The following is a 122,634-nucleotide window of genomic DNA, read 5'->3' on the forward strand; positions in this document are numbered from 1 at the left end:
CACCCATCTGCTCAGACTGTCTTCAGCTGATCTATGAACCATTCTTCCATAGCTTTAGCAATCTTAATTTCTAACAGCCATATTCAAATCTCCAAACTCCAGTCTACAACATACTACAGACCTAACCTTTAAGATATTTTCCACTCACTAGCTCTCCCCCCATCACATGTAATGCTCCGGACACTGGGAGGGTGCCTCCTCCGACACATACACAACCAGCAACCGCCTCTTTTTAAACTGCCAACAAAGCACATTACCAGGCAACCAACACGCTTGGAGGAAAGCACTGGGTGCCCAGCTCTGAAGCATCAGCTAACGGATGCCCATGCCATGCCAGCATCACACTGTAGTGATGTGGGAAGAGAGCGCCATCTACCCACCCGGAAAGAGCAAGACCAATTGTGCTCTCTTATGCCCCGGCTGCTGATAGCAGGCAGTATGACTTGGGATTCGAACCAACAATCCTCTGGTTATAGTGGCAGCACAGATTTCTCCAGTGTGCTCCTGCCTGATTAAGCTATTTAAATGTTCTTTTCTAATCAGCTCAGTCGCTCTTGTGGATATAACCCTACATAGCTACACAGCTCTGTGGAAATAACCCAACAAAACCCTGCATTTGAGTGGGGAAAAAATATATATAGAGCCTATATAAGTGTCATGCATTAATATGCATCCATCCAGTTTTTTGGATCCATCAGATTTTTTGGATGCAAGGCATGCATACCCTCTGGACTGGGTGCCAGTCTATAGCAGGTTTGCAAATTGTTATTATAGCAAAATGTGTTACACTCTAGACTAAATCAGATTTTTTTTTGAGGTTGTCAGCAATGGGCACATTATTTCCCATGTGGGCAACAGTCAAATGTTCCCACGATATCAAAATGTTAATGTTTTTTATCAAACTTGAAACATTTGGTGCTCCTAAGTGCTAAAACACACACAAATACAGCAACGGCCCTTTGCAGCTAACTAAAGGATGCAATTATACACCTTCTTGACTTGATTATTTTCTGTTCATCCAAAGTTATGCTTTATTTTCTTGTTAATGGACAATTAAATAAGAACTGTTTGTCTAAAAAAAGTCTCTAATTGTAGCTGGCATAAGCAAAGTGTCCACTGCATGTCCGTAGCGCATTAAAATCTATTTAATAGGAGTCTCCCAGTCTTGTTGTAATTACTTTCTAACATAACCGGGACGAGACACAAATTTAGCCGTGGCTACATCAAAGCAAATGGGTATAATCGTCCCGTCAGATGTTCGAAGCGTTTCTTGCAACAGAATGTCAATCAAAGCTAGGCTAATTATTTAGACGGGGCTGTATAAGCAGAATCTTTGTGGGCAAGGCGGGCCCAAACGCTGGCTTTTAAACGTTCCGCTTTAAATGGACCAAAATTGAGGGCAGAATAATCCCTGTCAGTCGTAACTGGTCTGCCTCGCATCAGCTCGGAATGTGTTCAATACGGGCGCACCACATTCGTCTCCTTAACGTAAACTTGCCCGATTTCATCCGCCCCGGTTGAGAGAGAGAGAGAGAGAGAAAGAGAGAGACACAGAGAGAGAGCTTGACTTAGGAGGATTTAGGCAAAGCATTACAGCCGGCAGGCATGTGACCACATAATTTCTCCCCGAAATGCCCTACACTTCCTCTGCCCTCCGTCATTACGGCTCTCAATAACCCACATGAAAGCCCGTAGCCGTCCCGGGCCTTGTGAGCTGATTGGCCATTTTGGAAAATGAGGCCATGTTCTATATCAGGGGCTTCTTGACGACATAACAAGGCCTTTTAATATTCAGAGGAAGTGGTGGGGGTCAGGGAGCTCGCAGCCGCTTGACCCCAGGGGTCCAGGGGGCAGAGTGCCGAGGGGTGGCACATGTTGGAGATAGAGAGGCCTAATGATTTAGATATCTGTTACACACTCAGCAGAAAGCCAGTCGACTCACATTACCTGCTCTGAAACAGCAGAGCTTGTCTTGGAAACTGTGTACACATCTACACAGCTCTGCCCTTTCACCTTAGTCAAAAGACTTAGACAATAAGCCAAAACATGTTTGCTTTCCTTTAGGAATTTTGAGGCTAACAACTAATGGAAGGGTATTTGGGTTGAGATTTGGCATAGAGATTTGCATAGAAGTCTTGCAAGCTTAAGCTAAAAAAGTTTTTTTCTTGTGAATGCCTGCAAAACAGCATCATCACAGCTGATCCAAAAACAAACATTTTAGGTGTTTTTTCGAACACTTGGAATGAAGATTACCACAATCTGAACATGCAAAATATCAATTTATGACTTACTTTTTAAAAAAAAACACCTTAACTTTATGCTTAGAGGAGTCCCGAGTGGCGCAACTGTCTAAGTGTTGGCCCCATCAGCAGGAGATTGCAAGTTGGCTAAGAGGATAGATGGCCTCCCCTCTCCCCATGACTCTTCCCACGATGTTAGCTGGCATAACAGAACTGCCCGGTAGCATGTTGCATTAGAGCCATTTTGTAAAGATATGATTGACTGTCTTCACATGTCTCAGGTGAAGGATGTGCCAGTGCTGGTAGCATTGTGTGATGCATAAATCCTAGCTAGTGGGCGGGAAATGGCAATGGAAATTTCAGAGACAAAATACACACAAATACAAAAACAAGTACTGTGCTTTACCTGTAAAACTATCCCTGTCTGAACGTCTACTTATGGTTTCCATCATTGTTCCAAGCAAACATTTTTGAGAGACCCTTAACTCTCCCTACAAACTATGGTAGCATAAAATAATCTCTCCAATTATCTCTCCTCTAAAATGTAGTTGTTTGGCCAGGTATATTAAATGAATTGAGTGTGAATTGAGTGTGAATTCACACATTGAGTGTGTAAAGTTATGTTCTGGTGCTACAAAGCCAATGCAGCTAATGGAAATTTACACCCCATAAGCTAGCACTGTTAAAACTGCAAGCCTAAATCACCCACTGTTCAGTGATCCCAGTATACTTGCTTATGGGTGCTGTATGGCCTACTGTTGTTTTTAAACATAAGCTGCATAAAGCTTCCATTACTTTTATCTCCTGTGTTAAACTGAAGAAGCAAGCTTTGACTGATTGACTACACGACGTGGGATGAACAGAATATTGTGCACTCGTAAAAAGAGGCTCTTCAAAGGTTCTTTAGTAAACGCAGTGATTTGATGCAGCGTAAACCCATCGAACCTAAACTCAAAGAACCACCTGAATGGATGACCCTTTGCTTCAGTTCTGTGTTACTCGATGGTTTTGAGTTGTTATGAGGACTATTTTAGTCTTAGTCTTTAGTCGACTTACAGGAGAGCGCACATTTAGAGCTGCGTTTCTGGAAAGTTGCTGTGGGGCGATGCCGTTTGCACTGAAAAGGAACTGAAGTGAATGGAACTGAAGTGCATTTGAAGTGCCGTGGCCCAAATGTTTGCTGAGATGACAGATAAATCAAAAACAGTCGACCGCTATCAGTGTGCGTTAGCTGGAGGCTGTGGACTCGTGACTTTTGTCTGAAGCGTTTGGGTAAATATTAAAGCGAATGTCAAATACTGACAATTCCACCGCAGCGCTGATTTGTTTACTTGTCGGCCCTGTGGTGAAACTGCTAAAACGGAAACAGCCTGCACTTCTCTTTTCCCCCTGTCACAGAAGCCGTCTCTCCTCAGGTGGATTAGAGCGGCGTTCGCTTAAGTTTGCCTGAAAACCTTGTGCCTTCAGACACTTGCTGATGCGTGGTACGGCGTTGAATTTCACCTAAATGCCCCGGTAAACATGAGGCTTATGCGCTGCAACAAAGGCGTGCCCTTGAAAAACGCTTTCAAAAGCAATTTGCGTCTGCTACGGCCACATGTAAACGGAGTAATTGTAGTTGGGAGACTACCAAGCACCAGCTGACTGCAATCCTCCACGCTTTGCAAGAGGCAGAATTTGAATTACACTTTTCAGCTGGAGCAGGCCGGTGATTTGGATGTAGCGGTGGTAGTCCACAGTAGTTGTATTATGTGTAATAGGAAGGATTAGGGGGTGACTGTGGCTCGTTTTTTGCATCATGCGTCAGTTAAGATATCATAGAAGAATTTCCCCAAAAATCAAATAAGAACTACATCTAACATCATATCCACAGTCAGGCTTGTCTTGAGCTCTGAACTGACCAAAACGGCTTCCAAAAGTAACGTGAAACTGTGACTCATCGCAAACGAGTGGAAACGTATCAGTACTCAAAATATCCCATTACCCACTAAAGACTACTTTTTTTCAAATTAACTCACAAGAGCTGTTCTGTTGTTATTTGGGGACGCCGCCTCTACCCTGAAGTTACAGCTAGAAGTGTTTCCTTATGGATGCCGAGATTGCTTACATAGAAAATGGCCGGTTTCATATGTGCGCTTAAAAAAACAGATGTTTGCATTCAGCCTCAAGCCTAAATTTGATGCATCTGCTGTTTGGCCTGTCTGTTTACGGACATCTAAAACGTCAAGATTAAGGGTGTTTATTCACATCACGAGGCCGACATGATCGCACCGTGGCGCGAAACGCTTCACGACCGTGCATCTGAACGGGGTGGTAGGGGGGTCACGGGGAGTTTAAAGACTTAATATGGGAGACCGATTGGCTAATGGAGCTACACATATGCTCATTTAAAAAAAAAAACTTCCAAGCAAACCGTTCCATCCACTTTTCTCTTTTTTACGTCGTTCGCTGAAGCCAGAATGTGCTGCTCTTCAAAACCAAATTGGTTTCACGTAGGATTTTAAGGCCTCTTGCCACACAGGCCAAGTTATATAAATGCGATAACGAAGACCAGCTCTTTTTGTGCTAATCGTGCTAGCCTTGTTTTAAATGCTCACAGGTTTCTAGTGTAGGTAAACAGGTCCAAGTATAGAACGCTTTTTCCATAGCAACGCCATTTTCGGTGCAATCATTTTTTTTAAAGTAATATTCACCCTGAAGTTCCTGTCTTTTGTACCATAATAACAATGAATCAAAGTAGTAACTAATTTCATTATACATGAAATTATATAATTTTAATTTCCCCCTTTCCCCCTGTTTTAAACCATGAAAACAACTCACACTGACAGCAAGCCAGGCAAAACTATAGCCTCCACATAGTGGAGTTACATCTAAGGCAGTCAACAAGCAACTAAGCCTCTTCAGAAAACAATAGAAGTTTATATCACTGCAGTCATGCAAAAAAAAAGCCTTCTGAACTTTTAATGGAAGTCAATGTAAAAAGACTTCATCGCAGTCGTTTTGGAGCGTTTCTATTGGTTCATTCATCATGACATTTTGACACAATGTAAATAACAATTATGCCTTCGAATGAAGTCAAAACGTGAAAAACGGAAGGTTTTTGCAGGGGTGCGAAGATATGTTTGCCATATAAATTTCATTTGTTTGTTGAGGTTTAATTAAAAACTTTTTATTATTTTATTGTACTGATGTTTGCTATTCTTCCTTGTGGCCAATATATATATATATATATATATATATATATATATATATATATATATATATAGATACAAGGTTTTGGTCCAACACTAAATTGTTTAATGTGATTTGGCTGGAAAGCTCAACTTATAACTGCATTGAATCTAAAATTACCAGATGTAATATGTTATATGTGATAGTTGGAACTGGCCCTGACATCCATTCCAATTAACCCTGTCTATGGGGTGAGTTGTGGCATCTGCACTCACTCTGCCTTAGTCTGAATTGTTCATAAACGGCAGGAGCTGAAAACAAAGTTTACACTTTCTTTTGTAGCAGAGATGCACATGTTGCCATTATACATATTATTCATCTTCCTCAAATACTTAGATAATAATAATAATTAGAATCAATAACAAAACCCCAGACGTGTCAGGCTGTGTCCGGCTCGACCCCACACAGTGGACGTTCTGATACTGATGAAAATGAATGGAAACAGAACATAGTGGGACGCAGATGGCCCCAAAGATTTCAGCGAGGAACAGAATATTTGCCTGCTGGTGGTATAGTGTAGTGTCAGGTGTTTAACAGTTTTTTTATATACAGGTTTTCTTTCTTCTGGACTGGAAAAAAGTACTAAATCGCTCACTCGACATTTCTACCCAAAACCACTCATATATTTTCCCTCGTTCGCCAGCTGGCTGCACAAGCAGATATAGCGTTACATGCTAATGTAATAATAATGTTTCACGGTCACTTTCAACCATGTCACTTCACTCCATTCCTGACCTGCTAGGAAAATTAGAGTTGAAGTGTTACCTTCCAGGTTGTCTCCTGAAGACCGTCAAAAGGTAACTCCGCACCCCACCATGAAAAGCATCTCCAGGTTCTCATGTGCCGCTGAGCTCGGGACCCGAGTCAAATAAAATAACAATAATATTCCTCTCACATGGCAAATGACCTAATTTAGCAAGAAGGGCATGTCTGAAGGCCGCATGAAATGAGAGCTCATGTATTGGCAGGCACACACATGAGCGCATACATATACACACACACACACATGCTAATGTAACTGCATATTCCTGTGTTTTGGTGGTATTTCAGTGTTTTTCTATAAGAGTTCATGTAAATTCATATGTTCCCCACCTAACCCAGCCTCGGCAAGCAAAAGCCTGGCTCTCCTACTTTTTAATAATTAAAAAATAAAATGATTTTTGGTCACCAAAACATGCAATTATTGAAGTGGCTTATTAAAACATTAAAACATTAACGTAAAATTAGATATTTACATTCCATATTGGAGGTGTCTAGACTCATTGATTCTTACCTTGTACGTTATGCAAGATGCTAACATTAGCTATACAAGCTAGCTTACTATTGGAACAACAAAATCAAGTTATGGCAGCAGTTAACCAGCAAACATTAGCTAACTTTTGAATTGGGATTCGTTAAATGCTAGCAAGCAAATTAAGTCACCTTCGTTCACTATTTCTACTATTAAAGTTAGTGGTAACAGAATGGAGTACCCTCCCATCAACCGCCTTACTGCTTATTTTGTCTTCACAAGCAGCTTTAAGCTAGTAAGTGTGTGTCTTCTCACAATGTGTTACTGTGAAACCACAGAAATAGGTGTAGCATAGCCATGGACATATAGGTATAGCAGTAGCATGCAATTGGGTGTTGCATGACCATGGTAATCGGTAAAGCATTAGCTCAGAAATTGGTGCAGTCTAGGCCTGGAACTGGGTTTGTTGTTCAAGTAAAGGGACAAAAACTTTAGAAACAAGTCTTTTAAAAAGTCCTCAGAGAAAGTGAGACCTGTGAATGCACAGATGCACACGCAAGAGTACAATAAGTGGTCTATCGGGGGGTCCACAATTACTCCCTCCTCCATCCTCCACAATCTGTTCAAAATTAAATCAGAGCTACTTATCAGAAGTGACAGCCTTGAACCACACACAACTCAAAGGACAAAAAGCTGTGTGGCTGATCAGAGCACTCCCTCCGTCACAATGATGATGATGATGATGATGATAATAATAATAATAATAACAATAATAATTATTATAATAATGATGTACATTTTAATAACTCAAGTAGGCCCACAGTAGCACTGTACACAGTATATTGTGGCATCAACACAACAATAAGGACAGTCATTTCTTAGTCTTCCTTAGACAGAAATAAAAGGATGACTGCATCGCGGCCACACAAAGACACACTCCGCAGGACATTCCTGCGCAATTAAAGCATCCTCCGGTCGGCACGTTTCTCTGGACCACTGGGGACTGCTTTAATAAGGGTGCACACTTACTCACACACACACACTCACACACACACTCAGTGCACCAGACGCTGGCCCTTCACATCTGGAGTGCTAGCCCACATATGATAGCAATGAGATCAGCTCAAATATGACACACAGCAGGCCCTGTTTGCGCTGCTCTGACGCTCTAATTACCGACCCACTTACCCTCCTCAAGGTACCAATAATTAATTCCTACCAGACAGAGGCAGAGGGGCGAAAATAAACGCTCCTGCGGCTTACACAGCAAACCACTGCAGGTTTCACAGCAGCGGGAAGAAAATACGCAGACTGTGTTTACAAATGCATTTGGCCTTTTGTCCCAAAGACAGTGGAAAAAAAAAGAAAAGGAAGGAAAGAAAGATGTCGGAATTTGACATGTGCAGAAAAGAAGTGAGAGTGTTACTGTTTGACGTTTTACGGGTAAAAAAGGAAATGATTTTGACTCAACCTATTAAATAACAATGACTCAAACAGATCTCTTAAACACTGCGGCAGTTTTCAGCAGACCAACACTCAAACACTCAGTTATCACCCACTGCTAGCACTACTGCTCTTTCAGAGCTGCCTTGAATTCTTTGCAGTTCTAAGTTTAGAAAGAACTAAGACAGACTGAATGGTTTCCCATGTGATGTATGAATAATAAAAGTCCATGGAAAAGAGTGTAGCATGACAATGCAAATGAGTACAGCGTGGCCATGGAACAGATGTAGCATAACCATGAAAATGAGTTCAGTGTAACCAGGAGTGTAACAAATGAGTGTAGTGTAACCTTTGAAGTGAGTGGAAATGAGTGTAGCATGATCTTTGAAATGAGTGTAGTGTAACCATAGCAATGGGTTTAGACTAATCATGGAAAGGAGTAAAGCATAACCATGGAAACTGGTGAAGCATAGCTTTGGAAATGGATGTAATGTAATCATGGAAACTGGTGTAGCATAACCATGGAAATGGATGTAGGCTTGCTATGGAAATGAGTAAAGCATAACTTTGGAAATGGCTGTTGTGTAATCACTAAAGTGAGTGTAGTGTAACCATAAAAATGGGTGTAGCATAACTTAGGGTATGGCAGTAGTGTTACCATGGAAGGTAAGGTTGTAGCACTAACCGTGGAAATGAGTAAAGCATAACCATTGAGATATATGTAGGCTAGCCATGCAAATGAGTGCAGCATGATCATGTAAACTGGTGTAGCATAGCCATGGAAATGGGTATAGTGTAGTTGCGTTGCATAACAATGGAAATTAGTGTAACCATGGAAATAACTGTAGCGTAACCATGGGTGTGAGTGCAGAGTAACCATGGAAATGGGTGTTGTATATTCTTGGGAACTGGTGTAGCATAGTCATGGAAATTAGTACAGCATAACCATGGAACTTACTGGTTATGGTTGTAGCATAACCATAGGAAAAGGTCTTTCGCCAAACAATGGAAACTGGTGTAAACTAACCATGGAAAGGGGTGTAGGGAAAAGATGGAAATGAGTGTAGCGTAACCATGCAAATGACTGCAGCATGACCATGGAGTGTAACATAGCTATTGAAATGGCTTTAGTATCACTTTGAAATGGGTGTAGTGTAATCATGGAAACTGATGTGTAACCATGGAAATACCTCCACAGGAAGCATGACCATGGTTATGGGTGCATAATCATGAAAATAGGTCTAGCTAAGCCAAGGAAACGGATGTAGTGTAACCATGGAACTGAGCGTACCACAGAAATAAGTGTAGTGTAACCATAGAAATGGCTGTAGCATAACTTGGGGTATGGCTGTAGCGTTACCATGGACTATATGAAGAATATATGAAAATAATCCTCAGATCCCAGAGCAGCATTAAAACAGGCTCTACATTTCACCTTCACCAACCACACACACACACACACACACGCCATCAGTGACTGTTAAATGATTTTCCTCTTCTTGTGAGGAAAACCCCAATCTAATGCTTTTAATCAGTGATGTTAGACGAAGGGAATTTCCTGCAGACGCTTGGGCCACCTGCTCTACTCAACAAGAACAAACAGCACCAAACCGCTCCTCTCCCTCCGCATCTGTCCATTACTGTTTAAACACTGCATTCACAAAGTCTGAGTAAGCACACGAGTGCATTAAATATTTAAATGAACACAAAACCCAAAGCAGCGTCCAACAGCTCAGGCTTTGGGAAAAAAAGAGGGAAGACAAAGTGGGAAGAAAACAGAGCTCAAGCATGGACTAGTTTAGATATAGTACAGCAGTGTGTATCTGTTATTCTGCAGTAGGTGGGCTGTTCAGTGTGTGTTATACACCATTTTAAAAAACGTTGGTGGGAGTGAGCTTTTTACACACAGTGCTGAACGGTCATTAATTCACCCTTATCCACCACTATTACAGAATATGTCACACACCATAACACATTTTAGAATTCAGCTCTTCAAATACACACTATATGTCCATAAGTTTGTGGACAGTCCTTGCACCAATAGCTGACACAGATGAGCAAATACACACACACACACACACACACACACACACAGCTTGTCTAGAAATACATTGGCATGGGCTAGAGGGATATAAAGCAGTGAAACTGTGCTCTCTGGATTTATGGAGCTCTCTCCAATACCTTTGGGATGAGCAGGGAATTTGAAAATGAGGTGATCATCCAACATCCTGATCTTACATTTCTAACGCTCTTGTCGCTGAATGCAATCAAATCCTCACAGCAATGCTTCAGAATCTAGTAGGAAGCCTTCTTCCCTGGACAGTAGAGACAGAGACAGTTACTCCAATGAAAGCAGCATACACTCTTTTTAATAGCCTTGATATCAGAAGAAACAATAAATGTAGTATCATAGTATCACTTTTAAATAAAAGGTGTAGGGTGTAGTTGGGTGGGCGTGGGTGTAGTTGGGTGGGTGGTATAACAGTAATATTGTGTATCGGGGTATTTAAAAATGTTGATGGTATCTCAAGATCAGGACAGTATTTGATTTTAATTCTGACATGTCTGATGTGTCAGATTTCTGTTCACGGCTAAATAAGCTTATTCCCCTGCGTGCATTTAAAGGAGCCACAGGATGGTGGCGCTGTAGGAGCAGACTGATTGGTGATGCTCTGAAAACAGGGGGGAAATAAATAAGCCCATCGTAGTGGTGAGTTAACGAAGAGTTTGTTTAAAAGGGAGAATCAAGCAAACCTGGATATGAAGTGTGCCAGAAAACTCTCCTGAGATCATCCCCTCGACTCCGCGCTCTCAGGTGTGCTGCTCTATCCTCTAAACCTGTGTGATTTGAGCCTCAGGTAGCTGGAGCACGGACTGTGCTGTGGTGTTTAGTGTGCTGCTAACTTACCTAAACACAGATAGGTAGTTCTAGCTAAGTCCAAACACAGCAGAACCTGACTCTCAGTCTACCCTCCTGTTCCTCCCAACACCAGCCGCTCGTCTTCTCTCTCAGACAGGAGTTTCTATTCTCAGCACTTGTGTCCGGAGCTCAGCAGCTAGTCAACAGCAGCTGGGCTGAGCTGTCTGAGCCTCGGTGGAGCTGCAGCTGAGCTAGCTCAGCAAAGGCTAGCTTAGCGAGTGAGCTACAGATCCAAAACCATGAAGACAAACCTTTCATTTCAGCTCTCTGTCCTTTTAACAGCCGTCACTCCATCTGAGTCATTCTCGTCTAGACGTTTATAAGAGGCTTTCTGTCAGACAGACTCGAATTTGCTCTGTGGAGACAGTGAGACTGTTAACCTGCTATATATATATATATATATATATATATATATATATATATATATATATATATATAATTTAGATATAGATAGATAGATAGATAGATAGCACTGCACACACATTTCTTCTTCTGCTCCTGGTGAGCTTCTAACTGTAGTCTTCTAACCAACATATCAGTAACTGTACTTGATGTATACACTTGTTACTGTAATTATATTTTTCTGTGTTTGTTCTAAAGTAATTGTGTTTTACAGGCAAAAACACATTTATAAATGTTTATGTATCGGCATGGACAGATAAGCACATGAACATGTTGCATATTGGCATTGCTGCCTCCGGAACTTTTTATTAGAACTTTCTCAGGAAAGCCTGTACATCTGCTCATTCATGCCATTATTTAATCAGCCAATTGTAAGACAGCAGTGCATAAAATAATATTTTCAAAAACTAAGATTTCTCCTCCCTCCGTTTTTGATTTTTTTATTTCTGTCCACACAGAGATGGAAACGCATGAGCTTGTTCGCCCCATATGGTACGTAAAGAGAGACGTCCAATCACCACAAAGATTTTTGTGTCAAATTACCCATGACTCCCAGCAATTACGGCAATTATGGATTATAAATCTAAATAGAGCATTATATATTTGTAAGTACCTGTATTCATATGTGGAAATCTGAACTCCAGTGCTATCTCTGTGTGGACGGGGTAGTTGTATGACTGTATGACAGTTCACTATATAGGGAGTAAGGAGGGATTTGAGATTCAGCCAGAAACTTGCATTACTTGCATTATGACCTCAACATTTTTATAAAGCTCAGTTTTTTCCCGTCCACACGACAACATTGAAGTGTTTAAAAATTTTCTACATTTTTAGAGAGACTGGGCCTCAGAATGTTGTGTGGAGGGGTTGTGATCTCTGTGGTTGATGGTCTTGTTGATGATGATGATGATGGGCTGACTAATTTGAGCTGACAGAAAAGCTATACTGCTAAAAGATTAAGATCCTTGAGGAACGTATACTTGGAGGTTATTCAGTTTGAACCTTCAAAGAATTGTTTTCTTCTAAATAAATTTAAAAAAATTTCTTAAAGATTCCTCAAAGCATCTTATGAGGTTCCTTCACAGTTAAGAATTTCCGCAAGGATCTTTATCTTTTAAAAGTGTACAGTAACTGAGATAGCCAGTCTGGATAATTGTGGTTAACACAAAAGTATTGCAGAAAACATAATGCAGATATTCCTGGGTTGCCTTGTGTGCACAACTTGTTTAAGTAATGTTTAAGTAAACAGACTGAGGGCCATTCCAGAGGCTTCAGATTGTCTCTCTTCAGGTAGTCCAGGGTGGATTTGGAGGTAGAAGCCATCCTCTTAAGCTTCACTCTATTACCACATTATTTAACATTTGCATCCAGGTTTTGGTGATAGTGTGCAATCCATTATCCACTCCATCATGCCATATTGTTAGTGCCACTGGCAGCAACACAACAAAATTGTCAAACAGTTGGCAAGGTATTCTTTTCTTATTGTTTCTTTTTTATGAAATGTTGTCCTCCAGTTCTACCTTTGCTGATTGTGCACAAAAGGTTTTGACTTTTGGAAAAAAAAAATGACAGAACTCTTCTGGCCTCTCTAGATCCCTGTAGCATCCAAAAAGTTTTGGGACAAGGAAACGGTTAAGGTCACAGTTTCATTCTTGCCACTATTCCATGAAGGTTATGCTAGCAACGCCATGACTTGACTTGAGGTTTTTATGAAGGTATTGATTTGCTTTCTTACCAGCATATGTTCTCTCAGAGGTCTTCTAGATCCACAGGTCCCCCGGACCTGAAATTTGTTAATAACACTCCACACTGTAGAAACTACAGAAATAGAAAATTATTGACTTAACATAGCCATTTTTTCATTTCTATTTCACTTGCTTAGAGAGGCCTGCGTTTGATGAGTGTTAGTACAGGACCTGAAGAGTCAGAGTGTGTCTAAAGCTTGTAAATTGATTCAACTGACATCTGACTAATTATAATTGATGACATACCTCAGGCCTGATTTGCTAATCAAGACCTAAGATCTTGTTAAAGAAAATCTGAGCTTTTGCAATGCTTGAGATGTCCAAACTGTTATGTCCAAAATGTTATGAAAGACAAAGCAAGCATGATGTGTTGCAGATTTGTTTATGTGTACGTATATATGATTTTAAAACTACTATGACAGTACAAATTTTTGCTTGTACAAATTAGGGATGCGCCAATCCAATATCAGAATTTGATATGAGTCCCGGTATTAACAAAATTAGCTGGATCGGATATCGGATAAATAGGCTGATCTTTTCACTTTAATGTATTGGTGTGAGACGGCACTAAATGTTTGCAATGTTTGATTACTGCTTGTATGTTTGACCAAGTTTCAATTTCATGTGTTCATTCTCAGGTTCAGCTGCTAGATTTTACATTGAATTTCTGTTTATGCTAAATATTTAAAAATAAGATTGATTACTTTTTGTGTGTTTGACAATGTCAGGCTACTTATTTTCAGTTTTTGGCTGATACATTTTATTTATTTATTTAAAATATTTTAAGTTTGACTCCTTATTTATTTTGAATTTAAATGCTGTATCGAGGTCCCGCACAATTGTTTATTATTTTAGTGACAAATAAATAGCAATGTAGTACATTTAAATCTGTGTTAATTTGTTACATTTTGTTTTACAAAGTTAGTAAAGAAATATCTAAGTCAATCCTGATGTCACTCCCACATGATGTGGTGTACAGTTTATTAATTCAACAATGGTATCGGATTGGTATCGGGTATCGACCAATATGCAATGTTTATGTATCGGTATGTTTCAGTATCGGAACAGCCAAGAAAAAGCCAGATCGCTGAATCCCTATTAAAAATGCCATATATGTGCATGTAAAAAGAAATCGAAAATATAAATATAGTGGGGGGAAAAAACAGGTATTGGATGATGACCTTGATGTCCCAATGTTTGGACACCGCTTCTAATGAATGCATTTAGATACTATTAGTTGCTCCTGTTGCTGACACATGCAGCCTGTCTAGTCCCTGAAGAGAAGTGTTGCCAATAGAATAGGACTCTCTGGAGCAGATAAACATGAACCTGTTGACACCATGCCTAAAACCAGGCATGGGCTAAAGGTGTATTAAGTACCCCATCATTGAGCTGTGGAGCAGTGGAACTGTGTTCTCTGGAATGTTTGTGCCTCATCCAATACTTTTGGGATGAGTTGGGGGATGAGGTGTGGTGGTGATCATCCAACATCCTGATCTCACTAATGGTCTTGTCACTAAGTGCAATCTCAGCCTCACAGTAATGCTCCAAAATCCAGTACATAGCCTTCCCTGGACAGTAGAGACAGTTACATCAACAGAAGCAGGATAAACTCTTTTTAATATCCTTGATTTAAAAAAAACAATGAATGAGCAGGTGTCCCAATACATTTGTATAATACTTAACTTTGTATAATACTACGCCTGTAACAGCACAATACTGAACATAGACAAGCCTCTGTAACGGCACGGTACTGAACATAGACAAACGCCTGTAACGGCACAGTACTGAACATAGACAAACGCCTGTAACGGCACAGTACTGAACATAGACAAACGCCTGTAACGTCACAGTACTGAACATAGACAAACGTCTGTAACGGCACAGTACTGAACATAGACAAACGCCTGTAACGTCACAGTACTGAACATAGACAAACGTCTGTAACGGCACAGTACTGAACATAGACAAACGTCTGTAACGGCACAGTACTGAACATAGACAAACGCCTGTAACGTCACAGTACTGAACATAGACAAACGCCTGTAACGGCACAGTACTGAACATAGACAAACGCCTGTAACGGCACAGTACTGAACATAGACAAACGCCTGTAACGGCACAGTACTGAACATAGACAAACGCCTGTAACGGCACAGTACTGAACATAGACAAACGCCTGTAACGTCACAGTACTGAACATAGACAAACGCCTGTAACAGCACAGTACTGAACATAGACAAACGTCTGTAACGTCACAGTACTGAACATAGACAAACGCCTGTAACGGCACAGTACTGAACATAGACAAACGTCTGTAACGGCACAGTACTCCGTATTCAATTTAAGTTGCTTTAAACCAAATTGGCAAAGAAAAAGACAAGTGTCTTTCCTCTTGAAATGTCCTCACTTCACGTCTAAAAGCCCTTGATTAGGAGGCTTAGTGAGACCCCCCTGTCCCTGAGAGCCCTGCCCTATACCCCCCATTCCCCAACCCCAAGCCTTCCCACTCCATCTTTCTAAAAAGACCATTCTTTTTTGATGTTAACTAACTGCTAAAACAATGTTTGCTAAACAGTGCTGCAGTGAGACAAACAAACTGATGGCAGGAACAACTGGGCCTGATGAACGGCGCTTCTCCCGCAGTTCCTCTGGCGTAGTCCTCGCACACACATAAACATCATTAATACACTCCGGAGTACTTAAGGGCCACGGGGCCACTACTTTGTCGAGGAGTTTGGTTTACCGTAACGCAATGAGCTATAGCATTCTGTCCGCTGTGGCCGACACATGGCAGATGTTGATGTCAGAAAACAGCATTTTCATGTTAAGAGTGGAACGCCGCCACGTCTTCAAACAATAACAAATATGTACTCAAAGATTGTTTTATCCCACAATTATTTGAAATGAATGTCACGCTGTCAAGATTTATGTGGGACCGGTTTGAACGTCGGGAGAACGAAGGGAAGCAATTGAAGGAAAATTAAACATGAAAAGCTAAACAGGCCGCATTCTTACAATAATTATTTGCTTATGGTAAATTGTGTGGGGTTTTTTTGGTTGTTTTTTTTTTTGTTCCTTCTCTTATAACTTGCCTGAGACATCCCACCATACTCCTGCTGTGGGGGAATTGTTTAATTGTTTTAAAGTGACTCAGACTGGCCCACATTCCACTTCTTCTATGCTGCTTATAACGCTAAAAGAAAGCTTACATGCAGCCCAATGTAGCAGCATGTATTTCATCTCCATGCAAGCCTATGGAAGCTCTATTAAAGTGTATAGCAGTGTGTGTTGCTCCCCTGCCCTCTTATCTGCAGTTACAGCCATGGAAGATCTTGTACTAGATCACATTGCTGTGATGATTTGATTGTATTCAGTGTGTAAGAACATAGTGAGGCTGGGCTCTGACATTGAATGATAATTTCTGGATCACTCAGTACTCAGTAATACTCCACAGTCCGATACTTGGGGGAGGGGGGCTTTACAGATGGTTGGCATCAGACATGGTGGTCCTAGGCTCATGTGCTCATGTGTCTGAGTGCGGCAGCAATGTGTTCGTCTTAAAGTAGCTGAATTATCTAATTAGAGTGGATAGTTTGGATACTTTTGGACATACATGCATGTAGGCCAACTGTGTTGAGGAGATTAGACCTTATATCTTTCTCTCCTGGGTGTTTTGTCCCCCCCTACTGGTACAGAGAGGGCTTGTAGGGCAGATTATTCAAAACCTGTTTTCTTAGCTCTGTGTGCTGAAGTGCGTTTTGGTGGCTTTGTACTTTCCTGAGGATTTTCATAGACAATACTTTTACTGTAGTATATCGTCACTGTCATATAAAATCTGCTTATCTCCAAAATTGCAGCTTTACGGGAGAAGGAAAAATCATTCAAATTTTCAGTGGAAGTCAATGTAAAAATATTCTATTCATTTTATTGGTCCATTCATCATAAGTTTTTAAAACAATATAAAAGACTACCAGGTTCACAAATGGAAAAACATTCAATTGGAATGAGATTTTTTGCACATTCTTCTGATATAAGAAACTTTCAACTTTTTAGTTGCATTTTAGTGTTTAGTTATCGTGTTGTGATTGGTGAGACTTCTTATCTTAGAGGCTTGTCATTTTAATTGAAGAGGAAAAAGAAGAGGAGAAGAAGGTCCAATAAACTTCAGTTCCTGTGCTGATAGAAGCTGGATGTAGCTGGTTCACCTGCAGTTCAGTAAGTTACTCAGCACTTAAGCCACTTTTTCATCTGCTGCTTTTGTGCTTATTTATTACATTAGTTATTACATTAGTTATTACATTAGTTGAGTTTAGGCATGCGTTTAGGCTTTAGACCAAATCTTTGCTCTTTTTAGGTATAAATACATAAACTGTATGTAATTGTTTGTAATGTGATTTTATTTTTGTTTCTTTTTCGTTAATATTTGTAATATTAGACATGCATTAAATGTGGTATACTGAATGTAATTATATTGATAAATATTATTATTATAATTATTTTAATAAAATTGAATGACAATGGAATTAATATATAGATAATAAATAATAATATATTGATTTAGTGTGTATGTATGTGTGTGTGTGTGTGTGATAGATACATATAAATCTCCATCCATTCATTATCTATTTTATCAGAAGCTTCAACAACCAAATATAACATCAATTGTTTCAGTAAGTATTTTGTATCTTCATTGGAGCTTCCATTCTTTTTAGGACATTTGCATTTTTCCCAGCTTCTGTATTTAATTTGATCTTCTCTTGTTCTTTTCAGTAAGGGTTTCTTGACCTGCTCCACATGTTGAGTTGTGTCCACAATGATAGGATGGCCAAAAACCTCTGTAGATATTCAGACATGAAGTAAGTGCTTAAATTTCTTCTCTCCTTCAAAAATTCTGATTATCTGATTAGGGCAGTTTTAGGGTTTACAGAAATTCTTGTTTGTGTAGTTGGAGTCTCATTTTCTTTGTAGCTTTTAATAATTTTTGAACGCTTTGTACCTTAAGTGTTAAATACACAGATCAGAAATATCACTAGCACCACTTGCTTAATATTTAGGTGGTCATCCTTGTGCCGCCATAACAGACCTGGCCATTCGAGGCACAGACTCCACAAGACCTTTGAAAGTATCTGGCACCAAAAACATAAGAAGCAGATCATTTAAGTCCTCTCAGTTGTGAGGTGGGGCCCTCCTGGATCGCATCAGGGAGCCTTAGGTGCTCGTGACCCTGTCGCCGGTTCACTGGTTGTCCTTTCTTGGACCACGTGTGGTATGTGCTGACCACTGCATACCAGGAAAAAACCCACAGGACCTGCCTGATGTTTTGGAGATGCTCTGACCCAGTCGTCTAGCCATCACAATTTGGCTCTTCTCAAAGTGGTTTAGATTCTTACGCTTGGCCATATTTACTACTTTTAACCCACATTCCCTTCAAGAACTGACTGTTCACCTGCTGCCTAATATATCCACCCCTTGACAGATGCCAGTGGAGATGAAGGTAATCAATGTTTTTTATTTTACTTTTCAGTGGTGCTAATGTTATGGCTGATTGGAGTACGTATACGTACACTCGCCAAGCTTTTTATTAGGAACTGCTAATACTGGGCAGAGCCTAACATCATGCAATTCCTGCAGTTCTTTCAGGTGCACTGTGACTAGGAAAGAACACTGAAACTCGCTAATTGTCATGTTAATGAAACCAGTTTCCTTTGGAACATGGTGCATTATCATTCTAGAAGTAGCCATTAGAAGATAGGTTACTTGTGGTCAAGAAGCACATGCACATGGTCAGCAGCAGTATACTCTGTTTAGGTGAGCCTGTGCCCACTGCAGCCTCAGCTTTCTGTTCTTGGCTGACAGAAGTGGAACCCGACGCAGTCTTCGGCTGTTGTAATCCACGTACCGTGCTTTCTGCTTTCATCAGTTGTACAGCGTGATTATCTGAGTTACTGTAGCCTTTCCGTCAGCTCAAACCAGTCTGGTCATTCCCCATTGACTGTTATCATTATTGTCAAAATAATTTCTATATATACACAATAGGAATCACACAGAAAACACATACTGATTTCAATATTAATGAGAATACTCTTAGTCAGCAGACTTTGATAATACTTGGCCTGGCTGTGTGAATAATTATTGGCTCCAGTGCGGCCCCTTCAGAGCCTGAAGTGAACTTGAGTTTTAACTTGCTATTTTCTTTTTCTAAAAATCAGCTCCACGGAGGGCCTCACTATGTTCAGAGGCTATTAATGGTGTTGACCTTGGCTTGAGTGTAATTAATGAGTTTTGGCTGGCTTTGCAGAGTTGAATCATGTGTTAAAGACCGAGCAAAAGCAGCACGTGCAGCTCGGCCCCCAGCGGCCCCAGTGGCTCTAAATGGCTGGGCTGTGCTGGAGGAAGACGTTTCTCCAGGGCATCGGGTCTGAGCACTACAGTAGCATGAGCACATTTAAAAGCAATTACCGCAGCATGTTCCAGCACACACGTCTCCTACGAATGGTGGAGGAGCATGCAGCACAATCAGGCTTTTTCCATCAGTGTTGCAAAGCCAGAGTCTAGAGACATGGCTGTTACACTGACTGAGTCACTTCATCTAAGGCAAGGGCGGGCAAGTCCAGTCCTGGAGTTTTGTGCTTTTCATGCTCAAGCGAACTTGATTCAACTCTCCAGTTAATCGTCAGGTTTAGAAGGTCTGTTAGAGCAGGGAAATCAGCAAACTGTGCTGGACTCAGGCCCCCGTTGCCTACTCCTGATGTAAGGCCTCGAAAGCCATTTTTCCCTTCTGTTTAAAAATCCACGTCTACATCAACACCTTCAGAAGGGTGTAAGGAACATGTGTATACTGTGCACAACAGCTAGAGATATTCCAGAAAAGATGTAAAAAACTAAATGACAGTACAGATGGATTCATAGATGAGCAGTGTAGTGATGCAGCAAGGCTAAAGCAGCATTATATCAGAATTGGTATGTCTTGATCCTGGGCTCCCCCTACAGTTGGGAAATGGAATTTCACATTTTGCGCCGACCCTAAAGGATATGCTTTACTCATACATTTCTGGACAAGCTGAGAGATACAGAACCACCACAGGAGTTTTACTCTCTGTCTTACAAGTCAGTGGACTCCAAGGTAGAAAATGTTACATACTGTTGCTTTAATCAAATCCAGGGGGGTAAAAAAACAGTGAGATACGGTACTTAAGTGAAAGTATGCATTGATGGACCAAACCCTAACCAAACAAAATTACCCTAATTGTTGTAACAGTTGATCCTCCACATGACATCGAAACCATGTCCAACCTACCAAGTCCTCTACAAGACCTCTGCAAGTGACTTGTCCTACCTTTATTACATTAGCAGTAGATCCTTTAAGATCCTCCTAGTTGAGATGTGGAGCTGCTGTGAATCAGATTTATTGTTCTAGAACATCCCATAGATAAATGATTGGATTGAAATCTGGGTTTGAGGCCAGGGAAACACCTCAGAGTCTTCCTCATATTCCTTAAACCATTTCTGAACATTGTATGTTGCAGCATGGCACATGATCCTGCTGAAAGGCACCACATGGATGTCCACACGAATGCCCAGACACACTTTTTTCCCATAGAATTATCATATAAGATTCAGGATAATATACACTATGTGGATGAAAGTATTGGGACACCCGCTCTTTCATCGTTTTTGCTATTTCTTTTGTTGGAGCAACTGTCTGTACTGTCCAGGAAAGGCTTTTCACTAGATTTTGGAGCATTGCTGTGAGGATTTGATTTTTGAGGTAAGGATGTTGGATTATCATCACCCAAACTCATCCCGAAAGTATTGGATGAAGCACCATCATTCCAGAGAACACAGTTCTACTGCTCTACCGAGAGGTTTTATACCCCTCTAGCCCTCCCTGGTTCATGCTTACCTGCTCCAGAGAGTCTATTCTTTTGGCGTGAGTGCATTTGCATATCTATGTTTGCCCAATGAGTGCAACTTAAAGTAGCTAAATGCAATCATTAGAAGGGGTGTCCACAATAATTTGGACAAATAGTGTATATCCAAAGTTTGGGAACACTTAGAAACCCGAATGTAAACATTTCCTACTGTGTTTTTTTACCTAATCTCTCTTATCTGTAGTTTACAGTCAGTTTCAGTACCTTTATTATGCTGTGTTTACAGACAGGGCATCAGATGTATGCATCAGATTGAGCTGAGAACAAAACACATTGATAAAATTGTAGCTGTAATTAAAGAAAAGGGTGGCCACACTAAACACATCTGATATTACTGGTGCATTTAAAAAAATATTTAAATTATTAGAATATTTCATACAAAGGAAAGAATGTACAATACAAAGATGTCCAACATCTGATGATCATGTTCATTTATACACTCAATACTGGGCTGGGGCTCCTTTACCACAAATTACTGCATCAGTGTGGTGTGGCATGGAGGCCATCAGTTGAGGCACTGCTGAGATGGTATTGAAGCCCAGGTTGCTTTGACAGTGGCCTTCAGCTCGTCTATTGCTGGGTCGGGTGTTTCTAATCTTCCTCTTGACAGGTTGAGTTCCAGAGAGTTGGCTGGCCAATCAAGCACAGTAATATCTTCTTTAGCTAAGAAATTGGTAGTAGTTTTGGAACTGTTGGCAGCAGAGAAGTCAAGGTGTCTGTAGTCCAGTGTGGGCAGGTACTACGTCCTGCTAAAAAAGGGAATCGGCATCTCCATAAAGCTTGCCAGCAGAGCATGAAGTGCTCCAAAATCTGGTAGACGGCTGCATTGATAAAACACAGCGGACCAACACCAGCAGATGACATGACACCCCAAATCTTTAGAGACTGTGGAAACTTCACACTGGACAGGGTTCAGACAGGATTCTAGGAGCTTGATTTCCAAATGAAATGCAGATTTTACTTCCATCTAAAAAATAGGACTTTGGAGCACTGAGCAACAGTCCAGTTCTTTTTCTCCTTAGCCCAGGGTAGATGCTTCTAGCGTTGTCTCTGGTTCAGGAGTGGCTTGATGTTCGGAATGCAGTTGCAGTTGTGGCCCCTGTCCTGGAGACGTCTGTGTGTGGTGGCTCTTAATGCAACAGCCTCAGCCCTTCTCAAGTTTTCTTCACAATTCTCTCAAGGCTGCGATCGGTCCTGTCGCTTGTGCACCTTCAGCACCCTGTGAACAGCCAGTCTTTTCAGCAATGACCTTCTGAGCCTTACCCTGCTTGCAGAGGGTGTGAGTGATTGTCTTCTGGACATCTGTCAAGTTTGCGGTTTTCACAATGATAATGGTTGCGCAAGTTTCATGAGCTATAAGCCACACTGGTTCACATATGTTTTGAAATGTCACTTTATGTGAAATGAATATAAAATATGACTTTACCTTTTTAAATAAAAATAAACTTATTTTCATGATACTCTAGTTTTTTGAGATGCCCTAGTATAATTACTTATTGAGGCTTCTGTGTAATATATATATATATATATATATATATATATATATATATACACACTAAAACCTTAAACATAATAATTGTTTTTAATAAATAGAACTGTTGTAAACAGTACTATATTTGCTGTAGAAGACAGCTAAGGATTTGTTAGAGAAACTAAGAGAATCGAGAGGCCAAGACCCAAAGGTAACATTCACTGCCCTGGTACAGTGGATGCATTTAATTGGTTGAACATATAAAAATAAACCACAACAAAGCAACACACATATTTTTGTACAAATAAAAACCTGAAATAGTTCCATTGACAAAGATCGATCTGAGTGTGTTTCAAATCAGAGAGGTGGATACAAGATTTACACTGGTAACTAAAACACTGCAATTGATCTGCAAATCTTTGTAAAGAATGTACATAGTAATCTATTATCAAAATAAAATCCATGGCGTGACTGTACGGTTCTTTAAAATAGCTGCATAATAATAATAATAATAATAACAATAATAATAATAACGTAACATTTTAAATGCATGACCTGTTGCAGTTGACAAAAAATGGAAACAAATGGTTTTACCAAGACAAAAATTGGAACTATTGCCAAAACTGAGGCATGTTAATGACAAGGTTTCTAAGGGGCTTTCACACTGATAAAATATTTAAAACAAAAAACTCTTAAGAATTATACAAGTATAAAAGGCTACAAACATTAATAAATTACATCACTGACACAGAAAACACTTCACAAGGTGCTAGTAAAATAACTTTTGACTCCCAGTTGGGGTGTTTGAAGTCGAACAAGAGGCTGGTCGTAGAAACTTCACTTATTTCTTGACATTGTTGTTGATGATATTATTATTATTATTATTATTATTATATCTCTGTTTCTTCCTTAAAGTTTCCTCCCCTTTTGTGTAACTGAATCAATACAATACATGTAGCTTTGTGTATGTAAGGCCATATGACATTTTATGCTGTGATGATTCTTTTTGTTCTCCAGGCAACACCGAAAAAAGAAATAAAGAAATAAAAAAATAAAAACAGATGATTAAAAAAACAAAGCATTGCTATTGTGTATCTAAAAAAACAAACAAAAAAAGAAAACAAAAAATAGAAAGAAACGACTATTTCTATATCTTTATATATACTTTTTTAGTTTATAATTTGCAAAAAACTAGTAAAAATGTATAATGAAGTATTAAGGAAAAAGGATACAAAACGTAGTCATTTAAAAAGCTATATACAGGCTACATTCTACATACTGTACTGTGAAGCAATACAAATGCATATTTCAGTCTAGGGTAACGGGTGCTGCCTGCGAGACAAACAGAAGAGAGAAAGTATCCCTACGTAGTGATACACATCAACGTGGATGAGGCTTATCAGAGCTAGAAGGTCCCGTGGAGTTAGTGTTAGTTTTTTTTTTTTTTTTTGCTTTTCGTTTCGGAGAACTTTTCACGACATAAATGAACAAAAATAAGCGCGAGGGGGTGACGTTTACAAACAATACGGTAAAGTGAATTGATAAACGTCAACCATCACCAACTGTGCCTTGACGCTACATGCGCCGATACAGGACGTCCAAACATGAAGTTAAACCAACTTGATACAAGAATCTTGGTTAAAAAACACTTAAAGAGTATTGCTAACAGTTTAGTTTAGTACATTTTGTATGAAGTACTAGTGTGTTGTATTTTAATGTAAGATTGAGAGGAAAATACATCATACATATGTGTGTAGTTGCTGTCACGCAAAAACCTCATACAGTATCTCCAAAATGGCATCTCTCTCTCTCTCTCTCTCTCTATATATATATATATACACACACACATATTTATGTATATATATATATATATATATATATATATATTTATATTTATACATACATACATACATATATATATACATACATATAAAAAATAAAACGAGCATATATCGGTCCCGCTGGCTTGATAAGATTGACCCGCCGCTGACTCTTTGCCACTGCTGGTCCATCCTCGGACCACCTAGATAATTGCCATATATAAGAAGGCTTTTCATCTTCTTTTTATTTTATTTATACTTTTCTTTTAGAAAATAAACTAGGACCACTGAGAGAAAATTAATAATTTACTAAACTAATTTATAAAGGACATGAAAAGTAAAGTAAATTGGACTGTTTGTGGAAAGGAGCGATGGAAATTGTCATTTTGTCTAATACTCTACTTAACCACCAATGGGAAGCCCAGAAAACACTGGGGAAAAATGCCAGTGGTTCACTGTCCTCTTGCTAGCTGGGAGTCCAGATTTCATGATAAATGGACCAATAGAAATGCTTCAGAATGACTTCTATTAAAATCTAAAGATTTTTTATTTCATCACTTGTAAAGTTGCCATTTTGAAGATAAAAGATTTTTGAGTGACAGCTGTATGTCATCAATCTGAAATGTGCTTGTTTTTGCTCATGATATGCACGTAATGATTTGTCACAAAGTGGTGTGATATCAGATTCCATTAAAACGTACATACGTGTCCTATAGTGTAAAAAACCCAAAAATAAACAAATCCTAACAACAAACATGAATAATGAAGGATGCGCTACAGTTCATGGTTCACAGTAGCAAAACATTTAAAACTACTCACAACGCTTTTTTGTGCTTCGTTGATGCTTTTAAGTGCCTTCTGGCTTTCCTCAAACTACCTATGGCATGTACAATTATATTAGGTCAATAAATATCATCAGTGATAGTGCTTAGCAAACAAAAGAAGTAACTCGCTCTGTGGAAGGTAATGCTTACATATAAAAACAAAAGATCTGTTTATCACAAGAAGAGAATCAATAGCAAATGTGGGGTATTAGACTGGTGCAGGACAGTCACTGGGAGAATTTGTGAAGAAGGAAAAAAATAAAAGATCTCCATTAATACTTTTTCAACATTGAAAGACAATGATAAGCCACATCCAAAGAGCAGGAATTCATTCCTGGATTCCAAAACCCACCCCTCAAACCCCTGTCCTAAACCCCACCCCTCAACCAATGCATGCATGCAACTGGACACATGCAAGGGATACTTTCTTTTATCTTGGAATGACTGCTATGTATTTCATAATATCTTAGCAACCCCTGATAAACTGACGGCTGTAGTAAAACGAGACAAATTCTTCTTACAAAATATTAATAGCAGGTATTCTGTACACTTTTTAATATCTGAAAGTTATAAAGTATAAGTAGAGGCAAAAACCTATTTGAGCTATGTTCTTCTTAGAAATCGAAAAAAATTGCGTGATTCCTCTCGCGCTCCCCGTCCAACTTTCAGTTCTTGCTGTTCACGTCCCCAGTTTTGTTTTTTTTGGGGGTTGGGGTAGTGGGGAGGAGGGAGAGGGAGGGATCGGTTTGGCTAGTCCACAAGGGGTCCATAAGAACATCATCAGGAGAGACTTTGTAACCTCCACTCCCCTCCGCAGTCCTTGTTACAGCAGAAGCTTCCCGTTCCGATGGATCTTTAAGATTTTTCCCAGTCTCTGTTTGGCTGTTGCCATGCCTTTCTTTAGCCGCTTGGCTGAAACACAAACAGAACCACCATTAATACCATATGCAACACCCTGAGTCAATGTTATGAGAAACAAGCAAGCATATTTAATTCATATGTATTTAATGTTCATATGATTCGTGTTGGTCTGACAGCTTGTATGACACAGCAGGAAGCTCTGGGGGGCAATATAAAATATTGCTAATTTCGTCTCACTGCATTATAAAGTAATAAACCACTTTTCTCACAAGTGGATCTTGTGGCATAATTCATGGCAGCAGCAACAAATGAGAAAAGGCAGTAGCATAATACTTGATAAACTGTACATAATACATAATAATTGATAAACTGAACCAATATTCAGTTTTGGGGTTGCAAGTTGGCGATAGGGCTTGTAATTCAATGACAAGCTCAAAAGGCAATGATTACCATGTTGCTAAGGATCCTTTTTTTTTTTGGTAAACTTTTTTTTCTTTTTTTAATCAATCAGATTAATATTCATAAGAAGATTTTGAATATAGTCAAGAAAACATTGTGATTAATTTTTAACATCATCAAGCTTAATACAGTGTTTTTACACCACCTCCATAATATCAGCTCCACTTACCATACAGGAACACTCTGTAGTTCTATAATTACAGAATGCAGTCCATCTGTTTCTCTGTTTCTCTTTGTTCTTTAATGTCAGGAACCCACAGGACCACCATACAAGTATACGAGTGGGTCATACACAGGAGTGCTGTTGGAGTCTTTACGCACCTCAGCATCACTGCTGGACTGAGAATAGTCCACCCACCAAAAATATACAGCCACAATGTCCTGATCCATTTGTACCAGCGCAACACACACTAACTCACCACCACCACCATGTCACTGCAGTGCTGAAAATTACCCACCATCCAAATACTACTGCTCTGTGGTGGTCCTGTGGGGTCCTGACCATTGAAGAATAAAGTATGCAGAGAAACAGATGGACTACAGTCTGGAATAATAGAGCTACAAAGTGCTCCTTCATGGGAAGTGGAGCTGATATAATACAACGAGTGTAGAAATAAGGAGGTGGTGAAATCTGGTATTTCATGATGCACGGAATGACTAATTTGAACAGATTCATTGACTCCTAGTTGGTCCCTGTGCCTGCTGATATTCGTTAAAACAGGTTGAAGTTAGCGGACTCACCTTTGGCGTCTGCCGAGTTCCCGCGCTCCACCTTCGCTGGCTGGGCTGAGTTGTTGTTTGGGGATGACGTGGAGGGGCGTTTCTGGTTGAGGAAGACTCCTGGGGCCATGGGCTGACCAACCACAGGTTTGCCTGGTCCAGTGCTGTACTCGTGGTCGGCTGCGTTACTTTCTGAGTCCAGGTTGGGTTCTGATGAACTGTTGTCCTGAGAGTGTTTAAGAGGCTCCTCCACAACCATGGGCTTCTTTTTGGCGCTCTTCTTCTTCTTCTTGGTCTTCTGCTGCTCCTCCTGTAACAGAAACAATGAGTAACTCTGACGCAAAGGCTGAGAGTCCATTTATTTATCATTACTCCAAAAAGAGTAAATATACTATGTGCAGAATTGGGTAGTATTGGGACACCTGTCATTGTTTCTTCTGAAATCAAGAATATTCAAAAAGAGTGTATCCTGCTTTTGTTGGAGTAATTCTCTCTACTGTCTGGGGAAGGCTTTCTACTAGGATACTGGATGATCACCACTTCACCCCTTCTTCAGCTCCCCAACACATCTCAAAAGAAATGGATGGAGAACATCATTCCAGAGAATACAGTTCCACAGCTCTATGTTGAGGAGCATAATACACCTCTAGCCCAGGCCTGGCATTGGGCAGCTTTACCAGCATGTTCTGCTCCACAGAGTTCAGCAGCACTTTTCTAAAGGGACTGCAGAAGCTGTGAGTGCATTTGCTCAAAAAATGATGCAAGCTTATTCAAAACTACTGAAATGGTGAGATTTACTTGGATAAAGAGTTCACAATAAAAAGGCCTACTTTACCAGCCTGCTAAATGCTGAGGCGTATCTCATAATATGGTTCTTTTACCTTGCATCAAAGTTTATATTGTCCCACAGACCCCTAGCTATATGTGAGGGACCCTAAGAATCCTTTTTGAGAACCATGGGTCTTAAAAAAAACTGAATTGATGGATCTTTAGAAAGCCATTTCTGTAAATGTGACGTGTGCACACGAAGAACCTTTTAAAAGCTAATCAAATCTCCTGTGATCTACACCAACTGAATGTTTTTTCTGAGCGTTTTCCAAGCCAAGTATCATTTAGGAACTCTGTTCTTAAGCCTGTGACTTTGTTAGTAACCTTTTGGGAATTTCACCAGATGATTAATGTTACCAATTAGAGCATTGGCAGATAAGCAATAGAGGATCATCAAAACAAATTGTTTCTGGAACTGAGCTGAGTAACGATGGAGGAAGTGATGAACCTGGTGGGACAGTTTAGCGGCGGCAGCGGCGAGCCCCGTCTCTATGGATGCGACCCGCGCTCCTTCACGTGCTGGTCTTTCGTGTCGTGGTACAGATGGTCCCACTCGTGCTGCAAAACATAAACAGAAAATATCTTTTATATCTAACTTGTGTTTACATCTGTAGGACCACGGAGCGTCTGCATTCTCATACCCCGGCTTTACCCCGGCCCTAGTTTAAAGTTTAGAATGGCTAATAAGTAGGAGTGCAAAATTGCAATAATGCATCCTAGCAGGCACAGAACGTCAATTTGTTGTGAGAAAGATATTGGATTATAACATCAGACAGGCTGTGAATTTTAGTTAAAAAAGAAAATTGGGTTAATGTCAAAACCCAGCATTGTACAGACGTTACATTTTGGAAAGAAATCAAAGTCACATATCTGTCAAAAACCAACATTGGTTTGACCTCACACTCCAATGTTACTTAGATGCTGAATTTTGGTTACTTAACACCACGGCTCAAAACATTAACATTAACATTATGAACTTTTGCAGATGTTAGATTTTGGTCACTATACCTTAAAACTAAATGCAGTTTTTTTTTTTTTTTTTTTTACATAAGTATGAAGCTTGTGATGCTTGGAAGATGTTGGGTTTTCCATCCAATGTCACATGCAACTAAACAACGTCTATTAACTTTGGAGACCAGCTGGCATGACTGCTAAATTTAATTCAGCCTAATAAAAAAGAAGCATGATGGTATGAACGTGTGCTCTCTTTTTCCATGTGTGGAGTCAGTGCAGCGTCACGCTGAATTATTAAAAAAAATGCTGAGAAGTACACGTGATTCACTTATTAGTGTTATGAGTTGCTGTGTGACTGAATCATTTACAGTCCCATAACTACGGATGTGAGTCATGTATAATCAGCCAATGATATTCAATTGAAAGGGTGAAATCTACAGACTACTGTCACGTTTGAACTGTATTTCTGTGCTGTATTATCACAAAGATATTCATAGAAACATTGAGAAGCATTGAATTTGATGCGCCAGTGCGTTCGTAGACTCCAGAGGGTTTATAAACAGATCTGCACTGGACTCGGGATCTGAGTTTAGTGTATCTTTACACTATAAAATTCTTAGGCTGTTTTTTTTTTTTTTGTGTGTGTGTGTGTGTGTGTGTGTGTGTGCTATTCTGTGCTCAGGGTGTCACTGTGCCTTGTGACACTGTGCCTTTTACAGCTCTTAAAAAGTATTTAAAAGTTTAAGGGCTGACATTCAGCATGATGTTCTGTTGAGTGGAATGTACATCTTTAGCATGAACTGTTTTTCTGAGCCATGGCTAAATAATGTTAAAACAAGATCATCACTCAAACACTGAGCTTTTTCAGTGGAGCTGTGTTGCTCTTGCAATGCACACACCAAGGAGCAGTTTTCTGCTGCTTATGTCAACAATGGTAATTTCACAGGAATTGGTCTAGGTCTTATGCAGGAAGATTGCTGCACTTACTGTGAATCTGACTGCTTTCACAGTTAATTTCTTCCTATTTAAATATTGCCAAGTTCCCAGGTAAAAGTGCACATGTGTAAAAGGGCTATAATGTCCGTTTTGCATCCAAGCTTTTTTGGCCGGAAATGGCAGAAATTGTATTTATTTATTGTGGAGGAAATGCTGTTTGTATTTAGGTAATTGTGAACCGAACCAGTTAGAGGTGGTTTATATCACATTAACGGTGCATGCTGATGAGTATTTTCTGCTTTCATGTTCTAGCTTATACCTGTCGGACTGTACGGAGTGTCGTCTGAGTTTTTCCTTTTCTTCGATCGCGATTTGAAAATGGGGTTATCCTCTTCCGACTCCAGCGAGGGGTAAACTGGAACAAATGTGGTCCATCAGAACAAGATTTTAAACACAACACAACAGTAAAGAACATTGAAGGCCATATGTTCGTATATCAAATACTCATCCCCACATGCATCTACAGGCCGTAAACTGTAGCACTAGGAATTTTCTGATCGCGCAGAAGCGCAGTGTGGGACAGATGCAGCCCAGCTGTTTCATTCTCTCTCTCTCTCTCTCAGGCTGCACCTAGTGTCTTTGATCTTCAGCACCAGAGAACATGTAATTTCCAACAATTATCATGACCAAAAAAATCCTCTGTTTACAGTAGAGAAAAATGCCTGCCTGATAAAACACTCGACTAGCATGATCTCGATTGCCAATGTGCGTGCTGGTAATGACTAATTAGGGTATCAGATCAAAAAGCATTTAAAACAACAGTTTAAAAGGCTGCCTAATGGATTATTAACATGCTACTAATGGTCTTGCTGTTTTTGGAAGGGGTTCACAAGGAGCGCACAGCTGAAAAAGTAGTTCTCTGGAACTAGACTCAAAGAGAGGATTCTGGAGGTCCTTCCATGCGGAATAAACAAAATGCCTGTCACTTGCCTCAAAATGAGAACCTCTCTGCTCAAATCAAAAGGCAATTACAGTTTTAATTGGACTCAGTTCCCTCTCGTTCTAAAAAAAAAATAATAACAGTTCTTCATTCCAAGTTTAGAGAGTCGTAGCATGATAACATTTCCCCCCAACACACCTGATTCAGCTCCTGGAAGTTTGATAATTAGCTGCTGAGCAGAATTGGAGTACAATTCTTCTCTTCAGCACTGGAGCTACGAAACTACGAAATCTACGAAAAGATCACACTGAGATGACGCAGACTGTTCCTCCCTGCAAATGTGTTTCAGTTCATCAACCGCAATGCCTTCCATGCGCAGTCCTCTTGTCATGCCACAGCATCAGGATAGGTCAAAGTCTTTCTTTAGGCGATTGACTGTGTGTTTTGGGTCACCGTCTTGTTGAAATGTCACTTTAGCTTGAGGTCATGAACTGCTGGAACTTACATTCTCCTAAAAATGTTTTGATTTTGATTGTAAGGCCTCCAGACCCTGATGGAGCAAAGTAGCCCCAAACCATAATTGGTCATAGTCTAGATGGTGCTGTATTCGTTGTTAATGTATCAATAGAAATTCGACTATAAGATTTCGAATCCGGCTTGCATTTACCTTTTCCTGTTTAATTAACAGTTTTGGAAGTGAAAGCGGCTTTACGGTGACTATATATAAACCATGTGAAGTACAAGCTTCCATCTTTACCTACACTAGCCTTTTAGCAAGTGCAAAACCAAAGATGCAAACTTCAGACATCGAGATTGTCTTGGCTGACTGACTAATGTGAAGTAAGGAGGGAAACTGTAAAGATGTTTTTGCCAAGCTGTTTCTTTAACCTGCTCTAAACCTAATCTCACCAATCTCTCCGAAATCTCACCATAATCTGAGTCTTTAAAGCAGGCTTCTAGATGGTCCTGGTCATCGTCGAACATGTCTGCGCTGTCCACGCTGCTGCTTTTCCGTGGCTTCTTAGGCGGCCGCTTGGCTGGCCGCTTGCTGTTGCCTGTGGCTGCGGCGCCCCCCGCAGGCTTCTTGTTGGCCGGGCCGGTGTGCGAGTTGTTCTTGGCCTGGCTGTTGTTCCAGGCCGGCTGCAGGCAGGTGTCTGACGACTGCAGGTTGGCCATGGACAGCATGCCCTGGATGGCCTCCTGTGTGCTGGGGGATGCAGGTGGCTGACTGTAAGTCCATCAATAAGAAATAACACAACACACACACATTACTCCAAGTGTCAGTGAGAATGAGAAGAGGCTTCGAGTTTTAGAGTGAAGGAGAAAAGCAGCCTGCGGGACAGTTACAGCATCATGAGATATGAGGATGGAGTAGTGCTGGGTGATGCACTGACTATACCAATACGACATTAACATACTGCCTATATAAATATACTAATACATCATCTTTTTCGATTACGGCTGTCATGACTATTCATTCAAACAGGGAAAACAGGCTATCCGCAGGGCATTATCGAGTCATTATTCTCCACTCATACTGCTGTTGTTCGTCACTTAGAAAGAAGCTACCCACACCATGTTTATAGCTACAGACTGTGAGTACATGAAATAATAATTGCCATGTAATACGTGTATATGAAGTAAAATACAGCTAACAGGCAAACAGGCTAATCATTTTCAGTATATTCAGTTAGCCTAAACTGAAGGATTCACTGCAGAAATGCGACATACAACGTATAGAATGCCCTTTGACCTTGTATAAGTTTGAAATGCTTCCAATGTCTACTGTTAAGTAGAGCTGGCAGTAGTAAGTAATATTAAACCCTGTGTGGTGAATACACAGCATGCAAGTGCTAGCAGGAATTAGAGTAATCATAGTGGTCAACAGGTTCATTACCACAGGAAGATTTAGTAAGCAAATACTGCTGTGTATTTATAATGGCACGTTTATGTAAAAAGTAGCATTAAATACTACTACAAATGTTTCTAACTTTGGCATTACATTTATTTAAAGACATTTGATACATGCAGAAATACAGTATATATTTAATATCTTTGGCAAGAGCTGGACGAGGTCTCATGTACGGGGTCTTATCATTCCTTATAAATCAAGTTCTCAGTGTAATTTAGAAGCAGAATGCTGGCTTTATTGTTGGATGCATATATAGATATATTGAAAATGTTTTTTACCCTAAACTTCATGTTATAAACATATATATATATTTATATATATACACACACACACACACACTGTATATATAAATATATATATATATATATATATATATATATATATATATATATATATATATATATATATATATAATCTGTGTGGGTGTGTGGGTGTGTATGTGTATGTGTATGTGTATGTGTATATATTTTCGTTTTTTTTTTTTCAGTAAAATATATCCTCAGTATACTATATAAATATACACATAGTTTGGTACTGCTTAGTTAAGCATTTTTTAAATTGATTGAATTTAACCAAAAATGAATCCACCAAATCAAAATATTTGGTAGATTACTAAACTCGATTTTATATATACAATACTGACAGCTCTAATTTCTATATATCAACTATACTGACACATCATCAGTACCAGTGTTCCTATTTCCTAGTCCTTTAATTCCACTGCCCTGCACATTTCTTCTTGGTCCCAACACACATGACCCATCCAGAACAAAACCCAGTATAACATGCAGGGCAGTGACACTCCACTTCCGGGGTTGAGAAGGCCTTCTCTATGCCAAATAATCATCAAAACGGATATATACTGTCTATACCAGCATAATCACCTATGTTCCTACATGGAATATCATTTATATTGATTTATTATTTATACCAGTATTCTGTGTTTATTTACATTGTGTCTAACCCAATATATACTCTATATCAATATATCATCTATATGACATATTGTCTATATGGACAGATCATGTATCCTAATTTGTTATCAACAGCAATGCAAAAATCACATTTCGGACCACATTTTGCTCTTTTTGGGTTAAAGCAAAAATGAGGCCCTGAAGACAGGTCAGGGATCCAATGGTTAAAATTAATGTATAACCTATTCCTGTATATATGTGTAAACACAACCATTCTAATTTAGAGTTATACTTATATCTAACATCACAACAACATCTGTTCTAACAAACTGCAACGTGCCAGGGCTATAGTAATACTGAGCTCAGTGTGGTTTCTGTCATGAAAAGAGCCCACATTGTTACTGCATGGAATACTACTGCTAATATTGCTGCAAAAATAAAAGCCTTTAAAACATGGTAAAGGCAGAGGAGAATGGGAAAACGAGCTAGGAATGATGGGATGGGTCAAATAGTTGACAGACGAGTCCAGAAATAGCCAGCCAAAAATGCACAAACACTTGAAGCCAAGGGTGTGTCTGCTCGACAGGCATGAAAGCAAAAATATGCCACAGTTTGGATTTGAGACAGACTGCATAATGAAAAGGCAAAAGCAAAATCCTGACATTTCAAATCTGGATTCACTACAGGCTTGGAACCGTGTTGGCAGCCTCAGAAACATACCTGCTCATTTAACTTAACGACATGACAAATAATCAACCTACTATGACACACTATCTCAACTGGCCGCATATATTTCATGTCCAGAGGTATCCAGACACCTATTATAATTTAAGGTCTTTGATGCAACCATTGCTAACATAGGTATTTAGTTGTGCACAGCTTTTATCTCCATAAAAAAAAGCACTGACCATAGAACCAGATCCTCATGAGCAAACACTTATCAGCCTAGAGTCACCATGCTCAATGCCAGGACGTCCAGTAAAAAGGTATAAAGCCCTCCAGCTCTGCGATGGAGCTCTATCCAATACCCAGAGGAGTAGAGGCTGTTGCTCTGCCAATGAATAATACCCTTTATTCTAGAATTAACCATGGATGAAGAGGTGTCTACAACCTCTTACAACCTCATCTGTATTAAGTATAATCTTTCCTGATAAATATTTATTGTTCTCAGTGTCATTCTTGAAAACACTAAAAGAAGCAGAACGCTGCCTTTATTGTTGGATGCACTTTAGGTGCAGGTGTAGATTGTGAGCGGTAGTGCACACTTTAAGGACAAAAGTCACACTGCTATGAAAACTCATTGTTTTTATCAACAAAAAAAAAAAGGTGACTGAAGTATAATAAAAACTGGTTACGGGGTGTTTTATTTGTATACATTAGGTTTAGGATTAGGGATTGTTGTAGGTTTCAGGGTGTAATCTAATACCTTCACATTTAGTCGCATTTTGTAGGTATTTAGTCAAATGTAAACCAAAAGCAAGTAGAGTATTTACAATTAGGGAAGTGGGTCAAAATATAGTCCCACCACATTTTCCCAAACCAGACATGACTTCTATTATTCAGTAATCACATATAAAACATTGCAAATTCTTCAGTAATAGCAGTTAGAAATGCGAGAACGATTTGATGAAGAGCAGCAGATGTTAAATAAAAATCACTTTACTGAGTACGGGAGAGTATCTGAACAGTAGTTTTTAAGAATCAGTCACTGCTGATGTATTTTACATGTGATAAATATGGTGTATCGCGAAAAAAGTCTTTAAATATCATATAGTATTTTTACCAAATCGCCCAGCCCTAGTTCATGTTTATCTTCTGCAGAGAGTCCTATTCTTTTGGCAATACTTCTCTACAGGGACTATTTACATTATTAACTATACATTTGGACGTATAGTTTATCTTTGAAAAAATAAATCATTCATACTCAGTATTAAAGTACTGATTGGCCATCCTAATCTATAACACATCTGTATTAAAGGACAAGAGCACATTACAAGGCAGAACTTCTTGGCTCAGCATTAAATGGTTAATCACAGTGCAGCACAGACGAACACCGTGGCAGAAGAAATAGAGATTTACCCTGTCCAGATTACCACCTATTAAGTCATTAACCAGTGAGCTGGAACAATGAGGAAAGTGCTTGTTTAATGTGGTTATAATTGACTGGAGTCATTTCCTCCCCACGGTCTGCAGTCATATGTCAGGCTTAAACGCATGAAAAAATAATTTGAGAAATTAACATATTTGAACCCTGTTTTCTTTCTCCTGCCCCCCCTCCTACCTTTGCGCTAATTTGCAGATTTCAGCAGAGTGGAAATAGACCATCAAAAACGGCACAAAGCAGCAAACAGTGGAATGAAGAGGAATGGCCCCAAGGGTTGACTGCATGTTGATAAATTAATAGTAGAGGAGTATTAAATAAATAGTGTGGCCATAGCTATACTGCTGACAAAGTGGTACCTATTAATTTAGTCGTTAGTAGACTCCCTGTATATGTTTAGAGTGTGTGCTGGATATGACATTAAGACATAATGTTGTTTCCAGTCGTACTAGGCCAGGTACACGCCGCATGGCCTACTTCCGAAGGCCGATTTACTCGAACAGATCTAATCTGCAGGATGGTAAAGGGCTGTGCACTGATACGAACCTGGCGATATTATAAATATCACGATACACGATTCGATTCAATATATTAAATATATATATATTTTCTATACTGCCATTTTTTTTTGGGGGGGGGGGGGGATTATTGCCTGTAAATAAAAAAAAGACTGTTTATTAAAAATCAATATTGTGTTTTTAAGAATCAATACAGTATATCTACACAATATCACTATACTATATATCAGTACTCTCATACACTCCTATTATGGTAGGTCGCAGATGTGAGGTGGAATTACCTTCAGTAATGTCAATTTTTTTCAGCAGTCAATTCAGCATTATTCCTTGTTCTCTTCACATGACTTTAACTAACTACAGCCCACACCTAAACATTGTTCCCACAGGAATAAATATATCTAAATACTTAATATAATATATATTATATTTTTTATTATACATTATTATACATATTTATTGCTAAAACAAAAACTAAAAAACTAAAAGCTGAAATTGTGATGTTCTACATCCAAAAGTTCACATGAATGAATTTAGCTACTCATTGATGCACTCATTGATATTAAAAGGTGTTTAAATACATTTAAATATGAACATGCATGCAAAGGCATTGCCAATAGTACCGGAACGGGATTCTCTGGAGGAGCTGCACACATAGTCACCATGGCCAATGCCAAGTGTTGCTTAGAGGGGTACAAAGCTCCCAGCATTAAGCTCTCTGGATTAAGTTCTCTGGAGTAATCTATCTTCTTCCGATACCTTTGAGAGGAGTCAGACCCACAACAAGTCACCCAACTAAAGTATCTGACCATCCTAACGCTCTTATGGCTGAATGCAATCTAGTGGAAAGCCTTTCCAGATGAGGAAAGACGGTTAAAGGATAGACAAACAAACAAACAAGAAAAAAGCTCTTGTTTTGAAAGGAACACTGGATAAACAGATGTCCACAATCTTTTGGCCACACAGTCAAGTAAAAAAACTAAGTACTAAGTCCTGTGTTTATAGCACTGTAAAATAGAACACGACATCCAAAAACTAAACAGTAATCTAGCGGGAGTGCTGATGTATCTGGACAGTGTTTAGCATTACGGATAAAACCTGCAGTTTAAATTTGTATCCGCGCTCTCTCTCTCTCTCTCTCTCTCTCTCTACTCCTCCAATCTTCATGATTATGTATCATTTTGTTAATTATAGCAGTTTTTCAATCAGATTAAAATTCACTTAGACTAAACAGGGGAGTTTGACAAGCAGAAGTCTGACACGAGGCAGAGGCAGACACTGCATGCTTGGGCTTTTTCATTAAAAGTATGGGAAACACCTGCTTTTAGCACATGTCCATGGAGCTGTGATAAACAGTATGTACCTTTTATATAGTGTTTGAGTGATTCTTCAGTTAGGGGAACTTTTATATGCCTGGGTTTGAATTCATCTTCGAAATATTTTATTCCAAAGTAAATAGCCTGGGTATTATGTTAATTATTGCACTACTAAATGAGCTGGAAGCTTTACTGCCCCAAGATTTAAACAATGTAAAAAGACACAATGTTTATTATTATTTATGTTTATATCTATCTTACATCTGCATTGTTTTACTATATCCAGTATTACTGTCCCCAACAGTATAGTCATTACCATAATAGCCTCTGATTACTGTTTATGTCGTAACCATGTAAACAAAGACTGACAGGGGAGCACATGTCAGCCATGTGAAAAGAGTGACTGACTAAATTTAACCATGTAACCATGTAAACATTTAACCTCCTGATCCTGGAGTAGATTCATTTAACACTGAACATTGATATTTCCCAAGAACAAAATGTTGCCAATATTTATACGTATCAACAGTGCGTCTTATCCCAGCTGTTGAATAGTGCTGGGAAATCCATGAACTAGAGTCTTTTTTTCCTGAAAAAGTGAAATTACACATGTGACAGTACTGACGCCTGGTGAGGTCAATGCCAAGTTTTAAGTTTCACTATCAGTCTCTTTTAAACTGGTTACAAATGAATGGGGAAATTCATTTTCCTAAAAGAAATAGTAATAATATTATAGTGAAAAAAAAAGTAACACCCAGGCATGGGTGCGCAGTCGTCTCTTCTATTTTCTTTTTCTGAGCATCACACGCAGCACTTCGCAGTCATGACTGACCGTTTCCTGACCCTCCTCCCTGTAGACCTACGAACTCTGGTTTGCATCAAATGTGTAGTGTTGCCACTCTCCTGATCAAGTCGAGGAACAAATGCATGGTTCCTAGTCCTAGTCTGATATAGTGAACTTCATATAGCTTGGCTTAGAGAGCTCTAGAGAGCACAGGAAAAACGTAAACACAGTTTTTGGATAGGGAATTTGGAATGACCTGGATTTCTACACTCTGCCACTTGGCAAACAAATAAAACACTTCAATATAAGCTCAGTCTTGGCCATCAAACTCTAATAACAGATATTTTGGACACACACAAGCATAAAAGGAATGATTTTCATAGCATGGAGCTTTTACCCAAGATATGCCAACAGAGAGCAATGCAAGCAACAACTCAGACACACTATGTGGCCAATTTACAAAATGTGGATTGTTAAATGAGCCAAAACAGACCTATGCTGCAGACTACGACTGCATGATTAATCCTATTTTACCGTTATCATGATATGAGTTTCCACAATGAACAATGAATCGGGCTGCAATGACAGAGCGGATTAAGCTACATTACACACGCAGCGAGCGACTCGATTACACTGGCGGGGATTAGCTTGGCACTGTGCCTAATATTGCAGCAATGATGTTCTCCTGTGTGGAATGACGGTTTCCACTGTGCTATTCCTAACTACTAACCTATCCTATCCTTAACTGCTAACCTATTCTTTCCTTAACTGCTAACCTATCCTATCCTTAACTGCTAACCTGTTAACATGCGTCACACATGATGATGCTGTGTGTAAAATAAGTGGCAATGATACTGGAGATAGACAGCAGAACTGGGGACCTGGCGCTTTCCTATGAGCATATTGGCTGCCCAGGAATGCTGCATGGCTTAGCCTGTATTGGAGGAAAAGTCCTTAACCTCCTAGTGTCTGGAGCATTTCTAGGGGGCTACAAAGGGATGGGTTACATACAGCCAATTCTCTGTGCATGTTCAAATTCTAGTGTATGTACCCATCTATCCAACTACCTTTTTGGAAAAGATGGTATATAATAATAAAGACAATATAGGCTGTCAGGACTTTTAGTCATTTTTGAAAATGAATATCGCCACCAGGCTAAAAGTCTACCCCTGCACCTATCTCAAACCAAAGGTCACAAGGAGTTTTCTAAGATTACTTCTCGAGTGTTGATGCAGATGGACAGCGGCAGCTGTAGCATGTTGTGTGATGAGTATACCTGTTGTTGCTGTAGTCGATGCCGCCCACTTGCTTGCTGGCTTGGAGGAGGTCCAGGATCCCCGCAGCGCTGCCGGCCTTCTTCTTGGACACCTTGGAGTTGCGACCTTTGACCTCCGTCTTGGCCTCTGTGTCTATGTGGAGTGATTCTTCATCTGAGGAGTCCGCATTCTGAACCAAAAGAGAGAGTGCACTGTGAGGATTTACAATTATTGAGGATTCAAACCTCAAATGGAAGACATGAAATTGAAGCTATATTGTAAATATACAACATTAAAAATAATCAGAACAATAATTAGGGCTGTAAACACAGACACAAAAAACCCACACACCATCATATACATAAGTAAAATAAAAGTTACATGCAGTCAGAACAGAAAGACCAACAGAGTACAACACTGCTATCTAGTGGTCTACGTTTAAACGCAATAATAAATGAACCACTGCTTGCCACCAATCTCTACTTGTAAACTATTCAATAAAAATGGATTCTGCATTCATTAATTCATCATCAGAATAGGCTTTTAATAGTCTTATGATTGGACAAAAGTATTGGGACACCTGCTCATTTATTGTTTCTTCTGAATTCAAAAGTATTGGAAGAGTTCATCCTTCAAAACTTTGTTACACCAGGACCACCCATAAACAGGTTATGGGTTACACCCTGGAGAAGAAAACACTGAAGTGGCAGTGTGGTGTTGGTTATGAACAGTGTAACAAAGACTAATATGTATTTTCTGTGTGTTTATAAGTATGGCTTCTTTTACAACAGGTAAAGGCACTCTTTGACCACTTGTGACCCTTCACTGTGTGTGCCTTTGTGTGTGTTGTGGTTAACTTCCTCACTGTCAGCTGCTCCTCACCACAACTATTTCCTTCATCAGTCCTGTGGTGGTGCTTGGCTCGGCCCTGTGGCTTTCTCTCTTTGATTGGCTCTGCGTGTTGCTTTAAGTCAGAACATTAAATGGAATTACACCGGCCCAGTGCTGGGACACATGTGATCTCCATTGGCCAGAGTATTTTTTTTTTAACGCACCCAGAAGGAATCGATTACTTAAGGAAATAGTGGATCGTGATTAAGTCTCAATTCCTTAGAATTTATTATCAATTAGCATCTTCAAGCTCGTATCAGTCGTTGTTGTAGGCCTTTAATGGTCTTATGATTGGACAAATGTATTGGGACACCTGCTCATTCATTGTTTCATCATAAATCAAAGATATTAGAAGAGTTCATCCTGATTTTGTTGGAGTAACTGTGTTTACTGGAGAGGAGCATTGTTGTGCTGTGTGGTGAAGATGATCACCATCCCAACTCATCCTGAAATAAGTCAGGATGAATCCAGAGAACACAGTTCCACTGCTCCACAGCTCAATGCTGGGGGGCTTTATACCCCTCTAGTTTGTGACTAGTATTAGGTATGGTGCCAGCAGGTTCATGTTTATCTGCTCAAAAAGTGTCCTACTCTATTGGCAGTGCTAGACAAGCTGTCAGCAATAGGTGCACCTTAAAGTAGCCGAATGTATTAATTACAAGGTGTGTGTGAAGGATTTTCATGCTTACCTTAATAACTGCAGGTTGTGTTTTTGGCTTTTTTGTTGGCTGGATGGGCTCTCTGATGTTTGATAAAACTGGAGAGAACAATATACACTTTCAATTTTCATTCACAAAATATGTTTAAAAGATGTTTATTATGATCAATAATAATAATAATAATAATACAACAATAAAAAACATTCTGATGAAAACTGAATGAATAAATGAGAACAGATGCAGGTAAACATGAATAGGGTAAACAAAAAAACAGTAACAAGAATTTCTAATTTTCAATAAAGTAGTTGAGATCTTGTGAGCTAGTTTGAAGAACACAGCTTGGTTTCTCCTGGATGTGTTCACTTTCATCACCAGCTCACCTGATTTAACATCATTAGGCACTGATTAACCAAACTCAGTGTTGGATGAACTATAAATAACACTAAATATTTAATGTTAACGTTATTTGTATGTATTTTAATATTAGTGTTTTCCATGCAATTAAACACTTCATGTCCAGATAATTACCTTTTTAATTCTGACTCCATATATATATATATATATATATATATATATATCTCCATATATAGTGCCTTTCTTTTGTGAGTTTTTATAACAATAATTCAGCAGGAAGGGGTTAAGTGTGAACACAAGTTGGAGTGGAAATTCAGCTTCAATTGCACAACAGTGTACCTGGACGAAATCCAGCACAATTACAAAGAAAATACCGGGGGGGCTCTTTTGTAAGCACAAGCTGATGCATTACTAGGAAAGCGTAATGTATCATGTATTCTGTTGTTTTCAGTTTCTGAGGGTAGAAAAATGCACTTTGCAAGGAAGACTCTAGCAGTGAATTATCTATTATTATCTGTCACAGAAAAATAAAGGACATGGACATTGGAATTAGTAAAATTTGACATGGTACGATCAGTGGGCTCTTGTTGCAATACATCTTTAAAACGGGTAATTATGCCAGTCCTAAAGCTTAGAGCTGTTATTTGAGCACAGTTCCTGCATGTTACTGGTGGAGGAAGGAATGATACGGATATGGTTAAAATTGTGCCGGTATCATATATGACAACACAAGTAGCAAGCTTTTCCACCAATCAGATTGTGTGACTGTGGGAACTGGTGAATAGCATTACTCACAGGAAAAGTCCCTCTTGACTGGAGTCTTTTTCCTCCTGATGGGAAACTCGTCAATTTTCAGCTCCCCCTCGTCCGAAACGTACTCGTACTCGTCTCGTACTGGCTTGGGTTTGTCCTCTTTGACGTTTTGTAAGGAGCCAAACACACTGGAGTTGGTTTGAGTCTTCAGCGTCTTTGCCCTGAGAAAAGAGCCAGCCGTTACAGCCACGATGGATCAGGCAATCCAAAACAATCACAGAGAATTCTAAAAAAGTAAAACAAGAGTCTGTGTCAACATCTGCCAGATGATTCCGTGCCTCAAACATGGATGTGTATCTTAATGTCAGGTTTCTGATAAATGTTGAATTTATTATGTCTATTTTCACCCAATTTAGGGTTTATTCAATCATATTTCAGCACCAGTCTGGGAATGTGAAGGTTACACGCCTTTCTTAGCTCTCTTGGAAGAACATGCTAAAGCACCTAAGAATACTCTGTAGCCAGAAAGACATCTGACCACTCTTCTGTTCCTGAAGAATCAAGGCCATGGAAAGTCCATGGCACCGCAACAAACTGAACGACCTGAAGGAAAAAACTAAAGTGCAGTGTACAACATCATAGAGACACGTGGATTAGATGTCAAGCCTTTATACAGAAGCGTTGTCACTACACAATAATTCTGATCTTAGTTCTGATACCAAATGTACCACAAATGAACCATGTTCGAAATCAGAATAAAATTAGGATACCCAAAGTTAACTGGACCAAATTAGTGTTGGCACATTTAAAAGGACCATATCTGTATCCATATCCAGGTCTGTGGATGGTGGAGCGAATGGATGCCATTGTTTTAGGGTGCTCGTGTCTGTGTTACCTTCTGGCTCTCTCCGTTTTGTTAGGTTATAGTCATAGCTGCCAGAGTTCGTTAGCCATACTGAGGTTCACATTCTGTGTACTCCATAAATCTAAACAGAACTATTTCCAAATACCCTTTTCTTTTTAAGACTGGCCACTTGTCTGGCCCGTCACTGTCGGAAGATTAATCTCAGACCAGATGCTCCACCCTTCATTACCGACTACATTGAAATTTACATCGACACCTTACAGATTTCCATTAAACTGCTTTGCAACAACATCAGTTGTAAAAAGCACTATTTATTTATTGTGATCTATTTCTGTCCCATTTCCATAACATTTTTAGAACTTAATCTCCATATACTGGCTGTATTGAGTGGGTACTGATTTGTTATTTAATATGATATGGGCCCTTAAAAAAATAACAAAGTACTACACATTGGAGTATTGAATAATTTACCTAGTAGTAGTAATGAAGTTTCTTGTCAAACTATTTATTTTTGCATTTATAAATATTGTTTTTTTTTGGTCGGTGTAGCACTCCTGTTTTCCTGAGGAATGTTATATTTTGTAAAACAAAATGAATTGTACTTATGAAACAATAAAAAAAACATTCAAAATTACAATAGAAGCTAATGGCAGATGATTCATCACATAACCACTGGCTTGTAATATATGTTTGTAGTCAGTTAACAGGTTTTTAGATCTTGACCTTTAAATTCCAGAAGATTAAACCCTCAGTTTATTATTCAGTTATTACAAAATGACTGTGTAATGTTTGCAGTTCCAGGACTTTAAGGGCTTAATGAATCTATAAATCCATTAACTGTGTATTTATGTTTGCAGTCATATACATACCCCAGTAATTTTTTGTTTGACATTGAAAATGAAAATTTATTGTCTTTATGTCCCAGTGGCGTCTTTTCAAATTTGTGCTCCTCTTCCATTTTCAGTAACGAGTCTGGTTTGCTATTCTGCAAGAGAAAAACAACACACACTGAAAACGGAATACACAGTAAGAAACTATCCACTGGTAAATGTAGGAGACATGCACAATGCTTAATTTGGTCAGAACAGTTGGGCAATATGATGAGACCATTATCATGATGAATGATATTTTATTAGAGAGTAATTTTCTGGGTTCATCAGTACTTCTAAAACACTGAACAGCTTCATATACAGTAAACACACACACACTAATTTAAACCCATTGCAGAGAGCACCAGTGTATAGTTACTGCAGAAACTGCATAGTAATAATAAGTGGCTGATTGGATGTTATTATCTACCCTCTTGGTCCTTCTTAAATGGTATTTTTGAAGGGTTTTAATGGCCTGTTGGTTTTTATTATACTGTTGTGCTGCAAAATATTGTACATTTCACAAACAAAAACAAAATGTTCTATTTCTTGTGATAAATCAGAGTTGCTGCAGTGAAAAAAGATTGAAGTGAAACGAACAAAGTATAGAACTTATTTACAGCTTTATTTACTAGCAGTCTTTATTTCAGATTTCTGGGGTCATAAACTACAGTCACATAATGATGAATAATGAACTGCAACATCTCAGCTATACCTTTTTTAGATTAGATTTACTGATCTATAAATATAAAAATCAAATATTGACATTTTTACAATAAACTGCATGTTTTACAATATTTTGAATTTCAGTGATTTGGGAGGTAAAATATACCAGTAAAGGCATATTTAATAAGCTATACAAATATGATACTAGATGTACTACGAAGGGCTGTTTTGCACAGAGGTGCCCAAATGTGATCCTGAAGATCTACCACCTTGGAGAGTTCCACCTGGCTGTAATTTTAGATGTCTCTGAAGACCTTAATTACCCTGGATCAGGTGTTGTACATTAGAGCTGGAGCTAAACTCTGTGGGGTGGTAGTACCATGACTGGGCTCCCTTTGGTTTAGTGTAGGACCCTAAATCTACTACCGGAAGGTTGCATGCATCTTTATTTATTTATTGTGTGTGTGTGTGTGTGTGTGTGTGTGAGAGAGTGTTCTGGTCTACTGAGTAATATACAGTTCATTAATAATAATCTGTTCACAGAATGGCTATTTACTCAGCAGTTTATGCAGCTAACGTATGCCGGTACTTGTTGTTGTTGTTGTTTGCAGGCTCTCTATGATTGTTCTGAATATGGGCTTGTAAATAAATGTTTTTCTACACCAGTTGTTTACTGTTCTGGCAGTACTGACAACTATGCTAATGTACTCAGAAAAACGCATCGTGACCCAATTTATCAGGAAAACGGTATCACTTATTCGATAGCAATCAAAAGACGCGTGGGCTGATGACCTTGGTGCACACTTTAGCCAAAATGCTCCCTCCATCTGCAAGCGCTTGGGGAGTTGCTTGGACCAGGCCGCTTGGAGCGACTACAAACGCAACAAGGCCGCTTGGCATTGACTTTTCCACGAAACCAAAGCCCGCTAATGTCTTCCGTTCACCAGAATTAGGCTTTTCTACAAAAGCCGGCCTGCTTCGTCCAACAATAACGACGCAACATGCTTATTTTTGCGGCAGAAATTGAGGCATATGTAAATACTTAGCGAGCGTGCCGGGGATATGACATAGCGTAAGAGAGCATTAGGTAAACTCTGAGCCTGGGTGAAGGGCTCTCTGCTCCATTTTCCTTTGATGAGCTCCGAACAGAAAGAATGACTGAGCCGCAGAGTTATTTCTGCTGATTGCTTTGATCTGAGACGTGTAAATCACTTTTGGACGATCCTCGAAATCCCGCCCACCCGCCCCCCGACTCCGCTGCAACTTCTCAGGTTGTCAAGGGGTTTAATATCATTTGCATGAGCTTCCAAAAGCTGGCTCTGGACTGCGTTCTACATTAAAGGATGATCACCATGTTGGCTTTGTGGGGAACACCAGGATCAGTCGCGCTCTCTCAGCAGACTTACCTTGTATTTCCACTTTGCTTCTGTTTTGTTTTTGCTGTGTTCTCGGATCTCAAACTTCTCCACGTCATTCTGTTTATTCGTCTCTTTCTCCATGAGGCTCATCATGGTCTTTGGAGCCTGTAAAATTGGAGAGTTTGAGAAATCAGCAGTTCCCTGGCTTCCGTGCTCATAAGGTCAAAATACTGCACAGTTGAGGTCATTATGCAAAAAAAAAGAAAAGAAAGTAGGGTCCGATCCTGTCCGAACCGTGAGGTCCATAACGTGATGTGAACCAAACTGTGACTTTTGTGTACCATTGCACCCCCTATTTTAATGGCTCAGGTACTGGCTGTATTAAGTCTGATGCACTTCTGATCCTTAACCGTAACCGGTCCAAAAAACGGACAAAACCTGCAGCCGTAAGGTACACTCTTAGAAAATGAAGGTGCTACAAAGGGTTGTTTGATTGATGCCAAAGAGCAGAGGTCACCAAATCTGGACCATAAATCCAGTTTCCAGTCCTGGACTGTCCAGTCCTGGCTAGCCGCCTGTTCCGTAGAAATTAGCATATATAATTTATACACATGCAGCTCTTACGCTTTAAGCAATCCGCATTGGTTAAACACAAAACTGTCATGGGACTACTGGTGTGTGGGAGAAATCTGAATGAATGGCATATTCATAACACTAACATTACATTCCCCATGGCTGTATCCACTCACCTTTGCTTTCTTGGGCTGGTCCATCTTGGACAGGATGTCCTTCGCATGGGACTCCAGAGCTGCCAGGCTGGAGGGCTTTTTCTCAGGTAATCCCCCTTCTTTCACCTTCTTCCCTTTCTTCTTCCCACCTTCCTTTACTTTGGGCACTTTCGGGGGCTTGGGTGCCTTGGGCATTTTGGGTGGCTTTGGTGGTTTGGGCGGTTTTGGAGCTTTCTTTCTGGCCGATTTGTCTCGTGGTGGAGTGGACATTAGCGTGGGCGACACAGGCTCTTCCGGCTCTGGGGGGGCTGAGGGGGGCTCCTCTGCTGGGGGCTTAGAGTTGCTAGGCTCACTTTTTATGGCTTTAGTTGCATTCTGGTGGACAAGAAACACCATCCTTTAGGCAGAAAATCTATTTTGCCTGGTTTTCCTATCTGCTTCTTTACTCTAGCACTGGACATACTGGGCTAATTTAGCTAACAAGTAAACCAACTAAACATTCCTTGTGTTTGTGGACACCAGATTAATCAACCTAATTTGCTGAAATCAAGAGTATTAGTAGAGGGTTTGCCCTAACCCCCTTTGCTGCTGAAACAGCCTCTACTCATTTAGGAAGGCTGGACACTAGATATTGGAAAATTGCTGTGTGGGTTCGATTGCATTCAGTGCGAAGAATATTAGTGCGGTCAGGTTCTTAGTTGGGTGATCACTGCTGGATCACAAACCAACAATCAATCCCTCTAGAGAATGCAGTTCCACTGTTTCATAGCCCAATACTGGGGGCCTTTATACCACCTAGTCACGGATTGGCAATGGGCATGATGACTCTAAGGTCATGTGTGAATCTGTGGAGATTATAAAAGCCATCTGTGTCACCGGTTTCTTACAATTCACCAGTTAGTAGCATTGTTCTGATGCTCCCTGCTCCTGTGTTAAATGCAAAATCTCACCTCAGCAATCCGAATCTCTTTGGCAAGGTCTTTAATGAGCTGCGTTGGCTTCATATTCTCAGGAAGCTCATCTTCATGCTCTAAAAGGGCCTTAAGAGAGAGGAAAAGTTGATTAACGGACCAATCCTGACACACTGGCAGTTCAGACAGACACCAGGTCAGTAACTGCTAGGACTGCACTGAACGCCTACCTGTTTTTTAGTCCATGATCTGAAGGCTCCATTGATAATTTTGGCACCGTGTACCAGGTAAGGGGCTGGTTGTTTATTTGCCTTATGTAAACCTGAAAAATGAATAAAAAATGTGCAGTTAGGCTCTGACACTTTCTTTCAGCATTACTGGAAAAACAACATAATCTCACAATGAGCACAACAATGTCTTTGGCACTCAAAAACCTTGTCTTCAAAATGGCAACTTCACAGAAGACAGTGTAAAAAGATTTTATTCAAGGTAATTTTGGTGTTTGTATTATTATTTATTTATTTACTTACCTGTTTTCTCTCCAATTTAGATCGCCAATAGCCAACTCATATGTATTTGCTCCCTCCCCCCATCACACGCAACACCCACCACCAACACTAGTGAGGGTGGGACCAACACACGCCCCCTCTGACACGTGCACAGCCAGACACACCTCTTTCTGGAACTGTTGCCGATGCGTCGTCACCAGGCGCATACCCTGCTCCGACACACCGGCTAGCAAATGCCAGTGACGACCAGCGCCACACTAGAGTGATGTGGGGGGATAGTGACATCTACCCCCCCTAGAGTGAGCAAGGCCAATTGTACTCTCTGGTGGCCCCGATGGCTGCCGATGGCAAGCACCGTGATCGGGATACGAACCAGCGATCCTCTGATCGCAGTGACGGCGCCTTAGTCTGCTGTGACCACCCGGGGCCCCCCGTGTTTGTAGGTTTTTGCAGGACAGCAATGATAGGCACCCCGATGTTTAACACCAATTCTAATTAAAATGTTTTTACATATTCATAGTAAATATTCAGATTGGCATGAATAATTAATTCTCATGTTCCCCTGATGAGACTTCTAACATCACTTTTCAGTAGGAATGTGCTAATCCGACCCAGGCATTTTTAATGGGTGCTATATTAATAAATAAACTTCGCTTGACTAGCAAGTTACTACAGAAGAACATGCCAGCACAGAGTCTATGAAAAAGGCTATGGATTTAGCTCGGTAAATAATGCTCAAAAATGTTAATATGATAATATACAAACTCGTGATCATCAAAGACCAAAAACCAGACATTTGCCACACACAACTACTTCATATTACAATATTCCATGCCCTGACTTCAAAAGGCTTGATTAATCGTTCTGCTAATTGGTTTTCAATTTCCATTCATTTGGCCACTTTATCTGAAACACCTAGCATATGGTAGCACTTCGCCGGGTTACAGTTACTGGCTGTAGCCCATCTGTTTCTGCACAATTTATCACCCCCCCTCCTTCTAACCCATTCAGCGCTGCAAAGGGATCACCATAGGACCACCACCGACCAGGTATTATTTAGATAGTGGACCATTCCATTCTCAGCCCAGCATGGGCACCAACATGGCAGGCGGCAGTATTACTGGGGCTTATACTTTATACAAAAATGTCACTGCCTAAAAATGTTCAAGCAAGAGCGGCCCTGTGGTCTGAAACTGACCGCAGACAATGTTCAACAGATGAGCTACACTCTTTAACTGTACATCAACCAGGAGAAGCCAGAAGGGAGCATCTTTTAATAAAGTGGCCAGTAAGTCTACACAGCGCTTAAGTCCCGAGCACAATCCCACTGGCCAGTGTTTCCTCAAGCACACTCGAAATTCTCATTAAACAACATGAAATACGGCCGATTTCTTTGCCTCTGCTAAATGATCCTGGACTATTCCTAGTGGCTTCTCCTTAAAGCCTTAGCGGCGGTGCCCGGCACTGTGGCCCCCCTGTCAGAAACACTCAGAGCATGACACTCTGCTGAAAGGTGAGCGGGGGCTTTACATCAGAAATAAAAATGGAGCGTACTGGCAAGCGTAGCCATTACTGCTCAATAACAATGGCCATTCATTCATCAGACTGATTACTGCTGTCCGTCGGGGCCTGAAACAGTCGCATGGCTTTTCCTAACGCATGCTTCAACGCTGATTACACTGGACTGGATACACGGCCACTACAGGAAATACGCGGCGCACTGCATTTAAATTAATAACATGAACACCAAGTGAAAGCTGAAAGCGTGAATAGGAGCCAACAGGACCTTCTGGGGGGGAACGAAGCCAAGACCCCCCCCACACACATTTTTTTTATACCTGAAGTCACATATGCTGGTCTTGATATGATGACCCTGAAAACGGACCCTCCCCCACTGTGTCTGGAGAACAAGTGTGGTCCTCAACTTCCCTGGTGTGTGTGTGTGTGTGTGTGTGTGCGCATGTGTGCACATACTACATGCAATCTGGCCAAATTAAGGGAATGTGAGTAGGGGGGAGCAAAAGAAATGGTGGAAATATAAACAGAGCGCACAGGGCCAGCTGAGGCGAATTTAAACACTAGGCTGTAATGGAGCAAGTGATTCTGCCTTTTGAAGCTAATCATCTGTGAACTCTGCGATGCACCGATCTAATGACTGCAATAATATTCCTGCCGAACCAACTCTACCCATCTGCTCAGCAGGCCTCTGCCAGAAACATGCAAAGGGAGGAGGCCTATTACACCCCACTGACTGAGGCTCTGACACTAGGACTTTCAGCCTGAATCCTTATACTCACATATAGCTACGGCTTGGAAATTGAGTGTATTTTTTTTTTTATACACCCAATGGCCATTCACTGGCTCCTGCCGTCACTGGCCACCCACTGGCCTGTTGCCCAATTGTTGCTGCACAATTTCTCAGTCTCCCTCTATCCCATTCACAAACTCAATGAAAAGGGTTCACCACAGGACCACCACTGACCAGACATTATTGAAGTGGTGGACCATTCTCAGCAGAGCGGTGACACTCACATGGAAGTGTTTGTGGTACTAGTTCGAGGTTATCAGGTACTGAGGCGATACAGCTGAGGTTTTAAAGCAGCACTATGCGAAAATGAGTATTTCTTGCTCCTGGGCTTGCCCTACGGTCAGGAAGCGACATTTATGCCACCCCTAAAGGACATGCTTGCATGCATTTCTGTTACAGAACATCACTGAAAGTTTAAAAAGCATGTGGACTGTTAGTGGTGGTAGAGTCATTTTACAGAATGTACACAAATATGACTCAAGTTACGCAGTTTTTGCGAGAGTTGTCCAGCCCATTTCACCTGGCAACTGAATTTCTAATTTTAGAAACAGTTTCTAATTTTGAGATTCTTGTTAGAATATTGTACGCTTACATTGTCTATAGAAACTGTTTATATATTTGAGCTTGTTTTGAAACAAGGAAAAATATGAATATAATAACTTTTTTTCTTGATAAAAATATAGTAAAAATTTTACAACAACAATAATAATCTTGCAACAGTCTCAAAAGGACAATATATTTCAGGTATATTCTATTAAAAGATGTGCTGACTAGAATGAAGATATTTTCACCTACCAAGATTTTTACATTTTTCTACATCCCAGACGCAAGTTAATTTGAGTTTATTTGAGCGAACCGGAGTAGTGAGAACACCTTTAGACACCAAGCAAAATGTATTTTTGAAATGTATTTGGATGTTTAAAAAAAAAAAATTAATAAAATAATGCTATCTTGCTAGGCTTGGGTGTTTAAGTGGGGACTTTTAAGGGTACTGACATTTGGTCTGAGAGTACACCTCTCAGCTCAGCAAGCAGCAGAACACAGCAGAACTAGCAAACACCACTAATGGCACGAAAGGCAACTGGCCTATCATTAAATGACAACAGTGATATATCGAGCATGGCCACACCTGAAAAAAACATCACTCTGGTGTTAAAATGGAGAAGTTTAGACTTTTTTTCACCTCTGAAATGACTTTTTTGTAGTTACAGAGAGTGTAGTGTACAGAAGAAAAGTACTGCTGGGTACGGGTATCGAATACCGACCTGTTATTGGGTTAAATTTGAATGGTACCCGAACCCTATATCTTGCACACCAAATATATTTTGGTTTCTTTGTCTTTTCACTGGCATGGTGTACACCCGAGGTGAAGGGTCTGCTGTGTCCCAGCAACTAGAAAAAAAAGCATCTCAAACTCAAGTTCGTTTAGCCTTGTTAAATATTGTCAGCGCTGACTAGCACACTTCTCCACCTAGCTACCATATCAGGCAAGATCAAGTAAAGCAGAGAGAAAAGGGCTTTTCATGGAGGAGGGGAATTCAAGTTTCTTGTCAAACTTCAGCTTCAATACCAAAGTTAACAGACAGATGTTGGCGTTAATGTGGCTGAGGGAAATACTCACTTTTAAATCTCTCCAGGTAGTGCCTCCCTGTGTACCAGCAGGCCGTCTCGAAGTTGGGGAATGGAGTGAGGCTGGCGACTTTCAGCCTTTTTTCCACTTCATATGCCCTGAGTGGAGAGAAGCAAATGGGCCTTCACAAGGTGGGTTAATGAACAGCACGCTCACAGAGAAAGCCACCAGCACACAGATGTGAGAAGCACATGAGCCAGCTCGAGCAGATGCCCCTGACAGTGACTCTTTTTTATTTCGCCGTAGCCGTGGCTGAGAATAGAACGGGGTTTGAAGCCTGAATGCTTCGGCGATAAAATCAGCTATTTGTCTGTATCGCATGGCAAGTCGCGTAGACAAGCAGTGAGACCCTACCCTACCCTGGCCACAGGATTATCTTCAGTATGCGAATACTGTTGAAAATTAGTGTAAAAGTCTGACCTCACGATTCCGATTCACGAACCGATTCTTTATGAAATGACTCAGTGCATTCAGAAATGTAACATTTCACTTACATTCAGTACAGTTTAGTATTTTGTTCAAGATTTTAGATTTTATTACACTTAAATAATTTATAAACATTAATAAAATAATAATAAAAAATCTATATCATCTATCTATACATCGTCAATGTCCCCTGAAACATGAATCTCTTGTGACTTTACAGGAGAAGGCAAACATGTTCTTCTACTTTAAATGGAAGCTAAAGTAAAATAAGAGTTTATTCCAAGTCCTTTTGCAGCATTTCTATTGGTCTGTTCACTCAGAATGATGTACACGTGTTCAGAGCAGCTACAGGGTTCAAACGGTGGAGAAAACTAAAAATGGAGATCAGCAGTGAAATTTCTTTATATGGATGATCAGATTTTACAATACAGTAGAATTCAATATGATACAGTGGTGTCTCGGTTAGATACACCTTTCAAAACAGCAAAAATCCAAAATGCTTAATATACATATATGTCCATTTTCGATTTTATAGAGATTTTATAGTGTCTTAATGTCATAATGATCTAACCTCCAGCTAATATACTGGTGTAGTGTAGTGGATTACAACACTGCCCTTACAATGGCAGATCATGAAACCACACTACACCTATAAGGAGTTATTGAGCAAGACTCCTGACACTACTTTCTACATGTGTAACATAATTAAAAAATTGTGCTGGATAAGAGTGTCAGCCATATGCTATGGATGTAAATATGTTAGCCTTAGGCTAACACAATCGTCACAAGATAACATGCTTGTCACAAAACAAGGTTGCAATATTTTCCATTTTTCCGTTTGACAACACTGTTATTTTTAATATTTGAGAGTGTTATATATGAGCTCCTGCCTTCTTGAATATTATCTGAATCAATTGCAGTTGAATCGCCACTTTTAGATGTTTCAGATGTTTAAACCCCTACTGCTGAACAATGCTACATTCCTTACATTTCATATACTGTACTGAGAAGAAGCAAGCAGACCACTCAAAGCAGACTAACCTCATCTGCATCTCCACGCTCATGTTGTGGACAAAGTGGCCAGAGAAAGCTAGGCAGTCCACAGGCGTCAGCACTGCATTAATCCAACCTGCAAATAACAGAGAACATGAACATCTAAGTACTTAGCTTTATTTGCTAACCACCTTTTTTTTCAGTCACATCAGAACAACAGCGACAGACGACCAATTCCATTTTGTCAAATTTTAAGAATTATTTGCAGATGGCTTGTTAGTTAAAGAGCCAATATAGCACCCATATAGCCTTGGCTAACCTGACTAAGAGTTGTCCAAACCCAGTACAGTAGGGCTAAGAGTGCTGGGGTGAGAAAAGCACAGCTGCAGAGGGTGACCACGGCATAAAATTTCAACATGCCCCAAAAATAGATGTACACTATATGTCCAAATGTTTGTGGACACCCCTTCCAATGAATGCAGTCAGCTTCATCAGTTGCACCTACTGCTGACACAGATGTGTAAATGCACACACACAGCTTGTCTAGTCCCTATAAAGGTACTAGGTACTATAAGCATATAAACATGAGCCTATTGGCATCATGGGGTATAACCCCCCCAGCAGGGGGTATAACCCCCCAGCATTGAGCTGTGGAGCAGTGGAACTGTGTTCTCTGGAATGATGGTTGGTGCTGATCTGATACTGATTCTGGGATGAGCTGAGGAGCTGGGGATAAGGTGGGGTGGTGATCATCCAACATCCTGACCTCACTAACACTCTGGTCACTGAATGCAATCAAATCCTCACAGCAATGCTCCAGACTCCCTTGGACAGTAGAGACAGATTCTCCAACAAAAGCAGGATCAACTCCCTAGGTGTTCCAATAATTTAGTCCACATAGTGTAATTGAAGACAACCGGATGAATCATCTTGCATCCTTGGAGGAAACCCCAGTGCTTCTGACAATGAAAACGACAGACTGGGCTGCTTACCTGATGGGACGAAGAGTGTTTGGCCCTGCTTCAGCGTGCACTTGTAGCATTTGTCCACCTGGTCGGCGAAGAACATCTCGGAGTGATTAGAGGAGGATCTCCAGCGCTCATACAGAGACAGGTTGGCTGAGGTGGGTTTGATTAGGAAAAAAATCTTCTCCCCCTAAAGAAACACAAGCATATTCTTACCATCACCATACTACTGAATGTACATACAGGTTATTACCTAGACTGTGGCAAAGTTTATATCGACAGACCTTCAGTACCCTGGAGAAGGTCAACCCAAAGCTCTACTGTTTGGTTCTCTACTCATTAACTTACAGCATCATCTTCTCATGAGAGGAGTCTTGCCCAAGTACTTCTATAGCGCGGCGTGCTTAACCAGCCAGGAAATTGAACCCTAACCTGGCACAGGGTGGGTAGTGTTGTTATGCACTCTCCAACACCAACTGCTGGAAGCTTGTAGCCTCTAAACAGAACTGTGCAGAACTTCATGTCTAAATCCTTGTTCACTTCAAGTTGTTATTATGCTGTTGTGGTGATCTGATATTAACACCGCTAGTTCTGGTCTTACTAGCATTAGCACCAAAGACAATGTCTCTACTGCGACAGGAATCAGCCCCCCTTTGATAAGTGGGGCCAGGAAGAATAGTTGACTGGGTTAAAAGAGAGGAGACGGGGTGGGGGAGGGTGGCGAAGAGGTGTCATAGTCACATGAACAAGGTAGAGATGGAATTATAGGAAGTTAGATTTGGGACGAGGGGCTCTTATCCAGAGCGACTTACAAGGTTGCTCATATTACAGAGGCGGGCCAATGTAATGTTAGGAGTCTTGCCCAAGGACTCTTATTGGTGTAGCGCTGCATAGTTACCCAGACCTGTAATCAAACCCCAGTCTCCCACATGGTGTGGTAGCTCATTGGCAGGTAGTGGTGTTATCTATTTCGCCACACTAACCATCAGTAATTTTATACAACACTTATGGTTTGTGCTTCTTTGTCCAATTAGCAGTAGGTAGCGCTAAACACCTAAGGTTCAATTTTGTTACTTGCTGCAGGATCTACAATAACATTAACATCATCCTGCTAAAAAAAAAAAAGGCATGGCCAGCTTAGCTCTTGACCAGCATAGGATATGTTTTTATTGGGAGTTTGAGAATTAAGCTGGTCTACCAGAATGAACAACCTGACAAACAGAACAAACTAGACAAACAGGATTACCAAGCATGACCACGCTGGTTGGCCAGCAAGACCAGTACGATCAAGCTGGTCAACCAGTGTGACCACCGTGTAGGGCCAGCATGTTCAGAATCCAATTTAATATACACTGTGTTGACCTTGACCATCAAAGACCAGCTTAGACCATCTGAAACCTGATACCAACAAAAGCTGGTCTTAAGCTGGATTTTTCAGCAGTTTTAGCTTAATTAGTTGAATGTCTGTAAGATGAGCTTCATCTTATCGACACATGAGAGAAAAGGGAGAATTTGTGTAGATGTCTCCAGAGTGTTTCTTGTCCAAAATTTACAAGACAGAGGTTGCATCCATCTATTTGCCATGGTTGGCTTATTGCCCTCACACTAACACACACCAGTTGCCTCCATGTTTTTGGTTTTGAACCTAACTTCGTACTCCCCTGTGGTCTGGGTCTGTTGACTGGTTTTGAATTTGGTTTAGATTTGAGTACTATATTATATTGTCCAGCCTTAGCTTAGCCTTTTCATGTGGCATGCAGCACATGAAGTTTGTCTGGGGTAAGTCCATCAGCTGCAGCTGGCATATTGCCTCGATACTCAGAACTGGTTCTGGTCGTGCTAGCATTAGCATTAGCTGTCCGGTACTATTATTATAAATGTTAGATTAAGAAAATTTGGCTACATTTGGCTGATTGACTACATTTGCAGTTCAGGGAGGGGGAGGGGGGTACATGAGAGATATGCTATGTATGAAAATTTATAATGCTCTCGCTACAGTGCTTTATAAGTGGAGAGTTTACTGACTCTAAGAAAAGGGAACTTTTTTTTTTGGGACAGTGATGGAAAACTTAATGGTGGTCTTGGTCACCAGACCTCAACCCAAACGACCTGTTATGGGAGATTTTGGAGTGGCCACTCAGAGCAGCCATTCCTTTCCACCATAAGCAAAACAGTGAGTGGCGGAAATTAGTATTTCATCCCTCCAGCAGAAGTCCACGGAGTCTCTGCCAAAGCCCACTGACGCTCTTTTGGCAGCCGGTGGCGTCCCGGCGCTCTATTAAAATACTTGTTGGTGTTGGTGTTTCCTTTCCATGTTTTGCTTCAGTTTGGGAGTTACCTCCACCGCAACTGAAGGCTACACAAGGCGTCTTACACACTTGTGTGTTCTAGGTGTCAAAAAAACTATATTTAACACTTTTCTTTTTCATTCAGAGCATTTATTTTATTTTATTATTTTTTTGCATAATGATTTCCTTACTTTCACCCTGTTGGCCCGTGGAATTGAATGTTGCTTGTTGTTGCTGTAGGTGTGAAAAGAAAGCGGAAAGTTTCTGGTGGCCCGTTCAGCTACACATTACAGCATTAGAGCCGTGGAAGGAATGAGTGACGGGCCTTTCCTTCACTTTCATATAAAAATAATCTCACAAAGGAATCAGTGAATCACTAAATGAGTCACGACCAAGAGTTTTCAGACTAAAAAAAAAACAGCTTACTGATTTTCTTTTTCTCTCAGAGAAAGCTAAAACATTTTAAACCTCATTGCAAAACAAGCGGTGGTCAGCGGGGCTAAATGTGAGCTACAGTGTAAGCTGTGGTAAGGACTCCTTAACATGGAGACATAACAGAGTCAAGCACTGTCTGCTTCGCTTCACATGTAAATGTGGTTAAGCATAAAAACAACATTATGCACTCCTTTCAAAGGATAGTTTCCTTCGTTTTTCACTGGAAATAAGAGGCTAATGTGGCTAACAAGTGAAGGAAGCTTATACCTCACCAGTTAGCACTGCACTGCATAGAAATGGTACTTCTGTGCAACGATAATCCAGGTAGATGAAGTCCAAGTTTCTATACTTTATAAACATAAATGTGCCAGCGTGTTTCAAACAGGCCACCATCATCATCAGCAAGTGCTTTGAGAGGCTGATTAGAGACCTCATCTGCTCCTCACTACCTGCCCTGCCCTGGATCTGCGCTGCAATTTGCATAGAGGCGGAACACATCCACTGACGATGCTACTGCCCCGACTCTGTGAAGACTGCCCTCTCCCACCTGGACAAGAAGAACACGTATGTGAGAATGCTGTTTGCGGACTACAGTTGAGCATTCAACACCATCATTCCCCCAAGCTCCTCTTCTACCTCAGACGGCTCAGGAGGTTTGGTATTAATCCCTCTGGCCGCTTCCTCAGGACGTGCTACACCTGCACTGTGGAGAGCATTCTGACGAGCTGTATCACGACCTGGTACAGGAACTGCACTGCTTTTGAGGGTGGTGCGCACAGCCCAGCACATCGTCAGGGTTCAGCTTCCAAACCTTCTGGATTTAAACATCAGCTGCTGTTTAGTCCAGGAGGATTATTAAGGACTCCAGAACCAGACAGTTCAGAGACAGCTTCTATCAAAGAGCTATGTCTTTATATCCACAAGCTATATCTTTATATATATATCTTTATATACACAAGCTATGTCTTTAGATATATCTTTATATCCACAAGCTATGCCTTTATATATATCTTTATATACACAAGCTATATCTCTATATATATCTTTATATACACAAGCTATATCTCTATATATATCTTTATATACACAAGCTATATCTTTATATCCACAAGCTGTCTTTATATATATATCTTTATATACACAAGCTATATCTCTATATATATCTTTATATACACAAGCTATATCTCTATATATATCTTTATATACACAAGCTATATCTTTATATCCACAAGCTGTCTTTATATATATATCTTTATATCCACAATCTGTCTTTATATATATATATCTTTATATCCACAATCTATGTCTTTATATATATATCTTTATATCCACAAGCTATATCTATATATAGATTTTTATATCCACAAGCTATATCTTTATATATATATCTTTATATCCACAAGCTATGTCTTTATATATATCTTTATATCCACAAGCTATGTCTTTATATATATCTTTATATCCACAAGCTATATCTTTATATATATATATCTTTATATCCACAAGCTATGTCTTTATATATATATCTTTATATCCACAAGCTATGTCTTTATATATATATATATATATATATCTTTATATCCACAAGCTATGTCTTCATATATTTATCTTTATATCCACAAGCTATGTCTTTATATATATATATATATATATCTTTATATCCACAAGCTATGTCTTTATATATATATCTTTATATCCACAAGCTATGTCTTTATATATATATCTTTATATCCACAAGCTATGTCTTTATATATATCTTTATATCCACAAGCTATGTCTTTATATATATCTTTATATCCACAAGCTATATCTTTATATATATCTTTATATCCACAAGCTATGTCTTTATGTAAAAAGTAATGTAAACATTTTACATATTATACATTAAACCATGTAATAATGTATATATAGTGTTTTATTTTAATAAAATGTTATTAATTTATTTTGAAACAATTATTTTCCAACCCCTTAGTTAAACAGTTAAACAGGCTGGTTCTGTGCAGTGCAGTCATGCAATTTATGAGCTGTGTTCTGATTGGCTGCCTCCTTCAAAAGGCATTTAGAACTGAAACACAGTACTGCAGTGAATACCACTGTGGTAGACTGAACAGGTAGAGATATGTAAATAAGATACAGTCATGTCAAGACTGTATTTATCGGGATGTTTACACACTGCCTTTGATAATAACGTCTTTATTTTAGTGGCCCTTCTAAGAATCGCAATAAGAGTGTAGAGAACAAAAAAAAGCAAAGTAAAAAAACACTGCTGAATACAACTGAACTGCAGTTAACGTTATATACATCAGGTCATTCTAAATGGTGGTTACTGCCTTCCAGCTGTTGCTAGCTATGTTAGCATGTTTGGTCAACTTATTTCTTCAGTATAATTTAAAGGTTTAACATTATGTAAAGATCCTAAACTATTACACAACTATTACAGTTTTAAGCACTAAGACAAACACACACAAATCACCTTCAGGACATGGTACCACACAGAGGCGCCGCCACACTCGATGTGGAAGTCGGTGTAGCTGTCCTTCACGCAGATCAGACAGTATTTGGTTACTTTTGGCTTTCCCAGCAGAGCATCGTCCGGCCAGTAATTCTCCACCCAGGACAATCTCCTCACGATCTGCGGACTCTCCACAATACTGGCCATTCTGGACAATTACACACAAAATATTAACGTCAAGCAGTCTAATATACTGTCTGCCACCTATTTCCATCAGTTCCCCCCCCCTAAAAATGTCATTTTCAATATTTTAGAAAAAAAAGAATTGTTTTCATCTCTGTACTGGCCTTCTGAAGAGCAACAGACAATGTTAAAATCATTTTGATCATTTTACACCTTTTGAATATTTTATTTACTGTTTTAACAAAATTGTCACGTCTCAAGTTGTTATTAATATTCTTTAGAATTATATATATATTTAAACTTTTTCCCAATATGGCAGAGACCCTCTAATGCATAATAGAAAAACACAGAACCCGGCTTGCTCACCTTGTGTCGGAAAACTCCAGATTGATGACGTTTAATACTTTCTTTCTGTTTGTGCTGTAATAATAATCCACAAATTCCTTCAGCTTCATTTTGCTGTCAGTCTGTTTGGTGACGTCGATAACATCCACCGGAACATCAGGCCCTGGAAAAAGGCAAAAATCTTCATCTTCAGATCTAGTAACATGGAAAAGTGAAGAACTTAGTAACAGATGATTACTCACGCCTGATTACTCATTGCGATTATTAACAATGACTCATAATAATGATAAGCCGCTTGTGTGAACTTTTGGCATGCGTAGGCGCCCTCTGGTGAAAACCATGAGAGCAGACCTATTTTTTGACAGTGCAAAATATGCTCAAATTACATCCTACAAACAGATACCACAGGGGCAGTTTCTTGTTGTTTCTACTTACAACTCATCTTATTACGCACAGCTGTAAACACATTTCTATTATATTATATTATATTAAGAGCTATTATAAATTATTGTGTGGTTGTAAAGTTAATAAACACAGTATTATTAACAAGATTTATATTAGTGTTTTTCTCATACCGGTACCGTATCGTAGTGATATTAGTATGAGCAATAGAGAGCCCGACACCACAAAGCTTACTGATGCCCTACACCCCCATTTAAATTTTTTTACATAAGCATTTTTGTTTGTATACTTTAAATAATCTAACATTTAAACAACCAGTGAAAGCCAGTCACAACTAGTTATTACCATTAAACATACATTTAATAGAACTTTTACATTTACAGCATGTTTGGTTTCCACGTGGTGAGTTTCAGCAGCTTGTTTGTTTACTTTTCTACTCAGACGTGCACCTGAATGTAAAATTGCTGCATAAGCACTTTTTGTTTCTTAACTAAAAATTGTAAAAACACTATGTCAGTGTAAAAATACTATTTGCAATACCCCTCACACACATGTGCAATTAAGAGTCATTTGCAATAACCTGTACATAATATTGTTATTGCTTTTTTAATTCTTATTTATATTGTGTATATAGTGTCATTTATTTATCTACGTTTTTGTAACTGAGTGTCTTGCTATCCCTTTCTGCTGTGACACTGAGAATTTCCCCTCTGTGGGACTAATAAAGGATTACCTTATATTATCTTATTTTATCTTATTTTTACTGATCTGAAATATGAATTTTAAACACCAGTTAAAAAGCTGTTTGGTCGAGCTTAGCAAGACTATGCTTCCCTACTTTCATGTGTTTCTGCATTGTGCCAATTTTCTTTTTTCAGAGCTCTGAAACCTTTCAAATGTGCAGTTCCTCAACCAGTAAATGCTGTTCTTTCAAGTTTATTAAATCTTATTTGGGATACGATACAAAAAGTACAGCCTATAAAAAGTGGAACACTACAAACATCAGGATTTACAGCCGACTAGCCAGTATTTAAGTCAGAGTAAGAGGTAGTATCGATATTGGTACTCAGTATCGGCTGATACTTAAAAAACATGGTATCAGTAATGGAAAGGAAAAAGTGGTATCGGTGCATGCCTAATTTATGCAATACTACATCACTAAAATTTTATTTTTTATACATTTGTATTGTCATTATACTTGTACAGTACAGTAAACCTGTTCTCTTTGCATATCCAAGCTTGGAAAATAAGCCCAAATGCAAAACTGTACAGTCTGCAAATCCTTAGTTTAAAGGGAGTATGTAAAACACACTGAATAAAATCTTGCGAGATGTGACGTGGGTACCATAAACAGTTAGGAGGTTGTGGGCTACGTTTCTGCTAAATGGTGTTTTTTTTCTATCCAGAGTTTTCCACACTCAAGAGACGGAGACACTGGTGTCGTCCATTCACCAGAAACCCCGAAGTGAGAATAATTTTTCAGTTATAGTTCTTAATAAGGCCCTTATTAGCTTCACTTTCACAGCTGTAGTGGACAGTAGTAGTGAGTTTGTGATTAGCGCTTAGTTATAAAAAAAAAAAGTCATCAGCCTTGCTGAAGTTTTACAAATTTTTTCCAAACTGTCAAAATGGTCATTACTGGTGGTCTGTTCAGCCTCTGCAGCACCCCGTTCTAGTGCTACTATAGGCGCTGTATTTCCCTTATTTTCTATGAAACAATGGGGGTGTACATTACAACCACGGTGATGATAAACATACTGTGAGTGGTGTAATGCGCTCAGTTAGAGGGCGTAACGGTAATTGGAAGAAAAGGAGAATTTCGCTTGAACAACACAAAGAGGTCGGAGTTCTGTGGAACCGCCGCCTTCCAAAGAAGAAGACCTGCTTCTGTGGCTGAAGGAGCTATATTTCAAACATCCAGACAAGCGTCTGCTCTTACAATGTAAGCCCCGGCGAGACAGACGCTTCGGGTACTTCTGGGGCTCCTAGGTTAGCTCTTAGGCTGACGTCTTACCTGACAGCCTCACGAGCACCCGACGCATCTGGTGGATATTTTAAAAAAGTCGTTCAGCCACAGATGCAGGTCCTCTTGTTTGGAAGGTGGTGGTTAGTTATATGGTGCTCCACAGCACTCTGAACCTTTTGTGTAGTGCTAAATGAAGAGCTTAAAATAGCGGGCAACTTTATGATTATACTAAACTCACTTTGAACACCAGGCGACCGTAAACCATCGGATATGAAATGATCAAAAATTCAAGAAACAAGCTCTTGAAATCGTGCATGGCAGAATAAGGTGAATAGGTGATGCAGCTCTGTACTGGTGTATAAAGTGTCGCATCATAATAACAATTTATTAATGTTTCATTTAAATAGCATTTTCTGCTGGCCTGTCAGTCTATGGGGTTTTTACTGTTTTGTTCAAGCTGCTGCAAATGGTTCTTTAAGCAATACCACAGAAGAGCCACTTATGAACCCTGCTTGTAAATGAACTTTTTAAAGCTTTAAAGAACCTCCACTTTATAGTTATTTACCAATTTACAGGTTCTTCACTCTCCCACATCTCTTACATACATGATTCATTAGGGTTTTTCTAAAATGGTCCTTTCCTCCCTGCCAGAATCTGACTCGCCTGACCTTCACGTGCATGTGCGTCCTACAGCAGAATGAGCGTAACAGATCACCCTCAGATTCCCTCCATTTCTGTTCATAAATAAGGGTTAATCTACACTTACAGTGGATACAGGAATCTCAAGCGTAATCTGTTGTGCCCATACTGCTGCATGACATGAATTTCAGCATAATGCTGGTTCCTTTTCTGCTTCTATTGTTTAATGAGTGATTATAGCCTGCCTGAGCTTCCCGTGATTGGTCACTGTAAGGGTCTGCACTCAACCTCCGGCTTTAACCAAGCTCTTACCAACGTAGTTTTCAACATCGCTGACATAGAATGTGGGAGGAGGCAGGGTCATCCCCAGTCCCTCCTTCTTCTGGATCAGTATGGGTTCATTAAAACCGTTCTCCTCCAGGTAGTCTATGGTCAGCTGACACCCACTAAGCTTGACCACCACATCCTCCGAGCTGCAAAGAAAAACACCACGGTCAGATATCACAACAGAGATTCCCCCAGAGCATTTTTATTGTCTTTAACTGAGCCACATGAGTCCACATGGAACTGGTGGTATTGAGCATGCATCGACTGTGCCAGTGGGACTAGGTACGGATTTGGTCCTCAGGGAGGCCAGTGTGGTGCTACAGTGAGCTTGTTCTCGTGAGCTTGGAGGGCAGTAGGTCTGGGACGGCAGACCTCACTGCTGAGCCATCCGGAGGTGTCCTGGACTGGCACTGACGAAGGGAGGTGCCTACCTAACGCAGTGTGTGATTAGAATATGAGTGAAGGGAATGGGCTGGGCCCTACATAAGGTGTACATTGGTTTCATGGTAGTTGCTGAATAATTTTTCTATACAATTAATAATGAATCACTTTAAAGGAATACTCCAGTGTTTTTTATTCTAATCTCCGTCTGCAACACCTGTAACGTACAGCAGTTACCTGGAACATTCATTTAGAAAAGATCTGAAACCCTACAGCTTGTAATCACTCTTTCAGTAGTGTCCTTTTAGGATTATAATGGTACAGCAAACCTAGAGTTCAAGGGGATGTTAAGCATCGCCAGTCTTTGGGGTCTCTACAAAGATGATCAGAGAGCGCCATCTACTGACAGTCCAAGGAACTTAAAGACTAGGACTATTTAAAAGCTTGAGTGTTGATTAAAATCTACTGATCATGACAAATTGAATGTAGTGACTATAAGGAATATTTGGGCTGAACTGTTTGTTAACTGACAACATGATATGATGCTTTTGCAATAATCATCTCTGCAATATGCAATTGATTTATTATTATTTTTATTATTGTATTACATATTACATTGTTGTGTGTTACTTCTATGTATATGCTAATTCTGAACAATCTCAGATCCTAAGGCTGTTTTCATGTATTAAGACATTCAGATCATCCAAACATAAACACCAAACAATAATTTTGGTAATCTGTAGCAATATAATCGTACCATGTGATTCAATCTATGCCAAGCAACCCTAATGATTAAAATTCTGTTAAGAAGGACCCATGTCCTACATTTGTCTTGTATTTTGCATTTTTCTATGATGGCCACCAATGCTGGGGAAATTGGGCAATTTATTTTTGGGCATTTATGTTCCATAAATGGTCAAAGTAAAGGTTTATGCTGAAATGTTCCAACCTCTCTTTCTTTCTCCCTTAATCAGGCTTTTTCTGCGACTGTGCCTTTAGGTCGGGTGTAGGATAAACGAGCTCTGTTCTGACTGCTTCTCTCCGAAGGTCAACATGTGACACTTGTGTGGGTTTATGCAACAAAAACAGTCATATACACAAAATATATGTAACATATACATATGTAATATATACATATACATATATGTAAAATATACATATACATAACCGTCTCCCAACCTTTCTCTGTCCCTTAAAATGAAACAGGGCTGATTTTGTAACTTTAAGATTGATCCACAGTTGTGGCTGGAAGTTTACATACACTCATCATGGACATGAATGTCTTGGAAATATTGGGAGGAAAGTGGCAGAAAGTATTGGAAGAATTGGAGGAGAGTTTTATGGTCAGATGAGACAAAGATTGAGTTGTTTGCTCACAATGACCAGAGCTATGTTTAGACGAGTAAAAGTAAAGAACATTATACCAATTGTGAAGCATGGTGTTGGTAACTGGTTTCTGTAGCTGCCAGGAAGCCAAAAAAATCAAATCTAGCAATTCTACCATGAAAAGGGGTCAAATAACTAACCAGAAGTATGCCAGAAGCTTGTTAATGGCTCCCAAAATCATCTGGTCAAAGTGCAACTCGGGACATTTAACCAAATATTAGACCCTGTTTACCCCTGCTCACTTCATGCAGCTTGAGTTTTGGGGATTATATCTGGACTAAGATAAGCCACATAAAAACGCAAGTGTAATCAAGACTCAATTAAACCAGATACAAATCTGATCTGAGACACATCTGCCTCTCCAAGACGCATTTAACAACCAAAACCCCTCCCAGTACAAGCAGAGCACCAATAATAATTGCTGTGTAACAAGCACAAAGCGATTGGATTTTTACTTTCTGGTTACTTTTTTACTAACCAGAGATGCATCTGACTACCAAGTGTAAATGGCTCTGTAACTTTACAAGGTCTGACACTTGGATGTGGATGAGTTGCTGTGAATCCTAAACACTTCCACTTCTACTTCAATAATACCACTCACAGCTCATAGTGGAATATCTAGGAGGGAAGAAATTTCACCAACTGACTTGCTACAACGGCAGCATCCTATTACAGCACCACGCTGGAATTCAGTGAGCTCTTTAGAACGACACATTCTTTCATTAATGTTTGTAAAGGCAGGCTGCATGGCTAGGTGCTTTGGCTAGGTATTTTATACACCTGTGGCAATGAAGCTAATGAATGAAACCCCGAAATTCAATGATTAAGAGGCTTGTCCCAATATGTCTGTCCATACAGCGTATGTAAATGTGTTGTTTTTTTGTGACATCACAACAATGTATTCAAAATTGCATTTTTTTATAAACTACATTAAACAAAAAAAAGTGGTTTTCCCATTATATATAAAGAAATGATGGTGACTGCAGCTGTACCTGGGGAATGTGCGGCTGCGGAGCTCCTTTATGAAAACTTGGCTGCCGTTCTGAACCGGTTTGACGTCCCCACTCTGCCCCGTGTCATGTTTATTCCAGTTCTTTTTCTTTTTCACTGCAAATGAAAATGCCAAAGGCAAAGACAAGTGGCTTAGCTCAGTCAGTCAGTCGGGCACGGCCCATCAGCTATAGTTTTTCACAGAGAAAAAGAGCAAGATGGAAGCTCCATAGTTGAATATATACATAAAAGCTTGAAAGCTAAATTATTCACTAGAACAAAACGATGGGCTTGTAAATATAATATGAGTTTAATAAACATAATATTAGGTCTATCAGGGCAAAATGCTGTGCATTCTCTAAAGCTGTCATTTTACTGTAATGTCTAGGATGAAAGCATAGCTATGGAAGTCTTATGCAACAAACTCTCTGTTTAACGGAAGCAGTGAAGGTACTCACAGGTGGATTTGCCGTGTGTTTTCTCACAGTTGGGACAGTGATAGATGTCAATGTCGGGTGCATCATCCTCATCCACTCCAACACAGCTGCAACACAACACAACTACCTTCAACAGCTTATATAAACACAGCAATCCTCATGGCAATATGACTGCTGGGGTGAGAACAACATTACAGTTGATTAGACAATAGGCTTCACAGGTGACCACTATATGTGGCAAGCCAGACCACCCGCACAACAACACTACTGATCCATTGGCAGCAGGATTAAAGGAACAGTTTGATCAAATTTGTCAAATCTGCCCCAAAGGCAGTGGCTAAAGCTACAGAATGCACTTACAGTGGCATGCCAATGTTAGGGCACCCCGGTCAGAGGATACCTGATTTTTTCACATTTCTGTAATATGAGCAAGACAGCAGATCTTTAGTTTGTACTTTTTTGAGGTAGTCCATTGTGGATTTTGAGGTGTGTTTAGGATCATTATCCTGCTGTAAAATCTATCCTCTTTTAACCTTTGGCTTTTTACAGAGGGTGAGATGCTTGCTTACAGAATTTGCTGTGAAGTGTTCTCTGTGCCACCGGCTGCAACACAAACATGATCAACCCACCTCCAAGCTTAACAGTTGGCAAGGTGTTCTTTTCCTGAAATTCTATTTCTATCTATAAATATTCTTTTTTTTTTCTCCAAACATACATTATGACCAAGTTAACCAGTCCACAGAACCTTTCCAACATTTCCAAAATGCATCAGGCTTGTTTAATGTTCATTTGAAACCTTTTGAGGATGAATTGTGTGGTCGCAGTACGCAGGAAAGGTTTTCTTCTGATGACTTTTCTATGAAAATCGTATTTGCGCAAGTGTCGCTGCACAGTAGAATAGTGCACTACCAACTCCAGGGTCTGCTAAATTAACCTTAAAAGATCATCTGCAGTCAAATGGGGGACAGAAGACAACATCTTCTGTCTTCCTATTGTCTTCTCTTGCTTTGCTGGCATTGGCTATGTGTTGCCATGAGCTGATTGAGTTTTTTCATAAAGCTTTGAAATTGACATCACCTGGTCTTTCCTAACAATGACTGTGGCCTTGAGGCCTGATGCCTTGGTTATGTGAGAGCTTGAATCACTTGGGATGTATATATTAGCTCACTGCTTGTGCATTATTATAGAATAGTGTACTTTTATAATGCTAAAAGCTCTAACAAACTAAAAAACTGAAACATCAGCATGTTGCTGCTGCCCAATGAAAAACATGCGTCTCCATCATTTGAACCCGGTAGCTGCTCTGTACACTGTGTAAATAATTCTGCATGAATGGACCAATACAAATGCTCTAAATTACTTGAGATAAACTCTTATTTTACACTGACTTCCATTCAAAGTTACGAATACTTTTGCCTTCTCCTGTGACATCACCATTCTGGAGATTGAACACTGGACAGTGACAGTATTCACATCAGGCCAATTTTCAGGCTCCTTATTTTTACTGTATTGAAAAATGTACTTAACCGGCATACAAATCCAAATACATATCCAGTATATGAATACACAACAGCCATAACGAATTTTGACCCAAGCATACAAAATCAGACATGGCTACTAAAGTCAGCAGAATTCATTTAACCCTTTCAAATCCAGCCACATTATTCAGAAATTCATTTTAGGACAAATTCAGTAACTGTGTTTGCAGATGTAAGAGAGTTTTTTAGAATTAATACAACAACCTAATTCAGAGGCTGGCAGTGTTCCTTCTCTATAGCAGGAGAAAGCTGGTAGGGGTTAACAGTGTCCTCAATGTCCCCTGCCCCTGCTTTTTTTTTTAATACTCCACATTCCTGCCAGATGGGGGAGCCGCTGAGAGGGAAAGCGGATATTACACTGGACTCACCCATGGCTCCTCTCCAGCACAATATTACTACAGCATGCAGCATTACTAATATCCTGTCTGCTCTATATTGGAGTGGTGTGGGCCCTTATGTCATGGTAAAAGTGATAAGTATACAAAACAGTGACGAGTATACGATGATTACATGCAGTGTATAAAAGAGGGAGTAGGATGTGTGCAACGACTTCCAGTGGCCTGCATTAACTGCCTTGCCGTTTGAACTGGGCATCTGGTCTTGGCTGAGAAAGCAGACCTCTAGGACGCTCCAGTGTAAATAGAGTCATCTATTAGTAAGTAGAGACCAATGGAGTTAAAATGGGCTGAAGTTAAAATGGGCTGATATGCAGCATAGTTGCCATATATAGACTGCATGGATACTGCATTTTGAAACTGTAACAATTATGTCAAAATGAAATTATGTCAAAAATAACGTTTTTCAATAAAAACAAAAAACAAGAAAGCTGATTTTCCATTATATGGACCCTTAAAATAATCTCACACAGTCACTCTAAGAAAAGGGTTCTCTATAGTACTTCATTTAATGAAAAACATGTGTCTCGTTATTTATGAAACCCTGTTCAAATTGTTTTCCAGGGTTGATATGGTTCTATACAGAATTCAAAGAACCCTTTTTAGGAGTACATTATATGCTGTATTCTATAAAAATAGACACAAAAGTACATAGGATGTAGTTTTTAGCCATGCAGTTAGGGGTGGGGGTAAATTTGACTCTTAGATGCATCTCCATTCAGATGTGAATGATTCTACAACCATTCACAAATGTCAAAAATCAATTTTCTAAGTGTTAACTGATATTGTAATGTTGATGGAACGCAAAAGGCAGACCTCAGATGTAAAGCACCCGGGTGGTCTGTGGTGTGCACATAGCAGAGACACAAGACGGATGAGCGAGAAATCCAGGCGTTTTTTTGTTGCTGCCAACCAAAGGATTAAAATGAGCTGGACTAAAGGAGCAAGCAATGTCAGCGCTTTCACCCAACTTGGAAAAGGGCAGGTTACATCTCAAAACACGCCTTTCCCGTACATAAGGTAGTAATAATAAATGCAACAGGTGGACAAAATCATTTCTGACTACATTCATTAGCATATAGATTTACTTTTGGAGAGGTTTGGGAAATGAAGTACTTTTATACTTTTTGTTATTTATTCTTTATTCTCAGATGGGCTACTGCAGGGGGTACACCCCTTTCTCCTTTTTTATGAAGAAAAAAAAACAAATAGGCTAACCAATGTTTGTGAAGTTGCATTTCATAGTTTTTTTCAATGTACATCATCATAAAAGTTTCACAGAAAGGTTGATTAAATGGGTTTAGTTCTGGAGCCACTAAGCCAAAGGTTTTAAGCTTTGATCTAGTAAAAGTGTACTAGATCATATGATATAATATAATATTATATAATATAATACATAACACACTATTGATTTAGCTGTTTAATAACACAAAAGTATGATTTATCTGATTAATTAAAATCCGACAGAATACTCGATTCCAAACATATTCGATAGTTGCAGCCCTACTTCCAGCTGACTTTCCCATCACTTCCATTTGTTTTATTAATAAAGGATATTGGCAGAAAATTCATTATGGATCATTACAAATACCTCGTTTAAAACGTACCAAGTAGATCCACACAGTGAGATGCCCACTCAAAGGGTCAGAAATCCCAGTAGAAGCCTATTAGAGATTACTAAACAACTAATTAAGAATGCACTTTGCTAATTGCTGCCTATATGCTTCCACTACACAGAAGTGACCCCCTACTCCCCTTCCCGGCCTCCATGCTGTCCAGTACTCCATTCAGACTGTTGCATCTGCACGCTTCCCAGCGGAGGGCCTTTCCCATATTGATCCAAAGAGGAAATACACAACCGTCCTTCCCCCCGCTGCTGGCCATCCAATAACAACAAGCAGCCTGTTAATTGGGTTTCCCACTAATGGGCTTTGTACATGTATAATCTAATTCTGCACGCAGCAAGACACCGTGCGCATGTCGTGAACCTCTGAGTGCACTGTTTATGATAATGCCTTTTCATATAACACCACTGGCCATTAATACAGTTGTTATTATGAGGAGAGAGCTAGGCAGACTCATACACTTATTCAGGAGCAGTATGATGCTGAACCGTTGGGTGCGTCATAAATTATATGAAAGACTAATTTGACTAATTTATTAATCTAATATTATTACTAAGGCCTTGTCAGTAGTCAAGTTGCATCACTAGTGATAATCTGGCAATCAAGATGGTATCTCAAACTGAGGATGGTATTTGAAAATAAGGACACGACCAAATAAGCTTATTCCCCTGCGTGCATTTAAAGGAGCCACAGGATGGTGGCGCTGTAGGAGCTGACAGATTGGTGATGCTCTGAAAACAGGGGGGAAATAAATAAGCCCATCGTAGTGGTGAGTTAACGAAGTGCGGAGTTTGTTTAAAAGGGAGAATCAAGCAAACCTGGATATGAAGTGTGCCAGAAAACTCTCCTGAGATCATCCCCTCGACTCCGCGCTCTCAGGTGTGCTGCTCTATCCTCTAAACCTGTGTGATTTGAGCCTCAGGTAGCTGGAGCACGGACTGTGCTGTGGTGTTTAGTGTGCTGCTAACTTACCTAAACACAGATAGGTAGTTCTAGCTAAGTCCAAACACAGCAGAACCTGACTCTCAGTCTACCCTCCTGTTCCTCCCAACACCAGCCGCTCGTCTTCTCTCTCAGACAGGAGTTTCTATTCTCAGCACTTGTGTCCGGAGCTCAGCAGCTAGTCAACAGCAGCTGGGCTGAGCTGTCTGAGCCTCGGTGGAGCTGCAGCTGAGCTAGCTCAGCAAAGGCTAGCTTAGTGAGTGAGCTACAGATCCAAAACCATGAAGACAAACCTTTCATTTCAGCTCTCTGTCCTTTTAACAGCCGTCGCTCCATCTGAGTCATTCTCGTCTAGACGTTTATAAGAGGCTTTCTGTCAGACAGACTCGAATTTGCTCTGTGGAGACAGTGAGACTGTTGACCTGCTAACTGAGCTAATGAGCTCTCCTGATTCAGAGCAGTTTACCATTACAGTTGTTTTCAGACTGACGATTTAGGTGCTTTTCCACTTAGTTTTTCACCCTGTGGGCAAACAGTTCTGTTTTAAAACGAGGCAGGTCAAGGAGGTACGGAGGCCACGTAGCACTAGCTAAATGCAGAACCATTTGCACTACTTGAGCAACTTATAGACCCCAGAACCCAGTAATGCCGTAAACCGCGGTAATACTTTGAGACAGTATGACGATATAAAAAAGTGGATACCGCCCAACCATAACTGTACCCTAAGGCTGAAGCATTTGTCCTATCCAGACTGAAATCCACCTTCACAATTAGATGAAGAACTGGCAGCTGAGCATCACCAGTTCCAGGTAACAGGCTCTCTTTAACTGGTTTTTGTCCTTTCCAGTTCCCCTGCTGAAAAATCCAGCTCGAGACCAGCTTTTTGCTGGTACCTGGTTTTGGATGGTTTAACATGGTCATGGTGGTGGTTGATAAACTGGTCATCCAGACGAAAAAATACCCGATGCTGATATGCTAGATGAAGCTTGGTTTTGCTGGTCATGCAGGATGGCCCAATTGGTCTTGCAGGTGATTCAGCTTGGTCACACTGGTAAACCAGTATGGTCAAGATAGTGAGGCTGATCATGCTTGTAGACCAGGTCAATCAGCTTGGTCAATCTTGGTCAGGCTGATGCTTTTAGACCAGCTAAACCATTATACACAAACAAAAACAGACCCTATGATGGTCAAGAGCTAAGACGGTCAAACAGTTTGACCAGTCTGAGCTTGGTATTGCTTATATACTGCCTATACACACTACTAAGGGATGACAAGGTTAGCATACAGCGTATGAGCTAAAAAGGTTCTATAACATCTACACAATTGAACAGGGATGTCCTATTCAAGTGTTTTTTTCGCCTCCCGATCGGATCTGAGTACCTAAATGCTGACTGTCAGCCAATACTGATTTGATCCGATCTTTGTGTTTCTATTAATAGTACAGCCCCCCAGCGCAGGTAAGATGTACTCATACACAGTAAAATCATTCTTTAGTGAACAGTTTCTATAATCAGACTACATTCTAATCTGATTTACTATGTTGGACAGCAAACTCTATAGTGTTTCATATATTACTGTCCAGTCTGACTGACCCTACCTGACCATTCAGCTCCTAGTCCATTTACATCTCTGCAGTCTAATCACTTTCACTCTTTTACAAGTGAACTCTGGCCATGGCGTCTGCCTTAGCCTCTTCTGCATTCTCTGATTTAGAACCAAAGAGAGGAGCAAGGTTCTCCCACTGATGGAACGTTTCCACAATAGCTTCATTTCTAACCACTCGAGAGTGAAGACGGGACGTTATATATATATATATATATCTCCCCAAGACATCTTTAGTCTTTGCACAACTACGACCAAACTGTTTTGTTGCCTTCTGAGAAGCTATCTATTCAAAATGCCTGGATCAGCCTCGATCCTGAGCCACTGGATCAGACTGGGACATTCCTACTATTGAATGCTACGAGATTCTCTGAATCACAAGGTTGTTAACAAGTCAAAATACAAACACTGCTGCACTCTGACAAGTGACATCCTCACAAAGAGGCCTGTTTGCACCTGTTAACATGCAGCATCTGGCAGACACAGTATCTGGATTTAAAAAGCGTCTCCAGTGTGACCAGATAAGATCTGATTTTACTTTCCCACATAAAAATCACACCAACCCGTACATGACTTTCATTTCCCTTCCTGTAAACAACGGTTTCTCACCCCAAAATTCCTGCTCCTGGAGACACTGAACAGTTTAGAGGACCAGTGAGGGGTTCTGCGATGCCGTGGAACAATAGACGGTTGCAGTAGGTCCCGTGACGGCTCTTTCAGAAAAGGCAAGGAAACAAACTGTGTAATACTAACTAATATTAACCTGAGCACGCTCAGCCAAACACACACACACATACACAAGAGAGAGAGTGAGGGAGAGCAAAAGGGAGAGAGACGCCAAGATCCACAGTAATTATCACTCATATCACTCGTATTTCATCTGGCCTGACAAAATCCGATCACAGAAAACGCAGAAGGGGAAGGACGCTTTCACCAGGCAAAGAACTTTTTAAGTGTCCTATTTCAGTTTAGTTTGACCTGTCATATTTTAAGACTGTAGGCCACCCACACACACACACACACGTCTGTTGACCATTCAAATTACGTCTTGCGTGATTTAAGCATTTCCTGCAGGGGTGCATCTTCACACTCTACCATGATTTAAACAGTAGCAGGGTTCAAAATACGGCAGTCACCACATGGGCTGGGGTTTCACCCTTCTTCCCCTTACGTCATCCTAATCGACAGGCCTGCTGTAGATGGAGTAAGCTCATAAATCATTAATGTAAGTGGTAGGACCCTCCACAAAAAGTCTAACACAGCCTGCAGAAAGCACTGGGGATTAGGACGATATACTGCTTGTTAATCAATACCGAGATATTGACCGTTGCCAATTATACAGGTCGAACAGGGGGGAGGTGGGGGGTGTATGTTTTCAGAAGACGATAGTTTGACTCAAATACTTCTGATCAAACAGATATATTCAATGTTCTAGTACCACCCCCCCATAAATAAATAAATAAATAACTCCAGTAAGTAAGAAGTCTGTGAGCGAGCAACAACCATGCACAAATAAACATCATGATGTCAGCATTTTCAAAAAGCTGCATTTTGACTGTCCATTCATTAAACACTCAAAAATCTCCACCCTGGAGAGCATTTTAACATTCTCTCAAAAAGCAGAGATAAAGCTGAAGGCAGAATTAACAGCTTTTATTACTCTAGCTGATGTTAGCTAGATGTTAACATTTAGTAACATCATCTACTAAGGTCTGTACTTTTCAGGGTACCGATTCATGTCAAATCAATCTGTGACAAGATTCAGTTCAAGCGTAGCACAGTTGGGGAAGTGGCAACTGTGGCAACATCGAGTGTGGTTAGGGCTGGGCGATATGGTAAATATACTTATTTAAAGACATTTTTTATAATGCACGATATTTATCACGATACATCAGTTGCGACAGATTCTTAAAAACTACTGTTCAGATACTCTCCCATGCTGAGTACAGTGATTATTATTCAACATCTGCTGCTCTTCACTTAATGAAACCTAAAGTCTAATTACACTGTTTGTAATGAAACTTGCAGTTGATCAGTGTTTATTAAGCACTAACGGTCTTCAATTTGCTCAGACAAGCATATTGTGTATCACAATAATAACATTTATCACAATATGATACGAAATATCGTCATATTGCCCAGCTCTAAGTGTAACGTGAAACGTGAACACTACCAATCCCTATCATCTACTAAGGACAAAATACCTCATACAGAAGAGGACGGCTCCTTTATGGTGTTCGTCGGATCCGTCAGCTCTGTTAGCTCATTATTAGCTCAACTTGAAAACCTACCGATTTCCCCTGAAGTTTTTCAACTGTGTTCCTCTATGTAGTGCAAAACCATTTTTCCTCCTGGTACTGATTCCTCGTCTGTTGAATCTCAAAGTTAGTCCAAATGCACATTGCTAATATGAAAAGTATGAAAAAAAAAACCAGCTAATCAAAACATAAAGCACATTATTTCCAGCAGTCCCTAATGCACAGTTACTCCGTCTTTTAAAAACATAAAACAAAATCGACATCCTCAGTGTGACGTGTGCAAAAGTTTAGACACCCTAAGCAACGCAAAGGCTCAGACTTTGATTAGCAAATCAGCCAACCAATTATAGTTAGAACCTGTCAGCTGAATCAAATGTACAAACTCTGTGACTGTTCGACCCTTATACTAACACTTATCAAACAGGAGCTTCTCTAAACCTCTAAATCTGAACTGTCTAAGAATCTGAAAGTGAAAGCAGTCAATGCCCATAAGGCAGGGGAAGTCTTCTGCAAAGACGTGAAGGGAAAATTACAATTATGAGCACTAAAAGACTTTCAGCTGCTACAGAAAGCCTTTGCAGGCTGCGATTTCGGCCCAAAGGGTTTAACTTTTTTTTACAACTTTTTACAACAACAATAACAACAACAAATGTGTCATTTGTTCAAGGAAGCCCACACATTTGCATACGGCTGTACCAATACATTAATATTTGACCATTGACCAGGTCATGGCCCCAAGTTGCAATCAAGAACCTACTAAGATAAAAAAATCCTTGACAGCAATTGCGCATTTCATTGACTGAGAGGAAAAGTGTGATCATGCCAGCATTTTGTTACAACTTTATATTAGATTGTTATGATTAGGATCTGTGACTGTGTTAATGTTCATCATTCAAGCGCATAACACAAACATATCAGAATAAGAGATAACCTGCAGATGTGTGTAAAAGGGAACATCGGTGACCACAAACTCCTTCAAAATGTAGGTTAGCTCCGAACAGTGGAAACTAAGGGTGTTTTACTTCCCCTCAGTGTTCATAAATTACAGTTTGTATGATGTTTCTTGTTTATATCTTGAATTAATAGCAACTCTACAGCCTAATACTGACATAAAAGTAGTAAATATTAATAATGGTACATAAATCCCTAACGAACCTCCACATTTACTGACGTCGAACAATACCTGGTTCACAGTAGACTACATACACATTATGTGGACAAAAGTATTAAGACTCAAACATTACATGTACAGAAGCTTTTATGATATTCCATTCTAAATAGGCATTAATATGGAGCTCCTCACCCCCACACACCTTTGCAGCTCTAACATCGGGTGCGAGACCACGAAGCTATAAGCCTCAGCACTCGGCGACCCTGATGTGTAACTTTTCGCGGTCCACCACTTCGTGGCTGAGTTGCTGTGATTCCTGAACGCTTCCACTTTTCAATAATACCACTCACAGTTGATGGAACTCTAGGAGGGAAGAAATTTCACCTACTGACTTGACTGTTACAACAGTGGCATCCTATTGCAGCACCACGTTGGAATTTCATTGAGCTCCTTTCACGTTTATCAACGTTTATGAAGGCAGACTGCATGGCTAGGTCTTGATTTTATACACCTGTGACAATGGGACTGAATGAAATGCCTGAATTCAGTGATTAAGGGGTGTGTCCCAATACTTTGGTCCATATAGTCTTTATGTGCAAAGATGACGTAATGTGAGCTCTACCTGGAAGCCTTGAGGTGTAAGCTCGCTAGGCTTGGCTCAAGCTGACTGGCATCCGACAGGGGAATTAGAAGACCTGCCGGATTCTTTAATAATAATAATAATAAGGCTTTATATAGAAAGTTATATAGGAAGTTCAGGCTCGACTTCTTCTAAATCTTCTAAACGTGTGATTTAAACCTCAGTTACCTAGAACACGGCCTGTGCTCTGGTGTTTAGCCTTCTAGCAAGCTAGCTAACTTAATCCCAAGTCTAGACAGCTGGCTTTGAAAGGTAAAGGTGCACGTATTTGTTCCTGTACTATGTACAGCGAAATGTGTCCTCCGCAATTAACCCATCTGTGGTACTCAACACACACACACAGTGAGTACACACACACCCAGAGCGGTGGGCAGCCAACTCCAGCACCCGGGGAGCAGAGAAGGTGAAGGGTTTTGCTCAATGGCCAAACAGTGGCAGCTTGCTGAGCCAGGGAATCGAACCCACAACCCTGTTATCAATAGCCCAGCGCTCTAACAGCTGAGCCACCACTGCCTAAACACAACAGAACCGGTCTCATTGCGTCCGTCTGTCTTTCCAACAGCAGTTGCTGGACTTCGCTCTCTCTCAGCCATGCGTTTTTAACGTTGCTACCCATGTCAGTTAGTCAACAGCAGCTGAATTGAGCTAATGCTAACCAGCTTCCCTCTCCTGATTCCCGGCAGTTCCACTTGTAATTGTCAGGCTGACGGTTTACCATTTATTGAATGGTCATTTTAAAATGTGCTGTTCGCTTAGCCTGTGACGCTGTGAGCAAACTGTGAGCAAACTGAACTTTGTATTTGATCGGTTTTCGGTTTGAAAATAACACACGATGAGGAGCTACATAAGCCACGTAAACGCAGGACCACCTGAGAAACATGCCCAGCTTACGCTACTCCCCAGGCGGTAATACCGTATACGGCGCTACGCCGGTAGATACTGCCCAACCCTAGCTACGGTTCCTGCAGAAACGCCCACCCGCAGCGGGCAGTGAAATCCAGCGCGGTGGACTGAGGTGATGAAGCGTGCTTGCTGGTGGGCTTTTTTACTTTGTGTCAGTCGTCATGTTAAAAACAGGAGTTAAACGTTACACAGCTAAACACCCCGCATTCAGAGCCGCTGTGTAAAGGGATACATTTCAGACAGTCTGCGATGCTACCCCAGACTGGCTCTGTGCCCTGCAGACAGAGAGAGAGAGAGAGAGAGAGAGAGAGAGAGAGCGAGCGATGATGTCATTCATTACCACCTTAGAGGGGCAGAGCGCACACACACATACACACACCCACATACACACTCATGCACACAACAACAACAAACAGCACCATGTGGAGCTGAGGCGGGACCGGTTTGTACGCTGCAGCAGGACGAGCCTTTCTGACCGAAACCCGCATTTCCACCACTGTGAGAGAGACTACAACACGCTTCAGAGGATCACAGGGGAAGAACACGCTGATCACCTTGTAAAAGGACTTAGATCCAAAACAACAGAAGAGGCAGACAGCATTAGCAAAGATGCTAGTCATGCTAGTCGTCACGCAAACATAAGCTAAACGTAGTCTTTGACTTTTACTGGTCTTCAAACCAGATGGGCCGGACTAACCCAGTGTAGAACAGCAGAGATTAGAGATGGTGCTTAGCAAACAGTGAACGGAGAAACGGAGGAAGGCCCCTTTATAAATCATCGGCAGAAAATGCTGGATAAGATGAATAAAAAATGAGTGAAACAGAGCCAATTCTGTAAGAAACCGAGCCAGAAACAGCACACACTCCCACTGTGGGGTGTGATGCTATTAGCCGTGTGTTTCTTCCTGTGGGTTTGGTAGAGTGTTTAGTTGTTGGCGTGTGAAGGCCTACTTTTACACCCTTCAGTTTAAAATAGCTCAAAAGGAAGTCTGGGTCTGTATTGGCTATCGGATGATGCTCTGCATTTTAATAGCTTTATAGAAAAAGAAATGGTATTGTAGCATTTCAAGCAGTAATCTTTTTATAAACAGTCTATAAGACTGTAACTCAGTTCCTTGGACTTGTGATTCCATTATTCTATTATATACCTTTCAACTTGTGTTACTATAGTGGTGCTGGAAGAGATCCAATCTGTGTTTTTGGGGCCAATATCGACGACACCGACGATCGTAGATCGTCCTTCAGCTTCGACTGAGGGTAGGACCGAATGCCGCATTAACTGTTAATGAGTCCTGAGCCTCTCTGAGTCTCTCGAGATAAAGTGTACTTTGTTTTTTTGGAACAACCACATTTTAAGAAAGAACTGCACTGTGAAGATCAGAGTGCAGTTAGCTATTTCTGCTAGCTCTGCTGTGTACTGATACTCACTGTACTGGGCTGAGTAATGAACTCTCGAGAGGGGTATCCGGTTAATAGCAAATAAAACACACAGCCAAATATAATTAAACACAGATATTACAAGCCACATGAAGCACATATGGTAGGGAACATTTAGACACAATCTGACTATTTACTGGACACTGGACCAGTAATTCAAACCAATAATTGATGCATTTATTGAATTTTAGAAGACGAAATACTATGAATATTTATTTTTTCTTTATACATATGTTAATTCTTTTAGTGTTTAAATTTGGATTTTATTGTTCAGAATATTATTTTATTTTTTTCTATACTGTATATTTTGGGATGCAATGCAAAACGCATTGGATTGCATGGAGGTGTCTTTATGGTTAGGCGCATGCAGCCGTACAGAGAATACTTTGTAGCCTTTGCACGAGTTCCATCCGGAAACCTACATTTGTACGTTACTAGCATATTAGCAACACGCCACACCAAGCTTAGCTCGAGCTGACTGGCGTCTGACAATGATGAATGCAAATTTTCTGTAGGAGAGCTGAAGTGGAACAAATTTAAATGATTTTTTAATTATAATTATAAATTATAAATATTATGATTTTATTATAAAAATATTGAATATATTTTTAAAACATAAGAGATGTTAAGTTTAATAGCCAGTGTGATGTCTTGCTTTTTTTATTACCCCTATATAGAAATGTGTACATACAACAGGGTATTCGCACTGAACAGTGAGGCCCAAACTGTGGTGTGAATCACACTGTGAGTTCTGTGTAGCATTGCACTGCTAGTACTGCATAATTATACTGTGACTACTATGTTAGCTTTTGGCTAGATTTTAGCTAGCTAGGAGTTTATATTTATATAAATACATAATATAATAATATATATATGTATAGTATATTATATAATAGCTACTGTCTAATGTGTTACATTGGGACCCCTGTCCTGAGTAGTTGAGTCCACACCCAGAGTCAATTCCGGACTCATTTGGGAATCAATGACTCGCTTTTTCCATATTTTTTGGCTAAATGGTAAATAAGTGGGGTTCATGCATTTACTGTTTTGGATATGGCGCTTGGCAGAATGATGTTCTATTGGTAGATACCTGACGGACACTTTCTGTCACGGTTCTGGTGAAGTAACCTCCTCTTAAGCCATGTAAAACAGCACAAGACGAGTGAATCTCAAGCGAATCACGTCCTGTTTCAGTTTGAAACACTGAGTAATGTCACAAAATTAACCAAGTGAACCACAGACCACAGTTTTTAGGAAGACCTGAGGAGCCGTACCTACACCGAAGCCGCACCCAGACTCAGCTTTCTCACTCGTTTAAATGGACCAGGGTCCGGAAAAAAGCTCACGTTTGAAGATCACATGTAAGGCACGGCTTAAGGTCAGATATTCACATAGTGTGAATACTCTAAACTGAAAAACTGTAAACATTAGCATTAGTATCTGGTTTAGTTGCTTTGAACTGAGATATAACCGTATTATACTGAACCGTATTATACTGTACTTTACGATATGTCCGTCAGGTCCCCACAGAAAAGTAGGCCTGCTGTTATTTCGTTATCCCACCCTGTATAAATGAAGATGAAGTGTGTATAAATGTGTGCATCTGATTGTTTACTGCCACTGTAATCTCTGATACACACATCGCATTACCATCAGCATCATCTGACATGTACACGAAAAACAGCGGATAACGACTTCAGCCCAGAATTCCCATTTCGCTGCATCCCTACTGTCTATTTTACCAGTCAGCTGCCAGCCTGCGCCTCCAACAACAAAACCACCTGACCTGCTCAGGTGTTCTAATAACAATATGCGATCTGCACACAAGCAGTGCATGTTATCACATGTCCGTTCCCACAGGCCACTCCAACAGACGGTCCAGAAATAACACTACGGTCAGTGTGACGTCCTGCCTGCATGCAGCTGCAGCGTCCTTCTCATCTACCTCATAGTCTCTGTTTATGGCTTTTCAGAATTCAATGCTGAGCACATCTCCATCAACCACAGGGCAAGAGGCCTTTCCAACCCCCCTCTGAGAAGCATTTCTCTAGTTTCAGCAGCAAATGGTTGGATATGACTGGAATACACTATACGTCCTAAAATATCCTGTCGTGTGTAATTAGTGAAGCTAGATCCAAGTATTTGGATCATAATTATCACAAAAATAAACAATATTTAAAAAGTGTATTTTATACCCTGATTCTCATTACTGCAACCCATCAACATATAGCTTTCTCATTAATGCTATTTATGTATTATTAAAAAGTTCTTACCTGTAACTGTTGAATCGTTTAAGTGTAATAATAAACCGGATAATAATAAATTGGATAATACTTTATGATGTGAAATATATCGTTTGTACTTGGGATTATTTAAGCTTTAATTTCCGTTTGTATTTAAAATGATTTATAAAACGATTTATTAATTATCTATAGATTTATAGATTTGTGTCTAACTCATTTTCATTGGTGGTGCCAAGTATTTGTCCCTTTTGTAAATATAGCCCTGTCTGGGGCACTCATGAGTTCAACTGTCCAGAGTTTAAAAATGCTGTAATAATAATAATAATAATAATAAATCTGAATAATAAATCTCTAAACAGAATAGACAGAGACTCTGAAGGCGTTGTGGGTGAGAGTTTCAATCTGACCAGGTTAAATAACTGACCAGGAGCCGTCGACGTGTACCAGGTAACGTTACTCACGCTTCCGCTTAACTCACCAATAACTTGCTCCCCATGTGCACAGGACCTCAAAAAGCATCCCATCACTCCCTCTAAGGAGTGCAATCAGCTGTTACTTAAAGCTGCACCCATTGCTGCCATTCAGCAACACCACTAGAGAGAATCTAACGTCCACAGAATGAGCACCACCCTGCCCAAAGAGAGTCAGCTAGGGGGTATACAGCCCCCTCGCACTTGGCTGTGTGAGCTGTGTGAGTGGACTGAGCTGGGTGGCATTTGTGACCAAGCAGTCCGCCAGCATCTCAGTGCCTGACCTCACTAGCTGATTCTCTTGTGCATACACTGAACGCAATCAAATCCTCACAGCCATGATCCAACATCTAGAGAAAAGTAAAGCCCTATGGGAAGAGTTCTGGTCTGTTACTGGAACAAAAGAGCTGCCATAGCCTCTAATAATACACCTGAACCTGACACACAATGTGAGCGCCGTAATCAGCACTGCGGGCCTGAAAGGGTTAAAACGGTAGGCGCGTAAAATGTCTCAGTCAATGGGCTGCAAGGCTACCGCGCGCTCTCCATTAACACCGAGCTAGTGGAGGCAAATGCTTACACGTCATGCTACCATGTGCAAACCCTGCATTTTAGAGAGCGGCAAGAATTCAGAGACGACGAACAGCAAGCAAACGCGCGAGCAGCATCCCCGCGGCGCGAGCTGCTAAACGGATCCCCCCTGTCTAGCCTTGCACGGCTGCTGTCAGTGCATGGAGGAAGAGCAGAGCAGGGGACGCGGGGTGCGCTGATTAGTGACCAAACAGAGTGTATAATCAATCGATCTGATCAGTTACGAGCGACGCGGGAGGCGATATGAGCACATGCACGGCTGTGCAGAGAGGAGGGAGAAATCTGCAACGTCTGGCACAGCCGGGCTATTATTCCTTAGAGCTGTCGTTTGTGTTCGAGGGCAAGATGGGTTCAGAATCGCCTCCGAAAAAGGTCCAAAACACCCTCGGAATGGGTCCCAAACACCCCTGAACACCCCCGAAAGCACCGCACAGCCCACCGAGGCGCTAAGCCGCACGCGATTGACAGGAACGTGCATGAAAAGCATTGTTTTCTTTCTGCAATGTTGTTGCAGAGCCACCCACAGCATAAGCCCCAGCTATTAGCACAGCCTTTAGCTCGCTCTCTCTCACACACACACACACACACATTCACACACACACACACACATACGTTCAGTCACAACGGAGGGTGAATAACGCCACAAAAGCGCGAAAAGGGGGCGAACTGTGGCATTTAATGAAGTCGCCTCGCGCGAAACTGCGACTAAGGACGAAACGACGTAAACAAAACCCGTCGCGAGCTGGAAGGGGAACTGAGCGCGCGGCCTCGGAGGGACCGAGCAGGAAAAAATACACACACAAAAAACACAAGATGGGAGGGCAAACCCGGAGATGTAGCCCTCTAAACAGAGACCGGGCGAGGTGAAGACGAAGCAGAGGGTGCGAAATGAGAAGGGCAGCCTTATTTACCTGCCGTGGAACCAGTCCTTACAAGCGTCGCACTCGATCATGAACTGGGTTACGTCGTACGGTAACCTGCAGATGCAATACACGGGCACGGTCGCCATGTTAGATCAGCATTCACAACAGCAGAGGAGGGAGAGAGACAGAGAGCGAAAGAGAGAGAGGGAGGGAGGGAGGGAGGGAAGGAGGGGGGCAGGAAGGCAAAAAAAGCCTCGATGCAATGGCAGCAAATGCTGGGGAGATCCTCAGGGCGAGAGTGTATTCATATCCGAGCGGGACGAGAGTGCAGCATGGGAGTGGTGGAGGGTGAAGGGCGGGAGGGGGTGTATGTGTGTGGGTGTGGGTGTGGGTGTGTGTGTGTGTGTGTGTATACAGAGTAAGAAACTTTATTCACACGGAAGGAAATTTCTGTGAAAGCAGCAGCTATCAGGAGGAGCTGCATTTAACATAATTTTTGGAAGAAAAAAAACATTATTAACACGTTATAATTATTTTTGTAATGTTCTTACTTTATTGTGTTTATTTTATATAATTGATGTCACGCAAAACCTCCGAAAAAAAAATTAGGAAAAAAACAAAAAAAATCTTTTATTTATATTAAGTCATTTAGAGCATTCCTATTGGTCCATTCGGCATCAAATTCTGACATAATATATAAAAGCCATTAAAAAAACAAACAAGAAAAATAATATTGGTGCCTAATATGTGGCCATTATCACAAGATAATGTCATTTTCAGTGGTTTTAATGATATGGTTGATCATAAATGTATTACAAACTATGTATTACCATGTTTAATATTTTTTTTATATAATAACACAGCATTACTTAAAACAACATTTAAAAACCTTTTATCTTAAAATAACAAAATAGCTTCAAAATCACTGTGTTGCTCCACCGACTGTAACAGCGAGAATAGCAGTGCTGTCGGTGGCACTGCGGGCTCAGCGCTCTGCTAACAGCAGTATGTAATACCCTCTCTGGTGGGGAGCGCAGGATAAGGCCGATAACACACTCAACGCCAGTACGCAATTGCTAATGCCAACGCTCGGCCAAGACAGTCAAGACAACTGCCAGTGGTACAAGACGACATGGCTGTTGCTGGAGTGGCTATTATGAAATGCGGCGTGAACCGATGTTTGAAAGCAACCACACGAGGGGTCCTTGCGTAAAGTGTGTTCCAGGCCTACTGTGGCATAACCCGAGTCATATGTGTGTAAAATCCAGTAATATTACTGTAGCACCTCAGTCCACATGCTTCTCTCACTCTCAGCTCGTCCAGAAAGATGTGTCTTTAACCGGTGGCTAAAAGCGGGTATCACACCGCCCAACTGTAGGGGGAGCCCAGGAGCAAGAAATGCCCATTTATGATAGTGTTGCTTCTAATATTGGAAAGATCAAAAGATCTCAAACATCATATTCAATATTTAAAGTATCTTAGCAACATAATAAGTAAATCAAGATAAATAAAATGCTGTTTTACTTATGGGCATGATCTATAATAGGGGGTTATAAATATTGACAAATATTAACACATTATAATTTAATATAATTTTTTTGAATTATCTACAGCTCTGTTCATCATTAATCATTTAAACACATCAAAATGAATATTCATTCTATTTAATATTCACAAATATTAGTTTGCAATCAGTTTGTTCTGCATTTATAATGTAATACATTTTTCTGCCTCAGTACTGCTAATGAAACACTGATTTCACCTTTGAACAGTAGTGTGTGTGTGTGATACATTTATTAACATCATTATATAGTATATTTATAGTATTACACAGTATATGTACAGTGTTGAAATGTAAGTATCTAGACACGTCTTCTAGTTAGGAAATTCAGCTACTTTAATGCACTCAGTGCTGATGCAGGTGTTCAGCTGCTCGTACATTAAAAAAAACATTATTGGCAGTAGAATAGGATGCTCTGGAGCAGCAGCACACGAGTTTAAGTTCACCATGTCCAATGCCAATTGTAGACTATAGGGGTATAAAGCTTCCCAGTATAGGGCAATCCAATATTCCCACCTAACCCTGACCCACAGTTTTTTTTTTTATTTTAGGATAATTTAGGTTGATGACCATGCAATATGCTGACCTCACCCGTTGCTGAAAACAATGAAATCTCTACAACAATGCTCCAAATCCCAGTAGAAATAGTAGAGACAGTTACTCAAACAAAAGCAGGATGTACTCTTTTTTTAATACCTTTGATTTAGGAAGAAACAATAAATGCTGTCCCAATACTTCTGTCCATGGGATTGGAATTCATACATGTTAAATTGGGATAAATGAACACCTTTTGTTTTGTACAGGTAAAATTTCACCCATTGCTGTTTTAACATATTTTACATAGTTAGGCTTCTGCATGAACCATGTGATGTAGTTCCACTTTATCACTATTGATCGAGGGTCTTACCAGGAACACTTTTTTTTCAAATTATTAATATATAAATATCTGTATAAATAAATGTCCTAAATATAAATAAATGTCCTAAAGAACATAGAAATCAGTACATTCAAACCAGCTCTACCGCTCAATGTATAAATGTATGACATAACGTTAATGGCATTAATAATAAAAATAGTAAATAAACAGTAAATAAAGGAACTGGTTCTGCTGTATGAGTGTGTAGTGTTTCCACCAGTAGGCGGCGCACTCCAACTTTAGAAAATGAGTGTAGATTGCTTGATAATACACTGGGGTTCTGATATTGTAACTACTACAAACTACTAACTACTGTAAACTACTGATTATCTGAGGATTAGGATAGGCAATATAGGAAGCTTTGAATCTACACATTGTTGCTGTCAAGACAAATGTATCAAATGTTCAAAAAAGAAACTATAAATGTAATTTTTTTAATGTATGGGTTGAAAAACACTTTGTTTAAAAAAATGTGTAAACACTGCTGTTAAAAATAAGTAAATAATAAAAAAAAAAGTTAAATAAATAAAAATTTTTGTTATTACAGCTAATTAGTTTTTTTTTTTGTTTTGTGTTGTTTTTGAATTCAGATCTGATTTTAGATCAACTATAGTTTGCCTCCTATTCTCTGGAGTGCTGTTTCAGAGTTTAGAAGCCACGTATGAAAAGGTTTCTCCACCATCTGAGCTGTGAATGATCCTAGGAGTTTCCAGACAGCTGAGAAAGCGCTTCAACAGATCAGTTAGTTCTGGACAAAGCATTAAGCAACAAAACCCAACAAAAAAAGGCCCACACAGCGGAATTATACTAAAAGAATAAAGACTTTTATTAAGCATTGTAAGTTGCATTCAATTTCCTTCTAGTACATCACACCACAATCCATCAACAATCACTCGAACCCAACAGTAGATCATTCTTTTACACCCCATGAGTTAGGAAAAAACTCCGATCAACTTACATTAAGGTAACCTATTTAGTCTTGCGGGCAGGGGAATACACCATATTTCTGATCACTAATGTGCAATGAGAAGCATCAGGAGGATTAGATGGAAAAAAACTTTTTTTAAGTAATGATTCTCGTTCAGAAGTAGAAGAAGCTCCCAAAAAACACTAAAAGTAAACACCGAAAATGATTACAAGTTTACCTGCTTATGCTAAACTCTCGAATAGGAGGGTCATACGTTCCGTTTTACTCAGGCTATGAGAAGAGAGGAGGAGGAGGAGGGGCTTTCGAAAAGATTAAAGCGTTTTTCTTTTCTTTTTTTCCCAGACAGATGTTTTTTTTATGCTAAGATGAATGCAGAAAAACAGCAACAAAGGACAAGAATGGCTACAGAGATGGATGAGTACACCAGGGTTAACAATATTTAAAGTGGCTAGATAACATCTGATATATTTTCTTTTTTTATTTTGAGTAAATGCAACAAAGGTCAATAATCACAAAAAATTTCAAGGTTAGAGCAAATCAGTTACTGACTAACAGTTAACACCTTTAATAGGACTATTACTGATTATTAGCCATTTTTAAGATTTTGCAAATGGGCACAGTACTTGTAGAGATGGAAGAGAAAGGACAACATGCATAATAACTACACACCTTTTTTTTTGCTTGTTTTTAATCGTGAACCATGCAGAGAAGTTGCTGAAACCGTCGTACTAATGTTCTACAATTGATTCAAGAAACCACACGAAGAAAATCGGTCACTTGGTGCATGGCGGGTTTCTGACAAAGAAAACACTGGTGTTTTTTCATCGGATCGTTTCTGCGATGTTTCTGTTTCTTGATGTTTCTTACACTGCTAAAGTATGACACTGATCGTTAGAACCTAAAGCTGCAAGTATTTATACTAGTTAGTTACTTAATTTCCGAACAATCCTGCACGTTATGTTCATTTTTATTATCTTTTTTTTTCATTAGCACAAGTAAACCCACAGTGATGACCCAAGTGAGAAATGTGTTCTTGCTCTCTTTCTCTTTTTTTCTATTGTGAGTTTTATTCCTTAAAAGAAAAAGGAAAGAAGCATTTACTGTGACACAACACAAATTCAATTACAATGGCAAATATATATATGGTGCCAAGTACTGGTAGAACATCTCAACCTATAAGTTACTAAACGAAGGTTCTTTTCGGCTTCAGCAATTCAAGAGAACGTAAAATAAACCATGTCTGCGTAACCAGTTTTTGAAACAGGTAAATATATCAGTGAGGAGGGAGCAGGCCTAACTCCTTATACTGGTATTATTCTCTAAGAAAACTGGTATACTTCATGTCTTTTTTTTCTTTTTAGTTGTTGTTGCTGTTGTTTTGTACTGTCGTCGTTATTCGCAGGTTTTAACTCGCTGACGTCAAAGAGGGATTTCTTAAAAATTTCATACAGTAAGTCCTCATGTTTATCGCTTTTCGGAGAGGAAAAAATGTTCACAAACTGTAGGCTTTCCATCTTTCCAGATTTTCCTTAACCCTAAACCCGTCCGACATCCTTCGCCCTCTCTATAAAAATAGGTTTACTCTTCTGTCTTTAAGACAGTGGCGCTCACAGCTTCGTCTCTGTGGCGCTCGCTGTCTGCATTTAGTGCATTTAAATGAGGGTTAATATTGCACATTTTGGAGTCGTTGCTAAAGGCACTTTCCGGTTGGTGGGGACCCCTGCCATCTGCTTTGTTTCCGTTCACTTGCTCCGCCTCCCTGACCTCCAGCCCGTTCTCGGTTGCCGCCGACCCCTCCGAAGACGGTTTGCACTCCACCTTCGGCTTCTTCCGCTCTTTCACCACCTCGCTGACGGATGCGGCGTATGCGGGTTTACTCTGAGAAGAGAATTGAACTCCTTTTTGAAGGTTCACTTGAAGTTTAGTCAAACTCACCAAATAAAAACACAAGAAGTTCTTTAGTTTTGCACTTATCACACTTATCACATCACACACACATGGCTTATCACTAAAGTGTATTACTCAGTAATTACAGAGACTTCTGTATAAAAACGGTGGGGCTATTCATTAGTAATAGGAGTTTGTAATAACACTTTTAGCCAGCCGGCGAGCCCCAAGCTGTTTAAGGGGTTTAGCTACGAAGCAAATGTAGCTAAACCAAGTACTGGAAGCTTATACCACATCAATGAGCATCAGACCCAAAAAATACTTGCAGCACTATGGTCTGTTTTTATACTGTAGATCATCTTAAGGATGTCCTGATCCACTTTTTTTTTTAGCCTCCAATCTGACTGAAGTACCTTAAGGCTGAGTATCGGACCATACCGATCTTTACTGATCTGCATGTTTTTGTAATGAATACAGTCATGCAACTTAGGTTAGATGTGCTGCAATTTAATACTGAAGCAAACATCACTTTGTTTTATAGTCAATATCATATGACATTATGACATTATTTTTTGTTTGGAAGCCAGCTTCTTTAAAATCACCATTTTATAGTGTGTTTAATATTTTAAACAACAGTCTGACTGACCTCTCAGTTAAAATGCTGCAGTGAAATCACTTCCTGTGTGATGTGTAAAGTGGTACACCACAGATGTATGTTAGGTTTTCAGGTTCCACTGTGAAACACTGAAGCTAGAACACAGAATCGGAACTAAAAATACCTGATCCATGAAAATATGCCTGGATCTGTCCCAATCCCTTAAAGCAATTGGATTAGAGGGTAAAAAAAAGGATCACAACACCCTTAGTACTGTTATCTACAGTATAAAAATAGACCATAGTTCTGTTAGATACACTATATGGACAAACATATTGGGACACCTGCTCATCCACGGTTTCTTCTGAAATCAAAGGATATTAAAAAGAGTTTATCCCACTTTTGTTGGGGTAACTGTCTCTACTGTCCAGGGAAGGATATCTACTAGATTTTGCTGAGCATTATTATGAGGATTTGATTGCATTCAGCAACAAGAGCGTTAGTGAGGTCAAGATGTTTAAACGATCACCATCCTAACTCATCAACAACTCCCTAACTCATCCCAAAAGTATTATATCATATGATATATAATATTATATCATTCCAGAGAACACAGTTCTACAGCTCAGTGCTGAGGGTCTATATACCCCTCTATCCCACACCTGGCTTTAGGCATGTTGCCAGTAGGTCCGTGTTTGTCTGCTTATTCCGCTTATTCTTTCGGCAATACTTCTCTATTGGGACTAGACTAGATCTGTATGTGCAAATTTGCACATCTGTGTCAGCAAAGGGTGAAACTTAAAGTAGCTGATTGCGTTCATTAGCAGGGGAGTCCACAAACATTTGGAAATGTAGTGTAGCTACACACCAAAAACGCTTGGTTTGGTGACAGCAGACGTGAACAATTAATTAAATAAATAAATAAATAAATAAAGCACTGAATTACAGCAACAGAATAAAGATGAGCGTAACTGACCTGGTATGATACCTGACTCTTGAAACCTCTCCCATGAAATTTGGTTCCTCGGCCAAAGGTCCTTATAATAGGGGTTGAGATCACGCCTCTTGGTCTTCTACTCCAAAGACAAAGAACAGTTCAAGTTCACCAAACCATTCACAGACGTCAATCTTTTATTATTCAGTTATTAATCTTTAGCTTTATTACTCAGTTACTCCCATTAAGTATTCAGTAACTGCTATGGACATACTGTAGTTATTATTAGCAGAATTAGAAACTAAAGTATAGAGCTACTGAAGTGACGTACCCTCTGGTAGGTCCTCCGACTGACACCACCTGAATGGGGAAGGAGCCCCGTCCCCTGCCTCGCCTAGCACCTGCCCACTGACCCACGACCGTGCCAGCTATCTCCAGCTTACCACCATGAGATGGGATGGGCTGGAGTCCTGCTTAAACACATCCACACACACACACACACACACACACAATTCAGTAAAACAATAAACAGCAGATCAGAGCACTGTACAAAACTGCAATACACTACAGAAAACATAGGGGGCAGAATGTGTTCTACTGTTTTGGGGCACCAAAATGGGCTCGTGGCACAGAGGGTGGTGGGAGAGGGAGAGGAGCCGGTAATGCAGAATGTTTAATTCATGAAACAACAGCCATCAAGTTCATGAATTATAGAGGTAATAGTTATTTCCAGTCTTTCAATACTAACTGAACTCTAAAAAATGCTGAGGCTGTGTTTCCAGTTGGGAATCTTGTAGAGCAGGGTTGTTAAATTCCTGCTAAATAACAGAGGAGTTTAATAAGGTGTGTCTGAGGAGAGAAGATCCTCCAAAAGCGGAAATGAAGAATCTGGCTTGTTGGGATATCTGATTTGTGTAACGGAGCCCCAAGTCGTCCATTAGCGTTAATACCAGGGGTCTAAAGCATGGTTGCACTCCAGTTCTGGAGGGCTGGTCTGCAGCAAACTTCAGTAGACAACAGCACAAAACACATTGACAGCTAAGATGAGATGCTATTAAGCAAGCCCACCCACCATCCTGGGTGTGTGTTCTCACTGCCCTGTTCACTGGTGTGTGTGTGTGTACCACTGATGGGTTAAATATAGGGGTTGAATCCTACTGTGCTGCTGTGCAATATCTGTAAATTGTATTTTCTAATGCGAGAAGCCACAAAAAATCATGATACCCTACAATACTATATACCCACAATAACGCTATTGTGATTTTGCTAGAAAAAAGGTCCTATTTATTACAGTAGAAGAATGTAATGTTAAGAGTCTTGCATACGTTTTCTAACTGGCATACAGTAATGGTTTTATAAGGAAGATCAAATCCTGCTGTGTTGTGTACATAGTGATGGTGTTATCCACTGTGCTATTCAGCCGCCCTCAATAATGATACCACTGACAGAAGGTGGTGAAAAAAACAACTTCTTAGCGCCCTCTTGTGGATAAAACCCAATGCATTTTGGTACATTATGAGAAAGGTCTAATTAAGCAATAATACACACAAGTTTGTGCTGTAATGTGAGATACTGGCACGGAAAGTGGTCAAATATAAACGCAGCCGTGCTGCAGAATGTTTCGCCTCTCAGTCTGACTAAGGGGGACGTGACGTCAATGCATACCCATTATTAGCCAATCACATTGCAGGGTGGGAACTGACTGTAGTTAATTAGTGATAAAATATCAATTAAATGATAAAATATTGACAGTTGAATGAATCAATGTTATTTTGAAACATGATATATTGACATTGTTCTCCTACACCTTCCACACCATGCATATGTTGCACCTGATATGATAAATATGATCTATATCTTATTCTTATGCAAAGATCATTCAGAAGAATATTCTGCTCATCAGTACTGTAGCGCTTCTGTGTGTGAGCACAGTAAAGTACAGCTCTAACAGTAGAGTCATATAAACGTCCTACAACTTACCAGGCATGGCCCTGCCCCGGCCTGGATGAGGAGGCAAAGGGGGAGGGGGGTAGAAGGTACCGTTGGGGGGGTAGAAGGGCATGGCGTGTGGAGGTGGTGGGGGGAAGGGGAGGGGGTGAGGCGGCCGAGAAAAGTTCAAACCCTCCAGGATACTCTGACGCATCTTCTCCACCTTAGCAACCTGCTCAGCCTACAGATGACAGAGGAAGACAGGAGGAAAAGCTTTACCCCCTCCTCCAGCGGGACCACACAACCGCATGGTTTAAAAATCACCCTCCAACATACCTGGTTTAGCCCATAAAGGCCTAGACAACAGGCTAGTGTTAACATAGCCATGGCAACAAATAGCGTAAGCCTTCTTACCCTTACCATTAGCAGTGTGCCTTTCTCACACCATGTTCTCCATTACAAGCAGTGGTGTAGCGGATCACGGATAATCCGCTGTTATTTTTTACAGTAATAAGTCCCTACATAAAAAGACCATGTCAAAATAAAAGTCACTAATATAAGCGAACATACTGTCAAAGTAAAAATCTCTAGTACAGAAAGTGTCAAAATAAAAGTCACTAATATAAGCGAACATACTGTCAAAGTAAAAAAACTCTAGTACAGAAAGTGTCAAAATAAAAGTCACTAATATAAGCGAACATACTGTCAAAGTAAAAACTCTAGTACAGAAAGTGTCAAAATAAAAGTCACTAATATAAGCAAACAGACTGTCAAAGTAAAAGTCTCTAATACAAACAGACCATGTCAAACTTAAAGTCTCTAATGTAAACAGACTTGGTCAAAATAAAAGTCCCTAAATGAACAGACGGTCAAAGTTAAAGTCTCTAATACAATCAGGCCGTGTCAAAATAAAAAGTAACTAATATAAAAGAACCGACTTTCAAAATAAAAATCTCTAATACAGACAGTGTCAAAATAAAAGTCACTAATATAAGCGAACAGACTGTCAAAGTAAAAGTCTCTAATACAACCCAACCATGTCAAAATAAAAGTCACTAATACAGAGACTGTAAAATAAGCCTACTACAAACAGACCATGTCAAAATAAAACTCTCTAACAAACAGACTTGGTCAAAATAAAAGTCACTAATATAAGTAAACAGACTGTCAAAGTTAAAGACTTTAATACAAACAGACCATGTCAACATAAAAGTCACTAATACAAACGTACAAACAGACCGTTTCAAAATAGGCCACCAATACAAACACATCTTGTCAAACTAAAAGTCACTAATAAAGAAAACGTAATTAATACAAATACACTGTGTAAAAATAAGTTTCAATCTATAACTCCTTGAGTTTTGTGATCCGTTACACAACTAATAAACAAGACATGTCGTTTTGTCAGTTTGGTACATAACAGTATTAAATTAAGTGTCAGTAACCACATGCTCAAGTATCTAAGACGTGACGTACAATGGTTTAGGGTTGCAGTTTATACGATGATAATTGTTGGACCTAAACTATCACTTAACATTAACAGAGAGAGGCAGCTAGAAGCCGCTGAGGGGACTGTACCTGACCATCACAGAGGTCAATGAGCGGGGCCTTGTCCCGAGTGGCTCGGATCAGTTTGCTCTGCAGCAGCTTGCCATCAAAATACATCCACGGACAGCAGTGCTCCCAGGGAATGGGCTGGCCGCACACATCGTTGGCAAACAGGGCCATGTCCACTCCGCTCATGAAGAGAGCGGCCAGCTGGACTCCGCGGGGGTCCAGGTTATCGATCTGGAGACGACACACACACACACACAACTGATTTAGGACCGGACTGGAGCGAGGGGGCCAAACTCAGCAAAGCTAGTAGCGAAGCACGAAAGGGAGGAAGCAAGCAGGAGACCACGCAGGAGCAAAGCATGAGCCAGCGCAGCCAACACACTCACATAAAGACACACAGCTAGAGAGAAAGCAGCCTACAAACAGCCAGCCACACACAGGTAGGCACAAAGCTAAGGCGCCAACACATACACACACACACATACACACCCACGCAGTAGGGTTGGGCGATGTCCATTTTACAAAAGATGTTTTTTTAATATCATCACAGATGATTCATCAGCTCTCATCAACATACACTATGTGTCCAAATGTTTGTGGACACTCATTCTAATGAATGCATTCCTCTACGTTATGCTGTACCCATTGCTGACACACATGTGCAAATGCACTCACACACAGCTTGTCAAGTGCCTGTAAAGAAATGTACTGCCAATAAAGTAGGGGTCTATTGAGTAGATAAACATGGACCTGTTGGACCATGCCTAATGCCAGGTATGTGCTAGAGTGGTATAAAGGGGTATTGAGCCATGAAACAGTGGGGCACTGTGTTCTCTGGAATGATGGTGGTGCTCCATCCAATACTTCTGGGATGAGTTGGAGAGTTGAGGATGAGGTGGGGTGGTGATCAGAACAGAAAAAACTGAATAAACTGTTAAATATATAATATTTCATTTATAATCCCATCTATTTTGACATTCAAACTCAACTACCTGCATAAAACCACGTTGCCACGTATCTCCAAATCACACATATACACAGATCAGCCATAACATTAGTACCACCTTCCTAATACTGACTAGGTCCCCTTTATGCCGCCACAACATTTGATCATTCGAGACATGGACTTGAGGCAAGACCTCTGAAAGTGTCCTGTGGTATCTGGCACCAAGAGGTTAGCAGCAGAACCTTTAAGTCCTGTAAGTTGTGAAGTGGGCCCTCCATGATCACATCAATGATCTTAGGTCTTAGGTGCCCATGACCCTGTTGCCGGTTCACCGGTTGTCCTTTTTTAGACCACGTTTGGTAGGTACTGTTCACTGCATACCAGGAAAAACCCTACAAGACCTGCCTGATGTTCTGGATATGCTCCAACCCAGTCGTCTAGCCATCACAGTTGCCTAATATATCTAACCCCATTGACAGATGCCACTTTAGATGAACTTTAGATGATCAGTGTTTTTCACTTCACCTGTCAGGTGTTAATGTTTTGGCTTAAGATTGTGGGCCAAAACTGCTGACGTCACAATGATACAATATCGTCAAATCGCCCAAGCCTAACACACACAACCACAGATGAAAGCGCACAGCTGGTGTGGATGGTTTACAGAATGTCAGTGTGTTTCATGAACTCGTTCATCAAACTAGATGAACTGGCAGACATAGAGAAAGGAAATCAAAGGACAGCACCAAAGGCAGACTAAGACAAATCTACAAGTAAACCATCTACACAATCCCCTGCCATTAAAAGCCGGTCCGAAACGATGGAACATCGTTTTCCTGCAAAGCCAGTGCTTAAAAGAAAGCATGCTTTCACACAGGGGTAAGGGCTGACGTGTTAAGCACATTTTGCACTAACTTGCAATAGCAATATGAGGAGTGTCCTGGGAAAGAAGGTTCTGGATGGTTCATTTCAACCAAAAATCAACTCATTACTAGGCCTGTCACGACAATTACGCTATCGACTTATGGTTCAATATATGGACATGACCTCGAACATTTTTGCTGACCCATTGCGGCTGGCTTGTATTTTAGCTAGTCTCGCTGTTCTGTTCTCTTGTCTGCTTTCTGTCTCTTAAGTCTGTGAGCAGACAGCAGCATCTATCGTGTAGAAAAATGACCAATACAATGACCAATACACAAATAATGGCGCCTCCATACACACAGAGCAGACTGTTACAGGTAGTGGTGTAACGGATAGTTCTGCTCCTCACAGTTCAGCACGCATGTGAAACGCGGAATAACTGCCTAAGCTTTACCATAGTAGTGTGGAATAGAGTTTTACTACTGCTGTAGGCTTTCACACCACTTATTCAAGCCATACAGACATTTATAGCTTGTATTCCAATGCAAGACAAACAGAAAGCGCCTTGCGACACATATGTGTTGTGTCAGTTGGGAAACAATAAAAGTTTTTAGGCCATGAAGTACGCCACAGAAACTCTACGTTGTATTTCGAGAATATGTTATCAATATGTTCGTTTTGTACCATATCTGACTCAAACTCTATAACTAACAAGCCTATTGGCGGGAGCAGAGTAAAAGACCTAACACCACTAACCGGATACACACTGAGAGTACATCACTCAGTAAAGTGAGTATTAGAAACACAGCCACTAACAGCACTAACAAAAGGTTGATTGGTCTGTCTTTATATGACAATGGTAATATATTGAGCGTGGTTGCACATCTGAAGTGACATCACAAATCTCCCTTTTTTTCTCCCTTTGGCTGAACCGAAAATTGACCTGATCTATGATGCAAAAACTGTGATTCGATCTGAACCGAGAGTTTTGTGACCTAGCTACAAACTCAAAGCTAAAATCTGTTTTTCCCAAAAGACTGCATAAGTCACATTCCAAAGCTCCGGTTTGGAACATTTTGGATTTAAGCAGAATGAGCGAGGAGAGCCCATTAACGTGAATGAGCCAAATGTGTTTAAAAATAGCGGTTTCATTTTATTCAGATTTTATTTATCAAATGTTATTTTATTACTATTTTTATCAGTCGCATAAAGGGGTAATACATTGACCGTATTTTTTTTTTATTTCAATTATTTCTAGAACAATATATCAGCTATCGTGACAGGCCTTCAGTACATTAAACTACAAAAAAGTGCAAAACAAGTGTGTATTCCCAGGACATTCCACATTCAATAGTTGCCACACAATCACCTTCAGTTCCTGCAGCTGGTCAGGCTCATAAAGTTTAGGAGAAAGTGCTTGGGCTAGGAAAGCGTCAAGTTCGTTACGACGCAAAATTCTTACTCCTGGCCATTGTAACATAAACCTGAAGCAAAACACAAAGGGTGTGAAATACAGCAAAAAACACAGGAACCCATTATTTCTACCTGCTACTATGTTCAGTTTTTTTTCTGGAAGCAGGGTAAGACCATAAAGGAATTGTGTTAACAGTTATTAAATTTACAACTACATTTCGAACTAAAATGTAAATGCATTCATAAATGGGAAATTTATTTAAAAGGTCCACTTACCTCAGATGTGGTCAATCAGCCCAGACATGTTTGGTGTCAAAACTGTGTTCTTTAGTTTTAGAATGGAGCTATGAAGAACTAACACTATCACTAACAAACTCTATCAAGTCAATAGTGACCCAAATTGTTTTTGTATACACATGCTCTCACACTTCGCCCAACTCGCTAAAACCACCATCAGCCTTTCTTAAGGTCACAGTCAGTAAGACACAGTATGAAATGTATGTGTACGCATACCTTGTATACCATGATTTATTTTTAAAGTCCACATATTATGATATACTGATCTAAAACATTGGCTTTCAACTTGTGGGACCCCAGTGGGTGATAGTGGCACTGCAAAATGCCATTAAAATACAGTATCTAGACATTTAACCAAGCAGAATTAAATGAAAATTAAATGAGACAAGACTGGTCTGGCAAAACTGACATAGCTATCTAATTATGTTTAATTGGTGCAGAAAGGTATGCTATTTGAATTGATACTACAGGAAACATTTTTATTATTGTTATATTTTTGTTTGCATTTTAAAAGATCTGGCATTTTTAAAAATTGTGGGTCACAAGCTGGAAACCCCTGCTTTCAATCTTAGGGAAATCCACTCTTTGCACAAGTTTAAGCAGACCTGGATGTGGTCTGAATGGGTCGAGAGATGGGTCGAGATTTACATGGGTCTTCGGGTGACTATTGAGTTGTATTTGTTAGCAACGTTAGCCAGGAGTTCAGTTTTAATCTAAAAGCAAACTTTGGACATCAAACTTGTCTTGGCTGATCGGCTATAAGTGTGGCAAGTGGAAATGTGTGCGAGTGAAATATTCTACCAAACCAGCCCTTAAAAGGTAAACTTCACCTGAACCGGTTAGCATGCTATCAGCATAATGTCTTTACTAACCTTCTTTACTTTCTAGAAAAACAACATTGTCTGACTGAGAATCATTCTGTAAACTGAATCTAAGCAACAATGCCTACACTGTGTAGGTGTACTTACAATATCCTTCAAATATTCAGGTTCTATAGCCATTGTCTGGTTATCAGCTTAAGTCAGTCGATTTTTCCCTTACTCCAAAAGCAGTTGGTTAGCCAAGACAGGTTTGTTGTAAATCATGATGCACTTGACTACACTGTTAAACGGACAAGATCATTGAGAAACCTTTGATGGTTCTTTAGTCTTATGGTACTTTAAGGAACCTTCAAGAAAAGGTTTTCAAAAGATAAAGGTTTCTTAAAGCACCTTAAGAGGTTCCTACAAGGTTTCAACTTGAAGAACCTCCAAAAGGTCCTCAAGAATCTAGTCCTTTAACCAGGTTTCTGACATTGTTATCTACTAAAATGAAATTACGATATTTGAGGCATGTTGTTTTCACATTACTGACTGGTGAGCCATAAGCTTCCATTACTTATTAGCTACATTAACCTTGTAGATCTAGTACAAAACTAAAGTGTTTGCTGACCAACTATATTTATAAGCAGAAAATGGTGTAAAGTTGATTTTTTTTACTAACTGTCGCTTTACTTGAGAGGATGCACATAAGGCTGTGAGAATGTTCTCTCACCGGAGTACGCAGCAGAGCACCATGAGTGGAGTTGGCACATTGGCAGGGTTCAGCATGGCTGGCGTGTCTGACCTCATGCAAGCTAGGAAGGCCCTCATGCGCCGGTTTTTGTCTTCTACGGCTTTGCCCAGCCAAAGCTTCTTCAGGTTGGGGCAGGTCCACTCTCGGAACGGCAGCGCCTCCACCAGCTCTGGAGTGTGCGGGGATTTGCCCTTGTAAGCCGCCCACTCCTTTATAATAACAGGCTGAACTATGATCAGAAAACATGAAACTTTAGTGACCGACAACAGTAACAATTTTAAAAAGCTGAAAATTCCCTTAACTATAACTCCAACATCTATGATACTGCACTGTCAATGAACTTCAAACACTTTTGTGTTTTAATGCCAATGCAAATCATAGGGCTGTAAATGAGACCCAAAAAAAGGGAAAACAGCTTTAATGTATACATGAGAGATCCATTAAAAATATAGAAATTTTAAGGCACCTTTTAGGTTCACTCCGTATCCCCATAGAAAACTAAGCTGCAAAAACATCACAAAGCCCATTCATTTGCATATATTTAGCCTAAAGCAGTGTATCTCATCTATGCTGAAGGTTGTTTTAGCTGAGCTGTAGAGCAGTGGAACTGTGTTCTCTGGAATGATGGTGCTCCATCCAATACGTTTTTGGAAGAGTCATTTTACATCTTGACCTCACTAAAGCTCTTGTCACTGAATAAAATCAAATCTTTCCAGCAATGCTCCAAAATCTAGTAGAAAGCCTTCTTCTCTGGACAGTAGAGACAGTTCTTCCAACAAAATAATTTTTTAATCCCCTTGATTTTGTAAGAAACAATAAATGAGCAGGTGACCCAATACATTTGTCTAAATAGTGTATGTTGGTGAAATTACATACACTCTGGCAGGCGATTTCTCCTCATGGCGAATCTCTCAGCCTTCCTTTTGGCCTCCGCCAAGCTGAACAGAACTCCATAAACATACTGGCGAATTGGCCGGTAAAGCTGTACTGCAGACGGGAGGTCCTTGTTAGCTTCGTCTTCGATGGTGACCGATAATTTAATCTCACCCTTTAGAAGACATTAAAGAAGGACCAAAAGGTGGACATATAATTTGTCATTTATGGACAAATATAAAAATCAGCACTTTATTTATATACAGTCATGCCCGAAAGTATTCATACCCCTGGCAAAGTTTGACTTAAATTTACTTTTATTTAACCAGAAATTATATTTTTGCCTGGAAATGACACAGGCATCTCCCAGGAGATAACACGATGATGTACAAGAGGCATCATTGTGGGAAAAAATATTTCTCAGCTTTTATACACATTTGAACAAAAAGTGGCATGTCCAAAATTATTCATACCCTTCTCAATAATTAATAGAAAAGCCTTTATTGGCTATTACAGCAATCAAACGCTTCCTGTAATTGCTGACCAGCTTTTTGCATGTCTCCACTGGTATTTTTGCCCATTCATCTTTAGTGATGAGCTCCAACTCTTTGAGGTTCGAGGGTCTCCTTGCCATCACCCTGATCTTTAGCTCCCTCCACAGATTCTCAATTGGATTCAAGTCAGGACTCTGGCTGGGCCACCATTTCTTCACCACTTTGGCTGTGTGTTTTGGGTCGTTGTCGTGCTGAAATGTCCACCGGTTCCCAATGCCAAGTTTCTCTGCAGACTGCCTGATGTTGTTGTTGAGAATCTTGATGTATTGCTCTTTTTTCATGGTGCCATTTACTGCGATCAAGTTCCCTGGTCCATTGGCTGAAAAACACCCCCAAAACATTAGGTTCCCACCACCATGTTTGACAGTGGGGATGGTGTTCTTAGGGTTGAAGGCTTCTCCTTTTTTACGCCAAATGGTGCACACATCATTGTGGCCAAACAATTCAATTTTTGTTTCATCTGACCATAAAACAGAACACCAGAAGTCTTCTTCTTTGTCCAGATGAGCATTTGCAAAGGTCAAGCGGGCTTTTGTGTGCCTTTTCTGGAGAAGTGGTGTCCTCCTTGGCCTGCGTCCGTGGAACCCAGCAGTGTGCAGTGTTCGTTGAACTGTCTGCCTTGAGATGTCGCCACCAGCAGAGTCCAGATTCACCAGGATGGCCTTGGTGGTGATCCTTGGATTTTTCTTCACCTCTCTCACTATTCTCCTGGCCAGCCCAGGTGTCACTTTTGGCTTCCGACCACATCTTCTGAGATTTTCCACAGTGCGGAACTTCTTGTTTTTTTTAATAATACTTTGCACTGTAGCCACTGGAACTTGAAAACATTTTGATATGGCTTTATAGCCCTTTCCTGACTTGTGAGCGGCCACAATGCACAGCCGCAGGTCCTTAGTGAGCTCCTTTGTCTTAGCCATGACTGTCCACAAACCAACTGCAGAGAGCTGCTGTTTTTCTCCTGTTGAGTTGATTAAAACAGCTGTTCCCAATGAATCAGGGTAATTAGGATGCTTTAAAACAGCTTGGACTATTTGGAATGGTATAGAACTTTGGATTTTCCCATATACTGTGACAGTTTTCAAAGGGTATGAATAATTTTGGACATGCCACTTTTTGTTCAAATGTGTATAAAAGCTGAGAAATACTTTTTCCCACAATGATGCCTCTTGTACATCATCGTGTTATCTCCTGGGAGATGCCTGTGTCGTTTCAAGGCAAAAATATAACTTCTGGTTAAATAAAAGTAAATTTAAGTCAAACTTTGCCAGGGGTATGAATACTTTCGGGCATGACTGTATATGTCATACTGTATGATGTAAATAACTATGCATATCTAATAAATGCAGCAGCACAGACAGAGGGATGTATAGTGCTTAGAAACACCTTGGTGAGGACATGGTAAATGTAAGGGTACATAAGGCCCTTCTTGTGTCTGTGTTCTGCAACCCGCAACACTTCAGGAGCCACCAGGGGCAGCGGAGGGGTGGTGATGTCCATGTGGTTCCTGGTTGGCATCGACAGCAGCGACGGAATCTGCGCATTGACCCCGTGGTGAACTCCAATTTCCAAGCCCTGACCCATAGGGGTCACAGAAGGGTCGGACTAGAGGGGGAAGTGGCAGAATACAAGAGAGGCTTGAGAACGGACTAAAAATAGACATCATGAGATGGAAATAACAACATGTGATTGCGCATCACTCACTTTATTTTGGTCCCCCACATCTCCTTCTGGGACACTGTCCATCTGATGTCTTTGTTTGTCCCATCCCTTGTGGTCACTTATATGACTGTAAGAAGAATAAAACAGCAGGATGTCAAACAAGTGTTAGTATCATCTCAGAAAGCGTGTGCTGAGACCAAACAGCACTGAAGAACACAGTTTCTTTAAATGTCATCAAGTTTATGAACTGCAACTTCAAACAATAACAACATCACAATATACTATGAAACAGATATATTTATGTTAAAATATAAATAAAAAATAGCAAATATAAAAGGAAGAAAATTCTACATAGCTTATAGTACTATACACAAACACTGTAAACTGTGTTACACGTTTTGTGCCACATAAGCTTGACAAGATGTAAAGGGCCCATATTCCACATTTTTCTTGTAATTTTTTTTTTACCTTAAGGTTCTCACAATGTTTCTTTGGTTTCATGCTCCAAACATGGTCAGAATTATTTTTTACACAAATTTTTTAACCTTTTTCCATTCTGAAACAAAATAACCTAAATCAAGTTACAAGAACAGTCAATAAATAAATATCCAATAAATCATGTTTCGTGAGACAGCTCTTCTTACATCACTCTCCATACTATCATACTATTTTCTTCTCGGTAGATTAGCCGTTCCAAGACAAAAACCTATTCTACACAGTTTTTAGATTTTAGGAATTTACCAATATTATAATTGGGGGTTGATGATATTTTATACTTTTCAGGCACATAAATGTGCTGATGCTGCTAAACACTGGGACTAAAAACTGGGAGTACATCTACCTGGATCACTCATTGTAATCAGACTAGAGGGTTACAAGGTTAATGTAGCTAGGGTTGCAAATGCTGTGAAAGGAATAATAATGTATTCTAAGCAATCTAATCAGATTTGATGAACAGATTTGTATAGATTTGAAAATGTGGGTCCAGAGCTACATGTAGTTCAGTATCAGTGTATCTCAGTTCTGTTTCTTGTCTCTTACTGGTTTTGGTTACTCACTTGGCAGTGGGGCCTGTGGTCTCCTCGTTCTCAGAAGAAGATGAGGAGGTGTTAAAGAAGGCTGGCTCAGTGTGGTTGGGGCTGCCCGGGTTGGCCGGGTTGATGGGAGATGCCCTCTCGTACAGCGGTGTGTGATGCTTGCCTTCATGCGGAATGTTGCCGAAGCTGTTCTGATCCGAAAGCCCTTTAGTCACCGGATCTGGCCCAGAGGAGTTCTGCTGGACCTGAGAGAGAACGGCAGAAACAGCCACGGAGGATTAATGGACATCTACTGGTCAGTTTGAGCTAGGTAGGGATAGATGGAAGGTACGTTACAATTACACTGCATTCTTTTTAATAGAAAGTTTTGTAAGGTTGGGGAAACTACAAGCTTCACAGAACGTTCACAACAGCTCAATTCAGCCTAACTGTGATTTCTCAAAATACCTGCATTTAGATTGTATTATTAACTTCAGATCAAATTTATTTTGTATGTGTGTGAAAGATCACGCTGCATACAACATAAACCAATCAGCCAGAACATTAACGCCACCTTCCTAATACAGAGGAGGTCCCTCTTGTGCCGCCACAACAGATCTAAGCATTCGAAGCATGCCCTCCACCAGACCTCTGAAGGCGTCCTGTGGTATGTGGTATCAAAACATTAGCAGCAGATCCTTCAAGTGCTGTAAGTTGTGAGGTGGGGCCTATATGGAACGCATCAATGAGCCATAGGTGCTCAGGACAAGACACACCGAGAACACCCCTCACATCCTAATACTTGACTATTTTTCTTGCTTTTAACACACTGACAAATGACACTGTAGATTAAGATAATCAATGTTTTTCACTTGTCAGTGGTGTTCAGCTGCAGTTGTCTTTTTTTCCTTTTGTTTTGTTGAATTTTACCCTTTTTCACCCAATTTCACCAGAGCACTAGTAGTGCTCCCAACACTAGGAGAGCAATGTCTCAACACATCTTCTCAGATACATGCGAAGCCAGCCAGCGGCCCTTTTCAAACTGTCATCAACGTGGCACCGCCTACACGCTCAGAGAAAAGCGCCAGGTCCCCAGCTCCGCCACACCAAGTAACAGACACCTGTGCCAGCCAACATCACTTTAAAAGTGTGAGGGGAGAGAGCACGACCACGTGAGAGCACGTACTCTCTCAGACTCCATCCGTAGAGAGCAAAGATGTAGTTTTTGCTGTCTTATGCCCCGTCCACCTTAATCTAAATAATTTTTAAAAATGTAGGTTTTAATCTCGGTAATTTCTTTGAAAAACCTCTTTCACAACACAACAACTACAATGCTCATGTGAACATTGTTCTAATGTCTCACAAAATCTAATGTCAACCTCCTTGAGAAGCAAGCATAAATGTCCAAATCAGACATAAATATATCACAAAGAGGAAACGCGTTTTCTAACGACAAATCTTGCCAATGTGTGTTGTTCCAACTGCAGGTACTCCTTAATCTGATGTCTTACACAGACTTAAAATCTCATTTGTATCAGAAATAAAATCTACAATAGAGTTTTTATATTGCTGCGGCTATTCAAAAATAGACAAAATAGGAAGCTCTTTTACTATTGCTATCTAGGCTAGGGCTACATTGTGACCTATTCCACTAGTGACTGAGGTAAGGCCTAATCCTCAAACTATGCCAGTAAAGTCAAGCTACACACTAAAATAGGATCGCAATGAGAAAATAATAAGTCAATGTCCAAAACAATCCCACATTCTAAGTGTGATCTCTCACAAGCACACAAAATAAATATTATTTTAGATTAATAACATCTCTCTCAACTGAGATATACTATAGTTTCTCTTTAGATTAAATTAGGTTAAACTGCCAATGTTCTGTAGAGCACATGAAGAAGTGCATTTATGGGTGAAGCACAAGCTTTAATCTTAACACTGTTTCAGGTCTAGAAGCTTGTAGGGCGGTAGGAGTACAAACAACAGTGCAGGACTCACCCCAGACTGCAGCTGGATGGCGGGCTGAGGAATGTTGAGCATCTGCGGAGGTGTGTGTGTGTAGTGTGGTACAGCTGCAGGAACCCCAAACCGCTTTGGTCTGACTGCAGGAACACAGATGGAAAATGCTGTAAGACTTTGGTCCACCCAAACATACAGCTTTTATGAGGCTGCGTCACAGTCCAGCAAAGAAAGTTCACAATAAACTGTGGCTGACCTAACTGCATTTTCTTAACCACTGTAACTTAGCCAACTTAGTGACTGTTTCAGTTCTAAAGCTTCACCCCTGAGGCTTCCGACACGGTATGTAAAGGCTTGAGCCTCAGTGATGGATACATACCGAATACACTGTCCTAAACATATTCTAGTGCAATGCATAAGAGTGCATAGTTTTTCATTTTCAATCGCCTTCTCAATTTATTTTAACATCATGGTCTGCTTAAGCTCAGATTTCACAGAATTTTTGTATTTATTTTTGTAATAATAACAAAAATGCAACATAAACTGACTAATTCTTAACTAATGACAGGTAAATTTTCACTTAATCATGAATACTTAATCAGCACAGTAATTAATCAGTCTACTCAGGCTCTAGTAGAGCTCAGTAACACTTAGATAAATAACTGATCAGCACAGTGATTTATCAGTCTACTCAGGCTCTAGTAGAGTTCAGTAACACTGAGATAAATAACTGATCAGCAGTAATTTATCAGTCTACTCAGGCTTTAGCAATAACTTAGTAGATAAGTATTGTAAATGAATTCACCATTAAAGTTCTACCATTTCTACCGAAATACTTGTTACTCTTAAACCAGAATTATTAATTATGATTAATTATTAAATTATCAACTATTAATTATCCAGTGATTAATCTGCAGGAACACTAATAATAACAAACTATATATTTTGCAGCATAAATTTGATTATTCTATACTATATTCTATAGTTTATAATGCAGTTCCGTTATAAACCTTGCATCTTGCCTTTTCTCTTTTTAGAATTGAGAGGAGCTTTACAACAGAATGTGGTAAACATATAAGCTTCATGAAATGCACTATATCACTAAATAATATGCAAATCTATTTTCTTACATTAAACAACACATTTCTAACACCTTGAAAGCAATGCATTAAGAAGAAAAGATGCTTATATTGTTATTGGCAAAGCTGTTTTTCTATTCCTCCACAGTGCTGTACATCCACCTACAGTAAAGCTGATGTGTAGGTATGTTTAAACAGGAGTAGGCAGAGAAACAATGACTCGGCATCAACTAAGTGGGGGCACTAAACGTGTAGGCTAATTTTCATGCTCATAACAAAACAACTGTCACAAGTGAACTAATTAGGCGAGAGCAGCAAAGGTTCAGTTTGACAGTAGTGGTAAAACCTCGTACATAGTTACCTCGCTAAAGAAAAGCAGGCAATGAACAATGTAAAGGACAGGTGGATCCCACGCCCAAAAAACATTACAATAACAATAGTAATGTTAGAGAGGCTGACGCTCTCTTGATTTTACATCAAGAGACGAGATGGTGGAGGCTCACTAGTCGAGCTAGAGTCTGCATACAACTCAGCCTTAATTGGTCTAAGCCAGTGTATCAATATATGCAAAGACAAGTTCATCAGGCTAATAAGTGAGCCTAATGCCAAGACCATCTTGAAGAAGTACTTGAAGCAGAAGTCTGTTGCTCATAACATCATGAGAACACACAAGAAAAAAATCAGAAAATCTGGAGAGCTAGTCACTTCATGGAGAGTTCTACCAATAGGCACCTTTAGTTATTAATTATTTTATTTATTTATTTGGCATTTAGCTGACACACTTATCCAGAGCGACTTACGGGGTTACTAGTATTACAGAGGAGGGCCAATGTAGTGTTAGGAGTCTTGCCCAAGGACTCTTATTAGTGTAGCGCAGCATACGGTCACCCAGACTGGGAATCGAACCCTCCATCTCTCACATGGTGTAACAGCTCACTATCCGTAAGCATTTAAAAATAATGACATGCACGATACTGGCACTTAAATACAGTAATGGTATATATTGACAATAGAGAGCATTGATACTATGAAGCTTACTGACGCCCAAGTTTTGGATTTTTTATTTTTTTTTTTTGCAAGAAAACATTTAAACAACCAGTAAAAGCCAGTCATAAATAGTTATTCCCATTGAACAGACCTTGAATGGGACTTTTACATTACAGCACTTTTTGCTGTGGTGTTTTTTTGGTTCTGAAACCAAAGCATATTTAAAAGCATGTTTTTCACTGAAATGTGAATTTTAGGGCAGGATTAGCAAGATTATGCTTCCCTACTTTATTTGCACATGTTTCTGCATTGTGGCAAGTTTTTTTTTTCATCTCTCTCAAACTTTTCAAATGTGCAGTTACTCAACCAGTAAATGCTGTTCTTTCAAGCTTATTATATCTTATTTGGGATATTAAAAGTGGAATGCTATAAATATCAGGATTTATAGCCATCTATCCAGTATTTAAGTCAGAGTTGGTATCGGTATTGGTACTCGTTATCGGGAGATACTTGAACATCTGGTATCGGTATCGGAAAGCAAAAAGTGGTATCGGCGCATCCCTACTATGCTGTATTCATTTTAAACACTGTGGTGATGTTAAATTATACTGTATTTGTTTTAAACACAGTCTGGTGAATAAGATTATACTGTATTTGTTTTAAACACAGTCTGGTGAATAAGGTTATACTGTATTTGTTTTAAACACAGTCTGATGAATGTTTGGCTGTGTTGTTTTTGTTTTTAAACTCATTGTGAGGAATGTTAGATTATGGTGTATTTGTTTATACTATATATAATGTTTTGGTGTATTAGGTTATGCTGTATTTTTATACACAGTGTGAGGAATGTTAGGTTATGTTGTATTCGCTTTAAACACACTTCTGTCAAAATAAGTAATAAATAAACTGGACATTTTGTCTATGACAGTACTGTTTGGATACCAAACATTGCAGAACTTCTCTAGGTATCAGCATCGTCAACAAAATCTGGATGAATTAAATTAGGGGAGGATAATTATCATTTTATTATTTTATTATTAATTCCTATTTTAAAGCTGTATGAAAGAACCTGCTGAAACTTTTCATACTGGTGAAGAGGAGTTTTCCATACTTGCAGCTTCAATGCAAGAAGCTTTTCTGAGTAAGCCCATTTGTATGCATGGGGCATAGCGGCCATTCCAAAGTGCACACAAGGTCCAGGGCTAGTGGGAAAATTTCAGGCATTACTGAGAGGCCTGAGGTTGGGAGACTGTTCAGAAAGACAGAGACTGCCTGTCAAACTGCTAAACACAACGTCAGCTAAACAAATGAAAAGAAAATGAAGTGACTGTGAGCGGAACCTTACCTAAATAAGGAGAGATCTGGAGGGGTTTGCTGGCGGCTGAGTAATACTCCACTGCTTTCTTGAAACGGCCAAGTTTTTCATCAGTTCTGGACTAAGAACAGCAAGCAAACGAAAATAAATGCTAGTTCATTCAACTTTCCCCCCAAAACAGCTCAGAACTGGTGTTGCATGAAACCAGGGTGTAGCTGTGGTGGGCCTCTCAGGCTCTGCTGTTTGGTGGGCCTCTCAGGCTCTGCTGTCTGCTGTTTGAACCCGAGACTGCTGTGTGACTTCATACTCAACAATGGAATGAATTTTTACATAATAAGCGGTCAACATTTAAGTGAGACTGGGCAAGTTATTAGTGTATGACCTCACTTAGCTAGGTGGCTTGGTATTTAACCATGATAATGGCAAATAAACATTGGAAACTGTGTGATGAATTTCCATCCTTACAGGTGTGAATCTGCCAAAAAGTTCAGCTACAGTCATACTGCAGTGCTATTCTCTCACAACTGAAAATGGTATTAGTTTCTTTACGGATTCAAGTAAACCTTTAGTGTGATAGACTGTTATCAGTCTCTACTGTCCAGGGTAAGATGTTTACTAGATTTTGGAGATTTTGTCCATTCAGCGACAAGAGCATTAGCGAGTCCAGGAAGCTGGTACAACACAGTTCCACTACACAGCAACTGAGACTCGCCTCAGAGCAAATCCCAGAGCAAAGACTCGATTCTGACTCACAATACTGTACTGTGTTTAGTTATTTACCATTGTTATAATGGATTAGAGCAATGTGTCTGGGACATATTTCTTGCTAATATCCCCAACATGAAATTGTGGCTCTGCCACTAGTATAAAAAGGTGAGTTTACCTGGGAGTGCTTGAATATGTCTTTAGCGATGGCTTCCAGGTTGTTGATGTCCGGCAGGTTGCGGACGTAATCTGCCACAGCCCTTATCACCACGTCACACGGAGGAAGCACAAGCTGGTGGGCGCGAACCTGTGTCAAAACAACTACCCATCACACCTCTAGCAAAGAGCCCTGCTCAAAAATGTGATGGGTGTCATAGGGGTACATATCTGGCTTGGTATTGGTATGCAGGTGCTTTTGAAAGATCAGTGAATTCACGCAAGCATTCAATATTTGAGACTTTAATTATTCATACAATTATAACTACCACAGTGAGAGCCTTTATTGACTCAAAGCACTTTAATCTCTCACTCTTGGTCACTAACAGCTTTGTCTGCATACTCATACACATTTACATACGCATGCATATAGTACCAGTCTAAAGTTTGGACACATCTGAAAAGCCTAAAGCTTTACACTTACATATTTTACATTTATTTCAAAGACAAATATAAAATATCTATGTATTATTATTATTATTATTATTATTATTATTATTAAGGACTGTCATTTTGTTAAGTGCGCCCCAAAAAGTACTTTTAAGCAGCCAACAAGTGCTTAAAATATGTGGAACTTCTTCAAACCTGCTGGAAAAGCATCTCAGATGGCTCCCCATGAAGCTCCTTGAGAGGAAACCAAGACAATGTAAAACTACACCTAAAATACATCTAAAAAAAATTTATTTGTTGTCAATCTGTTGTTTTTTAAACTTTTATAATTAACACTGCATAATAAAAAAATATTATTTTATAGTTTTGTTGTTTTCTCAACAACAAACGTGTTAATAAAAGAGTTGGTGTGTCTAAACTTTTGACTGAAACTAATAAAGATCACGGCAAAAAAGGCTACAATGAACATGTGGATCCCACAGTGAAAGTGGAAAAATTGAGCTAAGTGCTGTCCATGCTAGCCCTTACTGAACCAATAAAGCCATCTGCCAGGCAGGTCGGTGCTGCGGAAAAACTCCAGGGCAAGAAACTCAGACTGAATCTCTCCTTCTATTCTCCACACCCTTATGCAACTAACCGCTCTGTAACACTACAAGACACACTGTTTGGTGCAAAGAGTCCAGAAGGATGAAGTGATTTCACACGGTCCCGATAAGTTAGCTGCCAGACCTCATTTCAGTCTGGTTGTCACGGAAACCGGTCACTGTGGCTCACTACAGAGGTAATCTAATAAGAGTGCCAGCTTTATTTTTGTTCCTTTTTGGTCCAGAAAGGAAAACCTCCAGAGACAGTCACTACACAAACATCTGTGGGTGTACACAGGGACAAGGCTCAGCAGCAAAGATGGCTTGAGCGTGTGTTAAAGACAGTGCTGAGGGACAAAAAAAAACATGAATAGGACAAGAGTACAATGGCATACATGACCAGCTGTTACTGGAGGCTAACTGTACCTTCAGAGATGCTAAAGGGTGCTCTGGACCAAGTAAACTCCAATGAAAGGCCGCCAGATCCTCATCAGGCAAAATGTGATTCCCTGCAAACATCATGCAATGAGAATGAGAATTATAACTATAATTAATAATACCTTCCTATAGTTTAGGGCATTTTTTACAGACATAAGATTAGGCCTACACTAAAGATTCACTACTGGCTATGCAATTTAGTCAAAAACTAGGCTTAATCCGTGCCTGGGAAACCAGACCATATATTTATCTCTTGCAATGGAAATCAACATAAAAAGGTATGACACATTTCTATATCTTCTAATACACTAATACACACTAATAGACACATTTCTACTTCTAATAAATGCCTTTAGCTACTTTAAGTTGAACCCATTGCTGATGCACACACACAGCTAGTTCCTGGAGTAGCAGATAAACATGAACATACTGGCACTTTGCCTAAATCCAGATGTGGGCTAGAGGGGTAACCCCCCCCCCCCCCCCCCCCCAACATTGAGCTGTGGAGCTGTGGAACTGTGTACTCTGGAATGATGGTTGGTGTTTCATCCAATACTTTTGGGATGAGTTGGGAAGTTGGGAATGAGGTGAGGTGGTTATCATCCAGCATCCTGACCTCACTAACGGTCTTGCAAATGAATGCAATCAAATTCTCACAGCAATGCTCCAAAGTCCAGTAGAAAGCCTTCCCTGGACAGCAGACAGTTTATTTTGTAATCCCCTTCAGAAGAAACAATGAATGAGCGAGTGTCCCCATACTTTTGTCCATACAGTATTCAGTCCCAATTTTCCAGTGTTTGCATACATATGTACAATGTTAATCTATATTTATCGAATCAGTATTGGAATCAGCAGATACATTATATGGCCAAAAGTTTTTGGACTGTATTGAAACTGCTGATTCATTATTTATTAAAGAAAAGAGGGTGTGTCCTGCTTTTGTTGGGAGTAACTGTCCGCTGTCCAAAGTCTTTCTACTAGATTATTGAGCATTGCTGTGAAGACTTAACTGCATTTATATATTGCAAGAGCATCCTAACAAGAAGGATAATCACCACCCTACCTCGTGCTTGTTCCCCAACTTTAGAGGGGCTTTATACCCCTCTAGCCCATGCCTGGTATAAGGCATGGCGCCAATAGGTCCATGTTTATCAGCTCCACAGAGTCCTATTCTATTAGCAGTACTCTACAGGGACTAGACAAACTGTGCATGTGCATTTACTCATCTTACATAACAAACCACATCCACATTATAGTAATTTTAGCAAAAGTCAAAAACTGCCCAGAAACTGCTGAGATATCTGTAAGACAAGTCAAGGTTAGACTGATCTCCTCATTGTCGTAGTGTATACCAAGGGTTAGACTAATAATTGGCAGTCCTACTGCATATTCACTGGTCTCTTACATAACTGACGATGACATAAGGCATCAGATATTTGGGTGGTTCCTGACTACGGACTCACCTTGACTATTACATAATATAAAGTAGTAGTAATAACACTAGCATCAGTAGTAACAAAGCAGCACAAGCTTGCTTCAGTGTTCACACAGCTTACCTAAAAGTGAAGCGAAAATGACAAAGCGATTTGGATTGAGATCAAGCTGCTTGGCAACTTCGTGCATCAGGTACTGGCTGGTGGTGAGGCTTTTGCCATTGCGGCTGAGTTTCAGAGCGTGGGCGCTGAAGTAGTATGGGATGTTGCACAGAGCATAGTCGGAATCGTAGGCCACCAATCCATGGAAGCCATTCTCTCTACATAAGGCAATCACTTCCTGGTGATGATCCTCGATGCTCTGCACAACCTAAAGAAAGAAACCCATCAAAATCAGAATCAGTTAATACATTTAACATGTGTATGGCGGATGGTATAAGCAAGTGGACAGCAATAAGTACAGTTGTGAATGGGATTCAGTACTTTTGCTGTTCCAAACCTGTCTGCTGTGTCTGTAACTCCAGCCCAAGTAAAGAGGAAATACTGAGGATCCTTCCTTCTATTACATAGCAGTGGGAGGCAATCTTCCAACTGTTAACGCTCTCATTGGTGGCCGCAGCAACATACCAAGCAGAGAAGCCCCCCGGCTCATCTCTGAGGCCCAACTCCACACGCTAACCTACTGAGAGACCCACTGATCGTGAGGGTGGATCTACTCTTTAATGCAATTAGAACACCACAGTATGCAAACAACCAGCTACAGTCATCAACCCATTCCAGCATCTTCCTATCATGCACCATACTCCTCCCGCCTGACTTGTAATAGGGAGAACAGCACCTCTACCATTGCTACTCTGGGCTCGGCACACTGCTTACTGCACCATGGAGTGTACCTTTCAGTAATAACACTCAACCGTCTCAGTCCACATACTTCTTTCTTTCATGCAATGGTTTTGTAACTCTTAACTTGTCCAGAAAAGCATGTTAGCGTGTCCTTTAGGGTCGGATTAAAGCGTGAATTCCACTTTCTGACTGTAGGAGGAGCCCAGGATCCAGAAATGCCAATCTTCTCATAATACTGCTTTAAGCTAACCTTCACATAAGCAAGGGCAAAAGGCTAAGCAAAGGCTAAATATAGTCGATGGGGCAAAACAGAGTGAAAACAGACAAGGAAACCAAAGACCAAAGAGGTCTATGAGTTTTTTAAGGTCAAAACAAGTCATATATGATAGTACTTGGGTGATGTTGAAGCTCTCATGTTTTAAATCTGCATTCCCTGAAGTTTTCAGAAGCATTTTTATAAGCTAGTCATTAATTGATCATTTAAGTTAACATTCACCCCCCAAAATAGAGAGTATGGCCTTAGCCTGGCACTGGAAAGCCCTTATTTGGGCCTTAAACACTTCATTTCTGTGCTGCGTGTTATCCATAATGTCATTCAATCCCTTAACCCTGTATTACTAAGGTGTATTACTCAGTTACTACAGGGACTTCTGTACAAAATAGTGGGACTATAATTAGTTAATAGAAGTTTGTGATAACACTTTCAGTCCATCTGTTTAAGGGGTTAATTATGTGTCTGCTGTGGAAACTTGTATTGTGAATACAATTAAAAATACGATTTCTGAAGCAGGTCTGCTCATTAGCTGTTGATCATGAGAATATAGAATTGATATTGATCATCCAGATATGTAACAGGAAACTGTTATAATTATGTTCAGATATTGCCCAGAATTAGACTGACATTTGTTTGCGATATGAATAAGCCCTGATTATGGTAACCTTGTTATGGAGCTGCTACTCTTTTTCAACACCCATTCAATGTAGTTTTGGCATCCCCTGACTACAACTATGTTCATAGTGCTAAATATCTGTTATGCCCTCCTGTTTTGTTTTGCTTCTGGCAATTTTGGCATCTCCATTAAATGAAAAAATGAGATATTTCTTGGCGGAGAACTCTGGTCTACTGCATCTTCCTCTCACCTCCGTTGGACACTCAACAATCAGCCCCCTATGTCAGACTACAGTTCTGACACCATCTGCTTACTGCAACCAACCGCAGTCAATTTCCCTTGTCCATTCATACTTATTCATAGAACCTTTCCACCAGCATTTCTGCATGATTTAATGGTTAAAGGTAAAAGTAAAAGCCTTTAATTACATTTCAAGAGCAAAAATAACAGAATTCCAGATATTATCTATGGCGTCGGTCATTCCAAGTTCCAAGGGACCCATATGTTCCTTCAATTCCTCTCATACCTATATAACCTACCTTCAGAACCATGTACCACATATTCATGGTAACCACCAAATAATTTACAGACGTTACTAAATAATGTGGTTTAATAATAACTGATAAATATGCCTGCAGATAAACAGGGCATTGTTTGAAGATCAGGGATTGCAATCATGGTTTTTAAGACTGCAAACCCCTCAACTGTTAAAGAAGAGCATTCATGGTTCTGGATTCTTTACGAAGCTATGCCTCCTCTTCACATTTCACCCATTTCGGAAAATGGCCCACAGACTTGGTCTAGCTCCGTCAGCCGTGTGTGACGTCCAATGGAGCCTATGAGGGCGGCAGCCCCTGTAGTGAGCAGCCTACTGGAGCAAAGTAGAGGTGGGGAGAACTCAGCCAACTCACTGCCTGTATCCTCGTATCATCTTATATCTCCCACTGGTTTCTAATCGGACTATTTTTGGCTTTTAAAGGGGGCAGACATCTCTGAACGGTCAAAATCCACACTACAGTTCTGTGTCAACCCTGAAGTGCTCAGACCTAGAAGCACTCACAATAGGAATAGCATATGGTAACCTTATCATCCTTTAATGTGAAGAGGCCTTTCTGTCCCTTCTGTATGAATGAAAAGAACAAGGAGAGGCTGTTTAAATGTGGATTATGTAACCTGACTAACCTGACAAGACAACAGTCCTCTCACAGGCTGATCATTAGACTGATTACACTGATCACTCTCATACGTTTCAGCATTTATTTCTGTCAACTGAATAAAAGCCATCTGGCCTCTGTGGAAGCATCTGGATGCAGGTTACCATCAAGCTCGGCCTTGCTTGGAAAGCTTAATAGCCTGCATTAAGGCCAAGTTAGCCCATGCTAACTGGCTAGCTAATTTATCTGACAGTTGCAGAGACTGGAGGATGAAACCCCCATCCAGCAGAACGGCTGGTTATCTCAGATAATACCAAACCTTGTCGCTTTCAGATTTTAATCAGGCATTTAAACGTGTATTAACAGTAAACATGAATAAACAAGGCCAGGCTTGGGGTTTTTTTAAGTGGCGCTACTAGCAGACCTGCTTGTTAACTGTCGTGCTAGCTGGCTAACGTCGCTGAGGGGCTAACACTGTCAAACTAACCGACCTCGATGCCTATTTTGCAACGCGACCACAAGAAGGATGACTTTGGCACCATAAAATAGACACGACACGAGATGACAAGTGAGACGTGACCAGTATTACAGCCGCCTAGCGCGGCCCTTACGACCGGAGTGAACCGGCTCCTGCTGGGCGAGCTGGCAGCTATCTAGTGTAGTCTGTAACTCTGAGGCCAGTCTGGAAAACAGAGCCGCTCCGCTCCTACCAGGTGGTCTACCAGGTGGTCTACCAGGTGTGTTTTCTTGCTCTAACACACCCGATTCATGTCCAGAAGGACCCAAGACTAATGACCGAGTGATTCCGGTGTTGACTCGGGTGTGTTGAACTAGGGAAATCTTCAGATCTGCAGTGAAATGCTCCTCTAGGACCAGGATTTCCACACGCTTGATCAGAGCTACAGTGATTTGGCTTCAGCCCTGCAGTCTTCATGCACTCCACAGGTTCTCTACAGGTGTTTTTCTGATTTTAATACACCTGATTCAGGTAAACACCTAAAACAGCTAAAGAAGGGCTGAATCTGGTGTGACTGGAGCTGCTGAAGCTGACCGCTGCCTCCAGACTAGTGGTGTTTACTCCTCACACACACACGACTCCTGAATCAGTGGGCTTTAATTGAGCAGAACCAGGTGCGCTAACGCAGGAATAACCACACCTGGTGGACGAGCCGAGGTGCTGAAATCGTGAGCTATCACTAAGATCCTGAAGGTTACTGAAGGCAGAGTGAGCTCAACTCTTAACGTAAACAGTAAAGCAAAGTCAGTCAGTTCTCCAGCGAGGCCAGACCCGAGCGCGACCGGCTTACTTACTCCTATCCGGAACCTGAGCAGCGCCAGGCGAATGCAGTGGGCCATGCACACCGGGGGCAGGAACCAGACTTTGGGCGGCGGGGTGCCGCGGTTCTGGATGTGGCTGACGATTTGCTGGGCCGTCTGCCTCTCGTTCACCTGTCGCTTGACCCACTCGTGGAGACGGCCTTTCTCCAGGGCGCCGTTGAAGCACACCAACAGCTCGATGTTGCCGTTGAAGCAGGCTTTGGCCAGAGCCGCCAGGTATCCCAGCATGTGGTTCCACTGACCCCCGCTCACCCAGTCTGTGTAGAAGCCGCCGTAGAGTCGGTGAAGGCAGTTTTCGGCGTCCACCAGCAGCCTTAGCGGGGACTGAGGCGGCCTTTGCCTGCCGCCCCCGACCAGGCTCCCCCGGGCTAGCTTCTGGAGCTCCACAGGCACCACGGCGCTTGGGCAGTGCTTTTCGATATACTCCTGGAAACCTTGGACACCCATGATTAGTATCTTGAGACAGCAGAAAAATAAAATAGAAAAAGAATTAGCTAACAGTCGAGTTGCAATGAAAATCCTAAAGAAACAGGGAGTTGTTGCAAACAAGCAGCCTCCCCCTCCTCCTCCTCCACTGAAAACCAGAGGGAACCAAATATTGCTGAGGATGGAGGTGATGGATTCAAAAAAATGGAGCAGATCAGGCTGTCACGGATGCATTATTTGTTGTTTTTTGGTGAGTTGTTGATGTGTTTTCTTTTTTTTTTTGGTTCATGGCCGCTGGCCGCCATGTGCAGTCCTATGGAGCCATGTCTGAGGGAGAGAGAGAGGGAGAGGGAGAGGGAGCACAGTGACGCATGAACGAATCGGTTCTTAATGAACCGATTCACAATTCCCACCTTTGTCCTGTTCAGTTCCCTGTTCATATCTAACTTAAAGGGTAATTACACATTTTTTTATTTTCTGCTAAATTCAGTCATTCAGATGGTTTGATGTGAAATGGTTCACATCAACAAACTGATTTGAGTGAGCAAGTTTCTCTAGAATAATCAAACTTCCTGCAATGACAGTGTTTGTCTTCTCCATTTAATGAATCTAGGACATTAAATATCAGTGGAATTCCCCATTAACATCTGTGTCGAGTGATCTGATCACAAGTGGATACCGAGCCTTTCCCTGTGTGTGGAATGTGCTGCAAGACTAGAGGAACGGTACCACCCATATTTACTACGACAGTCAGTGTATTTGTGGTCAGACAGAAATGTCCCCCATGCCCTTGTTTGTGTACATGTTCAGGCTGTTACAAATGCATGGACTGCTAACACAATTCAGAAACAAACGAAGAAGAGAAGACATAAAACACGAAGCTGCTCACAGTTTCTTGTCCCTGACCACCTCTAAATGTGCTTTGGGAGACTGGATCATATGGCATCTGTAACCTGCACTGAAACCCAACTACATCAATATCACACACTACAATCACAGGTACTTACTACATTGTAATACACATCTATTGCACACACAGCATATGCATTATATTTTCAAATGATAATGGACACCTCTTTTAATGAATGCATTCAGATGTTTTAAGTTGTGCAAGTTGTGCAAATGCACATACAAAGCTTGTTTAGTCCCTGTAAAGAACTTTGGAGCAGATAAACATGAATCTATTGGTACCATAAATCCCCCCAGCACTGAGCTGTGGAGCTGTGGAACTGTGTTCTCTGGAATGATAGTGCTCCATCCACTACTTCTGGGATGAGCTGGGAGTTGGGGATAATGTGGTGTGGACTTTACTAATGCTCTTGTTGCTGAATGCAGTCAAATCCTCACAGCAATGCCCCAAAATCTAGGTGAAAACCTTCCCTGGACAGTAGAAACAATGACTTCAGGAAAAGCAGGATAAACTCTTTTTTAATATTCCTGATTTAGGAAGAAATAATAAATGAGCAGGTGTCCCAGTATGTGTGTCCATATAGTGCATGCTGTTTGCCTTTCAATTCCAGATTAATGCATAGTCTTACTTTCTGAAAGTCATTGTATATGCAGGTGTGGCCATCACTGGGGCCTGTTGCCATGGGGAGGGGTGCAGTGACCCGGACCTCATATCCTTTATTGGACCCCCTTATGTTGCCACTAACACAATTTTACACGCATACCTCATAATGTTAATATGACTTCATAATTGTTTAAAATAAGACATATATTATATATTAATCATAAATTCATTATATATTTAGATTGCTTTAAAAATCAGATTGCACAACTCATCAAGCCTTGTGGAATTCATGCCACTATTCTAATTAAGTATATAGTGTTCCTAATAAAGTGCTCTGTGGGTTTATGTGTCTTATGAAACTATGTTAATATAAAGATAGTTGATGATGAGTTCATCATGAAGTAATGTCTTACTGGCGTCTTACGAACTATCCTTAATATCAGTGCTATAAAGTGGTAAGAACATATTTCAGCCATTAGTAAACCCACTTGGTTCAGATGTCTCTACCACCTGTGCCTCGACCTAGACACGTGTAGTTCCAGTAAATGCTAGTTGATTTCTTTAATAGAGAACATCAGACTCAATCAAGTCATTATAGACCTATGATAGGGGAGATGACAAACTTCACTTGGTGAATCAGTGTGGACGTCAGAATCAATAACTGCGGTGCATGGAGGAGCTGAGAATCAATAAATCGGTTAAATCAGACATTTGGCTCAATAAAACAGACCGTTCCAAAGAATCGGTTCGGTAAAGTGAATCGAACGCTCCATCATTAGTGACGCAGCGCGTGGGGAGGAGCCCTGACGGGGCGCTTTAGCATCACATTAATGGAAAAAAAAAAACGTTAAAGGACCAGTCCAAAGATTTCCCCACAAAACAGCCTTTTTCCAGCTTTCGGTTTTCCTACAACAGCGTCGGTGTGTTTTCGTGTGAAATGCAAGATTTTACATGTAGACATGGTGCAGATACCCCACGCTTTTTGGGATTTGCCGCTTATCATTAAACACGATGGTGTATTTCTGCCCTTAATACTTCTGAACGACGACTGAGAGAATAACCACTAACACTATATGCTAAGATACGTCAAAAGCTGCTTATTGTAAAACCCAAAATATTCATATTAATTATGTTAAGTTATGTTGCTCTGTTTCCTGAACCACTTGTTTACAGCAGACTTCCCGGGAGCGGAAGAGGGGCTAGTCACCCCGAGAGCATTGCCCCTTTCGTCCTGAGGGAAACAGGATGATCACCATCGTCAGTTTCAGGAGCTCTCTGCAACGCCATGGCTGAGGAGGTGTGTCTGCTAGATACATCAGCTGACTGAGTGAGAAGTGTCTGTCTGCAGAGCCTCACTGTCAGACCCTCACCGTCAGCTCCTTTCTAATACGCCCCTAGCGACTCCTTTCAGAATTGCAGCCCCAGTCCGGTAGGTCAGGTGACCCTGCAGTTCCTCCACCAAACGCTAGGTGGAAAAACATCCACAGGTGTAGAACCGTGAACACGGGAGCCTGTGTGAGAGTGCTGTGTTGATTGACCTGCAGGAAGACTTTGCGGTTTGCTGTAAAAATGAATCCAGGATTAACAGTCATTTATAAACAGAAACAACATCGATCTGTTGCTGTGTGAAGTGAAGGGGGACCAAATTCTGCCAGGGAGTCAGGATCAGGCACCTGGCAGCAGTTGTAGTGGAAATATCAGTTTATGTATGGACACATATGTGCTGTTATAGATAGATACATAGATAGATTTTTATTGATCCCAAATGAAATTTAGCATCCAATACAGCACAGCACAGTAATGCAATGCAATTATTACAGAAATAACAATGAATAGAATAAGTGCATTTGAAACCAACCAGAGATGAAAGTCTGTGCAGTTGATGAAGCAGACAGATGACAATACAGAATAAATATGTGCATATATTGGTATTAAAGCATTTTTGTAGTGTTGAACTTTTTCTGTTTCCTTGTTTTCCAGGTGTGACGTTAGTAATAATTAAAATCGCAGCGTTGTTAGAAGGCTTCTGACACAACATTCCTAGTTGGACAAATCTAAAGTAACTTTCTCAATACTAGAAATACAAGAAATAAAATACAGTGCAATGAAAACATTGATAAAACTGATACATGTCACACTGACATTACATTGATAAAAAAAAAAATTATATGACCAACTTGCATTACTTTTATAAATATTCCTACCAAATGGGAAAAGTCCATATTCAGTTGCGAGAATTAAAAACGTAGAACATCACAGATTATACGTACTATAAACCAAAAGTGGTTAATGTTCAGAAAGTTCACCAACATTCTACTAACTCAACATTTCTGGCTGGGCACCCTCTCACTCAACCACTCATATTTCAAAGGCTGACTCAGGGTGTCACCACAAGGGGGCGCTTTTAGCTTTTAGATTATCCTTTATTAATCCCACAGTGGGGAAATTCTCAGTGTCACAGCAGAAATGGATAGCAAGACACTCAGTTACAAAAAACAATAACAAAAGCAATAACAATATTATTTACAAGTTATTGCAAATGACTCTTAATTGCACATGGGGGGAGGGGGGGTATTGCACATAGTAATTTTGCATTGAGGGATCTGTGCGTAAGTGTGTGTGTATGTGGTCCACTGGGAGCAGTGCTGGTTGTGGAGTTGATTGTGCTGCAGCAGGAAGGAAGGACCTGCGATACCGCTCCTTTACACACTTGGGGTGAGTCTCATACATGGGGTGGGAGCTGTTCTCCAGCATGGATGCCAGCTTGGCTGTCTTTCTCCTGTCTCCCACCACCTGCACTGGGTCTAAGAAGCACCCCCAGGACAGAGCCGGTCCTCTTTATGAGCTTATTCAGTCTTTTCTTATCTGCCGTCAAGATGCTACTCCATAAAAGATGGCAGATGCCACCACTGTCGAAGAATGTCCTCAGGAGTGCGCCCTGCACTCCAAAGGACCTCAGTCTCCTCAGCAGGTAGAGCCTGCTCTGTAGTTTTAGTTGATGTTTATGTGATTTTAGTCATTTCAGTTTATGTCTCCATTTGTTGACAAATATGTGCAAATGCACACACACACACACACACACACACACAGACACACACTTGTCTAGTCCCAGTAAAGAAGTATTGCCAATAGAATAGGATCCTGTTGAGCACTGCCCGTATGGGGCAGAGGCGGCTCACTGGTTAGAGCACCAGGTGATTATGTGTTCAATACCCAAGCCGTGAGCAAGGCTCCTAACACTCTCTGCCCCCAGGCTCTGCAGCAACAGCTGCTTTTAGCTGTCTAGTTGAAATAGAAATGTATTTATAAATTTATTTTTAAATTAGTTTAGTTTCAGCTGGTGTTTACGTGAAACTATGTATTTTAGTCATTTATTTAAGTATTTAGGAATTATTTAGACCTGAAATAATATCAGTTTTATAATGATTTCTTCTTGTGAAATTTGGATGCCCAGAATGAAGGACAGGATTGTTAGAAATAATATACAAATGAATTAATAATAATTATTTTAAACTAGAAAATATAGTAAATACATTTTACTGTGTGTCATTTAATAACTAATAATAAACACCTGAAAAAAAAGAAATGTTTAAAGTCTCTTTTGGTTTATTTATATAAATGTATTTATAACTGCACTAATCTCTCTCTATGCCTGGTTATATTATTCAGTACATTTTAAAGTAGTCAGATTAGAAAAGGAAATGCTGCGTCCATTTGTCTATCAGAGCAAATTCACGCTCAGCCACTAAAGGGAGACCAAGAACAGTCGGCAAAAGCAACATTCGAAGGACAATGTCACCATTTTTTCAAAATGTATGTGGAAAGAAAAGTGAATCAGACTAGTTTGGTGTGAAATACTCTTCTGTTCTACAGAAGTACTGAGTACTGAGTCAGAATTGTTCACGGTGCTGCTGATAGGATGTCTGAAGAGTTGAATGCTTCCAGAAGCTGCCTCAGAGAAAGCCATGTCACATAAAAGGTTGCATATACATGATTTGATGCCTGACAAATACTAAAATGTATTTATTAAAGTACATACAGGCTATTAGGGTAATTCAATTAATTTATTTTTAAATTAGTTTAGTTTTAGCTGGTGTTTATGTGAAACTATGTATTTTAGTCATTTATTTAAGTATGTAGGAATTATTTAGAACTGAAATAATATCAGTTTTATAATGATTTCTTCTTGTGAAATTTGGATGCCCAGAATGAAGGACAGGATTGTTAGAAATAATATACAAATGAATTAATAATAATTATTTTAAACCAGAAAATATAGTAAATACATTTTACTGTGTGTCATTTATAGAAAGCCATGTCAAATAAAAGGTTGCATATACATGATTTGATGCCTGACAAATACTAAAATATATTTATTAAAGTACATACAGGC

The 122,634-nt window shown here is 40.2% G+C and overlaps 2 protein-coding genes across 4 annotated transcripts; both read right to left on the reverse strand.

Annotated features, from left to right (window-relative positions):
- Positions 1-22,829: 22,829 nt before the first annotated feature.
- phf2 (PHD finger protein 2) lies at positions 22,830-83,822 on the reverse strand. Of its 2 annotated transcripts, none has more exons than XM_072666553.1 (22): positions 83,540-83,822; positions 66,895-66,980; positions 66,439-66,553; positions 63,665-63,825; positions 60,367-60,508; positions 59,839-60,025; positions 54,670-54,832; positions 53,726-53,813; positions 52,250-52,356; positions 48,042-48,133; positions 47,851-47,940; positions 46,922-47,275; positions 46,221-46,337; positions 44,149-44,264; positions 42,457-42,635; positions 41,338-41,405; positions 39,778-39,947; positions 31,889-32,166; positions 30,339-30,434; positions 28,578-28,687; positions 27,323-27,611; positions 22,830-26,173 (listed from the first exon to the last, which is right to left on the reverse strand). In XM_072666553.1, the coding sequence occupies exons 1-22, from the start codon at positions 83,635-83,637 to the stop codon at positions 26,085-26,087; spliced, it is 3,195 nt and encodes a 1,064-aa protein (XP_072522654.1). In that variant the 5' UTR covers positions 83,638-83,822; the 3' UTR covers positions 22,830-26,084. The 2 variants fall into 2 exon arrangements, with proteins under 2 accessions (XP_072522654.1, XP_072522653.1); XM_072666552.1 differs by having other exon boundaries at positions 31,889-32,187.
- A 2,948-nt stretch (positions 83,823-86,770) lies between these two features.
- On the reverse strand, positions 86,771-117,074 carry LOC140543431 (constitutive coactivator of PPAR-gamma-like protein 1 homolog). Of its 2 annotated transcripts, none has more exons than XM_072666555.1 (17): positions 116,276-117,074; positions 112,201-112,447; positions 110,633-110,715; positions 109,195-109,323; positions 108,342-108,432; positions 104,970-105,073; positions 103,011-103,234; positions 101,995-102,079; positions 101,677-101,895; positions 99,743-99,914; positions 98,846-99,095; positions 96,972-97,086; positions 93,820-94,029; positions 92,293-92,482; positions 90,644-90,782; positions 90,355-90,451; positions 86,771-88,774 (listed from the first exon to the last, which is right to left on the reverse strand). In XM_072666555.1, the coding sequence occupies exons 1-17, from the start codon at positions 116,747-116,749 to the stop codon at positions 88,475-88,477; spliced, it is 3,129 nt and encodes a 1,042-aa protein (XP_072522656.1). In that variant the 5' UTR covers positions 116,750-117,074; the 3' UTR covers positions 86,771-88,474. The 2 variants fall into 2 exon arrangements, with proteins under 2 accessions (XP_072522656.1, XP_072522655.1); XM_072666554.1 differs by having other exon boundaries at positions 90,644-90,785.
- Positions 117,075-122,634: the final 5,560 nt, after the last annotated feature.

The sequence above is a fragment of the Salminus brasiliensis genome, chromosome 21 (assembly GCF_030463535.1).
Source record: "Salminus brasiliensis chromosome 21, fSalBra1.hap2, whole genome shotgun sequence".
Lineage (NCBI taxonomy): Eukaryota > Metazoa > Chordata > Actinopteri > Characiformes > Bryconidae > Salminus > Salminus brasiliensis.

Bases quoted from the DNA above. Each gene is read 5' to 3' on its own strand.
- phf2 (XM_072666552.1), bottom strand. From the start codon at position 83,637: ATGGCGACCGTGCCCGTGTATTGCATCTGCAGGTTACCGTACGACGTA. The intron at 52,357-53,725 runs GTTAGTCTGCTT...CTCTCCACTCAG, and splicing joins AGCGTGGAGATGCAGATGAG to GGCATATGAAGTGGAAAAAA. The intron at 44,265-46,220 runs GTAAGTCTGCTG...TTTCTCTTGCAG, and splicing joins AAGCAAAGTGGAAATACAAG to AATAGCAAACCAGACTCGTT.
- LOC140543431 (XM_072666554.1), bottom strand. From the start codon at position 116,749: ATGGGTGTCCAAGGTTTCCAGGAGTATATCGAAAAGCACTGCCCAAGC. The intron at 110,716-112,200 runs GTAAGCTGTGTG...TGATGTTTGCAG, and splicing joins CATTTTCGCTTCACTTTTAG to GGAATCACATTTTGCCTGAT. The intron at 102,080-103,010 runs GTGAGTAACCAA...TTCTTCTTACAG, and splicing joins ACCACAGGCCCCACTGCCAA to TCATATAAGTGACCACAAGG.